This window comes from Diplotaxodon limnothrissa, linkage group LG14 (assembly GCF_057381915.1).
Source record: "Diplotaxodon limnothrissa isolate DT_005_m linkage group LG14, D_limnothrissa_male_GT1.1, whole genome shotgun sequence".
Classification (NCBI taxonomy): domain Eukaryota; kingdom Metazoa; phylum Chordata; class Actinopteri; order Cichliformes; family Cichlidae; genus Diplotaxodon; species Diplotaxodon limnothrissa.
Window position 1 is genome coordinate 17,517,282 of NC_140609.1, and position 144,179 is coordinate 17,661,460.

The 144,179-nt window shown below is 40.9% G+C and overlaps 1 protein-coding gene across 1 annotated transcript; it reads right to left on the bottom strand.

Moving 5' to 3' along the window:
- Nucleotides 1-22,407: 22,407 nt before the first annotated feature.
- clmpb (CXADR like membrane protein b) lies at nucleotides 22,408-111,111 on the bottom strand. The gene is made up of 7 exons (XM_085371290.1): nucleotides 110,740-111,111; nucleotides 50,661-50,812; nucleotides 44,217-44,421; nucleotides 41,669-41,836; nucleotides 31,122-31,244; nucleotides 30,477-30,618; nucleotides 22,408-28,251 (listed from the first exon to the last, which is right to left on the bottom strand). Exons 1-7 carry the CDS (start codon nucleotides 110,786-110,788, stop codon nucleotides 27,915-27,917), a joined length of 1,176 nt encoding a protein of 391 aa, XP_085227416.1. The 5' UTR covers nucleotides 110,789-111,111; the 3' UTR covers nucleotides 22,408-27,914.
- Nucleotides 111,112-144,179: the final 33,068 nt, after the last annotated feature.

The window sequence follows — 144,179 nt, forward strand, 5'->3', positions numbered from 1 at the left end:
GTCTTCACATTCCAGCAAATACTTATGCGGTGTGCAAGTTTATCCTGCTATTAATTACTATCAGCAATTTATCAGCATCTGCTCTGAACACTAACACTGTGATGACATCAGGTACAAGACAGGAGACAGTGTTTGCGTGCATGTACAGTCTGTCTGGTTGTGTTTGTGCATTTGTGACAGCAAGGACAGCTGAAAGTGAACGTGAGTGAGTTATTACACAGACCAAGCTCGCGTATTCAGCCATTGTTTCTGATGCAAACTTCCCCACATTGAAAAATCGCAGATTTTCAATAGATATTACAAGACTGTCATCTATTTTTCTAAGGAAATTAAACAATACATTCCCAACGGTGTTAGCTGCTTGAGAGAAGCTAGCACATTGTGTAGAGAGTATTGGTTTATAAGAAAGGCTGGCAACTGGCCAGCAACTAAGTAAGTGAGTTTGGTGTTAATCCTGAGTCGCAGGGATTTCTAATTACAGGAGAAAAATGTGAATAAGATCAAAACGTACAATCTTCAAATGTACTATAGAAACTGCTCTTTGGTGAGTGGCACAGAATGCATATGAACATTTATTGCATGGCTGAATATCTTTTTTTGCAGTGAATAAATTAATACACTGTGTTTGTATAGCTTTTGTTGTACTCTACGACACATTTATCAGGTGTGTTTTGTTGTCCCTACAATCAAAAGCACACAGATAACGAAACTCTCTCAGGTTCGTATCACAGTTAGTGCTAAACCTTGCAAATAATAGTGTCTATAATCTGAAACACAACACCTGCTTCTGTTGCAGTGTGTGCCATCATGATTTATAAGTCTGCACAGAAGAACAGCAGCATCAGTTTAATCTATAAAGGGTAGCTGGTTGAATGGTTGAAAAAGTCCAGGTGGTTGCAGAGTCAGGAGAAAAGGTGCTGGCACCAGGTCACAGCCAGTCTGCCGTCAACAAACTCGCTCTGGACCTCAGCTTAATCTTAATCTAATATATACAAATCAGCTAGAGAGAAAGGAAAAAAAACTAATTAAAAGCTCCACTATTTGAACCTTGTGAAATAACTTCACTCTGATAAGGTGCTGATGTGGTGGTGATTGAGCCACAGTACTTCCTGTCCTCACGTTCCCTTTGGCACTGCCCATGAACTAACATTTCAGGCACACTTGCATGCACATTTTCATTTTGCACATTCATTCAAACACATTCAAAGCAAACAGTGCAGCTGAACACAAGTACGAGCATGCAGCTTTAGCAAAAAAAAAGAAAAGAAAGAAAGAAAAAAAGAGCTGACATACGTTGCCTCAGTGAGTGATGTGAGGACTCATTCCTGGGTGAGAGTCAGAGATCAGTCTGCCAGAGCCATCTGTCAAGCAGGCTGGGTACAAAGGAAGTAGGAGCAAGTGTCCCTCTCCCTCCTTCCTGTGCGTCTCTCTTGCTTCACAACAAAGTCCCGTGTTGCGTTGGAGAAGAGAGCAGCACTCCACGAGCCGGGGAATCCTCTGTCAGACTAAAGCCAATTTAAAGCAGTTTAAATCCCAGATGAGAAGATGGAGCGATGCACCTCCCTCTTCTTCAGGAAACACGACTTGCTACCGCACAGCTCAAAACCCCCTCTCTCGGTTTCTTCGGTCTCCTTCTCCGCTCTCTTTCTCTCCCCTTCCTGATCCTGCTCCACTTGTACGTTCGCTTGCTCTCTCTCACTCTGGCATGCATTTTTATCCTGTGGCTCAAGCCCCCACAGGCACGCATACACACACACTGCACTCTCCACACAAACATATGCAAATAACAGAGATAAACAAACACACCAAGAAAAAAGAAAAACTCCTGTCAGCTTCTTTAGAGTATTTGTCTTCAATGTAACTGGTTACTTCCTGCTGTTATGCAATCGAACGCGTGCTCCTGTGTTTTATTCGTGCTATCGACATGTTCTGAAACATAGCACAATATGAAGATAAACAGGGGCTCCTTGGACTATGAAAAATACAAGGTTGGCGTGTTTGCTGAATTAAATGGGATTATACTCAAGCTTTGATTTGTGGGTGAGAAAAGCTCACATGTTCAACTACGGGCAACGTGTGTGAAGGGATCTAGACTGAACCGAGCATGTTTTTTCCTAATTTAAAAAACTAATATGAAGTGAATGTGGACGAATGAACTTGGAAAAGCTGTTTTCCCACCATCACATAAAAAAAGAGCTAAACTGTATGCGTGTCCCTGTTCACATAAACCTATCGTAAGCCTGATTCGATGCTCTCTAGAGATGTTCTATTTTGAGCGTTCAGTCGTAACGCACAACAGAAGAAAGAGGACAGCAAAGCGCTATTATGAGAATCTCCCCTAAAACTACCCTTCCCCCAACACCACCACCACTTCTGCCACCACCTCCCCATCTCCCTCCCTCTATGCTGAACATCTCCATGGTTTAAGGGGATAGCAGCAGGAGAGTTTTCGGAGAGATATAAATAGTGCTGGAGTGACCTGATTCATTAGCGCTTTGGTGGAGAAAGGTCCAGGCGGCCAAACACAGTGCCTGCTTGTAATAACAAGTGGGCTTGGAAACTGATCAGATCAATTTAGAAGGATATTTTAACACATGCTGTAAAAATGTCTTTGAATAAACTGATTTATTGTGAGTGAGTACACAGACGAGACATAAGAGTGAGCGAAGGCTTGATGAGCACATATTTTGATGGGGTGTCAGTCAAGTCCAAGAGCAGTTACAGATTATTCTAGTAAGTATTGATTTCGAACCTTCCCTAGCACACAAACAGAACGATTTGAATCGAGTTATTAGATGTTTCTCTGTTTCACCTGTTCTTACTGAGGCTTGAACCCAGTGTTTGTGTTGGCAGATAAGAAAAGAGCAACTGTGTCAACCAGTATGTTAAAGGTGGCCGACAGATATTCGGTTACCTGTTTGTTTTTATGAATGTAACGAAGCAAATGTTCCCTCTGTGAAGGGCATGCGTTTTATCTACAAAGGAACAAGCAACATTTGCATTCGTGTCCACGTTTGATCGCATACACTGTCTGCAAACGAATACACAAATATCTGCCCTTGACCAGGTGACTCGAGAATATACAGAGGCTATCTTGAAAATAAAATGTAGATTGAGAGAATTCAGCTATTTTAACAAAAAAAGAGAAAACAAACAGACCCCAAAACCCAATAAACCTACTTTATATGCAGATGAAACTCAAAATAAGTATAACAAATTTGAAATATATTAAAAACAGCCTAATAAAGTTAATCAAAAAAGCCCCGTGTGTTTGTTCCAATAGATGAAAAAGCAAAAGGAATTCAACATCATTAAAAAGTAAGCATGACAGCTCTAATCTGTAGATTAACTCAAGGTTTAAAAAGTATGCACAGTGATGGAAATCGCCAGCCTGCGGTCTTTCTGCCAAAAGTGAGTTGGAGCCATGTAAGGATCAAAAGCCAAACTTAACGTTCTTAAGTTTGGAGGATATTTTAACTGCGTTTAACACTATCCCTGCAAAACGTACATTTTTTTCCAGTAATTTGTGTTTTCATTTCAAGCAATAGTGTTAAAAATCTAACTTTAATAGATATATGTAAATATATTCACAGAACAAAAATGTTGTGGGAGGTCTTGAATGATTGGGGATTGATGAGTCACTGCTAAGTTAGAAAAACACTGTTATCTGATCAGAAACCACACAGAAAAGCAGGTTTCAGATCGTACTGCAGTACGGTGCATTATTTACTGGGGATTATATGAATTCTTTGACTCTGTAAGCTAATTTTGCTGGTAAATGTTTGCTATAGTATCCTAATAATCAGTGGATTAATTTTTTAAATGTGTGCTACACTGATCATTACTTAAATACTTGATGCTCTTTGTTTTGGTGTGCAATGTAATTTAAACCACGGATAAAAATGACAATAATAATCTTAGATGTTTCAGTTAAATTCAGTTCAAATCACTATACTCATAAATGTGAAACAAATACAGTGATATGTCCATAGTAAAGAAACATAAAACCAAATTTTCCCAATTTTTCATTCTACTTTTTGGCATACCAGTGAAATGAAAAGCAGTAAAATGTCCTTGCTTTGATGAGTGCAATCACTGAGCGTGCTCAAAAACCTAGAATCAGTATCAGATGTCAGTATAAGATCAGTAACTTTTCTTACACTGACAACTCTAACATTAACACTAAATTGCTACAAATTGCTTCCCCTGCAATGTTAGAATAAATCAATGCAAACTTGTGTTGCATGAAGGTCACACTGACAGGCACAATACCTGTTAATCTTTTCCTTACACAGGAACAACAATCTGCTGCTTTACGCTGATTATGTACCAATAATCAGGGGTTGCCTAAAACCCTTCTCTAGAGATCTCACATTGGTTTAGAAGTAACTACATCTGACAGCACTGTGCCATTGTGACTATGAAACAAATGTCATTTTGACCTAGAACATTTATGTGATGTGATGATAGACATGCTCTGTGATAGCAAAGGACACCTACATCTTGACTGAAAGTTTTCATTTCTGTCAGTTCATTAAAAAATAAAAAACATTTTTCTCCACTGTGTGATTGGAATAATAGGGCACATTAAAACTTGTTTTCTAATATTTTAAAGACTGGTTTCTACATGACATTTTATTTTTGTTTGTATTATCAACATCCTCAGTTACTGTTGTAATGTAGCTGCTTTAAGATGTCTGTTAATTTCTTGGAGCCCGGTGTTGTTCATTTGCAAATACAAACTTTTTTTAAAGTTTGTCCACTGCATAACACTGTAAAAGCTGTTTGTTTCCATGCATTTTAATGTATAATCTCAGCAATTACCATATTCAATTTTTTACTTTTAGAAAATGCATAAAAAATATTTTCATTTTGCAACATAAATTAGATCCAATCCAATGATACTGTGTGTTTATCTTTTTGTATATTTCTCAGTACAGGATATAGTGCCATTAAAAGGTCCCCATAAACTGAACCCATGTGAACCCATAAACTGTTATTGTGACTTTCCATTAAACTTTCTACAGTTTAATCTCTGTAAAGGAAATTTACAGAAAACAAACAAACAAAAAAGCATTCTACATTCTAAAAATGTGGAAGACTGTAAACATGTAGTGAACTGCTGGACTGTGGCTCAAGATGATCACCACCACCAACATCAGCAAACTCAGAGCTCATTCTAAATTGGGTAGTAAGGTAAACTTTTCACTGGGAATGTTTTTAAGATAAGATAAGCTTTATTAGTCCCACGTGTGGGAAATTTGCTACTGTGTTATTTGTTGTTTGTCACTGTGTTATTACCATGAACATGGGCTTCATCCTCTGTTCCACCAACATCTGGTTAAAAGTACATGCACACCAACGGTCATGTTGCCTTATGTGCTTGAACTATGCAGAATTTGGGGCTGTAACCATCTCTGAATTCATAGAAAGTAACTTTGTCCACAGTACTTCTAAAAAACTGTAGTTATATCAAAATGGTCTATTCTAGCAGATGTTTTTATGTTGCATTTGGATGAATTTTCAGTGCTTCTAGCTAGTGTTAATTATGATTGTGCTTTTTTTTGCTTATATTTGTAACTTTCCATACTTAATGATTGTTGTTGTTGTCAACAAAGCAAGGCTTGTTTTCAACACCCTGCGACCCATCTGGAACTCCAAAGCTTTATCTCAGCACAGCAAGATCTGCATCTTCAACAGCAATGTGAAAGCAGTCCTTCTGTATGGGTCCGAGACGTGGTGGGTGACCAAGACCACTACCAGCAAGATACAGATTTTCATCAACAAGTGCTTGCGACACATCCTCAACATCAGATGGCCTGAGAAGATCTCAAACACAGGCCTGTGGAAGAGAACCAGCCAGAACCCGGTCGGTCAAGACATCAAGAAGAGAAAATGGGGCTGGATAGGCCACACACTTCGAAAACCACTCGACAACGTCGCAAGGCAAGCACTGGACTGGAAGCCACAAGGGAAAAGGAAAGTGGGGAGACCCAAACACACGTGGAGAAGATCTGTCGAGAGCGAAGTGAAGGCCGCCGGAATGACGTGGACCCAGCTGAAGAGAGCAGCCCAGAACAGAGTCCGTTGGCGTGGTGTTGTTGCGGACCTATGCTCCCCCAGGAGTTAACAGGAAAACTGATTGATACTTAATGATTTTTGTAATCATTAGAAAGTAAGATGACTAGTTCATAAAACTCATGAACTTATAATATGACTAAATAGTTTTATTTATTAATTTATTTATTTTTTTTACAATCAACGACCTCGTTAAGTTTTTTTTCTGTGCCAGGTGCAGTGCATTATTTTTCTGTCAGCCAAATTTTTTTTAAACTTAAAAGAAAATTCTTGTCATAACCAAAACAAAAAAGAAAAAAAAAGAATCATGGTGGAGTGTCATCCTTAAAAGCACCTATAATAATAATAAGAAAATGCTGTAAAAAGCATTTTTGATCAGTTTCCGTGAATAAACCAAATTGCAGAGTAGCTCACTCCATGCTCTAATTATGAATAATAGGTATAAAATTGTAATCAGCATGATTGTACAAATCAGAAGCAGTCTATTATTCCAAGCCTCATGATGATCCAAAATGAGATGCAACAACAGATACCCTACTGAAGGCTGATTTGTGCATTGGTCTTCAGTGATTGTTGCCTGCTGTTTATAATTGAGGACTGTGCACTAAAAGTAAATTTGGTTAATATTTTATACAGTATTTTGAAATCAAATTACAGCTTGTAGTGTGAAGCTAGTTACAAGTACTTGATTGGTTGAAATTGTTACCCAAGTCTTATTAAAGGCTTAGGTAACAATTTTCTCAGCTTCTTTTAGGTCATCGATTTTTTTCTTTAAATGCTTGGCACGAAATTAAAAGTCTTGATAACATGCAGACTTTCTGTTCATGTAAATGTTCCAGTGTTTCTTTGGGCTAATTCAGATCTGACTGACCTCTCTCTCTAGTTTCATTCTCCTCAGTTCAACAACACGGTAATTGAAAGGTTCGAGCACTGGAGAGTGCTCAACATAACCTTTCTCTCTCTCCAGAGCAATGAAAGAGGCAAGCAATAGTCAGAGTATAATTACAGGAAGATTAAACTCATAGCGCAGGGGAATAGTTATTATATGGTTTGCAACTGTCTTTGCTGTTCTCCATCAGTTAAAAAACAGCACTGTACCGTACATTTGGGGAGGATTAGTAAAATTGGTTTTACTGCACACTGTACATGCACTGAGGATAAAATGATATGTTTAGTTTTGACAAGGCACCTGCACGAAGGTGCTGCACAGTGTTATGTGACACAAATTGGTATTTGGTGTCAATACAGGTATAATCGGCAGAAAAAATGGTGCCGGTTCTTCTTGGGCAGATGAATAGTGCTTGATTACAAAGGAGATAATATCAGGCTTAAGTATGTGAGCGAAATGCTAGATATTGTTGAAGAAAAAGGAAAGGGGAAGCAGGATGCCTTTAAAGAGAAGATACGCTTGTATGTGGGAGTCAGTTTATATATATATAGTAAATTAAATAGGTGGTTTATGAAATGCAAACTGTATAGAAGCTAATAACCTTTACATGCCAATGTAAGGTTGTTATTATTCCGTGGTACCATAACATTGGTTCTTCAGTTATTTGTCAATCTCTCCATCATTTAAGAAAACACCATGTTCATCTTAAATGCCTTGAAATTGCAGAGCATTAGCTCGAGTGCCGGGTTTTTTGATTAGACTGAGAAATACAAAGACCTGAAAAGGAAATCAATAGTACAACACTATTATTCGTCCTTTAAACATTAGGCCAAAGCCATCAGCTAGTCTGAGCCAGGAAGTGAACGTTGTTTAGTCATCAAATCCTGTAAAATACAGCTGCTGCCTGATTAAAAGACTTGGCTTTAATATCACCCAGTATGGAGTTTTTTTCTCAACAGTAGTGCACGTGCACACATATTCTGAACCACACGATTAGATTATATCCATAGCAGTATTTTCATTTTTAGTTTTGTGGTATAACAGCCACACTGCTGCAAGGAGAGCGAGACATACGTCAATAATTTATAAGCTTCTGGGCTGCGTTGTTATCTTGATTCAGAGGATTGCAATGCGAATAGGACTTCAAACTGCATGAGCGTTCTATTCTCATAAGCCGTTGCTGAAAGCATGGGCTCATTAAATGCGCGCTTTATTTAGCACTGTCTGCTTCACACATAGCATTGATAAATGGTCTGAAGCTTGCAAATACCACTCTGGACATACAGTTAAATATGATGCACTCTCTTCAAATATGAGGATTTTTTGAAATCATGATTTTTCATGCTCATTAATAATCCATAAAAAAGATGGCCTGTCTACGTCTGTCCCCTGTGAGTGCTGGTGAAAAGTAACTTCCATGCTTAATTCACACACTCTATTTAACCTTTGCTGCTCTGTGAAGTAGTCTGTGTGTGTATGTGTATCGCTATGGTTGTGCTCCTGATGCACCAGCAGACATGTCAGAGATTTGTTTGGATCCACACAGGGAGTGCAACATTACTCTTTGGCCCGTGGCTGCAGCATCATTTGACTTCTCTGGCAGTTCTGACATAATATATTTTGAGGAAAAATCTCAAGGCTGGTTGGTAAATAAGTCAAGCCTTTTCCATTTATGATGAAAATTTGACAGATTTTAACTCTCCGGGGGTGCCTGCCATAAATAATTCCTTAGTATCAGCGAGGAAGAGAAATGCTATTGTGCCACCATGTGGACAGTAATCTACACCACATTCATGTAAGAATGGAAAATGTATGTTTGTTTCACTTCATGTATGAGCGTAAACTGATTTTCCAAACAATTCTTCAGGAATTATTCTGCTCTTTAAATTCATTCATTTACCTTAATGTTCAACATTCCCACCGAAGTGCAGGCATTTATTCTATATTTTATTTTTCAGTCTAGATTTTAAAATATGTGTCTAGAATACAAAGTAATAGTATGCTTACCTGAAGTCTTTAGATGACATACAGGGTGCTTGATCTCAAAAAGGAAAAAAAATATGTAAAGTTGTTTGTTAATGACCAAAAAAAAAAAAATGCTGAATTTCATCAGTAAGCCATCAATATGTAATTTAAGACTAATGACAATAGCCTATAAGTGTGGGAGTACCATGGACATAATTTCGACATGGGGAATTCTCATCTGAGAAAACACATAAAGATAAAAAATGTTGTGATTATTAAAGGCAATCAGCCCTCACTAATATATCTCTGAGGTTCTTGGTATGTTTGTTTTCACTGGGAGGATGTTTAAATTTAAAAATGGGATTTCTTGTAGAACCAAATTTGTAAAATCAGGACTGGACATTATATAAGTTCCCTTAAATTCAAAGATATAGAAATGATTCCTCCCTCTAAAAGAGACGGCAATGAGTGTTATTCCACTGCTGTTTAAAATCAATCAATCAATCAATCAATCAATCAATCAATTAAAAGGATTTAATATTCATCAGACCGCCAGGTCAGGTCAGGATGTTATGTCTAGGTGGGACGTTGTGATATGGAGAAATATCAATTCAGTTTTATCCAGAATATTATGATATATACACAATATGCTTTAAAACACCTGTAACTTTACTTTGCAGCCTCACAGATTTCCTGCTTCTTGGAAAATCATATCAAATTCCAATTTCATCAAACCTGGATGAATAGTTTAGTATGACGTATGAATTTCAGCACCTACCCCTGTTTGGGCTATTTTCACCTAATGTCAGGCGTCAAAATGTATTTAAAGCATTTCATTTAGAGCTGATCTAGCAGCATATCATGGAAACTAGAGTAAACCATCATTTTAAGCATCAGTATATGTTTCAGTGACCCAGATTGAGTTTGACTACAATTATTTTTAAAGCATTCTGGCTAAAGTAGTAGTTCGGGTTGGAGACATCGAGTGTACCATATAACAAGTTTATAAGAGATGCATATGTTACAAATCAACTACAACATGTTGGAGCTTTGTCAAAATGTAAGGTTTGGGAATTTAAATGCACTTACAAGCATGTATTTAAGAAACCATGTATATAGGTTGAAAAGAGGCGTTTTTTAGGCCATTTTATTTTACTTATAAAATTTTGAACACTAAAATATTTTGTTATAGAGAAGATTGTGTTAACAAGAAATAAGACACTTGTAATAAGACACCTGGAGATTAATTATGTGTAAAATAATTACAGTTTACATATCTCTACAACCATTTAGGTACTTGCTAACAGTGCAGATTTAAATCCTTTCAATACGCTCCCTAATTACACCTGATCAAAGATTTTGCTGGTCCATAATGATTCAGGTTCTTAAGTCAGAGGAAAAGAAATTCGTTTGGAGGTCCTCACTGGGCCATTACACTGGGGACTCAGCCCGCTTTATGAAAGGCCTGCACAGAATAGAGATAGGAAGGTGGAGACTAAATCATTTTTGCTGCATTGTCTCATTAGCTCGGGCCCTTGGGTAAACTACGCTCTCTGGTGATGCTCTTTTTTTTTTTGTGTCCCGTTTGGATCTTTAGCCATCAGAATTGTTGTCTTAAGGCCAAGAAAGATGCCAAGCGGATTTATTTTACCAAGTGGATCATCATGGCCTTGCCATATTGGTCCATTTGATTGACCTTTATTATAATTATGTATTTATTTTATTTTCAGTTGCTACAAATGGGACAGACATGACTGGGGGATAGGACAGGGAGAAAGAATGAAAGAAAGAGAGGGAGAGAAAGAAAACCAAAGGGGAGAAGAGACGGTGAGAGGGGGGGGGGGGGGGGGGGGGGGAGAAGAAAGAAAGAAGAAAGAAAAAAAAAACACACAAACAAAACACCTGGATCACCTGTATGAAGAAAAAAAACAGATGGTGATGCTCTTGAAGTAAGATAGGCACAAAACTATATCCTGTACTGCAATACAAAGTAAAAACATGACATTGCTCATCTACATCTTTTTCATTTATGTACTTACATGAAATATTTCTCAATAATACATCTCAAAACCACTAGTTTAAGCTTACATCAAATAAGGATCCCAGCACAAAGTGCAGCTGGTTAAAAGTTAAAAGCTTTTAAGGTTTTCTTACACTCTAACTTTTGTACTGGAAGACTGAGTCTAAGTTTGACTTTTCTGGAATTCCGTACATTGCAATAAACACAAAAATGGCAGTAACAGTTTCTGCCGGTTGATTATTGTTGATTGTTTGATTCTCACATTAACAGTTTTCCAATGAGGGTAATTTAGCCAGCTGTTAAGAAACCAGGACACATGGATGAGAAGTGGGCTACTGAAACAAGAAGGCACAAGTGGGCAAGAGATGAGAAAAAGGGGCTGTTGGAATACTACTCTGCAAATAAGCGCACCCACAGGGGTGAGAGGGGAATTTTTTTTATATATCCTTATTTTTCTACATTTAACTAAATAACCACCATTGTAAACTGTTCCAACACTGACATTCCTGGTTCCAATGAACAATGTGGAAAAAAGCTAACATAAAGCTTTTAACTGTCGGTCACTTGCTGAATTTGTTGGACTACTGAGACATATATAACACACAACCAAGTGCACAGGAATATATCCCTGTGACAGCAAGGCATTTATCTAGTCGTCACTATGACATATGGCAAAACATTAATGTGGCTAAACTTGAGCCTTGTGATCCAATAAACAGCTCAGTTTTATAATCTCTCTGGCTGCAGTTTGTTAACAGGTCTGCCAATTCAACGCCAAAAGAATGCACTGAATGTGAGCAGGATTATAGCTTTTGTTGTTTGGATTATCTGAATCTAATTACCTTGCAGAGGAGCTTAACTGACTCTGCATCCTCCTGGCCTGATTGCTTTGCTGCAACCGAATGCTGTGGAAATTGATCACTTATGAACAGATAAATTATGAGCAGATCCAGCTAAAATCTATATTATATAATGGAATTTACCTTCTAATATAAAAAATTAAATCTACACTTGGGTCCACATTATTGTGAAACAACAATAAACAGTTTGTGCAAAAACATAAGAGACAGAAAGTTCAACAAAGCCTTTTCACACTTTCTGCATGCAACCCGGAGACACTCTTACTGATTATAAGCTTACAACACTTTTATTTTTAGACTTTCCAGCTGGAAGCACTTTACAGTCTTACAGCAATATCTGAAGACTTACATCTCACCTAAACTCCATTAGAGTCCAACTGATATAAGACTGATATTGATCTGATATTGATTGCCCTCTGGTAGACAACAACATCAACACTCATAACTCATAACAGTGTTTCTTGGTTCTCTTCTTTACATTTGAAAATGTTTTATTTATTGGTGGTTATAAAACTTATACTGATATGTTGGCCAATAGCTAATATTGGCTGATATGTGGAGCTCTATTCTCTATAAACAGATGTCTGTATATAAATATGAAGAATCTGTAGGGAAGAGTTTTGGTTCCATAAGTTTCTGTTTTGTATTCATCTGTTTTATTTCTGTAGATCAATCACAACTGGACATGCTTTATTTGCCCACAGATAATTTTGAAAGAATCAGCTGCTGTCTGCTGACAGTTGAAAATGTGTATGTATTTTCAACATTTACTCTGCAGCCTCGACAAATACATTCTTTATATTCTCATTTAATCTTTATGGTCATCAGCAATAGTTCTCAAGGCTTTCAAAGTTTTTCTTTGGCAACTGGCTGCTTTTTCGCTCATTTTCACACCAATCCTTGTACCTGATCACCTTCAGACATTTCTTTTTGCTGCTTAAACGACTTAACACTGACCTGTCTCCACTGACCAGGCTCCAAACTTGTGTAGGACTAAGCAGCCTGTCACAAAAACACATAATTTTTTTAGTTGAATCTATGAAAAATCGCAAAGATGATACAGTTTGACAGGCATAAAATAGTATATTTTTTACACCAAAAAAGGTGATTCACAAAGCGCTAAAAACTTGTGCAAATGTGCACATGCTTCATGCTGTGCTTAAAAACATCGGAGGAAACTAGACAAGTAGAGGACAAAAGAAGTACCGTGCCTAAAAAAATTATCTGCAGTCAATGAAAAGTATCTGAATGTCATGTACTTAAGAAAAAATCCAGCAAAGAGCTGACGCAGGAGAGATACATCTGCTTCACTGGAACAGTATAAGTCATGGGATTGGGTGTAGGATTCTTGACAGACAACACAAAAGGGAGACAACATCCAAAGAAGAGCTTTGAATGTCCTTCAATAAGTCAGAGAACTACTTAAAGAACCTACAAGAAAGCTTTCCTAAGAGAATTCAGGCTGTATTGAAGATTGAAGGCAGGTATATCAAACACTGAATTGTACAACCTCTGTTTTTGCCATATACGCTGTATTTCCATGTATATTTGCATATTTCAATAAATTGCTGCATCTAGTTTTTTCTTAGCAAAATATAAAGAAAGTGGCTCAAGAATTTTGCACAGTACTGAATGTTCAAAGGCAAAGAATATCTTGCGGGAAAAAATAAAAAATAAAAAAAACCCACTCATCTTGGAGGTCTTGGATAGTTTATTTACAATAAACCCCCCAAATATTGGCTTTTGCCTCCAGAGGGGTAAGTCAGCACAATCAGACTACATCTCATCTATTCTGTGCTTGTGTACCGGCTGTCAGTGCCTGTGTTTGTGTAGGACACTAAAGACTTAGACTCTAAAAGCGCATGTTCAGGACAATTAAACATTTTACGAGGTACCTGCCTGGGTAAGCAGATGGCAACCTTTAGGCGATAAACACTATGCGAGCAGATACAAAGATCTGCAGCTAACACACAAAGGATAAAGGTTAGACAGAAAGGCGCTAAAACTTGGTCTAACACTATCGCTAGGAATTACACATCTGATCATTAAATGGTTGAAACAAAGGAAAAAGAGGCCTAGAGCAGACTGGTTTAGTAATATTACTTTTTGCAGAAGACATGGCTCCTGTTGAACATATATTAATACTGCATTGCACGCATTTTACTCTGGCATTGGAATTTTCTGCACTCCCCCTTAGCTCCTTCATCCATAATGACTCTTACAATACTCTTTTACTGTTAATTCACACTCATAAGCTTTAACACAGGGTTTAGAGAGAAACCTACATCCAACAGCCACATTTATTTCTTGCATTTCATTTCATGCTCCTGAGAATCCAACATCATAGATTAGCAGTATGAAATACAGCATATGAAGGACCTAATATGTTGCAGGAGTGAGACTTACCAGATGGACTGTCTGCCAGTTTATAAGTTTATGTTCTTACAGCAAATGAACATCTATATATCTATCTATGGACCGTGGGAGCTGCTTGTAACCATATTTTTGTCCAAAAAACATTTTTAATGAAAATGTAGTAATCCAGCAGCGTTACTCTCTCTCCATTGTAAAGAATCAGTCATTTAATAGTGTTGCTTGCTAAAATAGACCAAAATCCAAAACCCAGTTTCTTAACCCCAGATTTAAAATGCACAGTTTTATGACTTTGATGTTAGATGTGTTTGCGGATTATTGGAGGGAGATACTTCATAAAACTTTGCTGGGATAAAAGAAAAGATCAATTGCTTGACCAAAGCTGGGTTCTGCCTCATTTACCAGACACAGCTTTGACTAAATCCACAATTATTAATGTTACACATACACCAGCATCCATGTAGGCCAGTGTTGCAGAGAGTGCAATGGGATCAGTCACAGAGCTCAAACACAAGACTTTAAACCCTTCAGTCCCCTGCAACACACAAAGACATTTGTAGACGTAGAGAACATGCATGCATTTAAGAATAGAGCTCACAGTATTTACTTTTCCATATGTACTTAATACTTCAGCACACCAGACAGAACACACTCATTATAATAAGCATAAATAACCTACATTGATCTTGTCTGATGCAACCTGTTCATCACTTCAGCTCATCCTAATCCACTGCCAGAAGCACAGAAATGAAAGCAATAAAAACTCTGAATGAGGTGCAACGTGCTTAATCAAAGAGGTGCTGACATTAATGAAAACACAAGTCAGCTTGACAAATATTCCAGACAAATATGTGGATCTCGGACAGAATTTAATAGTGTATTTCCTGAGCTTTGTCTGTGAAGGTTCTCAATCATCCAGGTCATCGCAGTCTAAGGAGCTTGGAAAGAAAAGTTTCTGGACTTCTTTAAGTTGCTTGAAGACGTTTCACCTCTCATCCAAGAAGCTTCTTCAGTTCTAGGGTCAAATGGGGAGAGTCCCAGATTTAAACCCTGTGGGAGTTTCGCCCCAAAGAGGGACAAAAGGACCCCCTGATGATCCTCTACCTAATCACATGAGCCAAGGCGTGAAAACGGGTGTGGGTCACAATCAGCCAGGGTTTCCGGTGAGCTCAATGTGAAATCTAGCCCCACCGTATCCCCCTAGCCCCGTTGGAGAGACCAAAAAGCCACTTCACAAGCGCATTGCACAACATAGAAGAGCCACCTCCACGGGACAAGACTCAGCAGTCCATCTGCATCTAAAGGACAAAGTTCACTCTTTCGAGGATGCCAATGTTCACATCTTGGACAGAGAAGACAGGTGGTTTGAAAGAGGAGTAAAAGAGGCCATTTATGTCCACTGTGAGCGACCATGTTTGAACAGAGGCGGTGGCTTACGACAGCAACTGTCTGCCATCTATAATCCAGTTTTGAGATCCCTTCCCGCCCACTCACACCCTGGGCCATCTAAACTCAGTAAAATCACATGATAGGGTGGGGCTAGATTTCACATTGAGCTCACCGGAAACCCTGGCTGATTGTGACCCACACCCGTTTTCACGCCTTGGCTCATGTGATTAGGTAGAGGATCATCAGGGGGTCCTTTTGTCAGGGGTTGGGACCAGTGGCTTTTAATTTTACTCAATAGCACCAATTTGGTGAAGTCAAAGAAGCATCATCATTTATCTTAGTATCATTTAGCAGTTACACCAGCCTAGGAGAAGTGTTATGAGACAGTCCTTCTTTAGGAGCAATTTAATGGGCTAGCAGTAAAGTTTCTGCAGATTGAATCTGTACAGTATGCCCTAAAAGGGTAACAGGGGGCTAAAGGGATTTTTTTTCAATCACATACAAAAAAAGTTGCATTCACAGAAACTTATATAACATGAGTTTTGTCACATTGCCACATTATCAGATGATATGTGAATGCCACAAACTCATTTGCAAGCACTGCAAGAAATGATTCAGTGATGAATGTCACAGATTTATAACTTGCTCATAGCAAAAAACAGCAGCAGTGTAGCTGTAATTGTCTGGACAGCAGTGACATTTTTATAGCATTATGCTGCCACAGAGACAGCCAGAGGGGCTGGCACCACGATTATATAAAACCTCAAATTACATCCTCCTGAGACAAGCTCGGGCACCTGGCAAGTGACAAGTGTGCACCATTCAGCAGAGCTCACAGTGTCCTTCAGCTCATAATTTCACAGTAAACTATTTTTACCCATTCTTCTTCTGAAAGGAAGGTTAACCGTTATGGTGCAGACAACCGACATATTTGTGTGAAATTTGTAGCAGTGAAATAAACAATTTCCAGCTAATAAAAAGTCTTTTAAGTGTGATCAGCAGTGTCACAGTTAATGGGGCAGTAAGGATGATGATCAGTAATTGTTTTGAGCAGAAAAGACAGTGCTGTAATGGTCAAAGTGAGACATATAGGCAAAATAAAAGATATATATATATATATATATATATATCCCCATGGTATCAAGGTCCCTATGCGATAAAAGCAACATCATTAAAGCGCCCCCTTTGGCCAGAAAGTACTTTTGTAAATTTCAACCCACAGAATCAGAATCAGAATCAGAATGGGGTTTATTGCCAAATGTTGAGCAGGTTTACAACATTAGGAAATTGCTGCACAGTGAGGGTATGTCATAAGAAATTTGGCATATTTCACACTTTTGGTTTAATCTCATCCCTGTGCAGAGCAGCTCTTTCAGACCAGAAGCTAGCGTTAGATGCCACATCATTAGACAGATGCCCTTAGTGCTTCAACACCATCACTGAGCTGTGTAATGTGGCTCTGACATAGTTGGCACACATCACTTCTACCCAGAGATTCACTAGATAGATTTACAACATCGGTGGGGCTGATTACTGTTCAAGAGAGGAAGAGGTGGATGCCTAATCACCCTACCACTGTGGCTGCCAACAGCCAGTTTTCATATTAAACAAAGCCCAAATTAGTTCCTAATTGTCCCAGGTGACTGCTCCCAAAGTGACAGACAGAGATGTCTACAGTTCTGCAGTAATATCTCATACACCCGACTCTGTTGTAACATCTTGAAATAGTCAGGTTTATTAAACTTTAAAGCTCAAGATTCATTAAACTTTCCATCATCTGGATGTAGAATCACACTATGAATACGAAACTCACTGTGAATAAAAAGAATAGTGTCTCAGTTCCCAAATGTAACTGACTTTTTCAACTCATGTTGGCATGAATAAAATGTGCACACAAGGAATGAAGAACCAAATATAAGATTTTAAAATTCTGCATGGTAAAACACTGCAAAAAACCTCCAGCTTTACTTCACTAATAAGAATAACTCACCAGAGAAAGGAGAAGCAACTCGTCAATAAAGGAGCCCTGAACGTAGCTACACGAGGAGTGGATATTTCAGCATTTATTTAGGTTTTAGCGTTTTGATTGCCGTACATGCACATGCTCATTGTTTCTCATGCAAAATGAGAAACAGTACATCTGACAAGATACAGCAATTTGTATATTTGCTAATTGTACATTTCACATTTGGATGTGCACGTGTGCATTTAAATGTACATCTATACAGTTAAAGGTTAAAGAGGAAGATTAAAAAGGTATTACCTTTATTCAATAAAACAGCGTACTTTAAATGTTAGCAAATTCAGGCACAGAACTCTGAGGTTGCTCAACATTAAAGTAATATCAATTTGTTTATGAATATTCCTCAATTGCATTTACTTACTGAAAATATCCTGAGCTTCCGAGATGCTTATGCTAACTAGCTAGCTGATAGGCTAGCTGTGCTATTTTCTACTCCTCAGGTAATAGCTACCGTAAGTTATCCTCGCTCAACAGTGTGTCACCCGTAATCTGTGACATTCAGAAACCAAAACAGTGATCTGCACTCACAACTGTTTCTTCTGACTGAAAAATCTTGAATAACTTAATGGTATCCATGCAAGATAGGGCTTTTCAAAAAGCTTGTTCTCTGCTGCCTCTCCTAGTCTTAGCTGTAGGAGAAGATGCCCAATATCCACAGAAAATGTGTGCGCTGTTATTGTTGCTCAAGGAGCAGCTAGACCACAGTTCACTGATAGTGATAAATAGTGTTTACTATCTGAACTGTAGACCAGCCACAGTATCCCACATTAACTTGAAGTAGGAGAAGCCTGCAGAGTCAGGCAAAAATCCCCTAGAGGTCTCTGTTTATGTGGACATTATTTCACACACAGCTTCAATAGTGAGCTGTTATTTTCTCTATAAAATCATCATTCCTTACTGTTTCTCTCTCTATGTATATTAAAAATGGGATGTGTAAAGACGACATCCAAAAGGACAGTGGAATTCATAATTTAAACACTATTGTTTTTCTATTTTTTTAACAGAACTCCATAAAGCATTTAGCATATTAGCTAAATAAAACAAAGGCCTACACCTGTAAGCTAGTCCTAGAGCACACAGTGCACCTTTTGTGTCATTTATTTTTCACTACTAAATAACCACCTGCATCATTTCCTACAGTTGTAGAGGATTTGGATGAATCTTCTGTAATAGCTATGTTTGAGCCATTGTGCTCATTGTGAATTTTGTATATATAAATAAATGTTTCCAGTGCAGCCTGCAAGAAAATGCTAGGTTACATTAGATTTAGTAAAACATGTATTTTGTTTTTTTTTAAAATGGATTCTGAAAAAAAGTAGTACAAGAGTAGAAGAAAAAAATGTGTTTACTATCACAGACTGAACTTGATGGTAAAGTCCACAGATGTGTGGTTGTTTTTGCAAGAGGACAGGGACAGTTAGGTGTGCTATAGCTGTAACAATAAAATTCTAGTTTACTGAATTCATATCGATCCATATTGTTTTGTGTTTTAAGTCTCATGTTTTCATTATTAAACAACTATCAGGTATTTCAAATCATATTTGGGCTGTCAGTGTTAGTTTGCTATTGCACAGTTTACCCTCACACATGCATAATTTTTCCATAACTCTGAGTGTTTTTAATGTAGAATGACGGCCAGATATAGTAACACTATTAACCTCACTATCTGAACTAATGGCAGCACTATAATTAGTACAGTTGTCAAAGAGTTAAATATAGTTGAGATGTGGGGCACAGTGCAATATTCATTATCCAGAAATGATCTGTGTAAAGACTCCTGTTATGTGATAAGTCCATACACTGTATTGCTATCAGTGTTGTGGTAAAATACTTATAATAATAATATTTCAGGATTAGTAAATACATGGACGCATCTTAAAAGGAAAGACTTGAGCATATCCCACCTTTTCAAAACAAGAGTCTACACCCCTTCTTAATAATTTCTATATGCCTGTGTGTTTGTCTTTGTACACATGTCAAGTGCCACCAGAGGCTTTAAGAAGAGCTTCATGTATACAATACCTGCATGAGACCCAGTGACATTATTACTTGGATGCTTTCTCCTAGGGCATATTGAACAACAGCACAAGCAGCTATATAATCTGCTAAGTCTGCTTTCTTTTTGACAAACAGGCTTAATGATGTGTGGTGTGTATTCTAGAAGTTACCTGCCGCTCTGCATTTAGTTTTTTAATTTTCATTTGAGATTTCTGATTATCGACTGATGCCTAATAGTGTGTCACTTAGGATTTCAGTCATCTCATTAAGAGCCTCTCTGCTTCACAGATAGTGAGAGCTATCACCAGTCAACACCAGGGGGTGCAATTATATTAGTGTCTTCAGTTCAGGATGCCTCGTGCAGCAGTCTTTGGCTTACTTTGCAGATTACAGAGGGCCACCGAGGGCAAAATATGAATCTTTATTAATTAAACTATAATGCCTGCTCGGAGCCAAAAGATTTCTTATCTGTGTGATGACACATTAGATCATTTTAGTATTTATTTGGGTTAATTAGTGTATCTGTGCTATTTCATTATTGTGACACATCATGTTGATAGATGATCTGAAGAAACCAGTAGTGTGCATCTTTCGATCCACTGAAATCTATTTTTTATGAGGCATGGTTTATGCAAACACATGCTTCATAATGTGATTAATGTTTTTTATAAGTCACTGTGAGTCTAATCCACTCTTTCAGGCAGTTCATTAATTTAACTCCAGGTTTGCTTTTGTTGTTGTTGTAAAATGACGCCACTTATCATATCACTTATTCTTTCAGCTACCTATTTGTCTATTCATTTAAATTTGCTTGCATACTGAAGTGCTTACCAATATCATGTCTGAAAAGTAAATTAATTTCAGTGCTTCACATCAGTGCCTAACTATTTAATGCTTGTTTGATTAATGCGCACAATTTGTTTTTACTGAATATTAATATTTTTACAATATTAGCCCACCGTACAGCTACTGCTGTTATTTAACAAAAATAGCAGAGACATGCATGCGTGATATGTGAACACATTTGTAATGCGCAAATCTGGAAATTTCCCAGTGTGTGCCTAAATGTCACTGATGTTGCGTACGCATACATTGATAAGTTTGTGCATGTGTGTGGGTGGGCATGGCAGTGCGATGGGTTTATGATGGTGTCGTCACACATGGCTAATCATGTGGAACAATGGGCACGGTGGCATGGAACGGGGTGGAGAAATGTGATCTGGCCTCGAAAATGTGATCCTGTTTAATATGGATGCTGTGTTTTGAAAAGATGTAAATTTAGCAAGCACTCTGCAGCCAACTACTTAACAAGCAGATGTCAGGGAACACATTGGTAATTGTATTATCCCTCACAGTTTGCTCCTGTGCCTTTATCAGTGTTTTCCTCCACATATGGGACTATGCATTTTTGAAGCAGAGGCAAAGTCACCCCAATCTCCTTAACCAGAGAAGACGCATGCACTCCATCTTGGCAGCTGGACAGATTGTCAACATAAGAAGAACTTTTCAGAGGGAAGAGATGAATGTCAGTCAATAAGTGGCTGACAGGTTGATAGATATATCGCTGACCTTGTTGTCAGTGGCTTGAGTGTCACGTTGAGAGGCAGAAGAACAGCAGACGGTTGAGGAGGAAGCAGAAGAAGGAGCCCTCTAACAAACGCTGCCTCCTAAGCAGACGAGAGGTTCACATTTGGATGGGCTTAGTTAGTACAGAATGTAATGGCTGTTTTTAATATACAGAACTATAACAGTAAATTTATGTTTAAAAAACTGACTATGGTGTTCTGAACTGTAGTGAACCAATAATTCCAGGGCTAGTTGTTCTGCCAGTCCATATACTGTACAGCAATGGTCCCCAACCTTTTTTGCGCCTAGAACCGGTTTATGTCCGACAATATTTTCACGGACCGGCCTTTAAGGTGTTGCAGATAAATACAACAAAATAAAACCAGTACCACTACCAAAAAAAAAGAAGAGTTGTTCATAACACAAGGGAAAATACCCAGGGAAACTGAATTAACGATAAAAACTGATAAAAACCCTGAAAACCATAAATTTCACATCTGAGCCTCAACTCTCGTGGCCCGGTACCAAACGACTCAGGGATTGGGGACCACTGCTGTACAGTACACAGGACCTAAGAGTAAAGTTTTAACACAATAACTATTTTACAAAGCTACACTATATGAAGCTTTACAAAATGGTTCACACTCTTCAACATTTACCTTTTTTTTTTTTTCAAAAACCATGCACTGTTAACATTCATGTTTGCTTTTGTTTTCCCCTTCAGCGTTTTATTATTTCCTGCAAGTAGGTCATGAATGAAATGTTGCTGTCAGCTGTCAAATTCCAGTCCCATCAGCCAAATCATACGAAATGACGATTGTGTGAATACATATTTACAGTACCTTACTCAGTAAAGAACATCAAGCAAGTTTATATTCCACATTAATTCTTGACATGTCTGAAAAAACAAAATGTGCAAAATATGAGAACAGGGAGTGAAAAAAATCGTCTAAAGAGCAGTGAAAGGGCTGTGAAAGTATTTGCCTTTTTCCTTTCTTTTTTTCCCCACACTTATATTTTTCAGATCATTAGCAAATTTGAATATTAGACAAAGATAACCTGGGGAAAAACAAAATGCAGTTTGAAAATTGTAATTTTGTACGCAAAAAACAAACAAATTTAAAAAATAATTTACGATCCAAATCAAGATGCCAGACGACAATATAAGTTGTCATTGAATATTTTATTTGCAAATGAAAGAGTAATAACTCAGAGATCGTAAAAATATACATTTTTTTGACTCGTGATATTTACATGGATTGTTTTCATCGAACGAAGAAACCAAAAAATCGTATACTGTTTTACAAAACCAAGAAGACGCCACATTAGAAAAACAAATGCGAGTAAAGAAAACAAAGGTGTCTTACATTTCCCTTTAGTAACGCCGTGATGAGCGTGTCTCCCCTTGACACTGAAACAATGGAGCCAAGAGAAACAGCCAACCACTCAGATCCCACACAGGCCGATGATGAGCTTGGCGCACAAAATAGTGTGATATACAAGGATTTTGAAAAAAAAAAAAAGAAATCAAATAAAAAAAACAAACTAAGGAAGATAACAAAATAAAGCTTCATAAAATTTTTATGTGGATATATTTACAAGTTTTGATTTGTATTTTTTTTAAACCGATTACAGTTATGTTACATCAAAGCAAAGCATTCCCAATCATCTGCTCATTTCCTATATAACATGCAGGTATCTTTGCTTTCTTTCCCTCTTGAAGTTGAATTAAGCCCCATCAGTCTCCTTTTGGAAAAAAGTATTAATACATCACATTCCCTTATGCTGACATACAAGGCCAAACCACAAAGTCCGAGCATCACTTTGCCCTGCTCAACAACTTTAATCAGAACACAACTGACATTTAATTCAAACATAAAACAATGTGGCTACATGAGAGTCATACTCCTATCATATAATGCAAGATAACCATTACTGATTTTACTGCACCTTTGAGTGATGATAATAAGACAGTATATAGTACTGATGGATACTGTACTAAGGGATGATAGTGGATGCGCTGCTGACACTGACTTGTTTTAAGACTTTCCTCCTCCTCTCTGCTGAACTGACATTGAAGCGCCTTAAAATTCATTTGTTGGAAAGAGCACAAGTTTGCCGGGCCACTAAGCTGCACACATGAGAGGAGAGATGCAACGCGAGGGCTCATAAACTGGGGAATCTGCCACCTGAGACTTGCAGATGCTGGAAAGCAAATCAAAAAGCTTGGAGGAATTTAACAGCTGGAAGACTCGCATCCCATCCTCCACCTCCACTGCTACTTTCATCAGTGGTGGAGGGAATTTCAATGACAAGAGCCTACATTCCTGGCTCAGTATCAATCCTGTTACACCACTCCTAATTCCCAGGACTACACTTGCAGATTCCTAAAAAAAAGTCTTTAGGCATATGCCATCCAGATTGTTAAGATGCATAGCAGTGTCTGTCTTTCTAAGTGCAAGTGTGTGTGTTTTGTTACACTAGCTGCTTTTGTATATGTGCATGTGTGTGTGTGTAAGACAGCAGATGTCCTCTGGGTGGATGCACTGTTGTGTGTCCCTTTCTGTGCTGTATTTAGTATCCTGGTTCCATCAGTCAGCTGTAATACCTTCAGACATTCGATCCATCAAATTGATTCTGAAGGAGCAGAAAAAACAAGAAATGTGGTTTGGCTTTTGTTTGCGTACACCGTGTACGTGTTTGTGACGATGTGCGTGCCAACTGTGAATGTACATGAGGCACACACCTGTGTTTTTGTGTGCACCTGAATACAGCGTATACATGTCTGTATGTGTGTGTATATACAACTTTTACCTGTTTGTGTTAAATGTGCGTACGCATGCACCTTGAGATGCCATCAGTACACCCAGGGCCAAGTGCATTCTGTGTTAAAAGACAGCAAGACCAAGGAGGGAGCGCACAAGTGGCCTCCAGAGCTCATGATAGTTATGAATTATGGACGTGCTTTATCTCAGGACGCCACCCCCACGAGCAAAAACAAGACTACCGCCTGCGAAGCCAAGTTCAATAGGCATACAAGTCAGTGAAAACTAAAATAAACACTGCCAGTCTGCAGTCATATCAATTTGGATAGAAGTTGCTTTGCCTGGCTGGATCCTTCTCATTCAGTGAATGGCTAACATGGGAATGTGTGGGTGTGGCCCGAGGGCTTGTACCGAATTTACATGCATACACCCACACACTCACGCACATTCACATGCATGCATGCACGCATGCACCCTCGCACACTCAGACGCACACATACACAGTAGCTTCCCTGCTCAAATATGAATTGCTGTCTGTAGTTAAATATAAAAGGCATTGTTTTGTTTCGTGTTTTTCTAAATTTACCTCACACTTAGTCATGTGTGAAATCCCGTGTGTGAAATCAAACCAAGTGTGCTTTTCAGACAGATGCTGGTTTTCTGAACATTTTAGGTTAAAAAACTTCATTGCACAAGAAACATTTCACTATAATGTGGAATTCAGATTTAGAAGTTACAGGTATATAAGTATTGATGGAGGAAAGAGCAACTTACTTTAAACCAGTAAAGGGATCTTCAGTTACCGTTTGTCCTGAGAGGCAATGGGGTCATAAAACTAACAAAAAAAAAAATTTTTTTTATATGTCCAAACCAAGATAATTAATTTATTTGCCAAACATTCATCATCAATTAACTATACAGACTGTGCATGGTTTGATTATACTATAAATTTTGCTCATTTAGTGGTCTTCCACTTTCATAGCTGAGCTCAGCAATTTAAAAACATAAGGACTGAAAATGCAGAATAGTGAATTTTTCTTTTGGCGAGCTAGAGTTCAGAGTAGTATAAATTCTGCTCTGATGAAGATTTTCATCATAACTAGCAAATTATCGCTGTGGAGACCTGGTCAAGGATACACAATGATAGCTAGATAGTTAAAATGCTATCTCAGAGTATATGCTAGGTAAGATGGGATTGCCACGGTTACTGGTTGAGCACCTTCATCATGTAATGCTCTCTGTTGTCCCCACCTGTTTGTTCATTTAGAACAGGTATGTGCAACATAACTCTCCAGAAGGCCATGCTGACTTAAATAAAGTAAGCATAGGTCAACATACTGGATGGCCACTAATTGGTTAACATAATTAATATTTCTAACATAAATGAAAACTCCACCTGATTGCTTTAAAACTATTACATATCTTTACATATTACGTTAAATATCAGTAAATATCTATTTCATACATTCACCTTGAAATTCCTATCTGAAGGCAGCTTCTTATAGATTTTTAGTTAGGGTTAGTTTGTTTTCCTTTGTTGACCATGTTAAGATAGTGCTGGCAGTGGTTTTAGTTCCAGTTTAGCATGATTTTAAACCCAACTAATCCTAAATTAATAATTCTTTTTTTTGTCAGTTGTTGGAATGAATTTGGGAACTTTTTTACATATCAAATGTGTTGATATTGGGTAAAAGGGCAATTTTATCCCAATGGTAGGATAAAATGAGGAAGGTCAAAGGGTCACTAAAACAGAAAGAAAACAATTACTGTCACACTAATTAATAAAATCTATACCTCTTATGGGAATCTGTCCAGTATGTATGATGGGATCTTGTCTTAGACAAAACAAATTGATTTTAATTGTTTATACCTTGTGTTGCACCGAATTTGTTTTGATGTAAATCTGGTGACACAGGGGCTTCACATGTTCACACAGCATGTGTATAAAAACACACGGTCTAAATTCACTTTGGGTTTCCCTTTTGACTCTTTTGTAAGGGGGGGGGGGGGGGGGAATCTCCCCTTACATACCCTTGTGTTTTAAATTAAATGACATCATGTGCGTATATCTATCTGTATGTACAATATAAAACAAGACTGATTACAGAATGTACAGTACATAGTCCCGTGGCATGGGATTGCTTTGCTCACCAGGGATAATTCACTCTGCTTGGCGGTCCCTAGGCTGCCTCGCTTATTACTAGGGGCAAGTTTGTTTAGGTGTATCTCTCAGTATTTGCTGCTGTTGACCTTCAAAGCTGGATGTGAGACTTAACCACTGGTGTGCTGAAGATAAGGACAAAGAAAAAAAAAACATCAAAGGAAAGAGGGATTGCGAAGGCACACTAGATAGGCTACTTGCCCTTTTTTCAGCTACTTTCAATCAAATTGCACTGGGTATGTCTGAGGACATGACAAAAGCGGGACTGGCTGATAAGCACAGTTTAACCAATGACCAAGCAGGACCTGGTGACTGAGCAAGACAGCAATCAAGTGCCACACCACTTTAATGGATCCAATGAGAGTACTGACAATGATACCACACACACGCTGTACAATAGAAATCTCTAGAATCATACTCCTTGCTCCCTTCATTCAAATTGAACCTCGTGGTCAATTCTTTGTGCCTTGGCTTGAGCATTGATTCGGTATGTTTACAGGAGGCTGAAAACAATGGGATCCACCATCTTTGTACAGCACACATTCATGGTGAAAAATTTTGGTTTCAGTTCAGAAATGTAGTAGGTAAACAAAAGAGTTAAAAAAGCCATAATAACAATAATAATTGTAATAATAATAACCCATCCTAGGGATTGGTGGCACTTCTTAATATGAATGAATGGACACATGGCTGTCTGTCACTCTTTACAACCTGTTCATAGAGAAGATACACAGAAAAGAAAAACAAGTCCAGCTGGTTCTAATAGAATGCTTATCCCTATATTTAAAGTATCACTACAAGCCTAATAAATACTATTTAATTATTCAGGGAGGATATTTGGTACCAGAAAAAGATGTCCATAGATGCACACAGGATCCGCGAGGGGGAAGAGGGGAGGCTAACGACTGGGGGTAAGACTGATTTGACTTAACATCAGTGCTACATCCTTGTACCTGAAGTATCCCCTGCTGATTGGTAAAGCAGATGAGCTGTTTGTGAGGCAACTGAATCAGTCTCACAACTGTCATGGTTTCTCATGGGTTCCTCATGAGAGCACGAAAAGACCAAGAGCACCAAGGCAGATGATGCACATGCCACGCGCCGTGCCTGTCTACACGGATGGGCACGATTGGCCCAGCCCATGGGAAGCAAAGGGGGGCTTTTGTGGTTTCGGAGCAGGTGCTGGAAGCAGCAAGTCAGGGCTGCAGGGTGACATGAATCTGAGAATCACCACAAACCCCGTCCTCCGAGAGGGAGAGAGAAAAAAAAGTTGCTGTCATACGTTTTTCTGCTTTCGTCCTTATTTTTCTCCATCCTGCTTGCACTCATATCTTACAACTGATGCTCAAAAGCAATGAGACTCCATTGGTTCAGACTTTAGATTTACGCTATTATCCAGACTATTTCCCTTTTTTCCCCCTACTGTATGCCTAACCCTTGGATTTCATGAATAAATAAAAGCTTTACTAGGGGCTTCTTCCACCTCACTGCTCATGGTGCTTCCCTGTGCCTTCCGAAGTCAAGTGAAGGAACTCAAGAAAATAAGTTCTGCCTTTAGCCATGAGACAAACTTAGGTCACTGCTTTTTCTTTTGTTTTGTTGTTTTATGTAATTCAATAGGGGGCAAGCATGTCTTATTTTTCCCTTTTTAAATATGCATTCATTAAAAGTACTTTTCGACTTATAGTATTGATTCTTTTAATTACATCCTTTTAACTAGTCGCATTTCTTTGTTTATGGAAGAGTCTTAGTCTTTGGGACGGGGCTGGTGGGCTTGGAAAGGGATGGGAGTCTCGCATGGCTGTAAGAAGGGGCTGGCTTTCAGTCCTACACAGTCTGAAAGGCCTTGGTCTGGGCGGGCACCATGAGGGTTGGGGGTGTAGGCGCGGACATGTTCCTGGAGTTGAATTTGGGAGTGGCAGGGGGCTCAGTGGTTTTAGGGGGCACCACTGTAGTGTAGGATGGAGGGGACTGGGGGAAGCCAGGAGGGTGTCCATTTTCCTTGAGAGCTGCTACAGCAGGTGGGCGAGGGCGGTGACCACGCTGGGCAGTGTTATGCACCATGGACTGGGTGGAGGAGGCACCGGAGCGTGAACTGCCGGAGCGGGATGAGGACAAGGAGTTGGGCTTTACTAGCTTGGCCTTGGGAGCCTCGGCATCCTCCCTGTGGTTAAAAACACACAGAAAACACAATCGTGACAAAAGTCCATATCATTTTTAATTTAGCTGAATTAACTGTACCTGTACTTGAAATTAGAACCGTACAAACATACAATAAACTGCAAAAGAGTACACGGAAGTGCCATTTCAATATATTATTCTAAGGTCTAGGACACATGGGAGTAGTATTATGTAGGGGGGCTCATGTAATTCATGAGATTCCTGCAGCGTCTAACTTTTGTGAAACACATTTGCATGAAATAATGAAATCTGCTGAAATCACTTGTTCCCCAGATACAATTGTTACAAGGGGGGGATAAAAAGTTTTTGCTGTGAACACAGTGAAAACTTTATAATTCTACTTTTGCCTCAGCTTTTAATAACAGGGTTAAAATATTCCAAGAAATATTCCAATAAACTGCTGGGTAAAAGTAACCTGAAAGAGTTTGTCCCTGACCCTACCATTAAACAGCAACTCTGAAGACATTTTTGCTGTCATTGGTGTTTGGATGGTACTTGAATTAGTGAGGATCTGTTCAGAAAGTTAGAAATAGAAACTTCTCAGCTGTGCACTACTGGCAACACTGCAACGTCTCACCAGGCACACCACAGAGGGTCCCATAGCCCTTGCATAAAGTGAACAGTTTTTAAACAGTGTTGGGTGGTTCAAAAGCCGTACCCATGAGATCTGCATCGCTCTGGTGGTCTGGTACAGCAACAACAGTGGAAAAGCTCAGACGTAGAATGTTATGAAAACAGAAAGCACTTCATTACACCTACTTTATTTACTCCTAAGCTATGCTGCATTATTCATTGTTACATCGGTAAATATGCACCTACACCAAGTCCACTCTGTCACAAAAACGTTGCTCTTACAAGGTCCACAGAGTCCACCTGTGCATTCAGGTCTTAAAGGGATAAATAAAAACTATTGTGAGATCTCAGCTCCATGAGCACACAGGCACACACTGAAATACAAGGGTGGTTTGAAAAGAAAGCTCCTAAAAGATAATCGATGAAAACTACCTTGTAGTTGTTTCCCCTTTTAGACACACAGAAACACAAAAAAAGCACAGGCAGCACGACGGGATGACATCGAGCACATGCAGGCATAAAGGGGCTGTGGCTGTTTCAATTAGAATGTGACTTGCTTAGCTGTAGTTTAAAACCGTTCCAGTGGAATCAGTGCTCACACACAGCAGGTTAACATGCACCAATCAACATCAGTTCATCCAACCAACCACGTGTTACACAGCGCTGCAGCTAAACTGTCTTACACTTATCTTATTTCAGAAGCATGTTGTCATATAACAATTTTTACTTGAGGGCGATTTTTTAAATATTTCATTATTTTATGTTTTCATTTTTGTCTGCAAAAAAAACCTGTCACATGGACACTTAAACATGCATAAATTATTAATAGAATATTTATGTTTTTCATAAAAATTGTAACAGGTAGTCTTTACTGGGCTACTGGTGAGATTTTAGTGAAACTTGCACACAGTGGTCACTTAACAGCTCTTCACCCAAACTGTGCTCAAGGTCACGTACACGTTTTTCATTCTCAGTGGATTTTAAACAAGAAAACTTCTCACCTTCTTTCTGTACTTCACACTTTTCAGTAACTTGTGAACTGTGAAGGACTATGAGCCAGGTGAACTACTACATCACTGATGTAGTGAACAAAAGTGCTCTGCCGGTGTCATAACCGTTGCAGTGTGCATAATTGCGGCAACCAAGGAAATTTACACAAGCTTGCAGCAAATCAGAGAAGTTTGCATCTTTCTCACTTTGGACAGCAGCGCTAAAAGCAAATACTTTTAGCCTTGCGAAAGTTTCTGAAAATGATACAGACAGAAAATGATACAAAAGGAATGCCCCTTACATTCTAGTACAAATTGAAGGGGTTAGAATATATTGCATACAGAGTATGCAGAATACAAGTATCTGCAAAATCAATGTGCTGGTCGTCAGCTGATTTGTGCAACGCAGCAACTAGATTAAGGGTAAAATGCAGAAATACTCAAAAAAGTCATCACCATTGATTACAAGTGATTACAGCCAGGAAACAAATGTTTGAGTTCAACAAAAAATTTAAACTGCAGCTAAGCAGAACGCAACAGCCCCACAGAGCCCCACAAGTAACAAAGACTGACACGCTAACACACATAAAACCTGCAAAATGGTGAAAAAATGAAACAATCACTGGACAAATGATGATTAATAAACCTGATCTCATTTGGGGTCTCCTCTTCCTCGTACTTCTTCTTCTCTTTCTTCCGGAAGACGAGCCAGATGATTAATATCACAATGAGGACACCGAGGGATATACCCACCACTGCGCCCGCAACCATCCCCACATCCCTCACGTCTGTGAACAAGAAAGGAGGTAGTTGATGAAAGATTGAGTCACTTATGGTCTCTGGTCTCATATTATTCATAGTTTTCCCATGAACTCTTAAATTCACAAATACTTATCCTTCATGCCCATTTGCTGGAAAAACACTCCCTATCTTTTTGCTACAGCACCTGAGTTCTAGTTAAGAATTGAAAACTGTTTATGCTGAACCACTTGATTTGCCTTGTGTCTACACATGACCATAATCGTGCTGGGCCTTTGATGCAATGTACTAGTTTTAGAGTGAAACGTGACATGGGGCAGGGGTGGTGACCATAGCCAGCAATTTTGGTTTAGTCCAGTTGAAGCACTGAAGGAGAATAAAGAGGGTGAAAGGAGCTAGATGGAAAGGCAGGGAGGGGAATAAATGTATTTCTAGCTGCTGTTTGAAACAATAACCATCAATCAGAGTGGCAGTTTGGTGCGAGGTGAATGCTGTTAGGTCAACTCCATCGCCCTTTTCTCCCCAAACTCACGTTTTATTGTGACCTCGATGGTGCAGTTTTCCTCTCCCACGTCATTGCTTGCAGTGCACCTGTAGACACCTGTGCTGTCCATGGTGAGATTCCTCAGGGTCACAATCTCTGGGTTCTTCAGATCTGGGGAGAACAAGAAAAACAATGCAATATCAATTATAAAGGAGAGACAACTGAAATGTCTATAATGACGGAAGGAAGAACTTAGAGGTAGAGAGACAGACAGACATTGGAGTGTTTATCTTAGAGAGAAGCCCATCATGGGAGCGTGTTTGACAGACCGATGTAGCCCCAAAGTCCCATGGGATACTTAGTCATCCCCACCAATGACAGCCATCCCAGACCAATAAATAATGGCTGTGTATTACTGTCCAGTGAAATCTAATTAGGTTGAACAGGTGTTGTTTGGTGGATGTAATTAATTTTGAAGGTTTTTAGTTGGACACGTGCAATTATGGATGCAAGTTAATGTCTCTGTGTTTAGTCTGTATAGTTTATCTCCCCACTAAAACACATTAACCAATCAAATAAAATAAAACCCCCAAAACATTTAAAGTTTTAAAACTAATTTTCCTGTTCACTTGATGCCAGTTCAGATCGTTCTCTGCATGTCACTCACTCGCTGATACGCGCGCGCGCGCACACACACACACACACACACACACACACACACACACACACACACACACACACACACACAGCAGATATTCTGAAAATATTCTTTTTTTTTTTTAATTTAATTTAAATTTTTTAAATTTGAGATTCTTGAGTTTAGACATATAAACATATAATACAGAATCCAGCTCTTCCAGTGATTTAAGGAATATGAGTTTTCAATATTTCTTCAGATGTTTTCTAGCTCAAAATTTTCTTTTGCCATTAGACATGTTTTGCTTATGGCTGTTCAGCTAGTTTCCAAGTTCTTCTGTGTGAATTTCAGTTCTGCACTTTGGCTGTCAGGTGAATGATTCGGTGTATTTCAGCCCATTAAACATGTTTTTCATCAAAGATCTAATTAGTTCCCGGATCTAAAAAACAAAACAAAACTATGCAGACTCGCTGCCTCAAAAAACAAAATTGTGTACAGCTTACTTAAGATGACTAAGTTAGGGCAACTTATTCATTTTGAGTATACTGTACAACCTCATTAGTTCCCAGAACACAAAATCTATGCAAACTAGTGCCTAAAAAAATGGAATAAAGCTTACTTAATATACTGAACAAGTATCGTACAGACCGCCTGGACTTACTTGGTAATTTTGGCTGTAAAAGGGCCAGAAATCATACTGTAAGTCAGTGGTTCTCAAACGTTTTTTCCGAAGCCCCCCTTTGTTTTACAAGAAAATTTCGCCCCCCCACCCGGCACAAAGTACATCAACACACACCCATATTTTGTTTTCAAACTCCACTGCAGTTTATTTCACACCTCAAACACTTAGTAAACAATTAAACACAGGAAAGTAAACTGAAATAAATTACAGGTAGCAATAAAATAAACTACTAAGGCTACAACCACACGTACACGGGTATTTTTGAAAATGGAAACTTTCCGTTTTCGTTTAAGAAAAAAAAAAGAAAAGAAAAAAAAAGCTCCATCCACATGTAAACGCTAAAAACGAAATGTTGGCCAATCAGAAGTCCAGAAGCCTGGGAGGGAAAGACTAAACAGGGTTTTGTACACTGACAAAACCTGAAGTACTTCCTAAAAGTTTGTGTTTTGCTGGAAAGTCAGATAATTTTGTATTACTTTTCAAGTGCCTTCAAAATTTCAAATGTTAATAACTAAAGACAGCATTTTGGTTGGTGTAGACTCACAACTAGGAAAGAACAAAATGCATACAGCATATACAAATTTAATTTAAAAAAATGTATTCAAATGTCCGATGTCCGAACTTCACTGTGATGCCTCTGTCTTTCTAAATGGAGCGACAGTAACTGCGTATGTATATGTAAATGTGTGTATATGTATATGTTTACGTGTGGACAAAAGGCCCAAACCATAGAAAAAGCTGCGTTTTCACAGGGAACATCAGGCACTGGGACACTTTCTGAAAGAGATTCTTCAGCTGGTGGAATGTTGGTCATTGAGACTGTCAGAAGGACGTTCTTCATTTGAAAGAACATCAGATAATTATAGATTTTCAAAGGGAACTCCTTCACTGGGAAGAACATCAGATATTTGCAGCTTTTCAAATGGAGGTCCTTCACGGGGAAGAACTTCAGACTTTGTAAGAATTTCTGTAGGAGGTTCTTTGACTTGTGTAAATTTAGGCACTGGCAGATTTTCAAATGGAGGTCCTTCACGGGGAACACTATTGGACATTGTCAGTCTTTCAAATGGAAGTTCTTCATTTAGAAGAACCATCAGGAAAACTTGAAGGGGGCTTGAAGATTTTGGATATGTGGATCTTTGCTACATCAGCAACCATCCTGAACAACACTGGTGCAAAGTTACATAGAATTTCTTGAGGATATTTCTGTCTGATCTTCGTCAGGATACTTTGGACCGTATCGTGTCAGATGGAGTGGGTGAAGATGGCATGGCCTTCCATCACTGTGAGATTTTTGGGGACACGATCCAAAGTGGCCTTGGTGATACTCGTGGAGAGTATGCTTAAACTCTGGGAGGCCATGTTCAAGACGGGACGAGGAGGAAGCTCCCAAACAACCTGCAGGATGTGGGGAACGACCTCTATCACCACCTCCTGGGCGGTGGGAAGTTTGGTGCTTTGTGGTTCCTGCTGCTTCTCTTTCAGGATTTGAATGTAATCCTCCAATGCGCTGAGGAGTTTAGGTGTTCGGTAGAATAAAGATTTTTCCTGCTAAAGTCTGAGAAACTCCCTCATCATTGCAATCTAAAAGTAAAAGGAGACATTTAATCACCACAACTCTCAGTTCCTCAGAAATTTCCTGATATTTTCTGTCAGTTTTGGTTTGCATGGATCTGGGTCTTACCTGAGCCCTGTAGCCGGGAAGATGGCAGTAGATCTTTACAGCTGTGTCATAAATGGGTGTGTTGAACAACACCTGTCAAAGAAATAGCAAATTACTCACTGTTATTTAAAACGATTCTCAATTTGTCAACTTTTCTACATCAAATTCTGAAAATTGTTGAAATGCAGTATAAACAAAAGCTGTCACATACCCTGATGGGTTTGTAGATTCCTCGACTTGCTTCCATTTAGATGTTATAGTCGTATCGCAGTCTGGAACAAAAACTGTCAAATACTCTCCAATGATGGCGTAAGGTAAGATCTTCACCTGAAAATGCTCTGAACATGACGGTTTTGCTTGCACAGATGAGCTGTTCTTATCCAGTCTTTAAGTCTGACATGATTAGCTGTGTCTGGGCCCAAACGTCGCTGCAGGTCCCTAAGTCAAACGATCACTGCGGCATCACTGAGAGTTGAAAAACTGTCCAAACTCTTTCATCTGTAATAAAATAATCAGTGTGGCTGCTCTACCATGTGTAACATCCATGCAGCATCCACGAAAACAGAATTTATTAAATTTAACAGAGTTAGAAGTTAGCACGGAATTAGCTCGCTAGCTTCCATCTAAATATAATATATGTTGTTCTGACTGAGGGATTTCTGAAACCAATTAAGACGTTGAGCTTTGCTATCACTTCAGACATAAATGAAGACAGTAAAGTAAACAGCATTGACTTTTTTTAGAGTTACTGAAGTTTGGCTAGCTGGTATATAATGATGTGCTATGTGGTGGCTAGCAACCAGTGTTGGGACTAACGCGTTATTAAGTAACGCGTTACAGTAACTACGTTATTATTGTGGTAACGAGCACGGTAACTAGTTATTATGCCAAAACCAGGAACGCGTTACTCGTTAGATAGGCTCGTTATTCGTTACTTCGTGTGGTGGCTATCGCGGAGCTTCCACAGATTCAATAACATTAGCAAGTGGTGGAAGCCAGCAGGTGGATGAAGGAAAAGGGAGGCAAGAGGAGAGACCCGAAGCGGCCGCTGGTCCAAGAGTGTCAGGTGAACTGAACTTCAGGTAAGAAGTTATGACCTGCAGTCCATCTGGGTCAGATATAAACCAAGTTTAGGTGGAGTTTATTTTCGTTATACTGACTTTTTCGTACTGCGTGCTAGCTAGCATGACGGAGTTTCTATACAGCTGGGTGGGTGCTATGTTACTGATGTTGAACTTTATTTTGTTCGTAAGGTTAATTATTAGAGTTGCCAACCATCCCGTAAAAAACGGAATCGTCTCGTATTCAGAGAAAATATTACGAGTTTCGTGTTGGGGTGAAAAGAAACAGTTTGTCCCGGACTTCAGCTACAATGAAAAAGACACAAAGCTGGAGTTATTCTGTGTCTTTGCTGCAAAGTTTCCTCTTCTTCTCTCATCCTCTCACCCTCCCTCTCCTGTTTCTACTTCGATCATGAAACTGATCAATGATCAGCTGATCGGCTTTTCTCTCTTGTTTATTTATCGCCCACTTTGCGCCAGAAAGAGGAAACCAGCGGATGTCGCGCTAAACAACAGCAGCACTTTTAAGCTTGATCAGCTGTTGTTAGAGTTTATTTAATATTAATTTCTAGTATCAGCTGATGTTGGCTGGAGCCACAGCTGTAAACCTGCTGGTCATGATATCAGTTTGGTTATCTGGTGAGAGGGAAACATGAAGATGAAACCAGGAGATGTCCTTACTGAATCATCAGAGCTGTGATGGAGAAACAGGTTTACCTTTTAGGTGACATGAATGAGTTGAAGAGAAGCTATGAACTGTTTCTGAAAGATAAATAACACCAGGTTCCTTTTTTTACTTAGCTGACAGCTGGTAACTGTGCAGGGGCGGGTCTAGCAAAGTGTTGCCAGGGGGCCATGTAGGGCATTAAAAGGGAGAGGGGGGCACAAAGAAATACTTTCTTATTCTCATTTAAAATGTCTCACTTTTAAAAAAATAATTATCTGAGTCTTACAACAAACAATATATATACATATATATACCATCAAGACAGTGTACATCACTGTCACAACAGTGTTTATTTTCATTCAAAGGCTTTATGGTTTTTCCTATAATGGTGGGCCGGTCTCTAGTCAAAATGCCCGGGACGATTTTTTTGTCCCAGTCCAGCTCTGTATGCAGCTCATCTGCAGTCTGGTGTTACCTACATCTTCCTATTCAGAAGGCAGAATTTCCGAGTTCTGAGTACAATCGAAAGCACCACGACTGCAGTTTTTGTGTTGGATGTAAAAAGCAGGCTAGGATAGAATCAGGCGTGGGATTTCTCTCGTGGAAATGTGCACACTATTTTTTCCTTTCTATTGGTAGGTGGCACAGTGCACTTGTGGCAAGTAAGCAAGCTAGAAGACTGGCAATCTTGCTGGGTATCCAGTTACGGAAGCAACACATTAACAAGAGAATTCTGAGTAAAACCAAAGTTACTTTCCCTAGTAAACTAGTTACTCTGAAAGTAATGAGTAACTTGAAGTAACTGAGTTACTTTTGATAGAAGTAACTAGTAATGTAACTAAGTTACTAATTTAAAGTAACTTACCCAACACTGCTAGCAACACAGAAGGATAAATGCAAACTTTTTTCCACTCGATAAAAGTTAACGTGAGGGTTCCCGATGGTTAGGGACAAATGCAGTTGCATTGCAGGATGCTGTAAACGGACCAAACTTCAGTCGGGAGAACAACTGAGATAATCCATCCACAATACAAGGTTAGTTGTTAATATACTGCTGCACTGCCTGGGCTGTAGTTACATCGTAAGGTTTAAAAACTGAGCTTTAAAATGAATAGCGGTAATAAAAACCGAGAGAGACCGACAGTGATCACTGATTGTTTTTAGAGGCTTGTTGAGATTAAATAGAACAAGATAAAAGCATTAAAACATGCTAAAAACACAACAGCCTTAATAAAAGTAGAGCAGTTTGAGCCCTAAATCACTTAAAGACCAGATAGTCTGATTTAAGAATGCAAAATTCTAGAACAGCCAATATGGAAACTCTTGATATGAGTTTTATCTTATTAAATGAAAAGAAATCACGCTATGTATTTTGCACTACATTACACTAAACAATTTATTGTATAAGTAAATAAAGTGTAGGTTAGGTCACTCCTGTGAAAAGATGCATACAAACTGATGAATCACAAAAGATAGAACGTCAACTTACAGTATGCCTTTTCATATTATATGCTTGCTTATCTTCATTTTCTAACAGTAGATGGGAACTTATGCAGTAAAGCAATGGCTTACAACACAGTGGACTGTGCAGTGGACTAATGCATACATTTAAAGCCTGACAGCAGCTGGTATATACACAGCTACAACAGTCTACAAAGGTTGTTTTCTGTTCACCAAAGCAAATATGATTGAAGAGATTTTTTTACTTCCCCAAAAAGCAAATAAAGAGATTAAACGAGGATTTATTGAACAATGGTTTATGCACTTGAATTAGGAAGGATAAGAAAAGTGACTCTATTGACTGCAATCTGCAATCTACTGACATCTAATGGTGAGATTTTACACACTGTAACTTTAATGATACTTGAAAATAGGCCAGGAACTGCACTCCTTGGTCTGACCCTGTTCAGTCAGCACACACAGTCTGTGTAATATGTGAATAATAATAAATATGACTTTTCCTCTTTTCCATAAAAAGTTCCCAGTAGGGTTTTTGACCTTTGGCACCATGGAGCTGTGGGCTTTAAAAAAAAAAGTCTTCCACACTGTACCCTGTAATTACTGTACTTCTAATTTCTGAAAAAATACTCTAAAGCATCTTCTAATACTTCAAAATCTATTTGGGTGATTTGGACACGACAATGATTAACTGAAGTATAAAAGTATGCGCTCCAAGGTTCATGTTGGGGCCTTTGGGGTCAGGAGCAAATTAGATTTAGCCCCTCCGAAGGTCAAACTTAGCATCAGAATGGTGCGAAGGAAAGGTGATTGAAGTGACTTTGAACTTGGCATGGCTACGGGTGCAAAATGGTTTGATCTGAGTATTTCTGTTTATTTTTTTATTTTTTTTTTTTCTAAATGACATCAGAAACAGCAGTATGCGACATTACGTGATGGCAGAGCTTCAGTTCATCCTTTGTCATTTTTTTTTTTTTTTTTAATAAATAGGACAGGGGGAATGAATGAGAGAAAGAGGGGGAGAGAAAGAAAGAAAACCAAAGGGGAGAAGAGACGGTGAGAAGGGGGGGAAGAGAGAGAAAAAAAAAAAAGAACTCCTGGGTCACCTGTATGGAGAGAAAAAAAAAAAAAAACAAACAAAAAAAACAAACAGAGGAGACAGCAAACAACAAAGAGCAACATAATAATAGAGAAAACAAAGCACCATCACAATAAACTAGCTAGTCATAGATATCAATATTTACTAAATAATAAACGATATTGTGCAGCACGCAAGATAGACAGCGCACAGTGTGCTTTGAGGCAGCAGCCAAGAAAGCTTTAGTCCGCGTCTGTGAATACCCATGTGTGCATACCTGTGTGGATCAGCATGCTTGCATTCCAAAGGTTTCTCCATGTAATGATCTGCTAGGGAGTGTGGGGGGGCCACAGCCCCGTCCTCCAGGGTGTGAAGCGGGTATGGAGGAGATCAAAACTCCAGACATCCAGAGGCCCCCAGAACACAAGAGACCATGGAAGACCAACAGAGGGGCAGCCGCGCCACTGTTCCAGTAAGAGCTGAGGAGAGTCCCAGATGAGGGCTCGCCCAGCAGCCGCGGAGCAGAAGTCAGGGGGAGTTGCAGTGACGCGCCCGTGAGCTCCGCCGGCCCCCAGCTGTGCCTGAGTGACCGAGCCCCAGGCCGAGAGGCCGGGGGCACCCCACTCTAAAGCATCTTCTAATACTTCAAAATCTATTTGGGTGATTTGGACACGACAATGATTAACTGAAGTATAAAAGTATGCGCTCCAAGGTTCATGTTGGGGCCTTTGGGGTCAGGAGCAAATTAGATTTAGTCCCTCCGAAGGTCAAACTTAGCATCAGAATGGTGCGAAGGAAAGGTGATTGAAGTGACTTTGAACTTGGCATGGCTACGGGTGCAAAATGGTTTGATCTGAGTATTTCTGAAACTGCTGATCTACTGGGTGGGAATTTCCCACACGACCATCTCTGGAGGTGAAGGACAAAAGAAGAAGTAGCAAGCCTGAAAAAACACATCTAAGAGAGTCTTTACTGGACTGTGTGCACATAGATAAAATACAGATTTTCAGCCTGGTAACCTCAATTACCTTTTTATGCCTTAACCTGCATAATTTGTGTCAACTGCATTAACCCTTTTAAGCATGAATTATGACAACCTCAATCTGGATTTTTTTCTTAAGTATTTTTATTCATCTTTAGGCATGAAAAAAAGATTTTTGAACTTCATTTTTTTTAAACATGCACTTTTCAAAGAGTTTTTTACATGTCCACTTAGGTGGACAACATACATTTTGAGTGGGTGGCACGGTATGGAGTGACACATCAGTGTCCAATGTAGTGGTTTATGTGCAAGTATACCATCAGCAATGTGTTTTTTTGTACTATGATACATCAGTACTCTGCATACTGCAACAGAGCACTGATTTTTCCTGTCATTTAACATTGACTGTGTTTGGAGTGCAATATAAGATTTTCCATTTATATTATGTTCCATACTTAACCTTTTCCGAGACTTAGGCAGGATGTTAAGCAGGATCATGGCATCACATAGGTGTTAAAAATACACAGTGGCTGATTTTCATGTAAACAAATAAAAAAACATTCTGATGAAGAGCCACTAAAGGAAGTTTTTGGAGTAACCCTCAGCAGTAATTTGGACATGAAATAGTTAGTAGACATGTTATTAACCCTATGAGGAAATCTTTAAGTCTACTGAGGTACAGAGCCATAATTTAAACTACAGGAAACAGTTTTATTCAAATACAGTTTATTGTCAAAATGTTCTGGTGCTGATCGGTGACTGCCTTTGTACAACTTACCCATCATAAAGTGACCAAAATATTGTGGAACCAGTTCATAGTGTTTAATTGCTTGTGTGTTGGAATATATTAAACACGAAAACCAGGAGCTGCAGAAACCCAGTAATGCTGAAGACACATGTAAGGAATTTATCTTGGTTTCATGATGCAAAAAGGGAGTTACAGTCACATATGATCAAAGAATTCAGGCGAAGAAGTAAAACTAGCAACACATTTATGTAACAACGGCATAACTGTGAAGACCATGTAGACCAATTTCTAATTTCCACAAACAAAGTTCATTCCTTCAGACTTGAAAATGTTGAAGTAGAATCATGATAAACACTTCTCTCCACACTTGTCACCTTGGTAAATCAAGGCAAGCCTTGAAAGCCCCTAGAGTCTCATATTTCAGTCCCAACACTCATTTAGCAGAGCACAAAGAGAGTTTCTGGGAAACGTTATCAGAGGCATAGATCTGTGTGGGCAGTATAGGGGTGTGAGTCTGAAGCTGAATGCGATTAGATTAAATGTTCTTGATGGCTTATGCTTAAAGGCATGAAGACTGTTGCTGAATGTTGACCTCTTGTTGGCTCCACAACATCAGTGAGCTGCACAGATTTTACCTACACTACTAAAATTTACTTACTCCAACTGAATCACAAACTTTTTGGATGCCTGTGTCACATTGCAAGCCATTAAAAATTAACCAAAAGACCAATATTGATGGTAACAGAGGAGAGAAAACAGAGATTGGCACCCTGACGTTGTTTCTCCTGGTTTAGAGAATGCACAATAGGGGGGAGGTGCCCTGCTATTAGCTTTTCTGTTACAACCCATCCCTGTTCTTATTTAGAGGCAGATATGCCTGGTTATGATTCAAGAGGAATGCCAGAATCCACACCATGTGAGTGAAGTATGCCTCAAGGCTACTGCGGAGCCAGTGCCTCTTTGGTACAGAATATAGTCTGAGCTGCCAATCCAGTTCTGCCTATTACATTTGATTTTCTCCACTTTACACACAAACAGTCACACTGACTTCGTGCATGTAGGTATTCACTTGAGCCAGGCTGACATTTCAATGTCACAGAAATATTCATCAGATCACAGCATCAGCTCTTGTGTTTATATAAGTCATCCCAATAGAATACAACTAGAAATCACAAGGCTGTGTTCTGTTTGATTTTCTGGAAAAAAAATAAAAAACTAGTACACATTATGTGGTCCTGGGTTTACTGTTCAAATTTGGAGAGAGAGGCGAACTAAAGATAATAGAGGCATGAAGAATCAGCGGATTAACTGGGACAGCCTGAGCCCATCAAAGTGCCCTTGAGCAAAGTGCTGCAAGTGTTAATTATTCCAGTGAAGCAGCTCAAGGAGCAGCAGTAGACAATATAGCTGGCACTGGCAAATTTAGGTGTCAGTGTTTGCAAATGTATGAATGTGAAAATGGGAAGAGGTGAAGGGAAGATGACGCGCTCAGCACAACTTGCCTTCGACAAGCAGCCTATGAAAATCACTAATATGAAAATGAATCTTCGTGGCATTCCTCTGCAGAGGGGTCGAATAGTGAATCAGCATGTAAGCGTAGTGCCGATTATTTTTCTTACCTATCAGCGCCAGGTTTGGCAGTTTTCCCAGGCTCTTGCCTTTGTCCAGCACTCGCTCCCACTTGTAGCTAATGGGGTCTGAACCATCGCTGGATTTGCAGCTCAGCTTGACATCACTGCCCTCTTGGAGCTTGCCATCCATCCGGCATCTCGGCTTGGAAGGCTTGACTGCAAGAAAACAAAAGAATCAAAAAATGCTTGAATCAATATTTGCAACAAAACTTCTTATCACAGTTAAACATAAAGTGTATAAAAGACTCACAGTGTTTAACAAATTTACTAAACCACATGCCATAAAAACAAGAACACACTAAACCTGTCATCTTTCAAAAACTTGTTTAAAGCTAAGACGCATATAACAAACTGAATTCATGTTTTTAAATCCAAATCTCAGCCAGCACACTGGACTTCTCCAAGAAGTTCAGAAATAAATCAATCACTACAATTAATGTTTCTGTTCACGAATGTAAGTAAAAGACTGTAAATTAGCATCTCAACCAAAGGAAATAATGTGCTTTATTTTATTCTGCTTTTTCATAAGTAAAACAGTGAATCTTAAAAATCATGGATAACAACATAAAATATATTTAGCAATAAAAATGTCAATTAAACAGCTTTCACATGCATACAACCATTACAGGAACATCAATAATTATTTTACAATTACATTGCTGCTAATTTAGGGCAGTTGTGACATAAACCTTACACTGCATGGTGGTCTAGTGAATTCGTTAAGCAGCATATATATTAATACAATAATTAAGCAAAAATAAATGCGTTCACCGAAATGATTAATTTTTAATATGTGCATATAATGTAGTCATCAATTTGCCAGTGACGCATGCATTAAAATATGGTTTCCATTACTACTCTGCAGAAAATCGTGGCCTACGTGTATCATGTGGGCTTGCCACAACATTTCCTATGCCAATTATAGGAACTTTGCATTTCATAAAATGAATCTTTATTTTGAAAGGGAAGGGCTGACATTTTTTATTTTGAATGCTGAATATTGAGTTATGTTTGAAATAGACTTCTTTGAACATAACATCTACTGAAGTGGGAGTTATTTTATAATGTGAAACTGTCCACCACCTGTGTTTATCGCCCCAGACTAAAGCACTACATTCAAATGAAAAGCAAGAAATAAAATGTAGATAATAACATAGCTTGTTAGGCTGCATAAAGCTGAAATATTTGACGTAGATTGTAAACTTTATTTGATGTGTTCTATCAGTATTTTTTATTGGTGCAACTGTTTGAGGGATGTTCAGTTACCTTGCCATCACAGTCATTTCTGGTAACACAAATTGAAGAAAAAAGCAACATCCTCCCGTAGAGAATGGATCAATTCAACCCCAAGGCTGGCTGTGAATACTTATGGTAATATGTTCTCATGTCAAAGGTTTTGGTCATAGTCTATTAGCTAAAGGCTTAATACAGTATAGCTAGAATCTGCTGAGCCCTGCTCTGTTGGATACATGCTGAAAGGCACTGCTACACTTTAAAAGCATGAAAATAGCATACTGTTTCCCCCTCCCGAGTGACATATTTTTAATCACACACGCCGTCTCATGCCAAGCCAGCTACCAGCTCAGCTGCCAAGCCATTATCTTAGCATAGGGAGCGCGAGAAAAAAATGCAAATGTTCGCCTCTCTCAAAATCGAAAGTGTCACTGGGAAGCTGAGGGCAATTTGTAAAATTCGAGGCACTAACTCACTGAAATGTCTTTATGGAAGAGAGAGGGGAGTGAGAGCGAAAGGATTAACAGACTGTTCCATTAGAAAACCAATAACCACGGGTTGAACTAATCTCCCATGATGTTTTAATAAATCGCATGCTTTTTTGACATTGAGAACGATCTCACTCCTCCCGCCGGACTTTGTGGCCAGCTATTGCAGCTGTCTGTCCTTCATAGTTGTTCAGCTATTTCTGATATGCAGACAGAGAAGCGCATTACCACTGAGGTAGTTGTATTGTTGAGTCATTTATAGCCATCTGCATAATGTGCAAATTAGAACAACACGCTTCCCGTACCAAAATGGGATTTTCTGTATTTATAAGATCTAAGAGTCACTTGGGCAATTAATATTTCTAAGTAGCTTATCTGTACTTAAACTGATGTAAGCTAACTTTTTAACATGATGAACATCAAACTGGTCTGTTGTCTTGTACTGTATATGTCATAGAGGACACGAGTACATTAGAATCTAGCTTGAAATTTGCCCATGTAATGCAGTCTCTAACTCAATCATTTCTGTGCCCTGCCAAACCTACTTGCATGTTTCTGGTCTCACCTCATCAACAAACCAATCCAAATGGACCCAAACAGCACGAACAAAATCAAATCACACTGTCTGAATCAAATTGAATCATTAGATCAGTCAGCATGACAGAGGAAATGTGCCAGGCTAATGATCCAGTGATTAGGTCTGTGTGTGTAAGAAGTGTGTGTATGTGTGTTTGTGTATGAGGATTTTCCATGTACAAATGAATTTCTTCATAACCCAATGGTATGCGCACGTGCATTGATGTATCCACACTTACCCAATACAATGAGGTTGACTTGGCTCCAGTGGTACTTTCCCCCACTCTTGACTTTACAGTAGTACTCCCCCGTGTCGCTCAGCAGCAGGTCACTGATGAGTAGGGAGGCGTCTCCACCCAGGTACTCCCCAGCAAAGGACAGATGGTTGGGCTCAGTATCCATGGGGTCGCTGATGTACACGTTTCCCCCAAAGAAGGTAATAATCTAGATGTGGAGAAAGAAAAGATAATCAAGGATTTAGTTCAGACCAGAGACTGTTGTCTGAAATGAAATTCTTGCACAAGTGAAAAAACTCCTGATGTATTACAGCGAGGGATTGACTGATTCATAATTGCTCCGGTTCTACTTATCTTGATTCTATCTTTCTTTTGAAGGAATTCTCCCATTTCTTCCTGGACCTGGTACTAACATTTTAGCAGCTGGTGATGTCATTTCTTAACTGATTTATGCAAGTAATTCCCAAATAAGATTTTCATCTCTTAACAGCACATTTGGTTCGCTTAATTCCTATGTCCCAACAGTATTACCCTTGATATATTTCACTGGTAGGCTGCCATTTACATTTTAAATAACATGGCTCTAATGGCTGTGTATGCTCAGTTAAGACAGTTCCACGTAGTTCCTCTCTGGAGGCACAGTCTTGAGAAAAACAGAATACCAGCACTCATGGGTAACATTGTTAACAATCACTTTTTAATTAACACTTGGGAAATAATATTTTACAAATGAATGCATTTGCTGGAATGCCAGTATCCTGCCAGTGTTCATTTAGCTGATTATCTGTGAGTGTTGTTATCTCTTTATGGTGTTTCCACAAATAAAGCTGTCAAATGAAAAAGAAAAAACCCCCACAACACCCTCCCAAACAATTCTATTTTATTATTCTGGCCCTAAGATAAAAGATTAAAGTGCACACAGTGGCACTAAAAGTGATGTCACCAGAAAACAACTTCAGAAACAGCAAAGTACATAATATCATACAGATGATACAAAATGGCTATAGAATGACACGTTTGTAACTCCCCTTTTCAAAGGATATACAAATAAAACTGAGAAGAAAAATGTAAAAAAAAAAATAATGGAAAAGGTAAAAATCAGCTTTTAGGCCATTTTAGTCAGATTATGATCAGGCTTGGCTTCAAACACCATAATTCTCAATGATTAGTCCCTTTTAAATGAAATGGTTCTTATATAGTGCTTTTCTACTCTACTTGAGCACACAAAGCGCTTTATACAGCATACCTCATTCAGCCACTCACACCAGCACTTTCTTTTATGCTTTAGTACTTTCATTCACACACATTCACACTCCAATGGCTGCATTGGAGAGCAACATGGAGTTAGTATCTTGCCCAAAGATCTTTGGCATGCAGACTGGAGCTGCCGGTTCTCAAATAGCCAACCTTCTGATTAGTAGATGACCTGCTCTACTTCTTGAGCTAAGGTAGAAAGGTAAATCCCCTCAGAAAAAATGCTTGCGAGTCACACAGCTTCACTCACCACCCCCACTACCAGTATCACATAAACCAGTGAGTTTGTGTATGCTACTGCCACTGTAATCATAGAAACATTTGGTTATAAGCTCAAGAATATGTGCAGAGCGTGCCTGTGGAGGAAGCCCAGAAGGATATTGGCTATTACAGTTGGCTATCAGAGCTGGAGATAGGCATCATCACAGAGATCAGATATCCATAACAGGATAACAATGTGTTCATAACAGAGCTTCTACAAAGTACCAAACAAAGGCTCATAACACTGGCTATTAGGTTAAAGGGATACACAACCAGAGAGAATAAATGGCTTGTTCTCCAAAGACCTATCCAAGGTGTTTTCCCAGCTGCAACCATAACACCTTGGATAGGCAACAATGGGACAAGGACGGATCTCACCACAGCTGAGACTGAGTAAGAGCAAGGATGTGGTGTCATAAAGCCTCCAACTCCAAGTGGCTGGTGGACCTAAGAGCAGACCACAGCAACCTCTCAGAACAAAATCAATGACAAAGGTCAACAAAATAGCTGGGCAGTACCAGTACCTCACACGACTCATGCCTGTTAGTTTAAGAAGCTTACAGCACTCCAGAACACGTGGCAGCATAAATAACTGGGGTGCTAACAACAGGTGCTAACATAGGGCAGGACAATCCTGATCACAAAGGTTTTGTGCCCCATAAGGGCACAAAGCTGTTGAGCTCCTAGCTGATTACCTGCTTCTCTGCAACATGAAAGCTCAGGTGTCATAGCAACCGAGATTAGTTAGTTAATTAGTTTATTAAGATCCCCATTAGCTCCTGCAATAGCAGTTTTTTCTAACAGAAAAACTTTTACATAAATAAAACATGTGCTACATGAAAGACCATAAGATGTAGTTACTAGTCATCACATAAGCAAATCTCATAAAGTCATTGGAAACAACAGAGCACCAGCTACTTGACACGGCAGAACACCAGGACTCCAAGACCAGGCAGATCAACCTGAGCACCCGCTGTTCTGACTACAAGAAAGAGTATGAACCGGCACCCCACACTTACACAGTGGAGTGCTGGACTCAACACACTGATAACCTTAATCGGAAATTCCTTGTAGGTACGCAAAAAGATGTTGTTGTTAGAGCCTGCGATTGACATAATCTGTTTGATTCTCCCTTTTTTCCCTTCTATTTACCACCAAGGTTCATTGATGTTTGCAGACACCGGGTGTTCAAAGGAAAAAAATGAGCTAATTTGAAGTTTGTAGCATCTGTAAACCTGCACCAGAAAGCTTTCATTTTCTCTTCCCTGGCTGTTTACAGTTTGTCTTTGTTTATTTCTAGCCTTTCCTTGTGTGTCTTTTGCTCTCTCACGCTCTTGCTTTATCCACACACACAAACAGAAACAAACACAGCTGTCACAGTGGCCTATTACTCAGGGCAAGTGAGAGCCTGCAGATGGGGACCGCTAAATGCTGGTGCCACAGCGCATCAGTGCCTAAGAAGCAGGGGCACCTGCTGTGATCACAGGTGATGACTGGCCATTTACACACACACGTATATACCCAAACCTACTCACAAACTTGCCGTTTACCAAACATGTGGCACACCATGAATGCAAACAGAAACATATCACTGTGCCACAGCTACACACAGAAAGTAACCGGGCTCTAACACCAAAACAAAAAAGGGCATACCTGTACCTGTCCTGTGGGCATGCAACTGTTGCCTTCATGAAATCAGAACATTAATTACTCACAAACCAAACTACATGTGTATATGTGTTTTTGCTTCTGGTAATGTCTGTACGGTCTGTTAGTGAATTGTTCTATTAAGGCAAGGTGTTTTGTTGATTCAGTAAAATACTGTACACAAATAATTAAGTGTCTCTGCTTTTTCACACAGGTCATGAAATGATGATAATGATGACAAAATGCAACCCCAAACCATGAAAAAGCTTCTTCTGCTTTACAGATGGCTGTAGACGCTCACTCTTGTACTGTTCTCCTGACTTTCCCCATGCTTACTGTGGACAGTTTGAAGCAAACATTGACATGCTTCAGTCTTTTCTCCTTGTTTCCCTTCAAATGACTTAATGACAGCTACTCGTCCAGTTTCCTCAAATGTTTTTAAGGCAATTCTGTACATGATGAGGAGATTTGGAAAGCTTTCAGCTAATAAAGCTTTGGGAATCACCCTGTTGGTGCAAAAATACAGTTTGGCAGAATTTCTGCATGTGAATGTCGCGCACTTTTCATAGGTTTAAGTATATAAATGGAAACAAATGATGTGTTTTTAGTTTCTTTGCTAAGTTGTCTGTTATGTGCAGATGCAACATTCTTGAGTCAGGCGCCTGTTTTATGCTTAACAAACAAAAAGCATAATTCTGAAAAAGGTACAAGGACTGGACTGAAAATGACTGAAACATGTCCAAAGAAAAACTTTGACCTTCAGAAGGCCTGGAGAAAGTCTGGCTCCTTGGAAGCAAACTATAAAGACATGAGGGGTGGCTCAAAACTTTTGCACAGCACAATATAGAATTTTTTATATCACATCATTTTATCAAAAACATTAACACAGTAGAATTGCTGCTCTGATCAAAGCAGCTTGTTAAAGATTACTGGAAGCAGATTATATGAACAGTGTGGCTAACATTCAAATATTTAAGCTGTTCGGTTTTTAAAGTGTTTTCCATAAATAATTTTATAGTCAATGAAGAATACACAGAGGAAACAAATATACAACAATGACTCTGTCATTTTACTCTACTACTAATATATTTATCATCTCTGTGGACGATAATTGTCCTCGCAATAATGCCAGTTCAATATCTTCAGTTTTACATGCTGAAGGGCAGCAATTATGCATAGCAAATAGCAACAACACACAATATGCACTAACTAATGTGGCACTGTGGCAGGAGCAATTTCCCAAGAAAGGATGGAAATGAAATTAATAACTTCATCTTTATTAACCATCGCTGGTCTTTGCTGAAACTACACTATGATAGGCTATAAAATGCCGTCTTTGAGTAACTCTCATCATCTAAGACCAACACAGCTGAGAACAGTGAGAGAAGGGCAGTTTTTTTTGTTTTTACTCTTCATCTGACTAAATGGAGTTGAATTTTGTGCCCCTCTGTGTCTTAAACACATGTAGCCTGTACATTTGCTAACAGAGGCTAAATGTTGACAAGATGCTCTTTCCATCTCAACACGGCCTTGGAGCAGAACAAAAGAATGATTTATTCATTCGGCTACAGGCGTAGTCTCTTTCCTAATCAAATTTTCAAACGTTTGATTTTAATTAATGGTGCCTTCAATGTTATCCTCCCGTTAAATATTCATCGCAATGTGGCAGCCCCAGTCTGAATAATCAAAGTGTAAGCCACCAGTTTCCCCCTTTCTTTCATTCCTAGCCCCGCCGCTTCCCTTCCACACTTTGCTATTCATTCCTTTCTCTGTGCCAACGCAAGAGCGCATGAAGAAATGGGTTCAGAAGAAAATGGAAGTCCCTTCCTTCCAACAGAACGCTGTTGAGATGTTTTGCTCTCTCGCGCTCTCTTATGAGATTCTAAGCTCAATTTGAGTGAAAAAAATGGCGGTTTTTCAAACACCAGTGAAATTATACCAGAATGTTATCAAAGGCTTTAAAAAACAAAACCAAATTAGCCGTTTAAAGATTTCAGTTATCCTCCTGGTACAGGCTGATAGACTTTATGAAGCCAGAATTAGAATATTTTATTGTGCCAACTAAAACTTTAAAATACAAACAAGGGGAATTTTTTTTTATAAATGCTGTAATTCCTTTACAGTTAATGCAATACTTTTTGTAAAGCTGAAACTGCACTTAAAGCACACCTTGACTGCTTGATTTAAAATTCAGTGTGACTGCACACAAAGGGGGAAAAAAACTTAAACCTTTAAAAACTTTAAAATGAAGGAATTTCTTTATTTCGTTTAACAGATGTTTTCCTTTTTTAAAGCATTGAATTTTACTATTTCCAGAAAAAGCCTATACACTTCTGCAAAAACAAAAAAACAAAACAAGAAAAGAAGCACAAAACTAAGTACTTTATGTCCTTGCCCCAAAACATTTGGACATATTTGCCAGAATGTCTTTGTACCCACAGTGTACGATTATTGCATTTACCTGACTGCTGATTTTGACTACTTTTCAGAGAGTTCTCATGTATGATCTGTTTTGAGACCGTTTCCTGTCAACCTTGCCAATTCTGCTTGCGTCCCTGAATGCCTGATTGCACGTGAGCCCTTGTATGTTTATTAAATAGTAGATTTGAACCTGATTCTGTTGTTTGGTCTAATTTCTGATTTCAATTCCTTTTGGGGTGGAAGGTTGCTGCAGCTGTAATCTTCAATTGCCTCTATAATTACATATTTTACAAAACTAAGATGAATTTGTCAGCTTGATAGTAATGAAAAGGTCATTAGGTTTGTTTTTTATTTCCACTTGTTACAGTGTTTATCTCCCACTAGTTAAAAAAGTTCAAAGTAAAAGTGCCAAGGTTAGAAATATATAATGTGTTGGTGAACACAATTGCTCCTTTGTGAATGCCACTGAAAGTTGAAGTGCCTTAGTAATTTTGGGATTGTGTTAATGTGCAACTATTATAGGTCCTGCTGGAAATCAGCGAGCGTAACCCAAATGGAGAAAAGCTAAAATGTTTTTTTTGTGTGTGTGAAAAAGGGAAGTGGAAAGAGAGGAAGAAAAGAAAAACTATGCAAGGCATATACAGTCTATACATATACCTCACATGTTGTTCTTCTGGTTTTTAGCCTAAATGTCACTGTCATTGCCATTTCATCCCAGTAAAGGTCAGTCTTGGTGTTGCAATAACTTTGCAGCAACTACTAAATATTACCCAAGTCATGGCAGAGTAAGACGGCAGGGACTTTTAACAATTCAGATGCTTCTAAACTGTATTAAATGCAGGGAAAAAAGGAATACAATCTTACCACTTTCTGTGGGGAGTTTGGTTTCTGCAGTAGCCACTCAATGTCAAGAGGGACGGATGATGAGAACTGGTGGTGGCATGGCAAGGTGGCATTGTCCCCAACGACCTTTTTCATCTCTGTCTGGGCCCCCACTGACAGAAGGCTAACTAGAACTGAGGGAGAACAAGAGAAAGAGAGAGAGAGAGAGAAAAAAACTTGAGACAGAGGTAGAGACATGTCAGACGGGGTCACTAGCTCGATCTAAGCTTGAGGCAAGAGACAGATACTGTGGACAGGAAGCGAAACCACAATGATAGAGGAAACCGGGTGCGAGGATACATCCAAATATTGAAGGGAGACAGAACAGATGGATTCTGTTCAGAGGGAATAAAGTTTGATTGAGGAGTTGAAGGAAAAATACTAAAAAAAGCTATTCACAGCTGCAGTTTGGGGGAATTATGGATGGGTACTGTGCCGACACATCTGACACATGGACAATTCTGCCAGAAAACCCCGAAAAGATACAATTAATGAGTCACTTCCATTGCAAAAAAGTCCAAAAGCTATCCCAGGCCACCTTCCCATTAACAGTGAATGTCAGTATGGAAAGTCCCAACCGCACAGAAAACGCACATACCAAAAACTCCCACTGTCGACTCAGTTAAGACCGACAGTCGCAGTAAAAGGTAGCAGTAATTGCGAGCGTGTGCACAAGTGAGTGACTCTGGGCACTGGCCAGACTAGTGTGGCCTGCGTATCAGTGGGGGAGCAGCAGGGCTAATTTATTGGAGGATGCTGGACAGCCTAGAGGGCTTGAATGGAATTAGCCAGAGGCGTCACAGGGGATGCTGGGAAAGTGAAACTGTGGATAGTGTTTGTGCGTGCTCGCGTTCGTGCATGTGCTGGACTGTGTGTGTCAAGAAGCAGTGGTGCAATGGTGAGATATGTTTAGAAAGACTGCAGCGCTTGACTGTGCTTACGCACTCACGTGTGACGTACAGTTTTGGCCCTGCTATATTCATCTTAACTACCTGCCTTTAATTTAAGTGTGCTGTGCTGAATAATCATATAGCTCCAGGGGAATTTGACTGCTTGGAATTAAAGTTATCCTGCCTAACAGATGCTCATTTGAAGTGAAATGTTCAGACTGTGTAAATATTGTTGCTCCTATTCATTATCATGCCACCTTACTAGACACTCAACATGGCCTGCTGTTTGAACAGAATAAATAAACGTAGTGTGGGACACACATCTGAATGAAAGCTGTGCACTTTGTTTTGTCTGTTATGCTGATACTGACTGACAGAATAGTTTTGTGTTTAGAATATAACCTCATATACGTTCCACGGGAAGCCATGTGAATGCATCAGCGCTTACTGGGCGCCTGTCCACTTGTGAACCGGTTCACCCTCATAGGAGCTAACGCCCTATCCCATAAGTGATCTCAGGGCCAATGAAAATGTCAGCTCAGTGCTGTGAAACGGGTGACTCAGTGCTGATACAGCACACAAAGAGATGAAGAGTAACCTCACAGAAACTAATTCTCCTTAAAGAGCTTCATCCTTGCTGAGATGACGTCATCTGCTTGAGTTCAGTTGCTCTTCAAGTTTTGATTAAAGGTTGTGCGCATCGGCGGCGGTGTTAAGAAACCCCCCCCCCCCCCCCCGATGGGGAAGTGATTAACACTGAACATCTTGGGAGGATGCAGTGCTTTCCTAACGAAACCATGGGTTCAGGCGTTCACAGAGGCAGCACAAAGAGGGACAACACAGTTTTAAGCTAGAGGCTTTTATGCTGTGGTTTGTGTACAGATTATTCCTAATTTTTTTGATTTTTTTCTGAGACTTGTGCCACAATTCCTAGGTGTGTATTGTAGCTTCTCTGTTCCATGTTTTAATGGCCAGAGAGACATGTATATTAACGGATCTAGGACCTTTCTGTGTTTATAAAAAGACTAGAAAGTACTTGCTCCTCTTTCCTCCAATAAACCAAAGACATGCTTATTTGGTTAACTGGTGATTTCAAATTTTGGTAGTCTCAGTTTGATAGCCCGTCACTTTTTCACGCCTTTAGCTGACGTCAGCCAGGTTATGCTTCACTCCTGACCACCCTAAGTAGGGAAAGAAGTTAAGAAAAAGATGAATGAGAGGCTGGATAGAAAGTAACCTCCAAAGCCACTTTATATGCAAACCCAAGCGTTTAGCAGAAGTTAGTCTTTCCACTTTTTCTCCAGTGAAAAAACACAAAGAAAGGTACAAGACCACATATGACACAACTTTTTCCTAAGATAGATTCATGCCTGTTGCTAAAGGGCTTCACTGGGGTTCTTTGTTAGGTTTGTTTTGCTCTGAGAAGCTGATGCTCTAGTGTGCCATCCAGTGGCAATAAAAGCTTGTGCACAGTGTGAATCCTCAACATTATGTCTTGATTTTCCGAGTCCCACATTCTAAACTTAAGATTTGGGCTACTCGTTGCCAGTTAAATGTAAAGTTTCCAATTGGAATTTGCCATTTGGAGGAACAAAGAGAGGGAATTGAAAGTACTTTGTGGCTGGCTGAGAGCTTCTGTGTCCCTTTGGCACCCGAGGAGCAACAGGACAAATTGCTGAGGTCCTTCTGCTCTGCTTGCCCACCTGCCCAGTTCAAATCATTAGTCAGCAGAAAAGGATGGGCCACCCCTCCTCACAGAGAAGCTTCTGCACCTTAAGGGTATCCCCTTTCATGACTTTTTAATGCAGCATTTTCAGGGGTTATTCATCTTGTTAGCCTCCCTGCTGATATTGCTTTGAATGTCAGAAAAGAGAGTGAGGGCTTTGCAGCATTAGAAAATATTCAAGAGGAAGAAAGTTCAGGCCATGTGTGAATGCACAGCTGGTTGAGCTTGATGGTTCGAGTTAATGCTTGATGGTGGTACAGGGTCTGCTGGGAGACCTGTGCCCACTCCCCTCCTCAGGCTAGCCTCTGTAATCGGTGCTCCCACAGTCATCAGCAGCCTGGGGCTGAACCCGGCACTGTGTAGCTGGCCTGATAAGAGCTTTGTGCTTCCCTCCTCGCCTCCCACCTCATCCTTAACTGCCCACCGCTTCAGCTGTAGGCTCTGTAAATGGAAGAGTTCCCCTGAAAGATAGATAGGGCCAATGTGTCTGAAGAATGAGGGGAATTGCCATCTTTTCCCACACAAAGTACTTTACTTTTCATTAACTGTCTCTAAACTGACCTTCAAAAAAGCGACCTGTGTCAGCTCACTAACGTTGACTTGTGGGTGTTAAATATTCCCTTTATCATCAAACAGTAAAGTTTTCAGTTCCAGGTATTTAATTTATTCCTTAGAAATGAAACAAAAAGCAAACGCCTAATATTTTTTTCCATCTGTGACAGAAAATATTTTTCATTTTTAACAGAAAGAATTGGCAGACAAATCAGACGGGGGTTTTTTGGTCGATATGCAGTCCGTGCTACCCACTTTCCCATTTATTTATGGTCTTGCAGAGGGGCTTTTGTGCTGTGGAATGGATGACACAGTGCTCCCAAAATAAGCTTGCCTTGATGTGAGTTTGAGCTTGCATTTGGTTTGGCCTCATTCACCGTGTGCACAGCTGGGGTGGCTGGACTGCAAGACCCCATCATTTGTGTCAACATCAACACATCAGCTATGAGACACATCAGAATTAATCTCTGTGGCAGATTTGCAAACACTATGGAAATTCTGTTTGGCTTTGGTATGGGCTCGTGACCTTGGGCTTCAATTTGCAGCTAAGGTGACCCAGAAAGAATAATAAAAGAAAAGTGAGCCATATAACCTTCAGCTTCAGTAACATCCCTGGTCACAGCAGCGTGCATGCTTTCACGTGACCTTATAAGATTCCATAGGGGCATGGAAAAGACCATCTAAATAAACACTGTCTTCTTGAGGGGGAGATAAATGTGGTACGGGCTTGCGATATGTTGGCTTGTGCCATATCCCAAAGCATATCCTCTATCCCGCTTTCTCTCTCTATCTCTCTCTCTCTCTCTCATTATGCCTTCTTGTTACAGCTCTGCTTGGTTCAGTTTCGTGCCTCCATTTGTGACTGCGTTCGGTCTTCACCCACAGAAAGAAAGGAAGGAAAGAAGACAATCATAATTAACAAAAGTGGGAGCTAAAAGAGAGGGAGGTTTAGGGAGAGAGATTGTGAGTGCAGGACACATTTGACAAAGAGAGCGAGAGTGAGAGGCTTGGGTGAAATATGGAGGAACCAATGTCTATGAAAAGACCCTAGGGGGAGTTGTGCTCCAGTAAATCCGCCTTACAGAGCCCTGCAATCTCATTATAGTGTAGCCAGTGAGACGGACAGACAGACAAACAAGACAGGCCCGGATCTTTCGCACTGCCCAAAGTCAAGCCCCATATCCCCTCAGTCAGCACATCAGCCTGGCTGGGGCCTTTGCCACGTCCGACGCTTATGACCTCTGGTACTCAAACATGGCACATCAGAAAGTGGGGGGAGGCGGGGTGGAGGGGTGTGGGACAGTGACAGGGCGGGGAGAAATAGCTTGAGGGAGGGGTGGAGGAATGGTGCAATGCCTTGATTTGACCACTTATGCTAGCTCAATCACTGGTGTGGATGAAGGATTATACCGCCACAAAGGTGGTTTTATACACAGGTTAGCATATGCACACACACCCCGCCCCTACAGACAGGAGGGACGGCTGGTTTATCTTTTTTGACAATTTCTGACAATTTCCTGCTGTGTGCATTCATGCTGCTTTTTCGTCATGTGCAAACATCTATATTTCATGTAAATTCCCAGCTGCCGGTGTATATGATTTATGCTGTATGTGGGTAGATACTCTTTCACAAAGACACCTCCACTCCAGATGCAAGGGACTATCTCGTGCTGACAGCAAATCAGCGCCTCAACATCAGGACCTATGATTTGGAATATCGCTACTTTACACATACAGACACAAGTCGCATTTGAGTTACATTTACAGCCTTACAGCAGCAGGGAAAAGCAACAATCATCTCCCAGTCCTGCCAATCTTTCCCACAACTGTTTATCTTCTGTCAAATAGAGACTCTGTTAAATACAGGGAGTGCAGAATTATTAGGCAAGTTGTATTTTTGAGGAATAATTTTATTATTGAACAACAACCATGTTCTCAATGAACCCAAAAAACTCATTAATATCAAAGCTGAATGTTTTTGGAAGTATTTTTTAGTTTGTTTTTAGTTTTAGCTATTTTAGGGGGATATCTGTGTGTGCAGGTGACTATTACTGTGCATAATTATTAGGCAACTTAACAAAAAACAAATATATACCCATTTCAATTATTTATTTTTACCAGTGAAACCAATATAACATCTCCACATTCACAAATATACATTTCTGACATTCAAAAACAAAACAAAAACAAATCAGCGACCAATATAGCCACCTTTCTTTGCAAGGACACTCAAAAGCCTGCCATCCATGGATTCTGTCAGTGTTTTGATCTGTTCACCATCAACATTGCGTGCAGCAGCAACCACAGCCTCCCAGACACTGTTCAGAGAGGTGTACTGTTTTCCCTCCTTGTAAATCTCACATTTGATGATGGACCACAGGTTCTCAATGGGGTTCAGATCAGGTGAACAAGGTGGCCATGTCATTAGTTTTTCTTCTTTTATACCCTTTCTTGCCAGCCACGCTGTGGAGTACTTGGATGCGTGTGATGGAGCATTGTCCTGCATGAAAATAATGTTTTTCTTGAAGGATGCAGACTTCTTCCTGTACCACTGCTTGAAGAAGGTGTCTTCCAGAAACTGGCAGTAGGACTGGGAGTTGAGCTTGACTCCATCCTCAACCCGAAAAGGCCCCACAAGCTCATCTTTGATGATGCCAGCCCAAACCAGTACTCCACCTCCACCTTGCTGGCGTCTGAGTCGGACTGGAGCTCTCTGCCCTTTACCAATCCAGCCACGGGCCCATCAAGACTCACTCTCATTTCATCAGTCCATAAAACCTTAGAAAAATCAGTCTTGAGATATTTCTTGGCCCAGTCTTGACGTTTCAGCTTGTGTGTCTTGTTCAGTGGTGGTCGTCTTTCAGCCTTTCTTGCCTTGGCCATGTCTCTGAGTATTGCACACCTTTTGCTTTTGGGCACTCCAGTGATGTTGCAGCTCTGAAATATGGCCAAACTGGTGGCAAGTGGCATCTTGGCAGCTGCACGCTTGACTTTTCTCAGTTCATGGGCAGTTATTTTGCGCCTTGGTTTTTCCATATGCTTCTTGTGACCCTGTTGACTATTTTGAATGAAACGCTTGATTGTTCGATGATCGCGCTTCAGAAGCTTTGCAATTTTGAGACTGCTGCATCCCTCTGCAAGATATCTCACTATTTTTGACTTTTCTGAGCCTGTCAAGTCCTTCTTTTGACCCATTTTGCCAAAGGAAAGGACGTTGCCTAATAATTATGCACACCTGATATAGGGTGTTGATGTCATTAGACCACACCCCTTCTCATTACAGAGATGCACATCACCTAATATGCTTAATTGGTAGTAGGCTTTCGAGCCTATACAGCTTGGAGTAAGACAACATGCATGAAGAGGATGATGTGGGCAAAATACTCATTTGCCTAATAATTCTGCACTCCCTGTACAGGGCAAGGAGGAAGAGGAGAGTCTGGATTAGGAACTTCATCAAACTTTTATCTATTTAACTAGCAAAATCTCACACAGGAAATACAAATCTCATTTATCCATCCATGCTGCTGACATAGAGCTAGTGTTTTTTAGCTGACTTGGAGAAGAGCACAGGGCATGAGACAACGGCAACATACTCACAGGTCAGCGTGTTTTATAGGCTGTAGCTTCCCTCCACTCACAGCTCTCCTATGTGACTGAACGGGCCATTCAAATGCCAAACATATACAGCATAGTGTATGAGTGTGGTACATCTCTAAATATAGGTCACATCTTGTCCCTTTTTCTTTTCTTTTCTTTTCTGATATTTCAGAAAAATTGAGGAATGTGCAAAACATGTTTCAGCAGACGAGAGGCTGCCTTCAGTTGTTAGAACAAATGCAACGCTTACAAAAAGAGCCACCATGCATGCTCTGTGAGAGAGTCCTTTACTCATCCAAACACAGCCCTCTCTTTTAGTCATATCTTTTTAAGTGGTAAGTCTCTTTAAATGTTCCAAGTTATCACACCACATTAAAACATATGTTTTGCATATGGCGCACTATAGTGGTCTCCTTGTAGTTTCAAGGTCCAACTCATGAATATATACTGTGCCTGTGGAAATCAAACGGGCTGTTTGGTTTTCCCTGACTGGAGGCTGCTCTTTGACGGGATAAAATCCCATAATCCTTTTTGCCTGCAACCCTCTGCTGACATTGAATTTTTTGTCAGTAGCATTTTACAATAAGGTACATAGAGTCGTTATTGAGTAATGTGTAAGGAGCAAATAAGACCAAAGCACTAATTAGTAACTGCTAACCAGAATAACTCTTTACTTAAATATTACTACTAGAAATATGTCAGTAATTTATGATTACTACACTATTATCATTTTGTGTCCATATACAGTGGGGCAAAAAAGTATTTAGTCAGCCACCGATTGTGCAAGTTCCCCCACTTAAAATGATGACAGAGGTCAGTAATTTGCACCAGAGGTACACTTCAACTGTGAGAGACAGAATGTGAAAAAAAAAAATCCATGAATTCACATGGTAGGATTTGTAAAGAATTTATTCGTAAATTAGGGTGGAAAATAAGTATTTGGTCACCTCAAACAAGGAAAATCTCTGGCTCTCACAGACCTGTAACGTCTTCTGTAAGAAGCTTTTCTGTCCCCCACTCGTTACCTGTATGAATGGCACCTGTTTGAACTCATCATCTGTATAAAAGACACCTGTCCACAGCCTCAAACAGTCAGACTCCAAACTCCGCCATGGCCAAGACCAAAGAGCTTTCGAAGGACACCAGGAAAAGTATTGTAGACCTGCACCAGACTGGGAAGAGTGAATCTACAATAGGCAAGCAGCTTGGTGTGAAAAAATCAACTGTGGGAGCAATCATCAGAAAATGGAAGACATACAAGACCACTGATAATCTCCCTCGATCTGGGGCTCCACGCAAGATCTCATCCTGTGGGGTCAAAATGATCATGAGAACGGTGAGCAAAGATCCCAGAACCACACGGGGGGACCTGGTGAATGACCTGCAGAGAGCTGGGACCAAAGTAACAAAGGTCACCATCAGTAACACACTACAACGGCAGGGAATCAAATCCCGCAGTGCCAGACGTGTTCCGCTGCTGAAGCCAGTGCATGTCCAGGCCCGTCTGAAGTTTGCCAGAGAGCACATGGATGATACAGCAGAGGATTGGGAGAATGTCATGTGGTCAGATGAAACCAAAGTAGAACTTTTTGGTATAAACTCAACTCGTCGTGTTTGGAGGAAGAAGAATACTGAGTTGCATCCCAAGAACACCATACCTACTGTGAAGCATGGGGGTGGAAACATCATGCTATGGGGATGTTTTTCTGCCAAGGGGACAGGACGACTGATCCGTGTTAAGGACAGAATGAATGGGGCCATGTATCGTGAGATTTTGAGCCAAAACCTCCTTCCATCAGTGAGAACTTTGAAGATGAAACGAGGCTGGGTCTTCCAACATGACAATGATCCAAAACACACCGCCCGGGCAACAAAGGAGTGGCTCCGTAAGAAGCATTTGAAAGTCCTGGAGTGGCCTAGCCAGTCTCCAGGCCTCAACCCCATAGAAAATCTGTGGCGGGAGTTGAAAGTCCGTGTTGCTCGGCGACAGCCCCAAAACATCACTGCTCTCGAGAAGATCTGCATGGAGGAATGGGCCAAAATAGCAGCTACTGTGTGTGCAAACCTGGTAAAGACCTATAGTAAACGTTTGACCTCTGTTATTGCCAACAAAGGTTATGTTACAAAGTATTGAGTTGTATTTTTGTTATTGACCAAATACTTATTTTCCACCCTGATTTACGAATAAATTCTTTACAAATCCTACCATGTGGATTCATGGATTTGTTTTTTCACATTCTGTCTCTCACAGTTGAAGTGTACCTCTGGTGCAAATTACTGACCTCTGTCATCATTTTAGGTGGGGGAACTTGCACAATCGGTGGCTGACTAAATACTTTTTTGCCCCACTGTATGGAAAGCATCGCATCCCTAACCACTGACAAGCAGTCACTCCAAATGCAGTACCAACCTTGGCTTAGTCCTTGGTATCGTAATTTGGTATTTGGGTTCATGGTAACATTGATTTAAGACTCATTGAACATCTGGTTCAAATTCAATGACTTATGAACCAGATGTTAAGTGCTGTAACAAGGCTTTTTTTTGGAGTTGAAGAATGCAGGTGATGCCTTTTTTTCCACCCTTTAAATTATTATACAATATTTATGTCTGTTCTTCAATATAGAGGTATTCTGTACCGTCCTGCTGCTCAAACAATACTACACCAGCTAAAACCTCTTAAAAAAGGTGCATTATGTACTATTACAAATGGAAATGGTGTACTCATTGGTTTCCTCTGAAGAAAATAATTAACTGGAAGAAACCAGAATAACGTGTCATCTCAAAGCTCTCCTCTGATTTAAATCTTGTAACTTTAAATCAGGATCCAGTAAGTATCTAGCACTCAATATTAAATACTTTACTACTAATATATAAAAACACCCAGCACGCCCCTGCGGGCGGTTTATCCTTCAAGCTCGGGTCCTCTACCAGAGGCCTGGGAGCTTGAGGGTCCTGCGCAGTATCTTAGCTGTTCCCAGGACTGCGCTCTTCTGGACAGAGATCTCCGATGTTGTTCCCGGGATCTGCTGGAGCCACTCGCCTAGCTTGGGAGTCACCGCACCTAGTGCTCCGATTACCACGGGGACCACCGTTACCTTCACCCTCCACATCCTCTCGAGCTCTTCTCTGAGGCCTTGGTATTTCTCCAGCTTCTCGTGTTCCTTCTTCCTGATATTGCTGTCATTCGGAACCGCTACATCGATCACTACGGCCGTCTTCTTCTGTTTGTCTACCACCACTATGTCCGGTTGGTTAGCCACCACCATTTTGTCCGTCTGTATCTGGAAGTCCCACAGGATCTTAGCTCGGTCATTCTCCACCACCCTTGGGGGCATCTCCCATTTTGACCTCGGGACTTCCAGGTTATACTCGGCACAGATGTTCCTGTACACTATGCCGGCCACTTGGTTATGGCGTTCCATGTATGCCTTGCCTGCTAGCATCTTGCACCCTGCTGTTATGTGCTGGATTGTCTCTGGGGCATCTTTACACAGCCTGCACCTGGGGTCTTGCCTGGTGTGATAGACCCCAGCCTCTATGGATCTTGTACTCAGAGCTTGTTCTGATATATATATATATATATATATATATATATATATATATATACACACTTATCAGGTATCGTGCACTGATTAAATGTGAAGTACTTCGAACTGATGGCTTCTTGCACTGCTGTTACCATTTGCATCCTGTGCTGTTATGTTTGTGTCATGTTCTCAGATGTCTTTGGTGAAGCAGAGTTTAATCCCAACAAGCCTGGCCATTAATAATCACAACATCACGAGCTCGTACAGCCAATCTGAATATTTAAACCTCTTTAATTTGTAGCACTATTAAATATGAGGGCCACTAGATCAATGAGAAAACTGAAGCTTTACACAAAAAGTTGTAAAAGTGAAGGCCATCCGTTTCCTGTTCATCTTCGATGAGGAGTTTCTAAGAAATCTGGCTCGAGCAGTAATGGGTGGGTTTAGGAGGAAATGAACAGAATAATTTCCACAATAATCCCTCGAAGCTGCAGAGGGAGGGCAGATGGGAAAAGAGAAGGAAGACCAATTGGAAAAGAAAAAGGAGATAAAATACCACCGACGTTTGAATGATGTGGCAAATGCTCACCTTGTGATGCTGTTATTACCTTCATTAGCATACCTTTCATGGCCTTGTCATTGCTGTCATGTCAAGAGATGGCATCAGCATCCCGCTGATAGATCCCCAAAATAGATCCGAAATTAGTTTCACAACAGGCACTTTTAATTCCCCCAAAGTATTCTGCATTTTCCCTTAGCAAAATAAGAATGAAGAAACGAAAATGGGAAAAAGATAATTACATCATTCCCCAGGGGTCTGAGCGAGTCAGTGAAACCTGCTTACACTGCTGCATCTGGTGGCACAACCTACACTCTTGGGTGTAGCTGCTCAACTGCAAAGTCTTCTACTTTTCTCTTAAAACAATCCAAAAAGCAAAGGCTTCTCAAAGCCTTTGTAGCATTTTCTTCAGCCTGGAGGCTGCTTTTACCATTCAGTCAATTTTGGTTTTGTCTTTTTTCCAAGAGAAGATAAACACATATTTTACATATACTGTATAATCAAAGTTAAAGGGAACACTGAAACACGACACACTACTGCATGAAGTTTGAGTAATTCTTTCCACCTTTCTGCGGCTTTTGTATGAAAAAAAAGACCAAGTGGAAAGACGGACATGCAGAAGACTTGGACAAACTCCAGTCTCTTTAACAACAAAACTCTGTCTTTGGCAAAAAGTTCTTCTTTCTTCTTCATCTTCTTTTTTTTTGGAAAACCAATTCATCATTTTATAAAGGACTCTCCACATTTAAAATGTTAATTACAGCAATGCATCTTGGAGACTGACCTGTAGAATAATCTCCAAAAGCCTGCGTGGAGTAAAACCGTTTACAGGGTTATATTCAGGTTAAAGGAACTAACAAACAAACAAACACACACAAAAAACACCATTTAAGACCCCCCCATCAAAGTCTTTACACTAAACAAGGTCCAAATGTCAAATGGTCTGTTTTGTGCCAGATAACACGCTTCAGTCAAATGGGGCTTGGACAGTGACCTCTCTGTGCAACATCAGACCCTCCCAACATCTGGCAGTGACTAAACAAACCAGCATGTGTGGATAGTCGCTTTATTCTGCGTGAGAGTCTGCATATCTGAGAAAAGCATTGCAGCAAAGAAGAGAGAGAGGAAGTTAACGTCTTACAGAAACATATCACCAAGGTGACTGAAGCTGTGTGTGGGTACGTGTGAATGTGTGTAAAGGGCACATCTTCCCTGCAGCACATGCATGCAGCCTTGAATAAACCTGCTGCATCCCCCACTGAGGAAACACGTTTTAATGGAGGAGTAGAGGACAGTCAGTCATTATATATAAGAAGTCACAAAAAAGCACTCTGAAATTAAACTCTCTGCTGTTGCCGAGGATATTTTTGCTGGGACTCATTCTCTCTCGTATGGGTCTTCGACTGAACAGAAAACAATTGCTCGTTTTCAAAGTGGTAAGTCAGCAATTTGGGATATCAAACGAAAACAACTGCAAATCCAGTTACAGAAATTATATTTGCTTTGGCAGAAATCAGATTTGCCTTTCCCCCACGCAAACAAAACTATCTTTCCATTCCTGTGCAGACCATTTTTCTTATTTTTCTCTATTCAACAAACTTTGATCCCAGGGCTCAACCATCCCTTGATCTCAGCAGCATTAAGGAGTTTTGTTGGTAGGAGTTTGAGAATAAGAGTGAAAAATATACATCACAGAGATCCCTAGCGTATTTACAATCACAGCCGAATAGATAACTCAGTCGGAGGCTGTTCTTTGCTGACTTCAAGCTCTGTTCGACCCCGTATGCCTGACAGATGGTGCAGTCAGAAACAAGATGAGCTGTATTCATTAAAAGACTGTAGAAGACAGGTTCTCCTGCTGCTGATCAACTTAAAGCTTTCCTGTTGAGCTTTCAAATGGTATGATATCATCAGCTAAGCACTGCTGGAGTTAGGACAGATGGACTAGTTATGCTACAGCCATAAAGCCCACAGCGCACATATAAACAGCTCCTACAGCTTTTGCTGGCACATCAGGTGACTGCAGGAGCTGTTCTCTGTTCACAAAATGTTCCTCAATTTCCTCAGTTATTTATGTGGTCTAATCTCAATTTGTGGCTGGCAAGCATGTGAATGAACTCCTCTCACATTGTTGGAGTGGCTGGACATGGGGACTGACCTCAGTGGATCAATACTTAATAAGCTTTTGTGCTGCCAAGTCCATTTTGCTGCAATCTGCAATTTTTTTTTATGTCCATTAGGTTGAAAATAGAGCTGACTAGGTGCATGGCCACAAGAAGCGGGGTGCATCGTGGTCGCACAAATGATGGATGCTTCACGATAATCTGCGACCGATGAAAACTTCAAATACTATCTGCCTCGTGCGCTATAAACTACAGCACCCCTGGCTTTTATTAAACGCAATTCAATGCCCCAGCTGTGTTTCAAAGACACGTTTAACAACCTGTGGGAAGATAATAAAAGCCACAGTGGGCTATATGGTTAGGTTTGCAGGCACGTGACGAACAAGGGGAATAGGAAGAAAACAAGTCTGCAGCTAGTGTTATATTTGTAGCAGCACTAAAGTTTAGCTTTAGAGGCAATATAAGATCCAATCTGGACATGTAAACACTGCATTTGGGGAGCTCATAGTCATGAGTGTGTGGGGATTCTGGATGCTTCTCTTCTTCTTCTTCACATGCAGATTTGCTTCCATTATTTAGGTCATTGTGTTTATTTGTCAATGTCTAAAGTCCAAGTTCACCTGGGGTTCGACGGCAAAGCTTCTCCCAGCTAATTTACTTCGCCGGATCCACGAGAGAATAGGAACTGAGCACAGCAGAGCAGCTCCCCTGTTGTACATTTCATCGGCTAATTGAAAACAGACGGGGCGCTAACTCCCCCTCTTCATCCGCCCAGCGCTGGCTGCGTCACTGACATATTAGGGCTGTCGCCGGTCTTATGGTATGCATTTGACACGCCATTCTTACTTGATTGGTTACGCGGAAAATAATAAAGCAGGGGACAGCTCATACACAAATGAGAGGATGATACTGTTGCTGCCGCTCGTGCCGTAGCTGCTCCTGTAGAGGACAAAGAGGTAAGTTATCCGTTCAAGCCACTGACGTGGAAGGACACGTCAATGGCTGCAATTTCCCCAGAGGTGAGCAGATGCTACGTCTGTTTTGGCAGCTGTATGCTGAAAGGTGTTGACTGGTGGGGTAGCTGACAGAGCCAGAGTGGTGGCTGTATGATGGCCAGGGAGGTCAACAGGGGCTGTGAGGTTTCCAGGAAAGGCCTCACTTAGGCTCATTTAGGAGAACTAATGGACCAACCTACCATCTGTCCTTATGATTAGCTAAGGCCATTCGTGCAGGACACTAAACTTATTCACCTGCTACACAGACACACACAAAACACACTTACACTGTATATGTGTGTGCAGCTGAACTAACACATGGCACACATATCCACTCTGTTATTTTAATATATTTAAAGGTGTGTGGAATGCATCTGTGTGCAAGAGCAATAGTCCTCAGTGGCATTTTTGAGAAAAGAAAGTTTGTGTAAGTCTCAGTCTGGTTCTGTGATACAGAAACAGACACACACACACACACACACACACACACACACACACACACACACACACACACACACACACACACACACACACACACACTCTCCTCCAAATAAATATGCTTGCCCTTTGTGCTGCTCAGCACTACTCCCCACCATGTCTCGAAAAGGAATGCCCACGCGGCCACATACGAGGGCGGAGAGAAGATTGAAACCAGATGAATTGAGCTTGGGTACAGCCTGCTCAACAGAGTCATATTTCACTCCCCAAAGCCTGATTAAAACTAGGTGCAGCTCTAGCTGGGCCAGTGCAGCTTTTCTCTTGCTAGGAGAAGGACATTTGGTTGCAGAAACTCTGGGCTAGAAGGAAACGGGGCGAAGGTCACACCTAAGGTTTTGGAAATTTGCACATAATCTCTCAGTAGACAGTTGAAAAAGCACAGACAGTTCCTAAATTTCTAAAAAAAAAAAATAAAAATAAAAATCCCCCAAATTCCAGAGTCTTTCTCTAAAGATGCATTTGACATGCCTTAAAGGTATGCATGTATTGTTGGCTTTTAAATTTGATATTTAAACTAGGCCACTTATGTGTAATAACAGATGTGCCAAAGGAAATGAGAGCCTGAATTGTAGAGCCAGGGTCATTAACATACAAACGTTGCTGTAGATGAAGAATCTGATACGGGGAAAAGCAAATAAAGCCATCAGTCTTACTAGACTCAGGTTTTGTGATATGATTCCAAAATATGAATTCTTATTACAATTGTAGAAACAACAACAACATACCTCGTATTAATATACTAATAGTAGGGCCTTTTTAGATCCTAGATTTAAAGATTCTCCCCTGAGAATTTAACTTTGTTCCTCTGAAGTATCATTTGAAGCATAAAGGAACAATAAACCTTAAAGAGTGCAGTGTGCCTGTTAACAAAAACTCCTGAATACTTACAAGATATGACTGCATTTCCAAGATCTCTGAGGCATAATGTTCATGTTTGTGTCCACAGACATTAGAGTCAGTGTTGTGCAATGTTGCATTCTCTGGACGAGAATTCACTTGGAAAGAGGAAAAACAGCCAAACATGCCACATGTTGTTTCCTACTGCCTTTACCAGTTAGCCTGCACACCCAGTGAGCGCGCCTTGACAGTCGTGGAGGTCATGTTTTTGCACACATGTGTGTGGCTGGAGAAAGAGGGTGTCCTTTGCATTCTTTCTGGGTGAATGTGAAGAGCGAGACAGCGGGAGAATGTGACAGCGAAGAAGCCTGGGTTCTGTAGATGCACTCACATGTAAGTTCCACGCACAGAACCGACCGATTACCGACCCGTTTTTGTTGGCCGTCTGTAGTCGTCTCTCCTTAGGTAGTGAATTAGAGACGGGAGACTTTTGTACTCTTTCCAGCGCAGGCTGCATTCTCTTTCCTTCCCATGCAGCTGGTCGGCCACACTCACGACTCAATGCCAAACACACTCCCCTCTATCCCCCTGACATTTCAGCTATGTTACCGCTGAGAGAGTTGTGGCTCGCCTGCCTGCCGCCTGCCTGCACACATGAGTAAATAAAGCCCAGCTCATTTCATTTAGCCATAATGTTTAATCTACATTTGCTTGGTCAATGAGAGGTTAATCTCATTACCTTGTGCTAAATGGCATGCTCGGGCATCCTCAGACAAAACGAAGGTTAGACACAAGTTAATTAAAAGAGTAATTAAAAGAAGACAGTAAGTCCCAATATGTTAGTTTCTGTGACACCGGTGCACTGACATTATAAAAAGAGACTATTCTAATGTTGTCTGTCACCAATAACAAATCACTTTGTTACTAACAAATGAGACTAGTAATACTGCAAAAATATATAAAAAAGGAAAGGTTGAACATGTGCTTCAAACTAACTTTTAGTGCTGGCTGTGGTTTACTCATGGTGAGTGGGTTTATTAAATGTAAGCCTCACCGCAGCACCCACACACCTATTAAAAATGTTAATCAACTCCAACAGGTTCCTAAAAACTTGACATGCAATTAGTTGGGCTGAATTGCAGAAGGTTTAAATGCCTGTAATTTATTGGGATAATACACTCCAGGAGCACCCTACTGCAATCTGCCTGAGGTGCTTTCAAAATAAAAGCTAAAAACAAAAATAAGAGCGGGTAAAGAAAAGTTGAGCCAATTTAGATCATTAGATCATGAGACAAAAAAAGTAAAAACAGGGTATATTTTCCCCTAAAGTCATATAAATAAACTTTCACTTTTTCTTCTGTCTTGTTTATCATATTGTGGTGTGACATTATTAATCCCGTCTAATGGGATCATAAACAATTAATTTACATAAGTCTATAGATACAACACAGACCACGACACAGGATTTACATCATGGACATTTACGTCATACGAAATGTCTAATCTTACTTTAATAATGTTCCTTCCACATCATCTCTGTGATTTCCATTAGACGCTTTTCAGTGCTCCTGTCCTGTTAGCATAACTTAGGGAGCTTGGGATATAGCCTGCTAGTTGCCTGCCCTGCGGGTACTACTACCGGCTCCAGCCTTCCTCCAGATGAATCATAAACAAGTCCCTTGGCCTCCGTGACTTAATCCCCTGTGACATCGCCACAGGGAAATGGAAAAATAGGGAGCGTAGGGAAAGGAAAACACGCCGCGTGCACAAATTCCGAGTGAATTAAACATTAGGATGAATATGTATGAGGTGTATCTGAGGATATGTCATCGAATCGAGGTGGTAGTTTAACAGATGATAGAATCAGGATCTGGAGGTGATGTAAGTGGTGGTGAGGGGGAAAGGACACTCTTTAATTTGTGCTTTATAGAAGCTATAGAAGTCATCTCAGGCTTTACCTTCGATCCCCTCTCCCTTTTTTTTTGGTATGTTTGTATTATACAAATTCATGTCCCACAGTCTCTCATTTGGCCACACAGCTTAAGCTCGGGTAGTCTACAGAGTGTGGCAGCTAAAGCTATAATCAACATCATGCTCCTTTTAGGCATGAGAAAGCATACCCAGGAGGAAGCAATAAATGGATTTATTTTAGGAGCCAGAATGTAGAATCTTAGATCGGGCCAGACATGCTAAGTGCTTTGTCCCTCATGCATCAGCCCTTGGGCAGTATTTCCTGCCTAATTAAAAAAAGAACAAGGTGCAGGAGGAAAACGATGTAGGCAGCTTGCTTGAACAGAATTGGGAGGGAGCAGCCCCGGTCTGCTCGCGTATTTTTCTTCTCTTAAAGTTTGGGATATGATTCTCACTTTGCTGGCAATCTGCGGGTTTTGCTGATGTAAGGGGCTTTTGTCTCGAGATTAATGAAAGACGTTTGGCTCTTTGACATTTTGGATCCCACACAAAGGTTAAAAACAGCCTCTGACCAGCGAAAGGTTTATGCGCCACCGAGGATGCTCTCCTCACTCAGGGAAGCAATTTTTTTTCATCCTACATTTTTTCTCCCATTTTCACCAACACAAGAAAAAGAAAATAAAGTGAAGCTCAGCTGTATTTCAAACAAACTACATGACGCCCGCATCTCTCTTGTGCTGACAAATTATGCATTTTATCTACCAAGTGCGTGCAAGTATGTGTCCATGTGTTGCATATTACAGTAAGCTGAGAACAAACTGTTTAACCTACAGTACGTCCACTAACAGCACCTCAGTTTTGTGTGGGTGAGCTGGGAGAGCTATTATTATCTATTCACACTCTGGTGGAAATTACAGCGCCCGTCTGTCTGTCTGGTCAGGTGACTTGCGGTGCATCCTCTCCTCCCTGAAACTTAAAGCCACAGGTTTTAACTTTTGACCATCCCAGAAGAGTCTGGATGGCTCCATGAAATAAAAATTGTTGGAGGAACTGTTGAGATAAAATCTTATCCTTATTATTGTGGTGGAACTGCTCAAATGTCATATTCCTGAGTTTAAATTGGAATTTATGATTAAACGATCAAAGTATACTTTTATTGTTGCGATTAGCATAGAAACTTTATGCGTGATTAAATTTAAAAAAAGGAAGAGGATAGCCAGGTTAAAAAAATAAAAATAAATCACTGTACAGTATGTGAATTTCACTTCACTTGCTATAGGTTATATTGCAGAGACATCTCAAAAAACCATCTCTGTGCATCTGCCTTCACATGGGAAATGGTTATGGATAGCACCAACACCACCGCCCCATCCCCATCATCCATCCTATCTCTCAGCATATATATCAGATCTCATGATGAACACATGCACACAGTCAGTTATTGCCAAAGAAGCACACTTTTTGCCCTGCGTGTCGCCTGCTCAGTGGAGAGTACATAATGCCTGAGCCATGCATGGCTGGACCAATGCCAGGATGATGAAAATGTTCTTCCCTGAGTCCACAACAAGAAAGTGTCCAGACATTTTAGCTTTTCTCTTATGCCACATGCTGGCAAGGTACATCCCTAACTACTAATTCCATCAGAGGAGTTAGCAGGGCCTGTGTAAACTCACCACAGCTTAGATCAACATAATGTCTGTTTCCAAAATAAATCACTAAGTAACAGAAGAAGAACCAAATAAGAGCCTGAGCTCCAACACCGAGCTCCTAACAGACTCTAGCTTAAAGAAAGAGACGCAATGAGTAGAATTTGTTGTATTATGAGAAAAGGAAACTTAATTAGCAACTGTCATGGTCCTGGGCCATGTTGGCCCAGTATTCTTAGTTTTCTTGTATGTTTGTATTTTGTTCCCTATTTAGGCCATGTTTCCTGAGTCGCCCTGTGTGCTTTCCCTTTGTGACTCTCACCCCCTGTGTGCCCCTCTATGTATTCATGAGCCCTTGTCCCCTTTCGTGTTTTATTCCATGTTTTCCCCAGCCTGTTATGTCTGTGTTCTCCCCATGCTCTCTCCTCCTGTCTGAACCTCTGTGTACTTCCTGTTTGACTCTGCCCGTCTCCCGTCAGTGTTATGTTCACCCCGCCCTGTCTCGTTATGGTTATCTGTGTCAGCTGTGTTCCCCGTGTGTTCCCACTTTCCTCGTTAACCCTCTGTGTATTTCTGTCTGCGTCTTCCTCTGTTCGGCGTCGCGTTCTCCCTCATGTTGTGTGTAATTCTCCCCGTGGTTCGGTTCCTTGTACAGTTCATGCTTTAGTTTTCCCAGTTTTAGTTTATTTTGTATTGCTTCCCGTGGCCAGCAATAAAGCTGTGTTTTTTGAGTTTATCCCCGTGTCTGTGAATCTGCATCTTGGGTCCTTCCCCTGCCTGCCACACAACGTATCATGACAGAAGAACGCGACCGCAACATGGACCCAGCAGTTCACAACCCCTCCGCGGACCTCCAGGACGACGCGAACATGTCGGACCCAGCGACACAGAGGAGGGGGATCGTCCGGACAGTGGAGTCTCTATGCGACAAGTGGCTGCACTGTTCCAGTGAGGAGGAACGAGAGGAGTTCGCCCGCCAAGTAGGGGTGTGCGTATCTGTGTTCCCCTGGTTATGGGAGACGCTGCACCCCCTCGTCAGCGACTTTCTCGTCTCCACCCTCCAACTCCGTCCGCAGGAGCAGCGGCCCGGTGGGCGTGCACCTTCACCAGAGCCGTGCCGTTGCGCCGTTTCCCCGCTGTCTCATGAGCCAGTAGCGGTCAGAGTGGGAACGGTGAGGCTCGCCACAGACACACCTTCCGCCCGCACCCCGCCGGCTTCCGCGTCTTCACCGCGGTCTGGCCGCACGGCGTGGCGCACGGAGACAACGGAAGCCATAGACTTTGGCGAGGAAGAGCGGCAGCAGGTGTTACGGGCTTATCGGGAGGACGAGCTCCGGCGGAAACCCTGGCTCATCCCGGAGGAGGACCTCTCACCTGCTGCACAGCCTACCAGCCGCTCGCCGTCTCCGATCCGCTTAGGCTATTTTTCGCCTGTCGCATTTCTGGCAAGGATGGGGGCGGACGACGGGGAACTCACCACTACGTCACCCTCTGTGTTGGCGCCATCAGCGCCCATCGCGCCAGCTTCCTCTGCTCGAAGGAGGCGGCGCGCCCGCCGCCATAAACCAGACAATGCTAAAACTACAAAACATGAAGTGGACGGCGGGTTCATTTTTGATAGAGCTATTTTTGTCGACCCTGAGCCTGCCATTTCTCGGACAGTTTTTTCTGAGCCTGCTCCTTTTCCTGCTCGTGTTTCTCCTCCCAGGCCAGCTCAGTCAGCTCCCTCGCAGCCCCTCACAACTCAGTTAGCTCCCTCGCAGCCCTTCACAGCTCAGTTAGCTCCCTTGCAGCCCTTCACAGCTCAGTCAGCTCCCTCGCAGCCCTTCACAGCTCAGTCAGCTCCCTCGCAGCCCTTCACAGCTCAGTCAGCTCCCTCGCAGCCCTTCACAGCTCAGTCAGCTCCCTCGCAGCCCTTCACAGCTCAGTTAGCTCCCTCGCAGCCACCCTCAGTCCAGTTTCCAGTGTCCCCCTCAGTTCAGTTTCCAGTGTCCCCCTCAGTTCAGTTTCCAGTGTCCCCCGTGTCCCTTTCAGTTCAGGCCCCAGTAGCTCCAGTGCCGCCTGTAGCGCAGGCCCCAGTAGCTCCAGTGCCGCCTGTAGCGCAGGCCCCAGTAGCTCCAGTGCCGCCTGCAGCGCAGGCCCCAGTAGCTCCAGTGCCGTCAGCATTGCAGGCCCCAGTAGCTCCAGTGCCGCCTGTAGCGCAGGCCCCAGTAGCTCAGCTCCCCGCGTCTCCAGTAGCCCAGTCCCCGATAGCAGTACGGTCCGCTGGTCAGCTTAACATTCAGCCAGGGGTCTCAAATCTCTCTGGCTCTGCATCAGCTCCTGCTGGGAGCTCGGATGAGCTCATCCAGGACTCCGCGGCTCCCACGCCGCCATCTACCTCGTCAGCTGGAGGGTCCGAGGGGCCCGTTCAGCAACCTTCCTCGTCAGCTGGGGGTTCAGGAGAACCGCACCAGCCTCATGCCACGTCTGCTGGGGGGCCCGAGCCGCCCGTCCAGCACCATGCCACCTCAGCTGGAGGGCCCGAGGAGCCCATCCAGCCACCTTCTGCTTCTGCTCCTCCTAGTCCAGCTCCAGCCCGTGCTTCGTCAGCCGCAGCTCCAGCCCGTGCTTCGTCAGCCGCAGCTCCAGCCCGTGCTTCGTCAGCCGCAGCCTCAGAGCCTTCATCCTCGCCCGGTCCGGCCTCTGCATCAGCTGCTCCTGCTCCACCTGGTCCGGCTCCGGCTTCAGCCTCAGAGTCTTCGTCCTCGTCTGGCCCAGCCTCAGAGTCTTCGTCCTCGTCTGGCCCAGCCTCAGAGTCTTCGTCCTCGTCTGGTCGAGCTCCAGCCTGTGCGTCATCGCCTGGTCCGGCCCCGTCATCGCCTTCAACGTCGCCCGGTCCGGCGTCGGCCTCTGCTTCTGCTCCGCCTAGTCCGGCTTCGGCCTCTGCTTCGCCCAGTCCGGCCTCAGCCTCAGCTCCTGCTTCGCCGTCGCCTGGTCCAGCCTCAGCCTCTGCAGCGACGCCTGGTCCGGCCCCCGCATCGCCACCATCAGGTCCTGCCTCGTCTGGTCCTGCCTCGTCTGGTCCTGCCTCGACTGGTCCTGTGCCCACCGGGCCTCGGCCAGTACGCCTGACACTGGAGAGCCGCCGCTGCCTTCCGCGCGGCCGGCCCCCTGAACTGCTCCGTCGTCTCCTTCGCCGCCGCCGCTGCCCTCCGCGCGGCCGGCCCCCTGAACTGCTCAGTCGTCTCCTCCGCCGCCGCCGCTGCCTTCCGCGCGGCCGGCCTCCTGAACTGCTCAGTCGTCTCCTTCGCCGCCGCCGCCGCTGCCTTCCGCGCGGCCGGCCTCCTGAACTGCTCAGTCGTCCCCTTCGCCGCCGCCGTTGCCTTCCGCGCGGCCGGCCTCCGGACCAGCTCTGTCACCGGTGCCACCCGCCCGGTCGGCCCCCCGACCGTGTGACCCGTGAACTTTTGTGCCGGTGGGCTCTGGGTCGGCCCCCTGAACTTTATTTGAACTATGGTCTTGTGCTCCTGTGTTTTCTGTTGCTCGTTTTTGTTTTCTGTTCCGAGCCCTCCGTCCTGGGCCCCCGCCGCCCGCCCTGGGTCGTTTTCTGTTTGGTTTTTGTTTTCCTGTGTTTGGGCTGTCTGGAGCCAGCCCTTATGGGGGGGGTGGGGGGGGGTGATGTCATGGTCCTGGGCCATGTTGGCCCAGTATTCTTAGTTTTCTTGTATGTTTGTATTTTGTTCCCTATTTAGGCCATGTTTCCTGAGTCGCCCTGTTATGTTGTTCCCTGTGTGCTTTCCCTTTGTGACTCTCACCCCCTGTGTGCCCCTCTATGTATTCATGAGCCCTTGTCCCCTTTCGTGTTTTATTCCATGTTTTCCCCAGCCTGTTATGTCTGTGTTCTCCCCGTGCTCTCTCCTCCTGTCTGAACCTCTGTGTACTTCCTGTTTGACTCTGCCCGTCTCCCGTCAGTGTTATGTTCACCCCGCCCTGTCTCGTTATGGTTATCTGTGTCAGCTGTGTTCCCCGTGTGTTCCCACTTTCCTCGTTAACCCTCTGTGTATTTCTGTCTGCGTCTTCCTCTGTTCGGCGTCGCGTTCTCCCTCATGTTGTGTGTAATTCTCCCCGTGGTTCGGTTCCTTGTACAGTTCATGCTTTAGTTTTCCCAGTTTTAGTTTATTTTGTATTGCTTCCCGTGGCCAGCAATAAAGCTGTGTTTTTTGAGTTTATCCCCGTATCATGACAGCAACCTGAACTAAAACATTTGTTTCAGGAAAGCTCCTGTACTGCATTGGAAAGCAATTGTGAATTCAATTATCCAAAAGAAAGTGCAATTTTAAGGCTAAATATCAGGGGAAAAAAATGCCTTCTGCAGCGAAGATCCATTTGGAGCAGGCATGTGTTTATTTATCGCAATGTAGCCAATCAGGGACATTTTATCTCGCCTTATCCTTGGTGGATTACGTACTAATCTGTTTGCTGATAGGAAAAAAAAGAACGAGAGACAGTGAAAATGGCTTTTCTCTATCATCCTTCCCTCTATTAATATTTCTATTAGGGGTGCCTCGCAATGATGTGATGTGACACTTGTGGCTCTGCATGAGAAGCAAGGCTAATGGGGGACAGAGACAGCAAGAGAAAGAGATGATTTTATTCCACCTGAGATGTGGCACCACTGTTAGTTTGCGTGCACGCTGTACATCTATGCATAATGTCTTCCTTAAAAGCATTTGTAAGGTGCATGTACTATGAGTGCATTTGAATGAGATATGCTGAAATTATTAGTGCAGACATTCGTTTGGCGTTCATTTAAGATCCGCGCAGAGCAGTACACCGATTTAGCCTCACTGTGAGTGATGGGATGACAAGAAGACTCCTGGAAGGTTTAATGAACACAACAGTGTAGCCTAGGGTTAGGTGTTCAGGTACAAATACAATGTCCTCTTCTGGACAATGCAAATTTGATTATGCATTTGAGAAAGCAAACACAAAAGCATGTTATGACACTCATGTACATACTACTTAGATTGTTCAGACCTGGCAGTTCATAGTCACATTAGTAGCTAGCACTCTAATGTGAGAGAGCAATGCTGCCCACAGCAATCTGCTACTGATTCTATGGTTTGACCTTCAAGCCATAGTGTCCTTCATCCCTGGATGCTTTCCTCCTCACTAATGCAAGTAAGGAGGAGTGGGAATAACATAAGCCATCAGAGGAACATGGCCAGCAACTCCCTTTCTTTAGTCGGTCCAATCTAAATAGCTAATGTATTCTTGTCAATACAGTAACAGTACGCTGCTTGTACATGTAAATACATGTAAATACACTAACGTGTGGAAACACACCCAAATGCACATAAAATGTACATAAAATGGTAAAGCGCTCATTGAAAAGGCAGTTTAGATGCTGATCATGACTAGAAGGAGGCCATGTCCCTTCCTTCCAATCCTCAAGCTACCCTGTACAGTGTACGTTGGCCATTTTAACTGCTAAATGCAGAGAAAAAGATGCCCAATGACATTTGAAAGGCTGCCCATTGCTATTGAGTTCCCACTGGCAATTTCCCTGCATACTGCTACATTTTTTGCTAAAGAACGCAGTAGATTAAGAATGAGAGTGAATGCCTGCTCTCTAGTTGTCTGTTTCCTAATGTCACTGGGTTTTAGCAGGAATTAACTTTAATGCCAATCTGTTTCCCACACCTGAATGTCACCGATTTTTAATTGGCCTGCTTGTGAAATGGTAGTGTTATTTATGTCCAGAAGCCACTGATGGATCATAAGTGACTATGCTTTCATTGCATTCTGACAAATTCAGCATACCCTGTGCCACATGGTGGCCTGAACATGTACCATTGCAAATAAGCTGAGGACCATTTTCAATGAATGCTGAAGTTGTTTCCTAACATTCCTACTCAACTTAAGTGGTGCAATACAAATGACAATATACTGGGGAAAATAGATTATAAATTAAGCAGTACACATAATGCACTTCATTTTAATGCAGAAAAAAATGTCAGTCTGTAGGAGCAAATGCAGTACCCTGGGATTTACCCCGAGAGTAAAATATTCAAAGGTCAGAGGTCAAACCAGTCACAGCTGCTATGCCGTCCTATGCCGATGGGCTCCTGGGACACATAGAGACTAATCAGTTACACATATTCACTCTCTGGCTGTCTACTGCTCTCTTGCACAAAAACACACACACAGGCATCAGTGACTTTACACTGCAGAATTATTTCATGAAACAAACAGTATTGAGTATCACAACACAACCTAAAGCCACTTTTCCATTAGTACATACTCGGATCGACTTGGCACGGTCCGCCACGGTTTTCAGGGTTTTCCATTAGGTCATAGTACCCGGATTTCAAGCGATCCGAGCAGGTACTAAAATGTGATGTTGTCAGACTTCATGAGAGCATCACATTCACGGAAATCAAAACTGCCATTTCTGAAACCCGGCAACGAGAGAAATGGCTACAAAAAACAACGCCGTCATACCTGAGTCTGACAAAAAGCCACAGACCAAGCAGCATGCATTTTCTTGCCTCGATGTCCACATTTGTTGTAGCGTCCATGTCGCATATTAATTACACTGCTATGACAACGACCACACACATTAAGAGGTACTAAATTGTAATGAAAAACAGTCGATCTGAGTCAAGTTGGGGCAAACCGTGGCAAGTCGATCCAAGTACATACTAACGGAAAAGGGGCTTAAACGCTCTGCCATGCCTTTTCTTCTATTTGACAATTGTGACAGTCGTATGTGATAGGTGTCACTTGTGCCACGCTGATGGCTTCACAATAGCCCCTTGAGCACAGTAAAACTTGAAGCACACAGCACGTAAATGAGCTCCCAGAGAATCATTATTCAAGGTAAGCAGCAGGAAGAGATCTGTCTTGTGTGTTTTGAGGGAACGGGTCAGGCTTTTCTAAACAAAAAGTCAATTTTTATGATTGCACCGACACGATTGTTAATGTGTTTGAGACTGGGGCACAGTGTGCTCTTTCCGTTTCTTTTATCTCTGCAAAAGGCTGTCTGTGAATGTAAACCTCTGTGAACTCGCTGTGCCCCCCTTTAGCTGTCTGGAAAACCCATGACATGCAATAAGGCCCGTCACTGACAAGTACCTAATGATCCTTCTGGCTCAGGCAAACAGTCAAGTTTCCAAATCCCATCTGTATTTCACCAGTCACCCCAAGGAAAACACAGTTCCACTGTCAGTGGTTAGAGTTTTGAAATGCAACAGGAATCTAAGGAAAGAGCCAAATGCGAATGACTCGTGCAAAAGTGAAAAAAAGAAAAGAAAAAAGAACCCAAAACCTTGAGGTTTCCGCTTTCAGGAAACAAAATGAGTCGTTTCTGTATACAGAACAAAGTGCCTCACAGGAAGCACTTAGGATCAGATAAACACGTGAAGAAGATTGATAAACATATAAAGAAAACTACAAAATACTGAAAGAAATAAAAGCTGTTGCTATGGTGCCTGTTTTTGTAACTCGGTGTGCGTTTCTGTGGAAGTGCTGCCTTTAATTCTAGCAGACACTGAATTCCTGCCAGCAGAGGTTATTTTACTGTATCCTTTTTCTGTGACTTTACATGGTAATCAGGTAAGTCTGGGGATAAGAATAGCTGCCCCTCCATGACACAGTGCACATTAAGAATTACTGAGCCACAGACACACACTCACATAGTGTGCACAGATGAACAAATACAGCAAAAACCTAGGAAAAAAATACAAAAAGATCTCTGCTTCCCTTCTTCTCTCACATGCAAACGCACACTCATGCTGGTTGACCCTTTGCGTCTACGACCAACAGCGCAGACATTCCTCATTCTGGCTCAGCCTACGCTTTGTTTGGATTAGCTGAGAGGGAGCAGAACCCTTCTGGTCTCTGTGGCTGCACGGCACACGTCAGCCTGCTGCTGGGTTTGCACTCACACCAAAATACACACATACACATGACAAGACATGTACTCAAGTAGCTGCATGCACATGTTCACATGTATCTTCAAATCTAGAAACACCTCTGCATGCGCATTAGCTGACAGCGATAAGCAAATTTAACTAAAAAACACGCAGATATAGACACACACTTGCACACGCGCGCACTCACACTGATGCGCACGACAATGGCCAGTCATCTGGCCTTATACAGGCATCGTGGCGACCCATTGCCTTTCATGGGAACTGACTTCCTGACATCCTGTCCTCAGGCTCTGTGTTCTCTGCAGCCCGACTAGTTCGCAGCAGGAGAGGAGGGGTGTGATGGAGGGATGAGAGAAAACAGAGAGAAAGATGGAGGAAGAAAAATGCAGATGAGTAGCAGGGTAGGCTGAAAATGGATGAGATGGAGGCGAAAGAAAGAAAGGTACAGGGAAAGCAGTGAGAGTAGGAATGTGACATAGACAGAAGCAGGGGAAAACACATTTTAAACAAAGAACACACAACAGGAGACAGAGGGTGAAGTGTGCTCTCACAGTGTTTAGGTTATAGGCGTTTGGCAGCAGTCTATTCTCCTCGCAAAGCCTCTGTTCCCAGACTCCAAAACACCTGAGAGACTCCAGCGAGATCCAAGCTGAGTCGAGGCGGCTGGTCTGTCAGCGCAGTCAGTAGAAGAGTTCTCTTTGTGTCATCAGCTTCTCAGCTGCTAAAGTTAATTTCACACTAAGTCCTGTCTTCATTATAAATGGAGTCATCCTTGCACAGAAGAGTACCACCGGCTGACATATAACATAAGATATCTTGGCACTTTTTGCATACCAAGCTAATGCAATGTAAGAAAATTGAATTTTACACATGTTTGTTGCGGGGAAAGGATGAAAAGTAGTGATGCAATGAAGCAAAATGTCAAGACTGCTTAGAGTAGTGGTGACACAGAACATGACGGAGCTTACCTGAGGAGGAAAATGGCAAAAATATGCTGGCTCAAACTAATTTTAACGAATGATAATGGTATTTAAACAGATGGCGAATAATGCTGTTGCTGGTTATTAAAACATTTGAACTATTAATAAACCAGAAAAAAAAACTACTTTCTCACCTATGCAGTGAATGAATCACAAAAGGTCAGCGTGGCCAAAACATTAAATTATAAGAAGCCTATGAGGAAGATTATGACTATGCTTCCTGATAGGTCTGCTGGAAAATAATAAAGCTGCAACCAAATAATGTATAATGGGGCACCAGTTTAGGCAACTCATATGCAGTAAGGCTAATGCATGCTAGGCTAAATAGTTAAAAATAGATAAAGAATTAATTGAAAACAGTTATGTATAAATCAAAGAAGTAATGAAATCTTTTTGTAGGAACTGGCCTCAAATGTTGTTTAGCCTGATACTAATGGTTCAGGACTGATGACCTTTTCAGTGTGTGGACCATGCAGAGGACTTTGTTTCAACACTGACAGACCATACCTAGGCTTTATCACTGACATCATTATGGCTATTATATTATAGTTTCCCTTCACGTGTTAGCAGTGTCTTTGGCCTGCCAAGGTGTACCATTGTTTTTTTTCCTTTCTCATATCAGTATGAGGCCAAAATATGATGGCAACTCACAGATCAAACAAGCAATGTTGATCACTGTGCTGGCATTTGTAGGAACCTACCCACTGTTGTAGGTAAAGTAGGGACGAACCATGAACCAGTGTTAAGATGCTGAAACAAATCTAATCTCCAATTTGCTACTTAAAGAACTTAAAGGATTTGCTGCTTAAATCCTGTCGCCTGATACCACAGGTCTTATAAAATTAATGCCTTAAAATTACAATGACCTGTTTTGGTTTGTATTGTTTTTTTCTTGGAAGTTTCAATTAAAAGAGGGTGACAGAAGCTTTCTAATTTATTGACTTTTAAACAAAATTTTCCCAATAATGACTTTTTAAACTTTCCTCCAAATGTAGATCCTATAGTCCAAAAGCACATTTTTATCAATCAAAGTCTACTTTCTTGGTAATTTTTGTTTTTCCATGATTTCCTGCATAACTTGACAGTAGAATTTCAGATGTATCATGACAATAACTTTCCTCTAGGGTTGACACAACAATAGAAATTCAAACTCAGGACCAATACCCAGGAAAATACATAATACCAGTTTTGTTACAAAAGATATCAAAAAGAAGCATAACAAAAAAGGATTACAATAATACAAACAATAATTTCAATAGCAACACTATTTTTAAGCTTTTTGATTTACTACAACAAAAACAAAAAACAAACAAAAAATGCATAATGGTAAGGGCTTTAAAGATTCTCTTGGGTAGCTAAAAATAAAAAAAGACTGTTTTTGCTTATCAGAGGTACTACTGTGCTTCTGGTGATGTGTTGTTTTTGCTGATAAAATAGGTAAGGTAGGCTGCTACTGTTTTGGTTTTGTTACTGGCAGACTTTAATCAAGCTTCGATCTGTTAAAAAACAAACAAACACGTTTTTCAACATAAATGATGATCATGTTAACACATTACAAACAGGCAGAACTACCCTCAGCCACTGTGGTCACTAAAAACATTAATAAAAACAATGCTAATGTGGCTAAAAGTAATCAGTAACTAATTACTGATTACTTCCCCCAAAAAGTAATCCCGTTACTTTACTTTATTTACTTATTTTCAAAAGTAATTAATTACTTAGTTACTTGGTTACTTTTTAAAAACACGATTTACAACCTGAAGAGGTGATAAAGTGATAGATCTTTCAGCCCAATTCTACTTTTTCTGCATAATCCATCATATAAAATGTAATCAAATGGAAAGGTCCCATTTTAAAACTTGTTTTATCAGTTTTAATCTTTTAACTTTATGTATCAAGCAAAAATTTAATTATATGCAACATTCTCTGACTGGAAGAAATTTGTTTAACATTTAAACCTATTTTCTGCACATTCCAGCACATAAAATAAAATATTTTTTGTGTTTACACTCAGTCATTCAAATAGATGCAAGTAAAACGCAGCAGAACATAAATAAAGTCAAAGACTAGCGGTCCTGTTGCTCTATTTTCACCTGTATAGCAGGAGTGGGGTAGGCGGAGGTTTACCCTGGTGCAGGTGTGCCGCAGCGGTCAGTGGAAGAATCTGAGTTTCTCTGTGAGTTTCCCATTACGTGGTAGCGCACTCAGTGCTTGCTTGGAAGTTTAGGGTTTTTTTTCGCTGTAAAAAGAAGTTTTCTTCCCACGCACAACGGACACTAATGTTTTTGTCACTTTTTATGGAATCAAACTCAAAGTAAGGTCAGTGCTTCCACGCTTTAAACGCTGCACGCTCATACTCTCTCCCACACTGGATATATTATCCATTGTTGATCTGCACACAACTGTTGTCATGAACGTCGCACTCGCTTACGTCATTGTCGTGAGACATTCTCGCATAAAAATCACGGTTTTAGTAACGCAGTAACGCAGCGTGCTTACAGGAAAGTAACGGTAATCTAATTACCGTTTTTGCAATAGTAATCCCTTACTTTACTCGTTACTTGAAAAAAGTAATCAGATTACATTAACGTGTTACTGCCCATCTCTGCTCATTGGCTAATCAAGTCATTAGCCAGTGAGCGTCCAGTTTTAGAGTCAGATCCATCCCGCCTCACCAGCAGAAAGGCTCATCTCAAGGCTTCAAAACAGCACTTCAGAAAACAGTGGGTGATGTAACAGTTTTATATTAAGGCTGCTAGTAATGGGAGAGGTTGTGTACCTGCCTGCCAGTATAGATACTGTTGTAAATGAGTATCCAGCATTGCAGATAATAGTACTTGGATTTGGATCCGAGTATCAATTTTTTTGACAACCTTACTCTTTTCATTTCCTGTGGAAGCACAGTTGCTAATTTCCCTTTATTCTATCCATAATAGGCCTATTTATGAAAAACGAGTTATTTCACACAAATACGCAATGGTAAATTTTTATAATTGAATAGGTTAAGAAAATGGTTTCATATATTGAGTTCTGTCATATATGTACATGCAAATGGTATGTAAATGGTTTTTATGGTTTTTAGAGCTTTCCCTTTCCTGCTTTTCTGCTCTGTAATGATACATCTACAATTATAGTCTTAAAAAGAGCTATAATTCTGTTCCCATTTATGCACTAGATGCAAATATCGCTGCAGCACTTCTTTGCTGTTCTGTTACAAACACTGTATGGTTCCACGTCCCTACCTTCCTGCTCCAACAGCAGGTTTGGGCTGACTGAACCATAAGACTTTAGTCTCCAGCACAACTCTTGGGAGTCATAACTGACTCCTTAAAAATGAATGAGACAGGCCAAGGCAACAGTACATGGAAGCATTTTTTTGTGAAGTTACCGGAACTTCACAGTCAAGAATATTGATTTTGGGTTAAACCACAGGGATGTGATTAAAAGCACTACACGAACAGCTGGGTGGATATTCATGCCGTTTTGGAAAGACTCCACTTTATGTGCTCACCCTGAGGGAGGAAAAGCAAAACAGGGAAGATGGTAGCCAAAGTAATGCACGTATACAGTGTACTGCAGGGTGGCAACTGGTTTTGGGATGACATCCCATGGTGGCGGTGACTCAGCAACCAAGTCTCACACAAACAGGCTTTTAAAGACAGCTAATCATACGTAAGTTCTGCAGTGTAACCTGAACATCTGCCAATATCCTCTTCTGTCAGTGCCATTAGCTAATACATTCGGATTGGCATAACAGGTCATGATTCAAAGCAACAGGATGACCATTTAAAAAGCACTCTTTTCTTTATGCTTCGGGCCATTTTAACACGTGCTGGTATTTTGGTGCATGCTGAACGAGCCTTCAAGGAAAAATAATGCATGTTCCCATCAGTCATGCTACACTGCAGTGCACCACAACCCCCTGCGTTTCCATGCACCCTCGACCCAATCCATCATTCCTGAGTTAGGTGGCCTCAAGGCACTGTCTAGGATGCCTCTCTAAAGGAATGGGGGAAAACAAAAGGGGAAAAGTCAGAAAGGGAGCAATACAGAAAGACAGTGAGTTACAGACAGAAAGACAAGAGCACAGATAGAAATTAAAAAGAGACAGAGCCAGATAGTTTCACTAAGGGTGTGGTGTATGGCAGACTGCAGGGGGCCGTTTCCTAACTGCTTCTCTTTGCAGCTGCTGCTGTGAAACTGCATTTTATGGTTTCCCTGTGATGGAACTGAAGCAGACTTTTCCTTTAATTTTCTTCAAGCTTTTCCTTTCTTTAGTCCCTCCTTGTCCCCATTTTGTGCTTTTTTCTCTAAAAGAGCTAAACTCACGACTTGCTGTGATGTCTCCTTTTTTTCTGTTGTAGTGCACTGTTTGCTCTTTTGTCCCCCCCCCCACCTTCTGTGCTTATTCTCATGTTTTCTTACGTTTCGGCCACTGAAACAAAACAGAAAATCTCTTTTTTCCTTCTCTTTCAGTTGCATTATTAAATCCCTATCTCCTGCTCTCTTTTTCTCTCTTTCAACTTTTTTTTTTTGATCTATCTCCTATTTCCCCTGCACTCTTCTACTGTCTCATTAGCTGACAGCTACAGCAGTACTCCAGTGAGAGGGCCAGATGAAACCCTGAGAGTACTGTGACCTTTGTTTCACATTGGGGCCACTATCAGTGACAAGCCATCAGCTGCAATGCCTTCTAAGGTGTACACTCACATGCACATGCATGCACGTACCAACACATGTGCTATGTCCTAACAGGCTGCACAAAACACACAAATCTTGAGTACCCAGATGAAGTACACTCATCGAGCACATTCTGGTGTGTCATGGTCTGAGTGTCTCTCAGCAGGCTTCAGCCTTCAGCTAGCTGTTCACCAAGGCTAAAGAGGTGACACATCCAGCAGAAGGAAATGGCAGCTCCTCCCATTTCTTATTTCCTTACATGATCCATGGCATGGCTGGGAATGGGGGAGGTTATGAGGCTAGGATCCTCCTGGGACTAGAGTCCTTGAGACATATGCACACATAAAGAGAAAACACAACACGCACACACATGGGCCATGCTGTAAATAATCCCCATCACCCTGTGTTTTAATCAGCTTCAGGGACGCATGGGTGCTCCATCAATGTAGTGGTGAGGTGGGTGAAGCATGTCTGCTGACCTGTAAGGTCAGTGAGCAAGCACTCTGGTTGACCCCTTAGACATGGTGACAAGTTAGTAAAATGCTGCACCATAAACTCAGAATGAATCCTGGGCCAGGAAGACTAAGAGCCTTGAGATGTTATAAAGACAGTCAAAGCACGTTTGGTTAAATCTTACACTACCTGTTAAGCAGTTGATTCTGCACACAAAGATGAAAGAAACAATCATTATTAGGTAGGAACCGCAGCTGAGATGATTGCCGGATGTCAGAACGAGAAGAGCTGCTGTCAAGACACCGGCTGCTGATTGCCTTGATTAGCTTCTCTTTACACACCTTGAATATAAATGGGCTTTATTATTTTATAAAGGCAATATCATCAGTATGTGTTTCTGTATTGTTTCTTTATGGTGCCAAAGCTGTTACAACAAATACTTCACATCATTTTGAATCAGAAAAACACAACAAAGTTTAGAGTGCTAAGAAATGGAAAAGGAAAAAGAAGCGGAACAGTTTAGCACATGACATCATGTGAAAGCCTCGGGTCTTTTGATTGAGAGTGGTGATGACGCAGGGCAGAAAGAGGGTTGGGACTAAGCAGTTTGCACATAAACATACTGTGCCAAGGAGAAAGGTCTTTTACTGTGCCAAGTTTTTTCATATTTTTCTGGATGCTGCAAGGACCAGCTGCGCCATATTATTTGTAAGTCCACAAACATCTGGAACTCAACCCAACCAATCGATCCTGGCCCATCAGCGACTGACTCGCTGAATTTTTCCAGACCACTAGCCTCTCATTTGATAAATCTAAGAAGCTTTTGCTTGTTTCTCTGTGGTTACACACTGACTGGCTTTTTCCTCTTTGGTCCATTTTAACATACCAGCTGAGTGAGTAAACCTTGTAGCGTCACATAACTTGAAATATATTTTCTCACGAAATGAACTGCCTAAAGTATCATAACCTATTCCAGAATTGTTTTAGCCTGAACTTTCAAGTACTACGTTGGGGCTTACCATTTCAACTTTTGACTGAACAGATTACCTTTGTAAAGCAGAATAAATCAAAGCAAGAATGAGTGATTAATAGCTCTGGGAAAATGATACTCAAGAAGACATGCTGGCTGGTTGCATGCCTGTGGATTTACACTATCATGAAAAGATTCCCATTTCATATTTGACTATTAGCAGCTTTATCGTGATTTGCAAGTTAGCAACTATGCAGAAGAAGCCGAGCCAAGAATGCAAAGCCTGAACTGGTTCATCTCCAGAACCTTGTAGCGTCGTTTCTGCTCCAAGCTGAGGCGAAAGACACTGGTCATAACTCAAAAATAACAAAGTTTAGTTTTTGATGAACATACAGATCCAAAAAGACCACACTAACCTTCAACCTCTAATGTTTCTGATTAGTAGCTCTCTGCAAGACAAAACAGCCTTTCTCTCAATAAATCTTCATACATTGACCAACCACAACAATATAACCACTGACACTTACCTTACATTGTTCAGCATACAGCGTTGCAGACCACGCACACCAAGCACTCTGCTGCAAGGTTTCCTCTGCACTGCCAGCAGCCTCCATGAATTGGAAAAAACTCCATTTTGTGCAGCATAAAAAAACTCCTACTTCTCCCGAAACATGACGAATAGCCAAGGTGTTGATCTATCCTCAAAACTGCACAGAACCCAGAAGACAGCGTCCTAGCCCACAACCATCAGGAACCAAAAGATTTGCTACTGTTTTGAACCTACAAATTGTGACGCTGGTTTAAAGTTGTGGGGGATCAGTGTAAATAAGTCACATCTGAGTCTTTTCTGGGGATTTTCTTCCACTTGATAAGATGCGAGACATGCCAGTTATGCAATGGCTTTTGGAATCTGTGCTTTTTAAAATGGAATCTTCTCTGACAAGGCTGCATGTGCAACCACTCGAATGCACCAGATTCATCCATTCAAGGACACTTAATAGACACAAACACCTTTACCTCAAACACAAACAAATTCTAGTCAGCTGTGTCAATGACCAGCATGGCAGTGTTAGGGGTGTCAAGCTAAATTTCAGAGTAATGGGGGAGGTGTCTCTCTTGCTCAAATGGATCATTGCACTCCACCTCACAGGGTGAGGCAAGGGAGAATTTACAGGGACAGGCAGAGCTTCAAAGTAGACAGTGATATAGTTGTTTAGTCACTGACCTGGCCAGATGCACTTTAACTCGCGCGATGGGAAAGAGTTAATAAAATCGGTCATAACCTCACCAAATGGAAAGAAATTTGAAGGGTCTACTGTATCAGCTAATGACACTCTTTAAAAAGCCAAACTCTTACTCATCACTGATTAAAGTACCTGCGATCATTAACAGGCAGCAGGATTCAAGAAAGTACATATTAGACCAAGAGAGGTCAGCCGGGCTGTTAAACAAGCTAATTAACATAAACTCTTAACAGCTCATAAGGATGTGTGGTAAGACAAGGTTTAACGCTTTAACCATTAAGGCCTTCTATCATTAGTGTGTCGGAATTCAAAATTGACACCAAGAGCTGCATCTGGCAAGAGCTATGAGAACAAAAGTGATAAGAATCGGCTCCCACACTGGCCACTACCGACACTGCTCCATCGTTACAATCAATAAAGTAGGTAAGTGGGCTGAGATCCAACTGCCTCCAGTATGTTTTTTATCTCTAATGAAATGCTCTGTAATTATTAATTTAAGTGTTAATCATAGTCAATACAGTCATGAGATTTTATTTCCATCTTTCCTGCCTCACGCTCAGCTATCATCCAGAGTCAAAGGTGATTAAATATTTAGATTGGTGCAACTTTGACGTTTTAGAGTTGATTATTCCCTCTGCTCCCCGGTCTAAATGAGACCAAATCAGACAGAGTTCAAAGGGTTTGTTTAAGCAAGATTGCTTTGCGAAATGTAGCAGATACACAACAACGCTGGGTGGCAAGCTGCAGAGAAGGGAAAATAGAAGTGGAATATGTTGGAGCTGTTTTTATTTTGGTCTAACTCTAGAGAAAAGCTACACTACATTAACAATCAGGGACCGCATAGCAAGAACAAACATCCACATTATATGAACCGGAGAAAAACAAAGAAGATAAAAGTGTCTTTCGTATGTGAGCTTTTACAGATTTCACTCTGAGCTTCTGGCCTTCCCCCACAATGAGTCCAAGTTAAACACACCTCATGCATCCTGCTGCTCACACTCACAGTCTGACGCCAAAGGAGAGGAATTTAAATAAATGGGAACAACTACAGTATCTGCTTGTTCCACCAAAGTCCTACTATTAAAAGCTAGGTTTTTTTCAATGTTTTATGAATTTAAAAGAGAGTAACACTATTTGTGCGATGTTGAATTTTCTCAAAATCCAAGGCCACACAACAATCAAAGCAGCAAAAAGACTACTACTACTTGGGTGAGCCTGATACGCACCAATTTATCCTCAAGGAAATCTGTCTTACCCAGTTCTTCACGTAAAAGCAATAAAGCGTTTTTGTTATGTAAACATAATTGTTCAGTGTAGGAGTGAGACATTTATGTGAAAGGACTAGGACGTTGTGATTCAGATCTTTGGAGGGGGAAATGTGGGTGTTTTTGAATGGAAGGTTCTTAGGATCCAGAATGCAGCACACCCGTCACACAAAAATAATAGGGTCTGTGTTTGAAATGTCTATTATGGTGTTTGTTCTGGCTACGGAGAGATCTCATTTTGGCTCGGTCACACCTTAATTTGCAAAGCTTTGCAAAGGTGATAGACTGAGGGTTGACGAAGAACACACGCACACAAAGAAATGATTGTAAGGTTGACTCTGGAAGTGACGGGCGGGCTCCAGGTGGTTTTAATTGTGCATTAGGTCTGCTTATTACGACTGACTGAGAGCTTCACAATAAGATGAGCTAAATACTCTTAAACACCTTGTTTTTTTTAACTTGCTGTCTATTGTTCTTCTTCACATTCAGTCTCTTTTTTTCCCTTTCATTCTTCCTTTCCGTCTGTTTTTCTTTCTCCTTTCTTTGTCTTTTTCTCGCCCCTCATGCTTGTGCAGACTGTGCAACAGAAATCTGAAACCCATCTCAAAGCAGGCTTAACAGTCAGACTTATTTTATTGTGAATACTGCAGTTCAGGTTGGGTTTGGACATTAAATGTTAGAGTCACTGTTAGCAATGCGTCTTTAAAACTGCGTCATTCAACTCATGACACACAAGTTACCCATTTTATTGCAGAAGGACTCAGATTTACTGCAAGTTTGTTTGATGGTTTTTTGCACACAGAACTGTGCAAAATGCTTGATCCCTCAAATCTACATTTGCCTTCCATGGAACCAAACGTGTATTTCTTTTTAAAGCAGTCTTGAGCAAGAGTTATTCAAGCTTTTGCTTTGGATACTGGATGCTTTTTCACTCATTTTCATTCCAGTCTTTGCACCAGTTTCATAATTATATTGACCCTAGAATCGCTGAGTGATTTTTACCTGAACCAATACATTTACATGATTTCTCTCTGCTGCAGCTGTTAGCATGTTGAGGAGACTGTGCCTTCACCAGGGAAGTCTCAAATGTTCCAGGAATGGGTGGATCAAAGACCAGCTTTCCAGTATCATTATTATTATTTTTTTAGCAATTTTTTTTGAATTCCAGAATTGAATTCCATTTGGAGCATTATTTTAGGGTCACTTTTTTCATTTTGTTAGATGTGGCACAGTTAAAAGTAAAAAGCAGACCACTCTGATTTGTCATGTGTTGTCATATTTTGATATATTTTGATGACAAGTACTTTTTGTTGGTCATATATCGGGTAGAAATCACCCGGCATTAGTGATTGTGCTACTATTTATAGCGATAGTGTTCTAGGGTTAAGTATGAATATATAATTATCTTTGGTTCAAATCATGGCCAGGATGTACCGAGGGAGAGATAAAAGCGAGTATCTACAGCCTCTTGTAAAACTCGATGGAGACTATGTCATGGTTTGAGGTATTTTAGCCAGTGGTGTGGAAGAAAATTATGAATCCAGAAAGTGTCATCATCATCTAGAAAAATACTGTGCAGAAAAGGGTGTGTGCGTGTGTGTGTGTGTGTGTGTGTGTGTGTGTGTGTGTGTGTGTGTGTGTGATCTAAAGAAGAGTTTCAAGAAGACTGGAGAACTATTCCTGAAGACTACAATAAATTTAAATAAAGCTTGCCCAAGAGATTTCAGGCTGTGTTGAAAAATTTTGTTAGTTATACCTATTGCTGACTTTCAAGCTCATTACACTTCTAGAAACTATACATTTGCCTTATTTAGTATATTTTATATACTATTTGCACATTAAAAAAAATACACCTAGAAAAATACAAAAAAAAATGTCTGACTTTTGCACAGTATTGTAAATTGGCCAGTATCTCCTTTAATGTCATCTTCTGGGGGGCCAGACACTGCTCTCTTCATGTTCTGGTACCTGTGTCAAACTGACCCAACCTCTATGTCAAAGGCCATTACTGGTGACTAGGACTGATCTCCAGAGGCCAGACAATGTTCAGTAGAAAAACCCATGATGTCAAAGCCTGAAGAAGCAAAAGGCAGGAGTCTTTTTCCCCCCAGTTCACTATATTTAGACCCTTAAATTTCATCCTCTTCTCCAAAATGATGGGTTGGTGTTTTGATATATTGGCGCAATTGCAAGTGTATTTCTAGGAATGGTAAAAGTGGTGCTTTACTGCACAAGCAGATGACCTTGAAGGTCAAGCGCTTGACTATTATGGTATTTTCTCTGATACAGTATGGTCTTTACAAAATAAAGAGAAGTGACATTGACAAAACTGGATAGGAAGAAACTAATGGCGATATCAACGTACTAAAAGCCACACAGACTAGTAAGCAATCTGCCCTCACCTCCAACTGGTCACATGGCTTCCCCTCCCTAAGCCCAGTTCTGTTTGAGTTTTCTTCCTGTTAAACGGGTGTTTTTCCTTCCCACTGTCTCAGGGGGTCGTACGTTTTCTCTGTATTATCATAGTGTCAAAGTTCTCTGAGGTGGTTATTTTTATGATTTGGCATAACAATAATATAGATAAAATTGAATTGAACTGAATCTATATTAAATATTCATAGATGCAGACTTGCATGATATACAGAGAAAAGCACATAATACATAACACGTTCACAGTGAGGTGCAGATGCTAAAATCAGGGACGTTTGCTGGTCTGTACTGTATGTGAGCTCATAGGCAGAGTTGCCGTTTAAAACAATAATCCACACGTATTCCCTCACTGACACGGGGATGCATTTTAATCACCTTATTTGCATTCTCTGAAGTCAAATATGCTTTTGCTGAGGATTTATTACAGGTTCACTGCTGACTGCAAGGGATACAAAGATCTTTGGCCCTAAAACACACACACTTTTACTCAATAATGCAAACCTATTTGTTCTTGCGCAAATCTCTATTGTATAATATCTGTGGAGCATCTGGCCCTGCACGGTGCAGTAGTAAATAACCCATCCCTTTGAAGGGAGGGACCTGCTAATGAAGTCAACTGTATGCCACTGCACTGCGTAACTCAGAGGCTTGCTGGCTACATTGCAGGACTCCCACACACCAGGGCACTGTGCTTTGCTTCACTAGTGTCTCATACCGCAGCGACATAGATTGATTCAGGAATATGAGCGATCATGCTGCTTTTAACTTGTCTGCTCTCCTCTCGCTTTTGCTCTGTCTCTCCATATGGCAGAGATAGCTTTGAATGCTGTGATTAGAAGTCAGCTGATAGAACTGGGAATCAGAAGGGGATGCAGATGATGAAGACAGATAAAAGAATCCTCTCCAGTGTAGGGGCCCTCCTCCTTAATGCGTGCCACACTATCATCTTGATGTCTTTGTGCTGGAACATTGTTCCCTAGTTTGGAAAATGAGGTAAATCGGATTCAGAAAACAAGTGGATTAACTTAATCACCCCTCGGCTTTGACAATGACCTTCGCTTCTCTGGCATAATAAGGATTAGTTAGAAGTGGAAGGACATATGCCATGCAAAAGAAAAAGATTATAGTTCTCCCATGACAGGATGATTGAAACGTGCTATTGCTTCATGGTGAGAGACCGTGATAAGAGGCCATGGAGCCGTGCATCATAAGACTGGGATATGTGATATTCAAAAGAAAACTGCAAGTGATATTTGCAACCCAGTACTGTGAAATGCGTTCGGTGTGGCTTTTTCAGACAGAAATCAGCTTTTAGTGTATTGAAATGTACATAAACACATTGAAGCAAGACAATAGAAAGGTTTACGTTTACATTTAGGCTATTGATTTCATGCAGGCTAGCATACATTCTCCATGACTCCGGCCATTATTGGGAGGGAAATGGCATAATATTTCTCATAAACCAAGCTACATTATTGATTCCCGACCAGGAAGGAAGTTATTCTCAGGACTGTATGAAAGACAATACAGGCACAGGGCATTATAGTCGACGAGGTCATACAACTTCATAATAGGTGTTGACCTGTGGCCTGACTTTTAGGAAAGGTGGGGTCATTCGGGAATAAAAAGTCCCCAGGAAAGCTGCTACAGGCAACTAGAGGAAACAAGATCTTCAGTGGAGGAGGACGGATGGCAATTGATCTCCAGCAACAGAACAGGGTGATCAATCATCACCATCACAGCATGTCCTACCAGAATACTTCAGCTCTGGAAACGGATCCTTTTAAAAGTTAAAAAAAAAACAGGTTTGGCGGACAGACAGAGAGGGGACAGTGTGCTGACGTGAGTTCAGTGAAGGACGAGGCTGTCCTCCGCTGCTGTTGTTGTTGTTGGGATCAGGATTTATGCTATTGTTGCTATTGTCAGCCGGAGAGGGGTTATCTATGAAAGGAGGCTTATTGAGGAAAAGCTGCGTGTGTGAGAGTGTTTGTGTGCATCTCTTTTGATGTATCAGTAAATCTGCGAAACTACGGTGAATGCGCTTGTGCGTGTGAAGTGTCAGGACGAAGGAGGATGGCGGGGGAGGTGGGGCGCAAACATTTTTTTTCCTCTCTTCTTCCAGTCTTCCTCTGTTCTTTCCCTTCTCGCCTCTCTCGCTTTATTTATTTATTTTATCTCTGTGTGTCTCACATCCCCCTCCTCCTCCAGCAACAAGGAATGACATTAAAATGTGGCGAACACGGTTACATAATGGGAGCTGGTAGGTGAGCTACGTCTGCATGCATTTATCTGCTTATCACTGTCTGCGCTAACAGTCTGTGCTATTTGTCGAGTAGTGACATCTCTCTGTGTGTGAGTGTGTTTGAGTGGGAATTGTTGCTATTTGTTTTTATCACCTGTGTGCAATTTGTTCACAGGTTACCCTAATGCCCTTGGAAAGACTCTATCCTGAAATAGAAAGCATGCACTGTAAACCGAAGACATAAACACACACTCTGCCTTCCTAAATCTAGATGAAAAAGCAGGACTCCATCGTCCATCTATTGCAGCAAGATGCACCAATTTAGGGCTGAGAAAGATTGCCAGCACATAATTTTCTCTTTATCTACCATGCTTTCTTTCTGTTCCCCATTTTCCAACCTCTTGCTTGACTGTGCGTTTATTTCCCAGCATTGCTCAGAGTGGCTCACTCTGAGCAATGCCAGAAAGTTTGGCTAGTGTGTGCTAGTCCTGTACGACATGAGGAAATCTGTGAAGTGAAGTGGTGAGACCACTCGCACACAGCAGCACTGGCAATGGCATTGTCTCTTTAGAGGCAAGCGTAAACAAATTGATTGGGCCGCTATACTGCAGTTGCTCATGCTGACTCACCCTGTGCACCAGCAAGAGAGAAACGCTGGGCACAGGGAACCCAGGACACTCATAAAGTGGTCTCATCTTTCCCTTTCTCTACCCCATTTGCTACCCCTCCTCCACCCTTGCCAAGGTTATCCAGCGGGAGGTGAGAGTGGAAAAGGTAGCAGTGGTCGGGGTAGGGAGAGGAAGAAAAGATGACAGGCCACCTAAAGCAGCTTCACTAAGCAGCCGTGGACATCGCAAGGCCCTTCAACAGAGCACTTCCTCTGATTAGTAATCTGTCCCTGTGGATATGGCGTGTAAACCTGACAGCGAGGGAGCGTGTCTGAGACCGTTAGAGGGATTGTTACTGCACCATCTTAAGCTGGCTGTTTGGCTGGAGGGGGGTAACGACGTGCGGCAATGACGCTGGGGGCGGATGCACCATTTTTCTATTCCAAAATGAGCCCAATGTCACCGTAACAGTGCAGCGCTCCTCCGAGGGCATCGCAGGCCAGGGGGGAAAATGATGGATGAGTTGCCAAGCAGCCTCTCCTGCCTCACCACTGTGTACACACACACACACACCCTCGCACATAAACTCAAACATGCATTCAAAGTCAGGGAAATGCACTGACAGTATACTCACACGAAGACAATGCGTACCGTGCAAGATGTTCACAAAAAGGCTTCTGCAGATATACACGGTTTCATGCACACCTGCACAGGTACAATACACATACACACACACCAATATGCTCACGCCAGGCCATCTGGAGATACACACACTCACACACACATACAGACACACACACACAAGCACACACTCTGAGTGATTTATTTGTGTCCACATGACTAATAATTAATCACCAGGATGTAAACACTCCAGATGTGGATATTTACAGGAGTTATCAGTAACACAAACACACACATGCATTCCTAGAGCCCACAGCACTAGCTTCATTAGGACTGCAGCCCCGGCTAATACCATAGGATCAATGATAGATATTCTCTCTCCCTTTCTTCTCTTTCCTCCCACCTCCTTTATGTCTCTGACCCAAAAGCAGCAGTGCGCTGCCATGCAGAGAATCCTGCAGCATGTGTTCCTTCTGTGACCGAGCAGTGGCCTCCAATAAGGCCCTCAGGTCATCCCATAGCTATTACCTCTCCGACACATCGCACCAAACACACACACAGCCCACTATTCAATGGATTACCACTTATGAGGGTTAGGAGTATTACATTTAAAAGCAATTACCAAAAGAGCTGATTACCTGCAGAAAATTGTAGCCGCTAATATGGCAAGGGTAGTTAATTTATTACAGACTCCTGAGTTTAAAGTTAAATAAGGATAATTTAAATCTACTATTTCACAATACACAAGGAAACGCCACAATTTAGATGCCACAGTTGTACTGAGCAATGCAATAACTCTGATCTTATTACTGCATATTTACAGTAACTGCAACAGATTACAGATGTCATCTTTTTGGAATCAGATTACTTTAATTCCATTACATCTAATCAAATACTCTGCCTCAGCCCTGCTGAGCTCACAGAAAACAGCATCTTTGACAGTCTTCATGCAGATGCAGGCCTACGCGGGCAGTGAAGGAGAAATATGGTCGGCCTCTGGTGAGTAAGGCACGTATAGCTGAGTGGCCATCCATCACGCCCCTGCAGCGGGGAGCTATGCAGGCGCTGTCTGCTCAGACCCCCTCGTCTCATAAGAGGAAGTGGGGACTAGGAAGAGACAGGACAGTAAGAGAAAGGGCTCATAAACATATTCCGCCTGGAAGGGGGAGGGTGCCATGTGAAATCCTCTGACATCGGGGTTGGAGGAAAAATGTCTGGCCTCTTAGATTGATGGACTAAGCTTCTGAGCGTGTAGTGTTTTTCCTGCAGCCCAATACACAAGGGTGTACGCCTATGATTACACGTAGTCAAGCCCCGGCTGGGAGTGGATGGTGGCTACAGTCCAAATATTAGGATTAATGACCATGCTGGTAAGTCTAGTGAAATATCAGTCATGCTTCTATTGCGTTCCAATGCCATGCAGGCAAACACTGGCAATGTAGGAGAACATTTGGAGTCTACCAAAAAAAGAAAGAAAGAAAGGCATCTATTTGTTTTTCTGCTCTTCACTCAAATATGCTTTAGCTGTGGCAGGAGTGATAAATAAACAATAAGTAGGATTACTTGAGCTCAACTACAGGTGTGTTAAACAAAAATCAATACATAAAATAATGAAGGCTTGCAAAACCTACATTCTGCTGCTCATGCTAATTAATTCAGATAATAATGTGTGCAGTAATACATCGAAATGTCCACCCACAAGACAGGGCGGATTAAATACCCTTCTCTAACCCCTACAGCATAACCTCTATTCTCCCTTCCACTGAATCTGAATTTCGATTATATGTGCTGAAACAGGAGTGAAATATGGAAATGAAGGCGATGTTAGAGTGGGCGGTGCTCTAACCATGTCGCAAGGAATGCTCAATGCAATAACTTTTGATAATAATCAAAAATAAGCCGATGCAGTTGCATTGTGATTTCCCCAAAGACTCGGTGTAGTACAGTTACCAGATGACAATCAAGCGCTAACTTGCATGTCAATGGTAAAGGTCTCCCGATCGGGCGCCACAGGGGCGAGTGACAGAGCTATTTATGTCACCTCAGAAAAACTGTGCCCTGGTCTATCTATCTTAGCACAGGACCGCCCGCTTTAGATAAATGACAGCGCAGGTATATGCATGGAGCCAAAGGTTAGTCGTATCATTTGCCTCAATCTTGTTGTAACAAGACTGCTTTAAATTGTCCCTCTAACCCGTTGCTCTACATACTAAATACCACCAAAGCATAAAGTAAACGTTTAATGGCTTGTGCTGTAACCTCATCTGCAGTAGGCCTACAACTCAAGCATGTATTTTTCCAGCGAGACAAAAAAGAAAGTTTCATGTGCTTTCAGGGTAAATTAGTATATTTTGCTGAAAAGGCATGTAATCTGTCATGCTTGGTGCTTTCAGCATGCAGCGAACACATGTGGCCAGCTGCCAATGCAGATTGTTGCTTACTGTGCTCTTTTTGTGGTGCCCTTGCCACTATGCATCTTTAGTGTCCTGTAATTGAAAACCGTCACCTCTGTGACGGTCCTGCAACTTCGGGGGCACCCGTGTCTCACGCCATGCATGGCTAATCTCTCCGTATTGATCAGGTCACGTGATGAAAGGCAGATATGTTATAGCCAACAGCGAAACCTGCACAAGAAGGCTGAAATCTGATGCTAAAAGGAGCCTTAGTGGTCCTTCTGCTGTAACATGGAAAATGTACAAATGCCTGTGTGGCTTATGCACACACTTTTGCATGCCGACATAAGTTCTTTGGAAATCTTGCCTGATATCTTGTGGCAGCCCCATACTGTAGATGAAGCTTCAGAAGACAAGCATTGATTTCAAACAAATCTACTCAGACATCTCCTCTTTCTGGTTCGGTACACCTTTCCGCTGCTAATGAGCAGCCATCTTTATTCCCTACCGAGTAAGATGTTCTTTTTTTCATGCTTTGTGTCAGGGAATACTGGCGATTCATTACCAGGGAGGAGAGATGGAGGAGGGAAAAAAAGGAATATGATGGTTAAGCCTGAGCTTTAAGACAGACAACGACGTCCCTTAATCCCCTCTGAGCAGCCGTAAGCCTTCGGTTATCACTCGTTAGAATTGTGCATCCCTTAAACACATTAACTTAGGCCCTAACGCTGGCCCCTTTTGTATGACACAGCAGCTGCTCATAGCAGACAGTCAGTAGGCTAAGAGTGTCGTGGTCTGGGTGGTTTTCCACAGCATCAGCTCCTCCCCACTGGGTGGAGTCTTTGTTGTTCCTCACCTGATGGCAATCGGACCAGCAGTATTTATGACCGGCGCACTCAACTGGTCTTCGCCAGATTATCTGCCAACTTTAGTCAGTTCTCGGCCTCACGTCCGTTCCTTGGTGACTAATCGTGTGTATTAACCGCATCTCTGTTTTTTTCGTCAGCCTCTGAAAACCACCTACCAAGCTCTCCTGGATACCAGTTTGCTGCCACCGGTAATCCCTCTCCGTTTTGGAGCTGCCATTTTCTCCTGCCTGCCTCCCTGCCTTGCATGCAGCACCCACCTGGACCTCTCCTGCCTCCCCCCTCCACGCAACCCCCACCTGCAAGCTTGTAAGACAGCTCAGTGTACTATTTTTTAGATTCACTCGCAACCCTCTGTGGGATTCCCCTGACTGCTCTGTCCTCTGTTTCAGTGCCCGGGCCCGCCACAGTTTTCCCTGCCCAGTACCTGCACCCAGTTATCCCTGCCATCTAGTTTTCACCACAGTATTTTTCTCTCGCCTCAGACATCTAGTTTATGTTCATTGATTCTAGTCTGCACTTTCTGTTAGCCTCTGAGCATTGTAAAAATAAAGTCTCTTTTCGTTACACCTCACCACTGGCCTCCGGTTTTGAATCTGCGCTTGAGTCCATCCCATGTCCACGGGCCACTGCGCCTGACAAAGAGGGCGTAAACATGCTAATTGCTGTCAAACACATTTAAATGGGTAGCAAGGATGTTTTTAATGCATGCAGCACATTTCACAGCAATCAACATTATCCTAGACAGTGCTCAAGGAAGCCACAATTCCACACTGCCACTCAGATGTGTCAAGAATGGGAATCAGGTATGAGCCTCACACACTGACAGCTTCTCTATCAATGATGTATGCACGTGGTTGTATAATATGTCTTTGTGTCATACATGCATCTGGATTGCTCTGATTATCAGCATACAGGTTCAAAAGACAGAGAGAACCTTTGAGTCTATGATCAGTTCCTCACTCTACTCCATTATGTACTAAAATAAAACTCCGAACACGACATACACCACCCCTGACAACAGGATGCAGTCTATTAGAGGTGTTAGAGTCATTCAGTCTTCCTTTTTTCTTCACAAATAAGCCATACTATAAAAGAAACATGGCAAATAGAGTTAGGTATTTGAACAAATATACCAGCTACATATCATTTGTTGAGTCATTGCATTTTTACCGGTCTTTTCCTAGGCGAGTAAGTTGTACGTTAGCTTAGTTTTGCTAATGTAGTAGCATAGCAACTACAAGGTAGTCCTTCCATTTCGCTTTGTTCGCTTAGGTTTGAGAGTAGCGTAAAGGCGCCTACGAAGAGTCTTATTAGAATAATTGTATAGATATATAAATTCTTTTATTAATTTGGCAGGTTAGAACATTTTAATATGTTGACCAACCTTGTATCAGGGTTTGATCACTGTGTTTCCAAAAGAGGCAACTTGCCCCACAGCAAGAGGGTCCTGAGTTCAATTCCACCATCAGGCCAGGGTCTTTCTATTCACTCCATATGTTTGCATGGGTTCTCTCCGGGTACTCTGGTTTCCTCTCACAGTCCAAAGATAAGCAGTTAGTGCGGTTAGGTTAACTGGAAACTCTAAATTGCCCATAGGTGTAAATGTGAGTGCGAATGTTTGTGTCTCCCTATGTGTTAGCCCTGAGACAGACCAGCGACCTGTCCAGGGTGTACCCTACCTCTCGCTCTATGATAGCTGGGATAGGCTCCAGCCCCCCCGCGACCCTGATAAAGATAAGCAAAAGAGAATGGATGGACGGTTGGAACTTGATTCCTAAATAGTGCCCACTGTGTTTTTTACATTATTTTAACAAATGACCAAATTTATCCTACCCAATTTCCACCACAGCTTCACAACAGCTTCCGAGTATAGCTCAAACATTATTTTAACCTAGTGTTTTTCTTCAATTTCCATTTGCCACCATTCAGTGCACTTAGATAAACAGAGCCTGATGGTGCTTGTGATCTCCAGCTGTGCTGTGGGTCACACTGACAAGGGAGAACCACAAGGAATGGAAGACCATTACAACAAAGGAGAGCTTGTTATATATTCTGACTGCGGCATGGCTAAGATGCTTGGTGTTTGCTGAGACAGCAGATGACTTGGCTTGCTCTCTCGGCCCCTTGCTCAACCAACACAGGATAGACTTAATTGCCTCATTAGCAAAAGGGCCAGCGACGAGTCGGCCTCTTCCACATTGTTCAATGTCAAGAGTGCAACCGAGAGGAAAGGTTAATAGAGTAAACAACATCTCCCTCTTCTAAATAGAAAATTTTGTTTATTTTTCTACTATGATGGGTCAGTGGCCAAAAGCTTTATTTCATTCCACACTGACAGATTTTTAATGTAATCTTATCTGCATATTGCATATAGCAACCTTCATTATTCCTAATTTCTGAGTACAACACAGCTCGCTGTAGCTGTGTGGTAACTCCCAGTGCTGCCTTTTTTTAAAGCTTGGTCCCGTCTAGAAAGCAGAGTCATCACGCCAACTTTAATTATTTTAAGAGCTTGAATTTGCAAACTCTGCTATTTCCTCCTCCTCAGCTTCTTTGGATCCCAGACAGCAAATCAAGCCAAATGCTATAGCACTCTTGATTTCCCTATTGAAGAAAGACATAGCATTAAAAAAAATAGGGTTGATGCTGGGAGAAAAACGGAAAGTCCAAAATAGAAAAAAGCTACATGCTTAAGAATTTTAAGAGAGACATCAAACTCGAAGTAAAGTGCAGTTTTCGCTTGCTACTACAACAGTTTTAGACACTTAAACACTTCCATCCAGCAACTACAATAAGACAAGTTTCATACAAAATGTGACAGTTTGGACAACATTGCCAAACCATAACAGGCATCTTGAATGCAGTCCTAAGCCCCTGTCTGTTTCTTAGCAAGAGATGTGGTACTCTGTAAGTTGAGCCTGACAAACTCCATGACAGACCAGGCTAAAGAGGGCCGCACTCGGGGAAACTGTAGAAAATGTCACAAACAGAATGGCAAAAACATAATTTTTGTTGAATGAGCTCTGCATTGGCTAATTGCAGGGTTGTTGTGCTGCAGAGCACTCGGGTATATATGTGGCTATGCAGCAGTAGCAAACATAAAAACTTTCCACACTGTTCTCTTTATATCTATACAAAGCCATATAGTTGCTTTCCTGGTCCTGGAAAAAATATAGAGGCTGTTAAGATGTAAATGTAACATTTATACTTTAGATACCTTTAGGCTGTGGACTCTCCCTCCTTTGCTGCAGGGCAGTTTATAGGAGAGTGTACACACACACACACACACACACACACACACACACACACACACATGCACACACAGAAATATGTACAGCTAAACATCTGCATGGGCAGATAAGGCGTAAAGGCTCCATTTCATCAACAAGTCAAGTCTAACGAGTCGGAAAAAAAGGTGGTGGTGCCATCTGTTCTGAACTACTTTGCCGGGAAGGGGGCAAAAGAGACGGGAGGGCAAGAGGGGAAAAAAGCTTTTTCAGCACTGACATCATGCTGTACCCTGACCACAGCCTGAGTGCCTGCATAAGTTACTTTATCAAAAGTGAAAACAACAAAACTTCTCAACCTTTTCACCCGGTAAAAGGCTCTGGGTGCTTAAATCTGAAAATACTGACTGCAATGCAATCAGCGGTATTATATACTTAATTTGTGGACAATGGAGCAGCTGATGAATGATATTCGGTTTACAATGTTTTCGCTGTGGTATGAAAGACCAAGTGGCCGGCATTGTGGTTGGATAATGAAATCATCCATCACGCAACATCCACTGCAGGAGAACAGGACTGCCAACCCAAGCCTGGACCCTAATTATGGAATTTTAAAGTTTCTACTAAAGCGCAATTACACAAGGTGAGGTTCTGATGACAAGGGATTTTATTCCTATGAAGAATTATCAGCAGAATTGCATATTATAAAGAGCTTTAAAAGGTCATTTCCAAACTTTTGTTACAGTCCATAAAGAGATTAAGGCCACTGTTTAAACTTACTAAAGTTACAACTTTCTTGCCTCCCTGCTGATATAAAACTGTCCTAGATCTCAGCTGGACAGTGGGCAGAGATCTGACTTCATGCTATCATCCACTAAGGGAGGAAGGGATCCTCCAGATGGTGCTCAGGTCTCGTGCAGGTAACCACTTTTTTCTTATGCCTCTCTAATCAATGACCATCGAATTCTCGCTGTCTCCAACAGCATCCATCTTTGGGTCTTTCCTGGCTGCGCTGTGATGACCAAGCGCAGGTGAAGATAAATGTCTGAAGGGCAGAAGGGCCTCTGCTGATTAAAGCAACGAAGGCTTTAGGGAAGACTGGCAGGCAAAAGAGGAAATGGAGTGAGACAAAGGAGCGTGCGCATTCAAAACACCTAATGGAGTGTCCTGCTTGCTGGGCTACTCGACTGCTTCAAATTGAAAGGAACGGCAGGCGTCTAACTAGAGCGACGTGGAACATTTCCTCCTGTTCAGTCAGTCAGAAAAGTGTGAGAAGAGGGTGGAAAGAAAAACTCACTTAGGATCTCATTGTTTGGCTTAGTGCAAGTTGCTTTCATTCATTTGCAGTCAATTTGTGGAATTGAATTACAGCCGAACTCCACGCAGAGAGAAAGGCAAATCAATATTTTGTGCATTGGTGACACGCTGGAATTAATTCATATACATTTCAGAATTGAAAAAAAAAAATCCTCTCTGATTTATGTAGATTTATGGAGATGATTCCCTGTGGTCATAGTCCGGCTGTGCTCTCTTGCTGATTCCCATCTAAGCAGCATGATGCCATTTAAACTTACAAGTTGGAATCTGGACACAATAATCAATAATCACAGTGTGACATGAGGCACCACACACACTGGGTTCTGACAGGTGCACCCCATGACCAATTAAAGTAAGACTGGTAGGAAATGATCAATTATTGGCAGACAGTACACTGGAAATGGAACCATGCGCGAGACTTGTCCAAAAATGAAGACTTCCGAGCGTTCGGTCGAGGTCCAGTCTTTTGAGTAAACAAGTTATATGAAACCAATAAATTCACATGTTGTTATTTTCAATCATCCTAACAAGCTTCCAGGTGACTTTGGTGAGGCATGGATGCTTGACCGCTGTGTGCTGATAATTGCTTATAAATGTTTAATCAGTAGTGTAACTTTATTTTCTTTGAGTAAGTGTAAGCCCTGTCCCAACCTGCTTGAAAATGAAAGGCAGCTGAGCAATAGGCTTTTTTAGCAGTTTATTTTTCTGCACAGTTGGATTGCACAGCTGCATAGAAAAGAAGAGATATACCTGGTTTCAGAGACAGAGAACATAGATCAAAAGCATGTTCTGCTTAGAGAAGACAAGCATGCCAGCTTTATTCCGCGCTGCCAGTTTTCACTAAGGCAGAAAGCACTTGAAAGCACCACAACAGTGCTGGGAGCTCAGAGATGATAGCATCTCAACCCCCACCACTGATAAACAAATCATTTTAAATGGTGTTTTTGCAAGGTGTGTGGATTTTGATTGCAGCTGAAGAATGCTTGATTGGCAATAGGCCGCATCCTGCTTCTAGTACTGTCAATAGCCGCAAAGAAATTAATATCAAGACAGACCTTCCGTGTGGTGAATCAATGGGAGACACTTCTTTGCTCCACCTCACCAATCGCATCAGTGTTTATCTCAGCTTTGTTCACTCTTTGATCTGCCCGCTGCTTACATAACACAATCATAGACCTTGATTAAAACATTTATGCTCACAAGCAGCAAATCACTTCAGATTTTCCAAGAAATTATAAAGCTAGTAACCGAGTTAGCTTCATTTACTTTCACAGTGTATCACTTCTGCAAATGAGGCAAGAATCCTCCCTTTGGAGCAAATGGCCACGGTAGAATAGATCACAGATTGCTGAGAACAACACAATGTTTCCAACCACTCATTCACTTTCCTACACATTTTCTCCCTATCAGAATTATGTGTGTGTGTGTGTATATATATATATATATATATATATATAACAATTCTGTAACTGTAACTTCGGTCGTTGCTGTGCTTTTTTTGGAAATCGAATTTCCCAGAGGAACCCACCCGAGGGATTAATAAAGTTCTATCTTATCTTATCTCTTATCTTATAGTTTATTCAAATTTTAAACAGCTTGCTTCATTTTTGTACAATCTGATCCTGATGTGGCAAATCTGCAACCCGTTTTTACAACCTGTTCTCACTTTAAAGACATTTCATACTGACACTTGGTCAGAACCTGTAATGCTTTTGATAAATCTTCACCATAATTTTCTACAAGTTAGTTTGACAGAAATGGTCACTGTCATTGGATGTGTAACTTTGGTAACCAAGGATGTGTTCGAGATCATGGATGGAGGCCATCCATCACTATTGCTTGTTAAGCAGGTTAAAAGGACGAGAACGTGTTTTCTAACAAAGTGGCAGTATTTACTAAAAGTGCTGTACTCTCATTTCTTTATTTTTTGGTAAATAATTGGGAAGTAGGTGTGATAATTTACTGAGACATGTGCAAACATAAATGCAAATACAGCATATGAGGCAAAACAATATATTTAGAATTCTAAGGAGCCTTTGGTATGAACACCTTTAAGCAGGAATGGCTCTCCAGGCTTCTTGAAGGACATTCAAAGCTCTCCTTTGGATGTTGGCTGCCTTTCTCTTCTCTGTCAAGATGATCCCACACTGCTTCGGTGATATTGAGGTCTGGGCTCTGTGGAAGCAAATCCATGACTGATAGTGATCCAGTGTGTGTTTTTCTGTCCAGGTATGCATTTACTGCACTGGCAGAGTGTTTGGGATCACTGTCGTGCTAAAAAATGAAGCCTTTGCCAATCAGATGCTTTCCAGATAGAATTGCATGGTGAATTAAAATGTGACTGTATTTTTCTGTGGTCATAATTCCATGGATTTTAACAAAGATCTATAATATCATGCAGTTCCAGACGATGAAAGAGCCTCCACTGTGTTTTACAGATGGCTGTAGCTACTCTCTCCTGACTACCTTTGTACTGACGACAGTTTGAACCAGAAATTTTAAATTGTGATTCGGAACTGTTGCAGCTGATTAGCAGTCCAGTTCTTGTATCATTTGACATACCTCGACACACTGTGACAAGCATTATTTTTGCTATTTTTTCATAGATTCAGCTAATTCGGCTAATGTTTTTACACAAGTCTGCTAGTAAACACACCTAAAGAAACAATTCATTATTTGAAATGTTTTTGCTCTAACTTGTCTGTTATGTGAGGACACAGTATTTACTGTATGCTGATTCATGAGTCAGTGTTAAGCACTGACTCATGGTGACTAAGCACTGACCATTCCTTGGTCAGGAACAAGGAATGGAGTGAAAAAGCAAACCTTTAGAAATCCTGGAGAAACATCTGGCTCCTTGGAAGCCAAATATAAAGAAATGAGGGGTGGCTCAAGAATTTTGCACAGTACTATAAAAGGATGTTCAAAAGTAGAGATGGCACGATACCACTGTTTTATGTCCGATACCGATACCGATATCATAAATTTGGATATCTGCCGATACCGATATGAATCCGATATAGTGTTTTTTAATCAACAAAACTGTTTTTTAAAATATCTTGCTGCATTTTGCAAGTCTGCAAGTTCATACTCAAGTTTAAAACAACAACTACACTAAAGCTATTCTGTTATACCTGTATACAAAAAAAAATATTTCATAGTTCAGCAATACTGATCAATCTAATAAACTTAAACCTACACCATCCTCCCTATTCTGGTATTTTAAAGAGTACTTAGCGTAAATATTAAGCAACCTAACTAATAGGGTTCCAACTCCCAGCAACAACAAAAATAAATAAATAAAAAATAGGGAACCACCCCTCACGCTCCACCTCATGATGCTTAATCAACGTAATCAACCTTAATTTGATGCAGTGTGAAAAAAAATGCACAGAAATCAATTATTTTTCAAGAAATATTAAATAGATTCAACATCTTTCTTCAACAAAATTGCAGACTGCACAGATGGTACCTTCCCAAAGGAAAATGTACTATAGCTTACTAGGGTATATATATTAGACTTAATAGTCACTATATACAGTAATTGACTTCTATTCATTTTACATCAAATTAAAACTTTGGGTGTCAGATAATTATTTATTAAAAGCTAGACATTTTAAATGAGAATAAGAAAGAAAAGTATGTCTTTGTGCCCCCTTTTCCCAGTTAATGCCCTATCGGCCCCCCTGGCTAAACTTTGCTAGATCCGCCCCTGCACAGTTACCAGCCGTCAGCTACTAGAAAAAGATCCTGGTGTAGAAAGTAATATTAAATAAATTCTAACAACAGCTTATCAAGCTTAAACGTGCTGCTGTTGTTCAGCCGCTGGTTTCCTCTTTCTGGCGCAAAGTGGACCAAAAACAAACAAGAGAGACTCACGACAGAAAAGCCGATCAGCTGATCATTAGCAGTTTCACGATTGAAGTAGCAGCCGGAGAGCGAGAGGCAGTCGCTCGTTAAGCTTAACGTGGGAATGCTTTACAAACATTCAGAGATGGACTTACACACTTGCTTTACTTCTCTCGGGGATAACTTTGTCGGAGATGAAATGCCAGGTTGCTAGCGAAGCTCCAAATGCTATCCAGACCACTGACAGGTCCCGCATGCCACAGCTGCTCTATCACGTGATGCATACTGCTCCGACGTTCTGAGGCGAGTTACGGCGTGTTGCAAGTTTTGTGAGGTGCTTTCGTGATATTTAATGGATCGGATTACATTTTTTATTTTTCTCCGATATCCGATCCAGTAATTTAGGTCAGTATCGGACCGATACCGATACGTAATATCGGATCGGTCCATCTCTATTCAAAAGAGCAAATCTGTTTATCAGCAGATAAGTCAGCAGAATATGGTGTGGTGCAGAGGAAACAAAAAAGGGTCGTGCTAATCGGTTGTGGGAGCAAGCTAGGCTGTTGCTACTTTAATTCACTGCTAACATGATCATATGAAATATGCATGCTTAGCACTAAAATATTGTATTGTTCACGATGGCTGCAGGTTAAAGAAAAAGCATGGTTAACTAAATCTATATACTTAGGTCAGCTGGTGAGAGAGCTATGTGAAGTGGGGTCAAGTGATGAGGTGAAGGGTTATTTTGTAAGGTGAACGCTGCCTTGAGCTCATCTAATAAGACACTTGATCAAAATGACAAAATGAGTTACTGATTTTTTGATTTATCAATTCAGATGCACCCCTTCCCCAAGGTGACATCTGGTCCAGCCTGTTGTGAAACAGCCAAAACAAAAAACCTGTGGAGGCGTTCCTGGTTTCAGTACTGCTTTCAACAAATGATGAGTATACAGAACGAATCTGGATTGCACAACACACTTTAGGCAAACATATTCTTGCTGCGTGCTTGATTCCAACATGTTCTTGAGATTTGTTTGCCTCATGGAGTTCACTGGTAAATGGTCGGGGTGAATCCTAGCTATTCAGAGGGCAAGTTCTGAATCCCGAAGTTTTAGTTTAAACATTAAATACTCTAAACAATGCTGTGCTAAATACTGCAATCAAGTTGTGTCTCATTCTTATAGCCACTGTTGACTTTTTCAGTAAATAACAAAGACCACAATCTTTCCCTATCCCTATGTGACGGGAGTTCCTTTAACATAACCATAAATAAGATTTAAGCTGGTTTAGTTGTTATGAATGGATATTGTAAAAGAAGATCAAATGGTTGCAGTAAACAAGTAATGAACATGGCTAGAGCACATTTTCTTGCCAGATGCAAACATTAAAAATAAAAGCAGATGCAGGTGGAACGATTATGTTTCCCGTAAAGTGTATGTGCTTTTGCTGTTTTATTTTACAGCTACTCTCCTTTTTTCCCCCTAATTGCGATGGTTCATTTTCTTCCAATTTGTTAATCAACTGATCAAAAAAATGTTTAAGCCCTAAAAGCTCATTTGCAAAATATTAGCGACTTAATAGAAGAAAATATTTCCTCCACTCAGTAACCAGATTCACTTTCCTTTAAAATGTGTCACAGCTCACTCAATCTGATCATCCTGACTATCAGTGGAGTCTTGACGTTCATTAATACTGCTGTTCAGCCCAGCATAGACTGCACATGTGTCTCTGGTTAATGTGAACGTGAGCTTCTCCAGAACATCTGTCATAGATTAGCAGTAAAGTGAAATAGGCAGTTCCTGTTCATACGTTCCAAAACAATCTGGGAGTAATTTTCCCAGTGACGGATGAAAGGGGCCGGGTTTGTGTAGGTCAGAAACACTACACAAACCCACCTCTGTCTACGCATGTGTGTTTCATTTTGCAGGACGCAAGCGACAAACGGCTCGTGCAGAATAACGACCGGGTGGCTCGGAAATTGCGGGTGTGGTGAAACGAAGATGAAGGAACTGCCAAACAAAGAAATATTGTGGAAAACTGCAGACGATTCCAGCGGTACAATCTTTGTATATTTTTCCTTCGGATGTCTTCGGTTTCAGTGAAAACACAAACCTGCCTCGATCCTCCAGGAATAAAAGCACTTACTGTACAAAGCAGTTAGACTTTCACCTACAAACGCTCTCATTCAAAGCGTGGCATTCGGTTTGCTGCGACAGAATAGAAAGACCTTCCAACTAAAAGCACCACAATCAATGAAACATGAAGAATCCCCCCAGGTACAAAAAGAGGATGGCTTGTTATTCAGGGAACCATGCTGTCATTTAAAGGCCATACACATCAGAAGGAAAGTGCTTGGAAGGCAAATCAGTGTTTGCTAATGATATGGTTCAATTGTTTTGAGGACAGCAGGACCTCTGCACTCATCTGTAGGCCTCTTCAGTCACCATTGTTGCAGGTTTTGTATTCCAGAGGGCTCTGCCCTTGATGAGCCAGTCAGATTCTGCATTTTTGTTTTGAGTAATACAATCCTCTCTGGATGGAAGTGTTTTTACACTTCGTTCTGCATGTAAAATAACTGACATTGTAGGTGCAAGGGAAGTCATTCAACAAAAAGCATTGGTACAAAATTTCCTTCAACAGCTGCAGCTACACTTTACTGTAAGTCCTGCATTCGCGCTAAATGATAGGGATTTTTACACACACTTTGTGTAAAATCACACTAGTCCCAATGTGTGAAACAACTAAGAAAATTAACTGAACTTGGTAATTCAAGTAAAATTGAAAATAACTGAATGGTTTATGCTTTAAAAACATGAGATTAGTCTTCATGCAAGTAAGAAGTCAAACATCACACAAGTTCAAGTCCTGCAAAGCAGAGCTTCCAGAGTCACCACATATCCCCCCCCCCAAAAAAACAAAAAACAAAAAACAAAATACCTTCAAAGCTGAAAATATAGAACGGGGATGCCAAATGATAACACTGACGCACGACATGAGTCAAAAGAAGATCAAAACTAAGCCTTAATGTATGGTAACTAGACGTCAAATATCGGAACGTCTTTGGGTGTGCAGGAATGTCAGAAGTCTTTGGCAGGGTGTGTGTGTGTGTGTGGGAGTGTGATTCAGGCACAAACACATCAAGATGTCACTTCATAACCTCTGGCTCAGGAGGCTCCTGTCATCTTCACATTTCAGAGATCCTCTGCCTACCCCGGCAGACATGCTAAATATAGAATGGGACAGAATTTCTGTTTGGAGCCACTGCTCTCTTTATCTACATCACACACTAGCATACTTGCATAGGCACTGCCATCTTCTCAGTGTTATACTGTATGAATGTGGACATCAGCACACATCTTAATGCTAAGAGCCTGCTGTACTGCAGTGATCACATTGCAGTTTTCTTAGACACTGAGGCCCAAAAGGCCATGCAGGAAAAAGAAAAAGAAGCAAAGGTGCTAAGGTTCGGCTCTCATATAAAAGCTAATCATACTTTCAAATTAGATTTCCGTCAAGTGACTTAGATTGTGTTATTACTTTTTGGACAGTCATTTCACTTTCAAATTCCCCCCATTCAGAATCATTTAATCCTGGCACTGGGACAGACACGCAATCAATCACTGGTCTCCATTACCTGGCCAAATTGCCACGTGCCCTGTGCTCTTACTGAGTTACTTGATTTGTTCAGTTTTGTATGACCTTGTTCTGATTCTTACTTCACATCAGCAGAGTTACCGAAGGGAGCTATTGAACTCTCTGTGGCAATTAATTGTGCTACTTATCTGTAATGTGACCAGTGGATATTACATTTCCAACAGATATTAATTTAAGGATGTCTCAGGACTTGCGAAGCCAAATCCAAATTAAAAGAAAAGGAGCCCCTATTAATGACTATTGATCCTCTTTTAGAATAAAACAGCCACCTCCTCCCTCTGCTTGGCCTTTTAGTTGATCTTGAATTAATGCAGGCTATAAATTCAGAGGAAAAAAGTCCTTCGGTATGGTACAGCCAAGCAGCCAAGCTTGAAAAGCTGCATATCCCCTCGGTTGGGGGGTGGGTGAATACTCTTTTGGATGACTGATGGATGTTTTGTTCTTGGATGAGAGACGTGTGACCCCGGTTCCAACTGTATTGAACATGCCATCCAGTCACATCGCTGCACAAACTAGTTTTCTTTCCGTTGTCTTAAACATGACAAAGGAGGGGAAAAATACCTCACCATGGCAACAAGTCATTTAATACTCAAGGCGCAGTCATATGGTTATTTTAAGAAAAGCAAACAACTGCTATTATTTAGGGATAATGTGTAATGTTTTCGCCTTCTCCTGAATGAGCCGGTTGCATTATTTAAGATCGTCATTACCGGAAAAGCACTGCTGGTGTTATGATAATCTGCATGCTTAGCTTAAAATAGCCTACATCATTGCCCAGTGTTACAGAGTGCTTTTTGACCTAAACCTAAAATTTACTTGCATGCAGTGTTCTCTGCAGAGTCAGCTCCTTTAGTTTAACAGAGGATCAGTATGCATTACAGCGTACCACACTCTTTGGACTTGCTGGTCTACCAATGTAAGCCATGACAGGTTAGCTTATCCATACATATCTCCATCCTTCAACTATCTATTTATTTTATACCAGGTCCAGAGGGACGAGGATCTCTCCACTGAACGCATTAGGCATTGGACAGGGTATTCCACAGACATATCACCACAATATGTCAGTGACTGAATAATGGGAGACGAAGATAACAAACTCTCCAAGCATTTACAAGCCTGCAGCACAAACCACATCAAGCATAAGCAAATAACATCAGTTGTATGTCTAAACTAATGGAATAGAAAATTAAAAACAAATGCCGAGGTCTTTTGATTTCTCTCCAGACTGCAATACGCAACAAGCAGCAAGCCACACAGAAACTACCAGAGCACGACCTCGGAACTCAGACCAGAGCGCACGAGCCGTGTGGATTTCTCCTCATATGGCTACACTCAACCAATCTAACTCTCAACCAGGGTGGGGGTTCAAAGTTTTTCTAGCACCCAGTCAAAGACAATTTTCAAACTTTAAAATCTTTTGTTAGTTTGTCTTTTCAAATCTGTGGCTTTCAAAACTAGTTTTCCCCTCAGTTACACCACAGGTGATGAGACAGCAGTGGGGTGAATAACACCTCGTACTGGCTGTCATTTTTAACACACCGTCCCGCAGTGCTAACTGTAACTTCCAGTCAGAGAGGTCACAGTGGAATTAAACATTCCTCATTGAGCTTCAGACCTGGAAACCGTTCCAGGCCCCCTCTACATTACAATCCCATAATATTAGTAACAGTAATAATAGAAGCAGGATTACTGTTAACACAGCAAATAGCAGTAGTGATAAAATCAAGCCTTGGAGACAAATGAAACTTCTGTTTCTATAAAATAAAAAGAGGTCCATCTATGGTTTATGATATAATAAAATAAGAGTAACAATTTTAAAAAAAAAGACTTTTTAGAGATCCTTTCAAGATATCCTATCCTAACAATTATCCTAACAAATCTAATCACTGACATCCAGAAGAGCTAGAATAGAGATCTTTTTTTAACCTAGTGTTTTCTTGGTGGTTACTGAAATTAATGAATTATTTCCCTTTGTTTAAATATGACAAAGGAGGTTTTTGTGCATCTGCTGCGGGCCTGCCTTTGAAGAAAATGCCAATACAAGAACGCGCAGGGTCAATAAATCTTGAAAGCAGATTTGAAGGGAGGGGTCAGGTGAACTTTTATCCCCTTCACGTTGCTTTAATTTGTCCCATTTTCGAGAGCTCCCAGCTTGAGAGAAAGCGCACGGTTGGCTACAGCGCGTTTGCGTTTTTGAAGATGAATCTAAATGTAAATGTAGTCATTTCTCACCCAAATCTTAAAGTGTCATAAGGGGGAAGAGAAAATAGACAACAGATATATTCTGACATCATTCTGAACCGAAGCTGTCAGATGTGGTCTTAACGACACGTGAAACAACGAAAGAGAATTATATTTAAATATATACGAAAAATGAACCTCGGTGTTCACATCCGCAATTTTCAGAGCAACACGCCTGCGCTGCTTTTACATAAATAAATCCGGTATTTTAAAGAAATGGAAAGTGACTTACCCAGAAACAAAGAGCGAGAGATTGCAGACATCACGGCTCGAAATCCCATATGTAACGGAGCTGGAAACAATGCGCTCAGACTGCCTTCAAATTCATTCGGCTGACCTAAGCGCAAGCACAACGAAGCGGCACCATCAGCGAATTAAGGACCGAAATCAGAGATAAATAAATCTTCATTGAGCTTATGAGTCCAACGACATCATATGTTGCACACGCCCGACATATCTAAGCCTCCCGAGAAGAAAAAGGAGAAGAGGAGGAGGAAGAAACGAGGCTCTTTCTTTTCATTGTAATTTTGATCGCAGGCTACTTGGCGTCAAATCAAAGTTCCCTGGCTGTCTGGCTCTGGCGTGGGACGTGTTGTCTCAGAGTCCCCTCTGTCTCCTCCTCAGCAGTCACTCCTCCTATCCTCCTCCGCTGCACAAAATGCCAGAGAGGAGAAGGAGGAGGAGGAGGGAGAATAGGTGGATGATGATGAGGGGATGCTGAAGGATGGAGACCTCTAGAGTCTGAAGTTCTCTTACACATGCTTGAGCATCCGGCAACACACGCTCTGCTTGTTGGGTGGCTGGGAGTCGATAGTTAGGTGCAGCAGACAGGAGTCTGACAGGAATCTGTTTACGTATCACTGAATGAAAATCATGCAAGCTGAAAAATAGCTACACACAGTCCCATTAAACAAAACTGCATGTGAAGTTGAGACACTGGAATTATATTTTTGTATCTTTGATCTGTATATTAATGCAATATACAGTAAATGAACAATGCTCTTTGTAAGGCAGAATTCACCACCTGAGAACCAGAGTTTTGATAACAAAACTTTATCATTGCATTTTTTCCTTCTTATTTTTTTAACATAAGCCATTAACACTTAAAATTACAGCATTCTGCTCCGTATCAATAAAACACTGACTGGTTGGCACTGGTGTTTATTTATTTTTATTATTCAGGCTATGATGATGTTATAATTAAAGGAATTAAATTTAAAGATTTGTCTGGAATCATAGGGCATATTTGTTCTCGTTTACCATGTTATATTTTGACCATGATCTGATTATTCTGTGCATCTTTACAAAACTGTCATCCCACACCCGGTACTGGCACCAGTTATATAAACAAGCAAAAAGAAAAAAAAAGGGGGAAAGCTGCTGTCTGTTGATGGTTGTTGTCAGACCTTGAGACAAATTAATCCCCCTCTTCTGTGTCTCAACAATCAGCCAAAACAACAAAAAAGGATTTTCACTCGCCTGTGGCCCCTCTCTTCTCTCTCTTCCCCCCTCAAGAGGCCTGCTCTTCAGCACCAGCCTTCCGCCATTCCTTTCCGTTCCAATAACTAGATAGCTTGAAACAATGTTTCACACGCACAAGTAGACACGCACAAGTAGACACGCACACACACACACACACACACACACACACACACACACACACACACACACACGCTTTTGAAAAAAGAAGAACAGAAAAGAAGATATGTGCACAGAAAGCAGAGGATGAGACTCAACAACATAATTCCAGATGTTGTGAGAAATAGCGGTAGTGGTAAAACTGAGGTCTTTAGTGTCGCGTGTCCCTTTTGTCTCTCTTCCCTGTTTGCATTCTCTTTCTTCTGCTTTTCCATGAAAAGAAAAAAAAAAACATCCCAGTTTCATCACAGCTCTTTTCTGCAGAGGTCAGTATTTACAGAAAGTGAGCAGCATGCACTGTAGTGAAATACAAAAGCAAGGAATCCTCGGAACTGATGCAATATTAGCAGTGTAACTGATGGATCGCCAGGTTCAAAAGACATGTTTCACCTGCAGTGACAACAGTCCTCCTGGATTCTTAGTCCAGATAAACACACTTGAATGAAAATGCACCTGACAGCCAACATATATCAGTTTTCCCCTTTTAAAATGAGTCTTTCTGCACAAAAATGAGATCTGGAAGCAGAGGAGAGTATGTGGCTGTAGAATACATTAAACAACAGTGACACTATCATTTCAAATGAGGAGCTTTGTTATGTATAAGCTGATGACAGCGCAACATGAGGTATGAGGGCATATCCTTTGTTGACAGTAGCGATTGTGCAATAGGTTACTTTGTCTTGCATGCAGTGTAAATTGTGCCACGGAAGGCAACCTGTCTGTGTTTGGTAGTTTGGCCTTGGTGCATGATATAGCACCCCAATGCAGATGGCCTCACAGATGGTTGATATTTATACCACAGGGCCTTGAAAAGTCACCAGTGTGGAAACCACTCTTTCTCCCTGATTAGTTTCACATCACCAAGAGCACGACAATATCTCACCGCACGGAAAGCATATGACTGGTTGCGAGATTCATTACGAGGCTTTAGCTAAGGGCATGATAAGCATTGTTTTAAAATAAACATCATTTGCTGTGAGGGGTGCCCCCTTTTTCAGGTGATGATGATGCTGCGTTGGGACTCTCCCTCGTTCTTTTCCTTTCAGCACATGAAGATGTAATCCTCCCAAGTGCAATGTCCATGATTTTTTAAATATCTTCCAGGCCCAACACGGCTTGCATTTTAGCTGGGAGCACTCCTGACTTATGTACTTTAAGTGGATTTGAAATTTAAATTGGGGCAACAAGATGCACCTCGGACCTCCTGTCAGAGACGGAGCACTTCACCAACTGTGTTCCCGTCCGCCAGAACAGCTGTATCTCCCTCATCATGACATCACAGGGACGTGTTACTGTTTTGTTGACGCCAGGACGATACCGAGCAAACACACGCGAGGCACTGCAGGGATGTCGGGCTTTGGCCATGTCTCTCTACTTGACTTAAGGCAAGGATAGAAGTGGATGGTTAAAAGGATTCTTGAGTAACAATATGAATGAGGAGAAAAAAAAAAAAGAAACTCTTTTGTCTAGGGCTTCCTATTTTTAGCAACCAATGTGATGCTTTGCCGTTAGTGTTTCACGGCTCATGGATCCTTTATAATTTAATGAGGGAGAGGGCGGCCCTCTGAGATTTACAGCGAACATCTCAAGGTGACATTGGCCACGTGGCTTATTGATCCAAATTGGATGTTTGTTTATGGTTCAGTAAAGCTCTTTCCCTCCTGCACTGTGCAACCACGCCACAGAAGCAAATTGTCTTCTTTAGCCAATAAAATGAATATAGTCTTCATCTGTTGTTGTAGTCGTCTCCTTAAGCACATAAGCATGACATCCAGCGGTGATGTGTTAAGGAGCAGTGGATGGTGTATACACAACAACCACAAATATGGAGCAACCTGAGATTTTGTAGCATATATGGCAGAAAGTTCATAGATTTACAGGATCATGATTATCTGATTATGCAGTGTTTGTGTGGGGATATTTTAAAGGATATCATTCAGTTAGCTGGACTCTTTGGTGTCATTACTGCAGATTGCTTATACAGTGTGATAAAGAAGAAGCAGCTATTTCCAGTTTTAGACCACTTCCCATTCCACATTCCTGCGAGTGCAATGCCTGTCTCCGTGTACTGTAAAGCCCAGTGAGTTCAGAAGTGGTGGTCCGCCTCAATTTATTTATGAGCCTTTCTCGGGAAACACGAGGCAGGGAAGGATGGAGTTTAAAAACATGTTATCATGCTCTAATTAAAGGCGAGGCCAAACAGAATGGCATCAAAGAAGCTAACAGCGTGCCCGGCTTTATTATACTATGGCACATCTTTCAGTCTGCAGTGAGCAGGTAAATGAATGAACTGAATGGGAATGGGCAAATGAACAATGTGGATGAAATCATCAAGCAAAATGAGAGAAAATGACTGAATAAACCGAGCACACATGATGGGGTCATTTGGAAGAATGAAAGAGCCAGGATTGTTTCAATGAAAATGCATGACTGAGATAAAGAAAATAAATAAATTAAAAAATGGTTGCCCGCTCCAGTCCAGAATAAACAGATCAATCATATTTGGATATAATTTTCACTGCATTGGAAGCTGCTTTAGAATTTATTTCCCCCAACACTAACAGTTTCCATGCCAGCAGCTACAGGAAAATGCTGTCTTCTGCTTGTCTCTAGAAATCACCCAAAAGGAGAAAATCAAATAAATGTTTAATTAGAGAAGGTTGTATGAGCTATTTAGACATGGATTTTCAACAAAGTAGGGCTTTGAATGAACACCACACTACCACCACCAAGGTGCCATGTGCTACCTGAGAGCCTTGCACCTTAATCACTCAAATATACAGTCCATGCTGGAATAAAAATGCATATTTTTAGTCAAATACTGCTGACAAGTCAACTTAATTTTAGCAAAACAATCACTTATAAACTCATTTCGACATAATTGCCATGATCTGCTCATCTGCAAAAATTCATCTACAGGGTATATTAGCTCTTCTGTGTCTTACTTGCTCGCTAAAATGGTCTTCTCTGTGTTTTGCATGAGATTAGCTTTTTTTGGTGGCTAATCTCATACAAATGAAAATGTGTAGTCAAACTTTTCTATTTATAGTTTTACTTCTGTGAAATGATACAACAGTCTTAATGCTCATTACCAGAACATTCAAGGAGCCTTTGTCACAAGCTAGCAAATTAGCTGATTAGCCTCAAGTTTAAGCATAAATTGAATGCCTTTGTCATTGATCGCTTTGCCTCTTCAGCTTTATTGACACAGGACAGAGTGCTCACAATCCCATCTTCGTTTAGCAAATAAACAAGGCTTGATTGAGGTATAAGCAAAGGCGGAGGGAAGCGAGTGAAGTGCTGTTTGTTTGATTTGTCTGATTTAGAAGTTCCTCTGTCCTTTCCCACCCTTGTTCAATACCCAACACAACTATTACCCTCTCTGCCCTCTCTTTGATGAAGAAGTCTTCAGCCCAGTCACTGGGGAGTGAGTGATGTGAGCCGTATGGTCGGGAAGAGCCAGCATAAATCAGCAGATGCTTTGCATCATACTGTGTGTCAGGTGTGGGCTGAGGAATCAATCTTCAACATGTCTCCATTTACCAGTATAGAAAATGACCAAAGTGTAGATAATCACTTTAAAAGTAACACCACGGGGTACACTTTTGAATTACCTTTGGTCTGTCCACACCGCTGTAGGTGAATTATTTATGCACTAGGATTCAAATCTACAATCAATCAAAAGAAATTAAAACATTGTTCTTTTCAAAAAACAGACAAAAAAAATAAACAACTTATCTAGATATTGTCTTATCTTCTAGTACCAAAGTGCAACCAGGTAAACTGACCCAACTATGTGTCTATTAAAATATGAAAGTTTGTGCTGTGATGTTAAAGGCCTTTTCAACAAATATGCTCCATTTATCTACTGACTGACTAACAGGTGCATCTCTATCAACTTGCATTCTTCCAGATCCTGCAATGTCAGATGCGTGGTTGGAGTTTTGAAGCCATTTGTGTCAAAAATGTTTGTCACTTAGCTAAGGACCAAAAGTAGTTTTGCTACTACTATGAATTTTAAGCCTAACAACCAAGATGTGGCTGAAGTGCAGACTTTGATTCAAGGGATTTGACAAAGTGTTTGTAAAGACCAACCCGACACAGTGTTATCTTGATCACTTTTAGGAGTGTTTATTGACGTTTCACACATACAGTTTTGTTTGGTTCGGCACCCGGTTCACCAACTTTCCAGCTGGTCTACAGCTTCACTATAAAAAGGAGACTTTGTTAGGAAAATCATCACCACCTGTCCCACCAGCCTCCCTGGCACCACTCCCTTGAGCTCACTGCGCCACCCCAGCTGAGCCAGGGACCACACCTCCGCCACAGTATTGTATTAGCTCAGGGGTAGGCAACACCAGGCATCAAGTGCCGGTGTCCTGAGGGTTTTAGATCTCACCCAGGGCCAACACACTTGAATCAAATGATTAGTTCATTACCAGGCCTCTGGGGAACTTCAAGACATGCTGAGGAGGTAATTTAGCAATTTGAATCAGCTGTGATGGATCAAGGACACATCTAAAACCTGCAGGACACCGACCCTTGAGGCCTGGAGTTGCCTAACTCTGTATTAGCTAGTTAGGAATTCATCACTTTTTATACATAGAATCACATTTTGAGAGGTTCAGATTTTCTTAGAAAATTAACTGAGAAGCAGCTCCCTCATTATTCTATGGAAAAAAGATTTAGAGTTGATTCAAAGTTTTGAACTTATAATTGGTTGCTCTTTACAGAAACTCTTAAAATGAGCTCCGAAGACATAATGATGCAAGGGAAAGAGGCCATTGTTCAGGCCATAGGCTGAAAACCCCAAAACTATCGGTGGGATAGCAACAACTTCAGTAGCAGTGAGCTCAACAATGTGGTATATTCTTAAAAAGAAGGAATGCACTGGTAAACTCAGCAACACCAAACAGTTTGAAAGACCCATGAACACAAGTAAAGTGGATAAATGCAGAATATTTGCATTTCTTAAGAAAAAAACAAAAACTCAAGATGGGTGGTGACTAGAGCAGAGCGATATGACCAAAAATATTTATCACGATATACATTTGAAAATTTGCGATAACGATATAACTGACGATATAATTGACACTAGACAAAATACTTTACAACTCCACAACTTTATTAGTGCAAAAAACCCCATCAATGTATTTTCACTTAGACAAGCAGCTGCTTTTTATGTGCATTAAAGTTATGTAAAAACGTAACAGTGCAAATTCCTTGCTGGCAGTTTAACCAAAAGGCATTTCCAGTGGAAATTGGCTGACATATCCTCAGCATAACCATGTATAATATCCACAAAACTTAAAAAGAGGTTATACACACACAATACGGTAATATTATGTTGAAGCACAGTACGTATCACTCCGCCAGGCGCCTGCCTATGGAGTTAAATCAGGGCCATAATGTTTGTGTAGTTAAAAGAAAAATTTGAAATCGAAAATATGTAAACTGAAAGCAAAAGTCACATTTTTAGAGTGAACTTTGAAAAAGAAAGAGTTGGATTTCTTCTCCCACTCTTCACACACTAATAGCAACAACACAGGAGAAATGCCAGCAGAGGCATCCAGTATCCGTAGTTTCAGGTGCTGCACATCTCGTATCTTCACACCATAGACAATTGCCTTCAGATGACCCCAAAGATAAAAGTCTAAGGGGGTCAGATCGGGAGACCTTGGGGCCCATTCAACTGGTCCACGACGACCAATCCACTTTCCAGGAAATTGTTCATCTAGGAATACTCGGACCTGGCACCCATAATGTGGTGGTGCACCATCTTGCTGGGAAAACTCAGGGAACGTGCCAGCTTCAGTGCATAAAGAGGGAAACACATCATCATGTAGCAATTTCAAATATCCAATGGCCTTGAGGTTACCATTGATGAAGAATGGACCCACTATCGTTGTACCCCATATACCACACCAAACCATCACTTTTGTTGTTCCAACAGCCTTGGAGGGATCCATCCAATGTGGGTTAGTGTCAGACCAATAGCGGTGGTTTTGTTTGTTAACTTCACCATTCACATAAAAGTTTGCCTCATCACTGAACAAAATCTTCTGCGTGAACTGAGGGTCCTGTTCCAAGTTTTGTTTTGCCCATTCTGCAAATTCTGTGCGCCGATCTGGGTCATCCTCGTTGAGATGCTGCAGTAGCTGGAGTTTGTAAGGGTACCATTTGTGAGTAGCTAATATCCGCCGAAGGGATGTTCGTCTAATGCCACTCTCCAGTGACATGCGGCGAGTACTACGCTCTGGGCTCTTGCTGAATGAAGCTAGGACAGCCACTGATGTTTCTTCATTAGTGACAGTTTTCTTGCGTCCACATTTTGGCAAATCCAACACTGAACCAGTTTCACGAAACTTAGCAAGCAGTTTGCTAACTGTAGCATGGGAGATGGGTGGTCTCGTAGGGTGTCTTGCATTGAAATCTGCTGCAATGACCCGGTTACTGCGTTCACCAGATATCAACACAATTTCGATCCGCTCCTCACGTGTTAACCTCTTCGACATGTCAATGGCTGTGAACAAAGAGAAACTTGTAAATAACTCATGAAAGAATAAAGTTACGGTGAAACCAAGCACACCATTGTTTTTCTTGTGACATTACCAATAAGTTTGATGTGTCACATGGCCCTCTTCCTATTGAAAAAACAAAAGTTGTATCCAAGATGGCCAACTTCTAAATGGCCACCATGGTCACCACCCATCTTGAGGAGTTTGCCCCCTCACATATACTAATGTGCCACAAACAGGACTTTAATATCAGCAACCATTCCCATGTTATTACAGTGTATCCATATAAATGGCCCACCCTGTAGTTTGTTTTACATCACATATAGATTTTGCTTTGATTGAACTTTGGTGCCTAATAAACATAGTTAAATATTTATTTGCTAAACAACAAATTATTTTCCTCAAGAGCAAAGGAGAGTGAAATACCTATATAACTACAATTAAAATTCATTGTTTCAGATGTCCCAAAGAAGGCAGAAGGGATTAGCAGTTCATGCAAACAACAAGTGTAAACTGAAATTACTTGCAAGCAAGAGAATAAATAACTGGAGTTTGTAGGTTCTGGGTCGGTAAAGGTAAAAATCTGAATTCCATGAAATATTCTACTATATTTACTTTTATTTTAATCAAATCAGACATTGGGCAGTAATCAAGGATGGATTCTGACTTTTGTGCCAGAGCAACTTGATAACTTTTTTGTGGTGTTTTGTGCTTGAAGCTACTTATTTTTACAACATGAAGATAAGGAAAATGTTGTTCCAGAGCCAGTCAAACAAATAAATAAAAAAGGGACACATAGAGCTGAAGGATAAAATGAGCTGTGTGTGATTTTTCTTTTTTTGAACTAGACATAAAAAGATGATGTAGGATTATGTGGTGAGTGTGTGCTTTGGGGGCTGCCTGAATAACCCCTGAATTTAACAGGAAAAAAAATCATTTTCTGAAGAAGGAAAAAAAGGTTGCAAACAATCCCATGCTCCAAGCTGATAACTATTTTAAAGTCCAGGCAATCTTCCAGAGCAACTACAGACTGAGGCGTGACTGATGCAGTGACCAGTGAAGCGAGATCATTTCTTTGACAAGAAAAGAAGACAAGAAATGAAAAATTCAACACAAAGCAATAATATCCTTATCGACCACTGTGGATGTGTGTGCTGTATTGGCTACTTAGCATTCACAGTACAAAGCGGTAATCATGAAGAGGGGATTTAGGAGCATTTGCAAGAGAGGATTTACACACTAATCAATCAATTGATCTATCCATTCACTTGCTGTCCAAACTGGTGTTTGATTCTGGTTGATTTCTTGACTCCAGCTCTCACAAGCAGCGCTTGAGCAAGTTTACCCTTTAGCATATAAGTGTACTTATGTTAAATATGTGCTGTTGTCTGTCGAGGAGAATTATAGCAACACAAAAAATAAGGAATGAAAATGGAAGCTAAAATACGTGTTACCGAAAAGCCCAATTTTCAGTTCTTACTTTTTATGATGGTGTCTGCAAACAGTTTGAATGATTAACATTATCTGACAACTCACATCAAACGTGTTTGTCACAACAGCGCATTTTCAAAAATGGAGCAGACACCATGAGGATAAAAAAGTTAATTTCCAGTTATCACTGTTATGACTGATCTATTTTCTGGCTGAGCGCACAAGTCTCCATCTCTGTCTTGACCTTTTCAGCTGGGCACAGTTTTCATTTGCCATCAAAGTTTGAAGAAAGAAGAGATATAGATCAGCACATCTTCTCTGTGATGAAAGCATAGCTGTTAGATTCCGTATTTTATCCTGGGTAACTTTTTGGAAAAAATCAAATAACAGCAGTTTAAGGCTTCACAGGTGCCACGCTAATGCCATCTTGATTTTCCACCTTCTTCCTGTGAGAAGTTTATTTGTGACCTTCCTAATTTGTCCTGATGGACTCATTCCCATGCGCACACCTAGTCGCAGCTTCAATAGGACAAATCATGATGGGAGTCATTCCATATAAGACTAACAATAGCTGGAGAAAGAGGCAGGTGCACCCACCACTCTCCTGGGAAGGGCTGCTTGCATATGAGGGGGAAAGTTCAGAGCTGCATGTGCAGGTTCCAATAACACAAGTAATGAATATGGTAATAGAGGCTCACCTGGCCTCATATGTCAGTCATGTTTGAATCAGGTAAAGTGGGACATACTGTGGAAACTATAATGCTTGAGAGACGCAGACAGAAGAAACACAATCAAATGCAGTTCCAAGTATGAGAGTCCTCTGGGAGGCCCTGTGGCTAACTCTGTATAGAAATAGAGAAATTGCTTCAGCCTCTTGCAACAACAGTATGTTTTCGTTTCATATAATCAAATGCATCAAAATAACACACACTATATATATATAAATATATATATATATATATATATAGTTCGTGCAAGATGAGCTGGTCTGAGTATGTCAGAAACTGCTGAGCTATTGTGATTTTCCCACATAACCATCTCTAGGGTTTACAGAGAATTGTCCAAAAAAGACAAATATCCATTGAGCAGCAGTTCTCAGTGTGAAAATGCTGTTGATGTCTGAGGAAAAAGTAGTATGGTCTGTGTGCTTTTAGCAGACAGGAAGCAGTAACTCTAATAACCAGTCGTTACAACCAAGTTATGCAGAAGAGCTCTGAATGCACAACATGTTAAACCTCAAAGCAGATGGGCTACAGGAGCTGAAGACCACACTGGGTGCCACCCATGTCAGTCAGGAAACTGAGGCTACAATTTGCACAGGCTCACCAAAAGTGGCCGGTAAAACATTGGAGTAACGTTGCCTGATTGAATAAGTCTTAATTTCTGCTGCCACATTCAGATAATACATATTCAGATGGTTCCTTCCAGCAAGATAACAGAACGTCATCTTAAAGTATTTTTTTGAACATGCCAATGAGTTCACTCAGATGGCCTCCACAATTACCAAATCTCAATCCAATAGAGCATCTTTGGTATGTGGTAAAACTGACGAATCTGGAAATTTTGCTTAAAAGGAGTGAAAAAAATGAAAATTCTGCTGAAAAGGAAGAAGAAGCTGAAATTTGTGTTGAAACGAGTTAAAAAAGTTGAAAAGTTAATTGAAAAACATGTTGCCATAAGCCGGATTCAAACCCGGACCTCCTGCTCTGAGGACGGCTGCTCATCTCACAGAGCTAAAACACAGCTCACCCCAGCAAGCAAAATCAGTGACCACACTGATAATGTGGTCCATTCATTTCAATGGGACAAAACAATTGCATAAAAAATGTAATATCTGAAAAATTATGAGCACCAAAAGTCATAGCAGGAAAGAGCAGAAATAGTAATAGAAATAGTAATATTATAAAATTTGAACAGTGAAAATAGCACCAAAACTGAGGAAGTAGTTAAGTGCCAAAAAACGTACAGAAGCAACTAGAATATAGTGGAATAAATAATAAAGAGAAACAGAAACTCTAATCATAGATAAAAAAACAACAACCCTATACTACAGTGTAGCTGAGATACAGCATGATGTTGTCTTGCATCAGCCCTTGAGACTGAAGATGCAGTGTGCTTGAAACTGCTGTTTACTTGCCACTGAAATACTCCTTGCAACATGTTCTCACATGTAATGAGCTCAGACACTGAACTGGGGTTTTATAAGAAACAAATTACAACCTAGCATGCAGCTGTCACTTTGCTTTAGTCAGAAGGGCCACCCACTAAATATCACCTAGCTCATTACTGTACCAAGCTTTACAGCTGCTGAAAAAGGCAATCTATATAGAGATTTCTCTAATAAGGACACCCTGCAATGTACAAAAAGGAAACATTCTGGCATATGTTCACTCTGGTTGCATTGTGATGTGGGTACTAACAGCCCAAATATGCTGATTTGCAATTAACAAACTATTAAAGATTTCAGGACCAAGTCAAGGATTTCTCTTTAAAATAGGGAAAGTCAGTGTTACTGCATATACACTAACAAGGTAAGGTTAAACTAGGTATTTTTTGTACACAACATGCCCTGCAGGGATAGTTGCCATTTATGCATGACTGAACTGGTCTGCACCATGCAGGGTCAGCTGCTGCACTGTAGGTGGAGAGTACAGCTGTATTTAATGCTTCTAACAAAAGTGTTCATTAAATAAGCTAAAGAAGGAACTTAAGTAAATTAAAGGCGAAATGCTTTCCAGGTCCACTTCAGTGGATGTGTTCGCTTGCACTGCAATCCACTTTGATCGTGCTCCAATACTGCCAGCACTTGCTGTTTTTCCACTGCAAACACAAGTTGTGAATCTTGACTCACATAACACTGACTGATTTGTGGCCTCAGAAAATGAGTTTGCTGGGCTGATGCCAGCTGCGCAGCCCCTCTGTTTTCTCATTCGGTTGCTTCCTGTCTCATTTTCCATCGACAGAGTTTCATAATCATAATTTTCCCTTTCTCTGCTCTGTCTCCCTTCCCTTGGTGAGGGCTTTCACTGCTATTGTAATACCCGAGGATGGCTTTACAGCTCTTCGTTTGCAGACACAGGCAATCATGATATGTATTTTGACTTCAGACTTCTGTCTGATTCTTAAATCTGACACCAGCTACAAGTTCCTCTTCATAACGAGTCACATTAAGTTTGGAACACAGCAAATGGGGCCGTGTGCACAGTCCAGCTTGTGGTCAAGGTTTTAAAAACAGAACAAGAAAATAGCGTGTTCTGCATGGGCTCATATGCTGCGTGTGGTAGCCTTGACAACACTGTTAATTTCAACATAAAACTCAGCCATGCCATGGGAATACAAATAAGAAAAGACCATATGGCTTCTGTAATTCTACCTGTCACATTCAGCACCAAAAATAACTCCCTGAACAGTTAAATCATGTTTTTTCCCCCACAGATGAATGGGTAGAATGATTATCTCCTAGTCTAGAGTGACAGCTCACAAATTGGATATTTTTGGAGGATGATATAATCACAGTGTCATATCACTTTCATTTCTTTGTCTCTTTTAAAAAGTGCCCCCGAAACAGTATGATCAAAGCAATCAGGAGATTATCTTCCCTGATGATATTTAAAGTGGTTGATAACATTGTGCTCCGTGTCTCCCAGGAAAAGCATTTGAGAGGCGGAAGGGGAGGATTTTTTTTTCTTTTTTCACCCCATCATCTGCGTTCTCATTTGGCAGGAGACAAAGGGATAGTTAGAGGTCAAAGAAAAAGCTGAAGCTAAAAGAAAACGTTTTGTAGCTTTAGGATGGAGGGAAGGAAACGATAGTCAAACAAAACTGGGGAGACAAGTGTTTGAGCAGGGTGTCAGAGAGAGAGAGCAAGCACGTGTATGAGAGAGGGACAGAGAGGAGAGCTGCTTCTGGTGCTTGCATAGTAGAAGAGGAGGAGTTCTCCTACCTGCATTAGCACTGCAATGTCAGCGAGGACTAGTGGCTATCAGTGAACGTATGAATGGGTTTTTGCAAAGCTTGAGCAAAAAACTATTTATGGAGTTCATTAATTTGCTTCGGACAGAGTAGTAATTCCAAGACATTTTCTAAAAATAGCACGCATAAGTCTCTGATACCCTTTCTCTTCCTTTCCCTTTTTTTTTTTGCTTCTGAGTGAATTTGTTCATTTTTAGGGAAGGGTGTGACACTTTGTGATTTATTTGTTAATTGCTATGGAGGTGAAGGAGGGAGCAATGCACTGATGTCCAGCCAGCACACAACGAAGACAGAGAGAAAAGAAGGATCAACACTAAGCGCAGACTGTTAAAAATAGCTGCCCTCCATGACATTTTTCTATACCTTGCAGCGGTTCAGCTCCTAATAATAGCAAATACACACACATAGCTCTGTGCAACTGCAGACAGAGATGGGAGAGGCAGACCAGCATGCCCGGAGGCGTGATGCGTTATGTTAAAGTAATCCTGAGAACTCACCGCTTACTTCACCCAGTCCCTTAGCTTTGTTTAATGAGCTCATAGATGGAGATTGAAAGACAAAGATGGCATTTTGTTGTCGTTGCTGCTTTGTTTTTTTTAAGCTAAAAGGAATAATTTTCAGTCTTGATTGGAATATCAAGGCTTGGGAAACACTGTGAAGCCTTTAGAAGAAAGTCTCAGATCCCCAGGTTATTCAGTTGTCATACAGCGATTCTAATTACATTCTTTTCAAAGCACCACTCCAGAAACATCATGGTCAAGTACACAAGGCCATGTGGGAATAGTCCAACAAATGATTGATGCTTCCCTCCACAATAGCATAATACTAAATAGGACTTTGAAATTCATTAAATACTTCCCTTACTTTAGATAATCCCGTGCAAACCAGAACCAATTAACTTGCAGATCACTCTTGCACTGCGCTCAATATAATCCATTTCCAGACATTTTACATATTTGGCCACTGTGGTGGAATATCCTCTGTCGCTTGCTGTTTGTGATCGGTGAGTACACAATCTGTCCTTTCTACTCACAAGTCACGCAAGTGGGGAAAATAATAGAATATTACACGGACGTGGAGCGTTACTTAGAGAAAATCTTTTTAAAAAATTTATCATTCTCATTATGTTTTTACTCTGGCTGATCCTGACATGTGCTCGTTGAAGTGAGAGAGGCTTTTGGTGTGATTCAGCAAACAGATTACTCAAAATGTGACAGAAAAAAAACCCAACGAGACCTCCTGTGTCATAAAGTATGGAGGAGCTCAGGCTTCCTCACCGCACAAAGGGTGGGGGCATCATTCAGAGGAAATTCAGAAGGAAATTGAAAACAGTCTTGTGCAATATGATTTCTAATTTGCTCTTTGCCGTGGCAATGTAAAAGCAATACTGTTTCAGAGTGAAACATTTGCAGGCACAAATTGTATGCGCAGTGCAACATGGATCCTGTCGTTAACAACATCTGGGTCACACTTTTCCCTCTGAAAGCAAGATGGTACATTTAATGGAACAGATTGACAATGTGTTTATGTTACAACGAGCTGCTGTGAACCCAATTACATAATTAAATGTTCCACGTAAGGAATTTTCTCAGTGAGCTTTTGTGTTTTGAGGGCAGATCACTAGACTAATAAAAATAAATAGGAATCTATTGTGGAGTTTTTAGAGTATTGTAAAAGCCAGGCTACTTATGTTATTAGAGTGATTTTTGATGATATCCTCTTTATCCTTCAGTCATTTAAGCTCAGGTCCTCTACCAGAGGCCTGGGAGCTTGAGGGTCTTCGGCAGTATCTTAGCTGTTCCTAGGACTGTGCTCTTTTGGACAGAGATCTCCGATGTTGTTCCTGGGATCTGCTAGAATCACTTGCCTAGCTTTGGAGTCACTGCACCTAGCGCTCTGATTACTACTGGCACCACTGTTACCTTCACCTTCCACATCTTCTTGAGCTATTCTCTGAGCCCTTGGTACTTCTCCAGCTCCTTGTGTTCTTTCTTCCTGAAGTTGCCCTTATTCGCTATAGCTACATCTACCACTACAGCCGCCTTCCTCTGCTTGTCCACCACTACTATGTCCGGTAGGTTAGCCATCACTAGTTTGTCCGTCTGTATCTGGAAGTCCCACAGGATCTTAGCTCGGTCATTCTCCACCACCCTAGGGGGCGTCTCCCATTTTGACCTCAGGACTTCCAGGCCATACTTTGCACAGATGTTCCTGTACACTATGCCGAACACTTGGTTATGGTTCCATGTATGCCCTGCCAGCTAGCATCTTGTACCCTGCTGTTATGTGCTGGATTGTCTCAGGGGCATCTTTTTGCAGACTGCAAAAAGATGTGGTAGACCCCTCCTTTCATGGATCTTGTACTTAGAGCTTGTTTCTGTGCTGTCATGACTAGTGTCTCTGCACTGCCTTTTAGTCCAGCTTTGTCCACCAACTGGAAGGATTTCTTGATTTGAGCCACTTCTGCTTTCTACCGGTGCTAAATACCATGCAAGGGCTTGTCCTTCCATGATCGTTCTTTTCCTTGCTGCTCTAAGCACATGGTAGGTTGTAACCATCTTCCCTGTACTCGTGGATGTTTGTTGTTTCTGGATAGTGGTTCTGACACACACCAGTCCTTGGCCTCCATCCCTTTGCTTAGCCTACACTCTCAGGATGCTGGATTTGGGGTGAAACCCTCCATGCATGGTCAGGAGCTTCCTCGTCTTCATGTCAGTGGCTTCTGTCTCCTCCTTTGGCCAGTCCATTACAGCTTAGTAATCGTACCAGTGGTGTTTATGGTGACTGCGGTCCCAGCTGCCTTCAGATTTTCCTAACAAGCTGCTCTCTTGTAGTTTTGGGCTCATCCGCCACTTTGTAATAATCATCCTCAGATTTTGCATGAAGCTCCAGACTGTAATTGATCACTTGATTGTAATCTGTGTGCAACATCAGGGAATTGTGGCTGGACTGTAGGGAATGAAATACTTATTTCACTCAATGACATTCAAATAAATTTATAACTTTTATGTAACGTGTTCTTTTTCTGGATCTTTGGTTGATCCAGAAACTACCTTAAAAATTAGAGACTGTTCTTTTCTTTGTAAGTGAGCGAATGTACAAGTTCAGCACGACGTCAAATACTTATTTTCTCCCACTGTAATAGGCCAAAGTTGCTTATTTAATAAATGTAAAATTTGCATAAAAACATAATATGTGCAAGATCTGTCATCCCAACAAAGAGCAAATTTTTTTTATTGGTACCCTTTTGCGCATAAACAGAGCTGCAATTAAATTTTTCCCCGTCTCAAACATCTACGATGATTCCTTTACAAAGACTGAATAGAGGCTTTTTAAATCCCAAATGGTTATGTCATAATCCAGTAAATTCGGGAGTCTAATTGGATTTTTGAAAGGCCCAGAATAGTGCCAGAATATTAAATACTAGCTCTGTCAAATTCTGTAATGGAAAAGGGGTCAAGTGGAAAAGCCATCAGCGACACCCACGCCCACTGCAGCCTTGAAGTAATTTAACCCAATGCCAAAATGCGGTCAGTCACCAGAGCCGAACTCTAATGGCTAAAAGTTAAACTGCGGAACAAATATGAGAAGTGAGCCTTTCAACATCCAAATATAGACACTGAAGATTGTAACACAGAACTAAGGAACTAATTAAAGCCAGTCTGTGTGACACACAGTGCTATGCAAGCATACAAGTCAGCCGAATGCTCTTCAGTATTCTGAGAATGACGGCGTTGAGACGCAGCATCTTCAAACGTGTCTCATTCCACATCACAACAGACCCCACCAAAAGCAAGACATCACGCTTCTGTCCACGTTCTTGAAATAGCTTGCATCTAAGGAGGAGGAAAAGAGAAAAGACAGCAACAGGACTAACAAAGTACACCAGTTCTCCAAGCTGTCCTTTTAAAAAATGCAAATCAAGCCTGGCTGAATTTATTGTAGCTCAGACACTGGCTAAAGGGGCTGATGTTTAAAAATAACACCTTGTGAGTCGTGACCCAAATTTGCCTCAAAAATAACTCCCTGGAAGACCAGAAGTGAACGGTGGAACATGGGAGACAGAAACCAAATCTCATTTGCATTTCACTCACCGCCCGGATGCTGCCAGCATTATTTATTGATAACGTTTTGAAACAAGAAAAATGCACGAGTTGGGAAGAATTGAGATATCAGATATTTGGTAATTGGCTCATTGAGCACTCTAATTTATAACACTGTTATTAAAGAGATCAGATGAGATGAAAACCTTATATTTTTAAAGCTAAATCAAAGATTTTTTTTTTTCAATGATTTCTATTTGGAAAACTTGCCTTAGGATTGATAGTCTTAGATAACTTGTACACATGTTGTCCAGTGTAAGGTTTGGAACTTGACCTTTCCTCCCCTTGGGCTTTATCATCAAGCTGTTTCCATGACATCTGAGTTACTTGGAGCATTTTCATTTAATTAGAGCCTGAACCCGGTCCAGAGCCTTTTTCTCCCTATGAATATTTCAGACACATCAGTGGAGGCGATAGCTCTGGGTACCAAGCGATTACCTCCCTGTCATTTCTTTTAATTGCTTCTAATGCCACTTAAACTGCTAATGGTTGTCATACTTGGAGAGAGCTCAAAATTCAAAGGTGTTTATGGTAGAGAACATTAATTTTCCACTTGATAAAAACTTCCCTGCAAGAGAATCCTGACAGGTGAGGAATTGGAAGTCTATGTGCCATAATCACTCCTCCTTGTGCACACTAATGAATGCAGGGCTTGATCCATTTCCCAATCTGCCTTCTGTAATGAAAAGAAGAAGAGGCCTTCCCCTGAAGCACTTCCTTGTAAGCCAGGTTAACACTCACACACACACACATGCCACCCCTGTGACTTACAGATTGGATTTGCTGTTAAATTATTCACTGCTCTCTATCTACACAACTGCCCCCTGAACAGGCTCCCGTATTGTTTGGTCTGATATGTTATTTGCATCTAAAGTGCTGGCAGTACTTCAAGAGGCAGGTGGTTGAAGGTGGGTCAGACAAAGGTTTGTGCAGCATACAGGTGGTTCACAAGCAAAACAAAAAGCTTAAATGTGGGTTAAGACTTTGTCATTTTTATTTGTTTTTTGTATTGTTAGATGATTAGAAATGAGAACCTACACAGAGGATGTTCAAACTTCTCATTGTAGGCTACTGAACATCAAATTGTTTTTTTTGTTGTTAAATTCTCAGTTTAATAAACGTTAAACATTTTCAGGATGCAACTCATTCTTTTTGTGAACAAAGCAGTGCTGTGCTATCTTGGCTGACAAATAGATGCCGTACAAACAGTTTGAGCACATATTGTATTTTCCACTTTGTAGCTGAACGCTTACATTGTGGCTCGGAGTGGATGTCTTTTCACACACTATTACACCAATGCTCAAAACAACATAACTAACAATAAAGCAAAGGAAAAGCCCGCCTTGCCAAACTCTGCAGGCACAATATCTGCAGCCTGTCATAAGACGAGCAATGAATTCACTGGTTTCTGGTACCTGAACAAATCGCTGAAAAGAGGCTATCACTGAGATGAGCGCTATCTCCAGTGTGCAGTACCACCAGTCACACACTGAGCCAAGTCTGAGATTTCAGCATACAAGTCACGCACGGTTTCTAAGCGCTGTCAGCAAAGCATACTTGAGTGTGTACAAAAGCTTTGGGAAACAGAGAGGTCAAAGGTAACTATCGAGACTCTTATTAAAAAAAAATAATTATTATTACCTAACACAATATATCTATTTTATCAAGGATTTAAAAATATATATATATATATCTTGGTACATATACAATAAAAACAAATCTACATCAGCAAAAATACATACAACATATAAGTGAAGATAAACACTGACAATAAATGTATATGTGTATATATCTCATTGGCACATACTGTAAAAGAGAGTTTTAATCTGAAAGGAAAATAGCCTGATTTGGGGGGAAATCGAAGATCATCTGAAAGCTTGTTCCAGTTGGAACAGTTAAAATGGTTAAAACATGCGGAGCAACAGTTCAGCAACGGATCACAGTAGAGGGCAGAAGCTAGTAGAGCCAAGAGTCCAAATCAGAAATCCACCATTTAGCTATTTAGCCATTCCACTGAATTCAACTAGAACAAGCTTTCAGATAATCTTCGATTTCCCCTCGGACATAATGTGAGCTTTTTTCCTCCTACAAAGTCCAAGCAAGAGATGATTACAGTGATCCACCTGGAAGATAAAGCATAAATAAGCTTATGTTGGTCCTAAAGCAGCAGGCTTTAGCACCGACACATGACAAGTGAAAGTGACATTTGAGTGCATGAAGTCAAAATGTTGGAATTTGGCCAAAAGAGGACATATACAGAGAAACAAAGGAGGAATCCAGTGTGAGTTTCAGAGTTTAAACAACTCCAGTTATTTATCTTGATGCATGCTCAATCATCCAAGTAAGTAAATCCCAAAAGGTTTCCCCAACTTTATAAACCTTATAAACAGTACATTTGCGCAATAACTGAAACCAGTCCACTGAATGAACAACCTGCAGTCAGCTGAGACTCAAGAAGACACTTGGATGAGTGACGAAACGTTTGTCCCACTGAAAACGCTACGTCCAGATGAACAGAATCAACCTTTTGGGAACTCCAGTTATTAAAAACAGCAACAACAGCAAAAAACCAGGGGTTATTTCAACAATTAAATACTTTACTTAAAGACAAGCATTTTAAATCTGTAGGAATGAGCAGCCATGAAAGTCTGTGATCTCTGACCACTGAAGAGTTGTGGTCATCTAAAGCGTCACAGGCAAAGGTGAGAGGCAAACCTTCAGCGCTCTGGTTTGTTCTGTGGGTGATCTGAGCACCATTAGTCATCCTTCACCTTTTCCCAACAGTAGGTAAGCTTATTTGAACTCCTACAGTAATCAGGAAATCTGAGAAGATAACCAGGTCACCAGTCAACAACGTGTCAGAAGCTTAGTTATTTAGGAATTATTTAGGAAGCTAAATCTCGCTGTTTTTGTTGTAGGTGTTACTGTTTTTTAGTGATACAAACAATAGTTTTTGATATTAAAATATGTCCAAATAGCTTGACTGCCATGACTTTGTCTGGGGTTATGAGCCAGTATTAATATGGTGTATGCATACTTGCACTTCTTATTTTTGTACTTTATGGGATGGTTCTTGAAATCCTATAAGCTAATCCTGTGACTGCTCATCACAGGAACTTCCTGACCTGAGTTCTGTGCTCTGGGATCTCTGTCACTGCTCCACTGTCTATTTTTTTTTCTCTCTTCAACTCGCATTTCATGTCCCAACAGTGTTCAACCTATCAAACTGTACCAACCTCTACATGCTCAGTTTACACTCCACTGAGCCGATGTCATCATTCCTACATATCTTGCCAGGTAGAACTGGCCTCCTTTTCTCCTTCCTGTTGTTCAACTGCTAAAAATAAAGCTCCCTTTTGCGAAGCTGCCATGAGGCTCCAGTCTGGTCCTCCACAGGGCTTAAAACTTCACTTCCTGACACAGTGACTCCACTTTCAAGATTCACAGGCAAACCTGGGTGCTGCATATAGCTGGAGAATTAGATCAAGATGGTGTCTTATCAAAGGAACAAAAACAATTCTTAAAATCAAAGAATAGTATGTATATTGTATCAGATATACTCTGCTAGTTTGTAAAATGAAAAAAATCACTCATCAACCTGATTTTTGTACTTTTGCACTGAAATCAAATCACTTGCATGGGCTTCTTCCGTCTGTACGCAAGTCTATGCCTTAATATGTGGCCAGCATAAAAGTGACTGGCATAAAACAACTTAAATGTTTCTTAACAGCAGGCAAAACCAGCGTTAAAGATGCTGAGCTGAAGTCCCGTCCCAATTTCCAATGAACAAAAATACCATGTTAGAAAAATAAGAAAAATTAAATTACCCAGTTGTCTCAACGATGTTGAGATTAGTTTTGAAAAACAAAAGTAAAAAGAAAAAAAATCATCTTTGAAAGCGCTGAAAAACCATGCTGAAATTGCACTTTGTGTTTAGTGGTCTCAGTCCAGAGACAATAGGGCCACTGCAGCCCGTATCTTCTTTCTATGCAGATCTAGCCAAAGCTATCATGTAAAAATCTAGGATAACGCGTTTCAAGACCTAAGAGAAACTGCCCCTTAGGGACTGTTTCTCTTAGGTCTCATGGAAACTAGTTCATAAAATACATAGGATAGTTGCTGTGAGTGAAAACTCTGCAGACCGTGCTTCAGCGTCCTCTTTAACCCAAAGTGCACGCACTGTAAATGAGTCACACATTTTTACACTGTGGCAGCAACTTTGTAGAACTTCTTAAGACTTCCTCTGTCTAACAGGCACAATTACAGCTCAAAGTGTGCTGAGTGGAATAGAACTGACAACAAAGGAGCATAGGATCTGTCCACACTTGAAGGCTTAAAAGCTAAAAACAGTAAAAAGCCCAAATAGGAATATATTTCCTTGGAATTTATAAAGTAATTCACATGGACACGAGTGCATCTTGTTCTTTGATGTCAGGATCCGAAGCACTTTAGCCACTGAATTTTTTTTAAGAAGAGATGTCTAGATTGACATTACATTGACATTGACAAACATTAAAGACGGAAAAAAAAATCAAGACAAATGTGAATAGGTCTGTGTTGATTGTTTAATAGGACATGAGGCAGGAACTTACGAGAGAAATGTTGTGTTTGAGATGTTTTTAATAATGTTTCGATGCACTGCTGACGGCCAGATGGCTTTCTCTTTTTGCTGTGTCTTTCTGAATAGAACAAAATGAGGAATGATACAGCAGCTGAATTAGTCAGTTGAATTTTTTTTTAAAAAGGTCACAATGCTTAGTCAGTGGAATTATGACTTTAGGAGGAATATTTCAGTAACTGTCCCGCTGTTGACGTGCTGATGATATTAGAGAAAAAAAGCCCAGCAGCACTTTTTCAGCACGTTCACTGTACAGATAGCCCATGTAACGCCCAGTTGTTTTCCTGTTTTATAAGGTGAGCCAATAGAATTAATCTGAGTATGAATATTAAAAATAATAAGCATTAGTATGTGTCTTCAGGAAGCCGATTTTCCTATCTGTGGCAAGGTTTCTTCAGAAATGAAGCCTCAAAGAGGCAAAAATCAACAGACTATTGATTTATGTCAGTAATGTGTGGCGAGCCTGTTTTTCAGTAGGTAATGGGTGAGAATGACATGGGTTAGCACTACCAGCAGTGTACAGCAGCCATTTCCTTATTAAAACAATGCATTTGAAAGTCTCTTTCAAGAGTAGCAGTCGTTGTGTGCCAGTCGCTGCTCACCTTGAATACCGGACACGTTCACCTGTGAGCAAGCAGAGAGCAAATCTCTGTTTCTACACAGATGGGACAGGACAGATGGAGATTTTAACAGGGCAGCAAATGTCCTTGGGCACTAAAGAATTTAAATCTTGTAGGTAACTGCCCAACATTAGCCGAATGAAAACTTGTGACAAACCCAACCAATGATTTCATTCCACAAAGATCAGTCAGTGTCTATACTTTCAAATGAAAATGTTAGAGCTGAAAGCCATTGGCACCATCAGTGCAACATGCTAGGCACATGTGACAGCCTTATTTAAAAAAATGCATGTAACAAAAAAGTGTTCCCTTATAGAAAAGCAGATATGTGCTTTTTATTATTATTAGAATTAAAACAGTTTTTTAGTAAATTATTGTTAACTTGCCCCACGTCCTTTGCATGCTGCCAGATGGTCAGCTTTGCATGGTATTGGAACATCACACCAAAGAACTGCAGCTGAAAATAAGCCAGCTGGCTAACACTGGCATATAGAAGAGTAGCTCCTTTTAAATAAATAAAATGAATAAATAATAAATGCAGTGTTTAGATGTGAATTGATGCAGCACAAATTAGCATTCTTCTATGTGAAGATTTAGTGCCTATAATGCAGTAAAAATTCATGTATCTATAATACCAATGTAAAAATCACTCACAAGCTCTCAAATTAACCTAATTTTATATAAGGCAGAAAGAAGAAGTGTCTCAAATCCAGAAAGCTGGACTGAAAGAGAGCACAGAGGCATTAATCATGGCAGCACAAGATCCATAGAGGCTGGGGTCTATCACACCAGGCAAGACCCCAGGTGCAGGCTGTGTAAAGATGCCCCTGAGACAATCCAGCACATAACAGCAGGGTGCAAGATGCTAGCTGGCAGGGCATACATGAAATGTCATTACCAAGTGGCCGGCATAGTGTACAGGAACATCTGTGCCGGGTACAACCTGGAAGTCCTGAAGTCAAAATGGGAGATGCCCCCTGGGGTGGTTGAGAATGACCGAGCTAAGATCCTGTGGGACTTCCAGATATAGACAGGCAAATTAGTGGTGGCTAACCAACTGGACATAATAGTGGTGGACAAGCAGAGGAAGACGGCCGTAGTGATAGATGTAGCGATACCGAATGACAGCAACATCAGGAAGAAGGAACACGAGAATCTGGAGAAGTACCAAGGGCTCAGAGAAGAGCTCGAGAGGATGTGGAGGGTGAAGGTAACAGTGGTCCCAGTGGTAATTGGAGCACTCGGTGCAGTGACTTCCAAGCTAGGCGAGTGGCTCCAACAGATCCCAGGAACAACATCCGAGATCATTGTCCAGAAGAGCGCAGTCATGGGAACAACTAAGATACTGCGCAGGACCCTAAAGCTCCCTCTGGTAAAGGACCTGAGCTTGAAGGATAGACTGCTCGCAGTGGCAAGAGGGGAATTGTTTAAAAAATAAAAAATAAAATATATATATAGTTGAGTATAACAAACCAACCACAGTACTATAAGTAGTCATTATGGATGGATATAGATGTACATTTGATGTACATTTCAATAGCAGCAAAATCTCAGGTGGGAGACTCAGTGAGATGCAGTTCAAGTAACTAAAGACAATATCAGTAATCGGAACCTTACACTTTGACATATGCAATATTCCAAGAATAAGATTAATTATCACGTGTTTCTTTACTAGTTTCATTTTCACAGTGTCTTGGATCTCTTACTTTAATAAAACTGAATATATATAACTGATGTATCATTCAGGACAACTAGGGCTATTTAATTTTATGTGATATTATAATGCCCCACAATATTATATATAGTAAACTGATGATTTAAATTCACGTCAACATATATATGTCCGTGAGTTTGAGCTCTACAAACAAAAGCCCACATTGTTATCTAACAAATGAAACTATCATGTGTGGAAGTCGTCATCACTGGTGAGACCCAAAAAGTTAACAATAAGCTTTGACTGTGGCTGCAAGATCTCACGAGGCCACGAGGTCAAGTGTGCTAAACCGTAAGAGCAAAGCCCCTTGGTTCAGAGCTCCTTATCTTTCTTCACTCATGAGGTGATTGCCTTCATCATTTTCCTTTTCTACAGAGGAACCTTTTCCTTTCCAGGTCTTTCCAAGAGATTTTTTCCATTTCTGGCTTGGCAGATATATTGGGACCTCTGAGCGACTATAGGACAGCCAAATCAAATCCCTTTGCCATTACTGGAGCAGTAAATGAAGCATGACTGAAACAGTGCCTGCAGTTCTCGCATTTTCTTTCTTTATATTCCAAAGCTGTAATTGACACGTGAAGATAAGGCTTCCGTCTTTATAAATCAATACACTAAAAGAAAATACTCTCAGCAACATTGTGACACTGTTACTGCTATTATTATGGGCTTTTTTTTTTATTGATTTCCTCCAGATAGCCTCACTAGCCTGTCCCCTAGTGATGCCTGCCACCTCCATACACTCAGCATCCTATGTGCGGATGCAGAACCACAGTAGAGCAGCATTGATTTTTTTTCACCACCTTGATTTTAAAGGACAACGGAAGGAGAGTCTATTGCCCTGAAGAATCTGCCTTAATGGGAATGCAGATAGATGCCTTGTCTGCTGGCAGGTGTCACTCAAAGGGGAGCTTTTGTGCTTGTGTTCTCAGGGAAACACTGACCATTTTATGGAAAAGTCAAACTTTGTCGTAATTAGTCTGTTAAAGGGGGTGGGCTAACAAGCTTAGGGACACAATTTGTTTATGTGCTCCTCAGGCTAATTTCTCAGCTGGAGCACTGTTTACTTAGTGCATACAATTACTGAACATATTAGTGTGCCCACTGGCCAATGTCATTAGGGTCGTGTGTTATATAACATCTTAGAACTGGAAACTCTGTGTCTATTAATGATACTAAATCACACGTATATTAAAACAGTATTTTTGAAAAGAAAAATGCAATTTATTGGATTATTTATGGCACATTACTAAAACCAAAAAATAACAACAAAAGAAAAGAAAACTACAATATATCCTGTATCTACAGAATCTGTGAGCAGACACCCCTTAAATGACACATGACTCCAGTAAGGTGAACAATGAATCACAGCAGTTAATCGCCGCTCTCTATTAGCCAACGTGTCAAACCAAAAAATGGTTCCCGCAGGTGTAGTTATTGTAATTAGTTTGCTCAAAGCAACTGGAGGAAAGAGCCAGCACTCTTGCCAGCGGGAGGTAAGAGTGAGCGAGAGGAGAATAGATTGGAGTTGGCTTCAAAGTGTGAAAAAAGTGGAGGCAAAGACAATGAAGAAGTGCCACCATTTATAGAAGTACAAGAAACCAAGGACAAGCACGTCAGTGAAACTGACCCAGAGGTATTATGGTTCATTGAATATATTCTCATCCCTCTGTCAACATGCTTCTACCAATTCGTGAAGGATGATTCTTGCCAGCTGTGGCTGCACATTTATGGCGAGAGGGGAGGAGAACCTTGTGACCTCTGAAGTACGAGAGGGTTTGCCTCAATTAGCGCCATATTAGGGAGCATGGGCTAGCCTCTCAGTCCAAGTGGATGATCTCTTTAATTACATCTACAGAAGATATATATATATATATATATTTTTTTTTTATAGCTGTGTTGAGAGAGGACCTTGGCTGGAAAGTCCTTACTGCACATTAACACTTGGATATGCTTTGCTCCCACCTTTAACTACAAAAAACTCAGACACAGTCAGTGGCTTTTAGCAGCCCTTTGAGGTGATTCATATTTCTTTTGATACAATTTGCTTAAGCACTTATCTGTCACCGATCTACAGGTTACATCCAGCTGAGCTGTGCATGCATGTCTTCTCTGCATTGTAATGGAAGTGTGTACATCTACTCAAGGTACTTTATTTATTCATTACTTAAAAAAGAAAACAAGATTTTTGGAGACAAACCTGCAAAGAATTTATTTTTATTATTATGTAGAACTCACTTAACATTTGACTAAACTATACAAGTACAGTCAACTGACAGAAAATTGGCCCTTGATAATCCTTTACCACTTACAACAGCCTTCTCAATACTTTTAGAAAATTCAAAGTATAAGAAGGAAATAGAAAATCCATTCATCCACTTGCTTTTTAAAAAATCTGTTCATACATACAAACATTTTTGAAGCCACAACTTGTAGCTGAATACAAACTAATTAAAAATGAGCACAAAGTTTACAATAATACAAGACCAATACTAACCTAAGAAAACTAATGACATTACTGTACAATATGTACATTTTTCTGCATTGCCTTTACATTTTACTTTTTATTTATTATTATTTAAATTCCCATTTTTAAGAGTAGGCTTGATTGCATAACAATACCCGCACAGATATATAGTTATAGATTTATGTAAGTAAAAGCTGCGAATGCTTTCTACACCACTGGTCTTTATGCCAGAGAGACTTTACAATAAGTGAGCATGCTGTTGCCTCTTGAGATGTGCACACACTTATGAGTAGCTGATAGATTTAAAAGGGTCACCTTGGCTTGGAGGCTGTCACCTTGCCGCTGGCCTGGTTGTCTTCCTTTTTCCTGAAGCAGCAGTTCTTAGAGTATGAGTGATTATATGTGTGAGAAAGTGTGCGTAGCATTTATCAACACCTTCCTGCGACTGCTTTTAAAATCTCACTTCAAACTGCTCTATAGTTTTATTGATCGATATTTACTTTAGTCCAGTGGAGAATTTAGTTTTGTGTTTGGCTTTGCAAAAGAATAATTTGCAAGAATCAGCTGAGTGAAACAAAAGGCTAATTGATGTGTAAGAGGCAGAGAACATAAACAGTATGCAAACGAATGTGACAGAAATGGATTCTCCTGCGAGCAAGGGTTAACTACATTTTTTCTTATGACTTAATACGGGTCTCTGTGGCATTAATCTACATCAGTACATCAGATAGCCAGATGGCAGAGAGTCATTGTGGGAATAGATAATTGACAGGCAGAAAAGCTTTAACGACAGACAGAGAGAGGGGGCAGAAGCAGAGGCAACACACAATGAAATTCTGCGAGACACCGTGACCTCAGCATCGACAGCACTTGAGCACCAACTTTATATACCTGTCCATTCTGGCAATATTTCATCTGACAGTTTTTGGATTTAACAATTTAATTTTCAGATATGAGCTGTACTTGCTGTAACTAAATTCTTTAATTAGCTAGCATATTAACTACTCTAGCGGGGCATAGACCTTATATATTTAAGTCATTGTGTATGATGTAAAAGGTGGTCTAAAGCATTTTTGTTTGTTTTAACAGCTGTTTTGTTGTTGTTTTTTGAGTATATATATGCTAGGCCATATAATTAATACTTTGCAGACAAATATAAAGCAAAAAAAAAAAAAAAAAACAACAACTGATAACCGACTTTGTTACAGTCATGTCACTTTGTATAAATACAATGTGTAACATGATTTATATATTTAAAAAAGGTGATTTATATCTTGTCAGGCTTTAGTTTGCATATGAAAAAGAACAAAATGACAAAGTAATTTGGGCTGACAATATTGAAAACAAAAGGGTGCCATTGTTAGTCATCTGCATTCTACTTTTGACAAGGCCAAAGGGCTTCTAAGCCCTGCAGGTCAGCAGTGAAAGACCTGAGAGAAAATTTGATTTAACATGAAACTGTTCTGCTGTCTTAAATTGTAATTTTTAATTGTAATTTATTTTTTTATTAATCCTTTATTTATCCAGGTAAAAAAATCTCATTGAGATTAAAAATCTCATTTCCAAGAGAGACCTGGCATCATAGCAACAAAAGTCACATACCACATAGGTATATAACATTTAAAACAAATACAATATCCCATACAAACAATCATTTCCAAAGCAACTGTGGTCTTTAACTCAAGACAATGATGAATTTTGAGCACCATCTCCTCCAGTTTTTTGGTTTGATCACACAGTACCCCACAAAAATCTATTTGGGACAACCCTACAGGTTATTATACATATGATGTCTCATAAAGCCACCTGAGACGTTCACATCGTACAGACATCCAGCTGGCTACACAGAATAAGCTGCTTTTTACACTTGTTTCCTTAGCAAGCTGCTTTGTAACGTGTCTCTACTCAAGCTCCCACATTTAGGGCTGTCTCTGAATTAATTTCTTATGGGTCGGTATTAATGTCTGCTCTACTCTGTAGCTGAGAAGTGGTAGTTGAGGTGGGGTGCTCCCTCTGGTCCTGCCTTAGGCTTTCTATGTATGTACATGGAAGAGCAGGAAAGCATGCATTAGGCTTTTCATGTTTTTACGGTGAAGGGCAGGGAGTCCCCACAATGAAGCCATATCACCAAATATAAATGACTACAGAAAATAATAATAATAATAATATCTTTTGTTAGCACCACTAAATTTATATAAAGAAGCTTTTTAGTATCTCCTACGAAGGGATTAATCCATCCATGTTGGTGTTGCCTTACACAAGAATTATTTCAGGATTTCTCAGTCTGGTTAATAGTTTGATAAGATAAGACTTTGTTGATCCCACGATGGGGAAATTTTTGCGTTACCTCAGCTTAGATATCAGAAGGAAATACAAAAATACAAAGACTACTATCCTTTTTTACTTACCACTGCCGAATGGGAGAACCCAACAAGTCTTACCATTATAGAGATGCTCTGACTGAGACTTCAATGAGTCATCACAACGTTATGACTCACTGTTGCATGTTAAATGGTATATAAATAGCTTTAGCCTCTGAACAAAATACATACTAAACACTAAGATCATGATTATAGGACAAACAGCTTGATTGCTATTCCCTGAGTAATGTCATACTCAGTCCTATTAACTATAAATGATTCTGTTCCAGTCATACAGTATACAGGATTAAATGGAAGATAAAACAGTGCCATATTCCAGATGTGCGGTGGTTGTGACGCATCACCTGCTGTCAAAGCGGAAGACCTGTGGTTTTTAGATGTTCTGTTCCACCCACTGATTCTGCATTTCAGCACAACCTTGTCTAAAAATACTTGAAAAAATGAGTAAAGCAAACTCACAAACAAAACCGTAGCCAGTGCCTTTCCAAAGGGACTGGGTAATCCCTGGACATCTGTTGGTGAGGCATCCGCAGAGATGGGCCTGTGGAGAAGAAAGTATGGTCTGTGTTTTTGGCCTTTGCCTTGCTTGTGATGATGATGGGCAATATCCTACGCAGAACAGTAGGAGCTGGTTGGACTAATGGCAGCAAAAGCAGTTACAGAGCACAAGGAGATCTTTCAGACATGGATACTGCCTTGACTCTGTTTTACACCAAACCTTTCTGTTTAGAAATGTGGATTAAAGAAAGGAGATTTTTTTTTCAAAGGCAGATAAATGTTGCATTTTTGTCATTTCTCCCCATCTTTTTTCTTTTTCACACACATAAACACACATTAAATAACCACAGCAACAACATGCAGAGAAGCAAGGGACCTGTGCTTTTTGTACACATCACTGTTGTTGTTTGCTTCCACACTGCGACACTGGACTTTGTTTACATGGTAAGTACTGTGACAGAAACCAACACTTAAAATCCAGATCACCAGGCAGGAAATCGTCTGTTTACACTTAGTATAAGTATAGCTATACTCTACGCTACATTAGTCTGAGCAACCTCTTCATTTACAGGGAGCAGATATAAACAGGATGACGTGCAAGTTGAAAACTCCGAAATTGTGATAAATCACATGATATGTGAGATGCTTTTAGTTATTGGTGTACTATATTTATATAGTCAAAATATGGTACAGTGTATATTAGTATGTTGTCTTAATAATGTAGTTAGTTGTTAAAATGCAATTATTTCAGTGAATCTTGTGAAACAGTGTATCGTAAGTGTTCGTGTTTGTTTGGCTCTTCTCCGGTGGAACGACTGGGAAGTCAATGGGAAAGAAGCTGTCTATCCCCACACATCCGCGAGGAACTAAGGCAAAATCTGATCCACCCTCATTAAAAAAATAATTATTTTATTTAACTTTGTTAGGCCAGATATAACTTTATTTATTTCAGCATGGTGACCTTCGAGATTTTTTCCAGACTGTACATTTTCTATGGAAAGTGTGTCCATAGGAGATCCTCTGATTATTCCTTTAACAGTCTAACTTTATCCGCAGTCGAGATCAGCAGCACTCCCTTCCGAGTTGACTGATGGTTCACTAACATCTCCTTAAAGGCAACCAGAGGTCTTGGAGCAAGACATATTCCATTTTGTGACATGACCACTGAACTTCAGCAATTTGGCTTCTTAAATATTTTTGCAACAAAACGTTTTCCATCTATATTTGTTAATCTGAAGCAGCTGCTATGGTTGTTGTGATGACAGGATTCATAACATGTGAAAGTATTGTAATTATTACTAAAATAGGTCAAACCATTCCAGGTCTTACTTCTAGGTTGTTGTGCACCTTTCTGTAATCTGTATTGAAATGAATATAAACAAACTACATGAATAAGAGGAGGCTATTCTATTTCATTAGCTTGATGATAATGATAAGCAACATGACCTTGATGTGATACTAAAATGAGAAGCCCTTCATTTGTTTTGTTGGCACATGTGAGGTAGCTTTGTGACTTTGTGCCACTTCCACTGAATATATTTTAGGATAATTCGACGTCACCTCCTGCATGTCAGATGTGGTTCAGTAGCACGCGGCTGGTGAGGTTGTGAGGCAGCACATGAGATTGCTGATGCTGGCAGGACATCACGCAGCCCATTGTTTGAGTTATCTCCAGCATAAATTAATGCAAATGTAGGTGTCCACAGAAGGGGCTGCATGGGCATCACACAGCTGGTTCAGCTTTGCTACCTGACCAGGTCCAGACAGTATTCTTTATTTTTCTAAATTGTGGGAAAAAAAAATACTCTGTTACTCTGTGTCATAGTCAGAAGGTTCAATAAAAAAAGGGAAAAAGAAAAGAATTTCTGGCAATTACTATAGGGTTACTATATTAGTTCTAGTGTTTTTATATTGCTTAACAAACCTTAATTCTAAGCGTGTTCGTTTTTTCTGTTTCTCTGAAGTATTTGTGTTTACATCTGAACTCCTCTTTTCCAGTCAAGGCTGCAATTAGGTCAGTTAGGTCATGGCACCAAACAAACAAAAACATGAGCCTTGCAAAACAGCAAAACACTCTGGACAGCAATTTACCGCCAGCATCATAGTAATTGGGTTAGACACTCACATAGGCCTAGGCCCACAGATCACGCCTTGTTACTCCAGAGTCCTTTTTCTGATTGGATTCCTGCCCTTTTACATTTAGTGAGAGGCATCATTGAAGATAAGGAGAACATCAGTGGTTTCCCTTTACAGTCTCACTTTAGCTTTAATTCACGGGTCACACAATGGTACCCTGCTTCTTTGCGACCTATCTACACTACTATTTAGGGAAAGTGGGGACTCCAGCCTTTTAACACCCACATAAGTGTGGAAATGGCAGGATAGCTCACAGGTTAAGTGAACTTGTGAACCACTACCATTATAGATAATCATTTATTAAATGTCCATTTGCTGTCTAACTTTTTCTGTAATCAACAAAAGGAAAAAGCAGCACAAAAGTGAACTGGTTCACACCATTAACCCTCACTTGGATGACTGACAGAGGTCAGATATAACTTTATTTTATCTCAGCACTGTGGCCCTCGAGATTTTTTCCAGCTGATCTCTTCTCACAAAGCTCCCTGTTATTCACTCTTTGCCAGTCTCATGTGTATCAAAATGCACAGACAAGGAGTCTAAGAGTCCTTTGTGGGAAAACAGTTCCATCATTGGATCCTCACCTCTCTCCATCTGTCCCACAGCCAGCCTCTGAGGGATGGCTGAATGAGTGTTTGAGACAATGTGTCCATGATCTTCAGGATTTAGTCAGGATGGGGATTTGGGACACACAGAATGTAGACTTGTCAACAAAGGTGCCACCCATCATCGTTTTACACAAAATATAATATGATAGGTGCACGGCCTCATATTGGGTGGTTTTCCCTTAGTGGGTGCTCTTTGGGGTGAGTGTCCAGACGGTTACTAACTCTTGTCTGCCACCAGCTCTACCTAGGGGTATGCTTTGTGAGATACTCCATCAAGAAAACAAAAAAGAAGAAGAGCAAGTTTAAAAAAGGCTATAGGTGAAAGTCTGCAGATGCTCGTTGTTATAAGCATCTTGCATTTTCATATCATTAAAGAGGACATGAAACACTACACATATAAAGGCAAATTTACAGAAAACTGACATAGATGTAACTGCATTTAAGAAATAAGTGCTTAAAAATGACGGCCCTGGTCGTGCTAGGATGAAACTTAGATAACTACACGACACCACAAACATAACTATGTAATAAACTGTCTGGATGTGCTTGGGCAAAGAATATATTTTATTGCATAAAGTAGCACTGCTCACATCAGCTGGTTGTGTTGCTGGGTATAGCCGCCACGGAAGAAAAGGGAATTTCTGACTCCAGCTTGTCGGTTCAGATAAACAACCTGTCACCTGACTCAACCAGGCTCTCCTCCACATTGTCCTCAAGTGCTTTACAAACCCGAACATTACAGTTAACAGGTGGATTTTTCTGTTTGAGTTCAGCTAGCCAAACACCGTAGAGCTGGTTACTGCTAAAGCGACAGAGTTAAAATGCATATCCTCGCTTTCTCAACATAAATCTCATTGTTGCAGCTAGGGGCAGCACAAAAGTGATTTTTAGTTTTAGTGTCCTTATTTTCCTCTGAGTTATCGATTCTATCACTAATTAGCTAGCATAAACTAATGCAAGTCTATTATCCG

What these genes read in the sequence shown, in the direction of transcription:
- clmpb (XM_085371290.1), bottom strand. Translation starts at nt 110,788, where the DNA reads ATGGGATTTCGAGCCGTGATGTCTGCAATCTCTCGCTCTTTGTTTCTG. An exon ending in CAAACTCCCCACAGAAAGTG is followed by an intron (nt 44,422 to 50,660) that starts GTAAGATTGTAT and finishes CTCCACATCTAG; the next exon opens with ATTATTACCTTCTTTGGGGG. An exon ending in AGTCAACCTCATTGTATTGG is followed by an intron (nt 41,837 to 44,216) that starts GTAAGTGTGGAT and finishes GTTTTCTTGCAG; the next exon opens with TCAAGCCTTCCAAGCCGAGA.